The sequence below is a fragment of the Limanda limanda genome, chromosome 23, assembly GCF_963576545.1.
Source record: "Limanda limanda chromosome 23, fLimLim1.1, whole genome shotgun sequence".
Classification (NCBI taxonomy): Eukaryota; Metazoa; Chordata; class Actinopteri; order Pleuronectiformes; family Pleuronectidae; genus Limanda; species Limanda limanda.
Window position 1 is genome coordinate 2,282,179 of NC_083658.1, and position 143,564 is coordinate 2,425,742.

General features: G+C 44.0%; 7 protein-coding genes and 1 long non-coding RNA gene across 8 annotated transcripts; 4 read left to right on the forward strand and 4 right to left on the reverse strand.

The window, feature by feature from the left end:
• Positions 1-3,807: 3,807 nt before the first annotated feature.
• Positions 3,808-4,870, reverse strand: LOC132996899 (uncharacterized). Its single transcript, XR_009677147.1, has 3 exons — positions 4,509-4,870; positions 4,363-4,436; positions 3,808-3,944 (listed from the first exon to the last, which is right to left on the reverse strand). It is a non-coding gene; the product is annotated as an uncharacterized LOC132996899 (long non-coding RNA).
• A 7,364-nt stretch (positions 4,871-12,234) lies between these two features.
• Positions 12,235-46,503, reverse strand: gpd2 (glycerol-3-phosphate dehydrogenase 2 (mitochondrial)). Its single transcript, XM_061066944.1, has 21 exons — positions 44,912-46,503; positions 44,660-44,825; positions 42,476-42,536; positions 42,320-42,379; positions 27,414-27,523; positions 26,506-26,514; positions 25,032-25,203; positions 23,626-23,750; positions 23,445-23,542; positions 23,023-23,186; positions 20,382-20,546; positions 19,995-20,139; positions 19,306-19,499; positions 19,031-19,165; positions 18,776-18,951; positions 16,955-17,086; positions 16,705-16,863; positions 16,499-16,611; positions 16,344-16,422; positions 16,145-16,243; positions 12,235-14,486 (listed from the first exon to the last, which is right to left on the reverse strand). Exons 5-21 carry the CDS (start codon positions 27,513-27,515, stop codon positions 14,361-14,363), a joined length of 2,193 nt encoding a protein of 730 aa, XP_060922927.1. The 5' UTR covers positions 27,516-27,523; positions 42,320-42,379; positions 42,476-42,536; positions 44,660-44,825; positions 44,912-46,503; the 3' UTR covers positions 12,235-14,360.
• LOC132996627 (nuclear receptor subfamily 4 group A member 2-like) lies at positions 35,379-38,867 on the forward strand. The gene is made up of 6 exons (XM_061066940.1): positions 35,379-36,134; positions 37,365-37,494; positions 37,580-37,731; positions 37,814-38,013; positions 38,235-38,413; positions 38,608-38,867. Exons 1-6 carry the CDS (start codon positions 35,379-35,381, stop codon positions 38,865-38,867), a joined length of 1,677 nt encoding a protein of 558 aa, XP_060922923.1.
• Positions 46,504-46,614: 111 nt separating the features above from the next.
• LOC132996628 (tubulin alpha chain-like) lies at positions 46,615-51,470 on the forward strand. Its single transcript, XM_061066941.1, has 4 exons — positions 46,615-46,692; positions 49,247-49,469; positions 49,844-49,992; positions 50,257-51,470. The coding sequence occupies exons 1-4, from the start codon at positions 46,690-46,692 to the stop codon at positions 51,229-51,231; spliced, it is 1,350 nt and encodes a 449-aa protein (XP_060922924.1). The 5' UTR covers positions 46,615-46,689; the 3' UTR covers positions 51,232-51,470.
• Positions 51,471-54,676: 3,206 nt separating this feature from the next.
• LOC132996629 (inactive dipeptidyl peptidase 10-like) lies at positions 54,677-80,761 on the reverse strand. The gene is made up of 26 exons (XM_061066942.1): positions 80,667-80,761; positions 77,386-77,500; positions 76,673-76,768; positions 71,128-71,222; positions 70,586-70,660; positions 69,305-69,357; positions 69,001-69,082; positions 68,345-68,465; positions 66,847-67,001; positions 65,870-66,091; positions 64,428-64,466; positions 64,120-64,227; positions 63,942-64,033; positions 63,471-63,518; positions 63,269-63,387; positions 63,089-63,136; positions 62,132-62,230; positions 61,975-62,044; positions 61,393-61,521; positions 61,254-61,319; positions 60,396-60,450; positions 60,151-60,250; positions 58,411-58,469; positions 57,452-57,524; positions 57,300-57,373; positions 54,677-55,355 (listed from the first exon to the last, which is right to left on the reverse strand). The coding sequence occupies exons 1-26, from the start codon at positions 80,721-80,723 to the stop codon at positions 55,224-55,226; spliced, it is 2,382 nt and encodes a 793-aa protein (XP_060922925.1). The 5' UTR covers positions 80,724-80,761; the 3' UTR covers positions 54,677-55,223.
• Positions 80,762-94,488: 13,727 nt separating this feature from the next.
• On the reverse strand, positions 94,489-104,825 carry LOC132996751 (sodium/hydrogen exchanger 2-like). The gene is made up of 13 exons (XM_061067103.1): positions 104,703-104,825; positions 100,084-100,409; positions 99,804-99,941; positions 98,967-99,217; positions 98,239-98,456; positions 97,965-98,164; positions 97,399-97,488; positions 97,246-97,316; positions 96,947-97,114; positions 96,538-96,643; positions 95,392-95,508; positions 95,216-95,309; positions 94,489-95,108 (listed from the first exon to the last, which is right to left on the reverse strand). Exons 2-13 carry the CDS (start codon positions 100,324-100,326, stop codon positions 94,804-94,806), a joined length of 2,001 nt encoding a protein of 666 aa, XP_060923086.1. The 5' UTR covers positions 100,327-100,409; positions 104,703-104,825; the 3' UTR covers positions 94,489-94,803.
• Positions 104,826-105,318: 493 nt separating this feature from the next.
• On the forward strand, positions 105,319-120,256 carry LOC132996750 (protein Shroom2-like). Its single transcript, XM_061067102.1, has 10 exons — positions 105,319-105,543; positions 106,272-106,420; positions 113,350-113,472; positions 113,593-115,897; positions 116,009-116,064; positions 117,314-117,904; positions 118,402-118,920; positions 119,348-119,519; positions 119,612-119,884; positions 119,968-120,256. Exons 1-10 carry the CDS (start codon positions 105,319-105,321, stop codon positions 120,238-120,240), a joined length of 4,686 nt encoding a protein of 1,561 aa, XP_060923085.1. The 3' UTR covers positions 120,241-120,256.
• A 3,144-nt stretch (positions 120,257-123,400) lies between these two features.
• LOC132996752 (neuronal acetylcholine receptor subunit alpha-2-like) lies at positions 123,401-126,264 on the forward strand. Its single transcript, XM_061067104.1, has 6 exons — positions 123,401-123,445; positions 123,793-123,902; positions 124,631-124,850; positions 124,968-125,470; positions 125,608-126,061; positions 126,139-126,264. Exons 1-6 carry the CDS (start codon positions 123,416-123,418, stop codon positions 126,262-126,264), a joined length of 1,443 nt encoding a protein of 480 aa, XP_060923087.1. The 5' UTR covers positions 123,401-123,415.
• Positions 126,265-143,564: the final 17,300 nt, after the last annotated feature.

The following is a 143,564-nucleotide window of genomic DNA, read 5'->3' on the forward strand; positions in this document are numbered from 1 at the left end:
TTTTTAATTATGTTACAGTGCGAGACACGAGGTGAGAGAAAAACAAGCCGTCGCTCTTCAGTACGACTTTGAGGTACTTACAACACGACATTTGTACTGTACCAAACTCTTCTTGCAGCTGTAGTTAGTACATTAAGATAATATTCAGTTGAAATAAAGACAACAGATAAAGTAAAATACGAGTAACAATGGAAGCAGCAAGACATGTCACTCTGTTCCATTTGTTGATTATCACTTGTAGTTTTATAGATGAATAACAGAGTGGATGTTCTTCTCTCCAATCTATGACAAGTTTGAATCGAATGTAAAATTATGAAAAGGAAATGATTCAGATGAATTCAGGTCGTGTGGGACATTGAAGCTTCAGTCTGTTTATTTCCTGTTCCAACTTAACTTGTACTATAGTTAGTGAGGACATAATGTGACTGAAATCACGTGGCCTTATGCGATCATAATCATATTTCAAACGACATACCCCTCATGTATTTGCGATTGGTTAACCCAGTAAATGTTAGTCTGTTGATATGTACTCTCCAAAGTAGCCAAAGAGAAAACTGTTGGACTAATGTCAGCTTAATTAACTAAATGAAATTAGCTGGGCTCCCCCTCAGGCCTGTCAATAACCCCCAATAAGCTCGACATGTCCACTAAATCCATCACCTCAGCTGCTCCATTGTAAGCCAACATTAAATCACGGATGTAAATCAAGTCCCTCAAACTAAACAGTGACAAATTGGACACGATTGTCGTAATTGGTCCCAATTTGCTCACTAAAACCAGTCGGAACTTGTCTCTGCCCATCAGTCTCCTCCTCTGCAGCTTTGATGTAGATGTTTTCATCTCCTCCAGAATCCACTATTGAAACAGTAGCACATCGTCGAAAGTACGAAATAAACTACATCACATGTAGAAGTCTCCTGCTCTCCCAGTATAATGTCCAATACAAAGTCCTTCTCCTCACTCATAAAGCCCTCCATAACCAGGCCCCCTCCTACACCCCCACCCCTGATGCTAACCTCCTTTCCCATCCAGTCGGCACAAACACTTACAGAGCCTTCTCCATAGCTCCCCCCCCCCCCTCCCCAAACACATGTGAGCGTGCACCAAATGTTGTAATCACAAATGACCTTTTCAGAACTGCTTTTAATGTTTGATGTGTGTTGTGTTAGTATTACTCCTCTGGGAAAGGTGAGTGGAAAGAAAAGAGGGGGAAATGTATAGGCCTGGCGACCCCATGGGGCCCACAGTGACCGATGGGGTTAGAAAGTTGTGTCCAGGGGCCGGTTGAAAACATTGGTGTGAAGCACCCTGGGAGACTGAGTCCTTGATGTGTTTGCCTGAGGGGAGCAGCAGCGACCTCTGGTGGCAAAACAAGTGTCATCCACCAGCGTCTTCCAGTCACAGGCTACTGCAGGTGGTCATGCACCAGGAGTGTGGGGCGGCCCTGAAGGTGGCTTTTGCCCCTTCAGGGATGAAAGTGGCTTTCAAATTGGTGGTAGTTGTTTTGTTTTGCATGGTGGAGGCAAGGCTGTTGAGGAGTTGGTTCACCTGTGAAACCTCCTTGGGTGAGGCTGACTTTGCAGCCCGTCAGGACGTGTTGGAGGGCGGCGGGCCTGGAACAGAGGGCACATCCTGCTTCTTCACCCAGCCACTGAAGAAGAATGCTAAGTGATGGAAGGATGTCATATGTAGCTCCACAAGTCCTTCCAGCTGATCTTCCTCCTCTCCACCCCACCTTGCTGCCTCCTCCTGTTGGTGTTTTTCCTCCATCAGCATCTTTCTGGTGCTGTGGCTGAAGCGTAGTTGTTAGACCCGAGGCTCTTCTGTCATTCACCTTCCAAGTCCCTGTTAGGGGCCAACCTCATGGGCATTGTCATTGTTTTCCTCCACACGCAATCTTGCCGGGGCTACCTGCACTCTACTGCATCCTAGCAGGTGCAACTTTACCGCCTTCGTGTCCCACGTTGGGGTTTTGCGTTACATACGCATGCCTTTTGGCCACAGCCCCCCCGCTTTCAGAAAGCATTGTAGGAGCAGTCATGTACCTGGATGACAGTACACTGGCCATCCATGACGAGTGCTCAATGTCCTCGCCAGCTACAACTTCACACTGAATGGGGGGGAAAGTGTGTCTTTGCTGTGCTGTATTGAGTCAGTGGGGGTTTAGCCTGAAAGTTGATGGCCTCAGCCCACGTCATTGTAATGTGCTCCATCTCCCTGAACTGCCTTGAGCAGCTAAGCTGGCATTGTTCTTGGGAAAGACAGCCAAGTACTTGCTCTCCCTTCCCCAATACTCCCCGGCCACTGGACTGCTGCGAGATATCCTGTAAAAGGACGGCACTTGGACTCCTTCCTGCTGTGAAGTGAAGGCACAGCTCACCTTGCCACCCGTGCTTGCACACTTGGCGAGAGCCACGATCCCTATTTCTGATCTGTTCCAACTTCAGTGAGGCACTGATGCTGTGGCCTGTTGGTCCCTCAGCTGAACAGAAGTAGTCATTGGGGGAGGTGGCATATGTACGTGTATGGATGATACTTTACACCGTGGACCGACCGCCAGGCCCTCATAGCCTTGCATGCTCCAAGTGGGTCAGAGCAGAGACTGCTGATGACCCACTGCTGGCGAGAGAGAGAGAGAGAGAGAGAGAGAGAGAGAGAGAGAGAGAGAGAGAGAGAGAGAGAGAGAGAGAGAGAGAGAGAGAGAGAGAGAGAGAGAGAGAGAGAGAGAGAGAGAGAGAGAGAGAGAGAGAGAGAGAGAGAGAGTCCAACACCGCCACTTGCTTCTGGCAGAGCTACTGTCTTGAGCTACCCTCAACCAGACCTGGCCCTGAAGTAGAGTTTATCCATTTGCTCGCCCTTTGAGATGTCCAGCTTGCATCAGCTCAGGATCTTCATCTGAGAGCCTGTGCTGTTCCATGGAGTCATGAATGATGTCTGCATGGTTGTCACCTAGGCATTGTGAAGGTGAAGCAATGCTACAGGGATTTTGTTTGTTGGGTAGGTATTGCGAAGAAGTACAGTCTATGGTAGAAGACTGCACAGCCTGCCTGCTTTGCCAGTGGGTCGACTGGCTCACTGTAGTGGACATCCACACCTTGAGGTGTTTTGTCATTGTAGCCTGTGACCTACATTCCAAGTGGCCACCACGGGGTTGGTTCCAGCTTGTGTGGTCACATACTTCCTTGCGTCTTGTTTTGCGGTTTGTAATATTTGCTCCACACCCTACTGGCAGCTCCCCAGCTTTCTGTGGATTGTCTTTGGCCATCCGCAGTTACAGCACTAGCAGCAGTGGTTAGGTTTGCGTCAAATGAAATCACAGGAGATGGAGGGTGAGACCACCTCCATTCACAGTTGGGACCACAACCTGGTTTCTAAGGTGACACTAGTCAAAGTGGTGGCGACTGTCAGACTACCCAGAACATTTGGTCTGATGTTGTGGATGAGTCATAGCAGTTACTGCTTTATGCATGAGTTTGATGACAGGCTGCCAGAAAGGGTTTGTTGTTATGAGAGGTGTGTGTGTGTGTCTGAAGTGGTGGTCTGCGAGTTTTTGGAGGTAATGGTATTATTGAAGAGCAAATTCACTAATGTATTTTTGAACACAGCCTTGGTGTTGTAAAGTATTTGAGTAAAGCTTCTAAAATCAACCAACGACTGAATGTTTCATTTGATTGTAATGTATATGCAAGTCTGTTACATTGTATCAACGTGTAATTGTAAAGTGTTCCGTGTGTATCAAGCAACTGATGGAGTGGAAAAACAATTCCTGTAGTCATAGTGCAATTGGACAGCACAAGACGTGCAGACTTTTAATGGACTCGGCAGAGTTACACAGTACATTTCATTTGGCAGAACAAGAGTCAAGTAAGTCCAAGTTGATGCCAAAGATCCGATGAAGGAGTTTGGTCTCGGCGAGTCGGTCGGACAGCTGCCGGAACCTGTGTCTGAGAGAAAAGACAGGATTAGTAGGGGGTCATTTGCAACAGAAAGGTTTAGAAGTACGGGGACACAGAGGCGGTTGGGAGCAGGTGAAAAGGAAAGGTAATTTGACAATAAAGGGTGCAAAAGAAGAACCAGTTTGATTTGACACAAAGAGCTTTTGTCAGCATAAAAAGGGGAAGAGTAGGTTCCCAGGGTGAAGACATTTTGGGCCCTGTCTTTATGAGACTGGGACAGGTCGTTTGTCGGGCCAACACCGAGTCAGACAAGCACATGTGCGGTGACATAAGACGAAAGGGTTTGTTTGAAAGTGTTAGTAGGGTGAGGCAATTAGTGCTTTCTCTACTCACCCGGCAGAACAACGGTTAGGCCACTAGAGGATAGGGTTTGTAAGGGCAAGAAATGAACATGTTCTCTACTTACCTGGTAGAGTTTAGCAAGGGTTTGGAAGAATGGTTAGGCCACATGTCTGTGAAGCTAGCATAGCATCTCTGGACCTGTTGGGAAGTTGAAGGTTAGACAGACCTGGTTTGGGGCCTCCAAAGAGCAATGAATCTTTCTGTACTTACCCGGCAGAGCAACGGCCACACGTCTGAGAAGATTAGACAGACCTGGCAGAGCAGAGGCAGGGTTCCGGGCCTCCAAAGACGAAAGCGAGTGCGAGTCCCGCGCCTCCCGTGCCCGCCCCAGCTGACTGCAACGGCCGACTGCAGTGACTTCATTCTCCGAGACTTCATCGGACGAGGCTGAAGCTACTGGCGAATGAACCCCGGGCGCGTGGACCCTACGCTGAAGCTTACACTGGAGCAGACGCTGAAGCTGACGCTTCAAAGCCTGCCTGGCCTTTGACTGAGCTGAGGTTCCTCCTGCCAAACCCACCGCTGCGGCTGACGAGGCAGCGAGGGCTGCCATTGGTTCAATCCTCTCTTCCCCACCTGCACGCAATAGGGACACAATTGAACACTGATGACGCACTTGTGCTTCATGTCACGTGACTTTGAAAGCTAATTGTTATTTATACTTTGACTACTTTCACAATAAAGACTTTGATCAAACTCAAATGTTCTTTTCATTCATGTTGCATATGTCTACTTTAATGCCAATCTTGTCCCTTCCTTTGAAGGATGCTGCTTCAATAATTCAACTTGTTATTTGAGATTAATACTTTTATTTCATCCCTCTTAAGGTACAATAATCACAACAGTATCTCATCTGAAAACTGGTTCAAATAATAAAGGCATAGCTTAGTATGTTGTCCAAAATATGATAAGAAAAAGACTAAGGTCACAGTATGATGTTGGTTTTAAATTGGTTTGGACTACTGCTGTCACCATTCTATGACATTCTCATCCAAATCAATAATGGTAACACTTAATTCATTGACAATGACAACCACACATTTTCAACATTATAATACCCTGGGTTTCACAAGAGACTCCACTCACCTACTGGTCTTTAACATCCACATTTGATTTTCCTTTCTCCAGCAACTCTATCGCCAGCATTTCTCTCAGCCGCTTGCAGATCAAGGTGTTGACAGAACCCGCAGCCGGAAACCATCAGTGGAGCTGACAAGACAGAGACAACAGCACTCGTCGTGTGACAGCCCAGGGTCAACTACAACGACGCAAAACATTACCAATGTTGAAGGACTCACCTTATGCATTCTAAGGATCACACACTGGTGGAGGAGATGGCAAAAGTGATGATGGCAGGGTTACCTGGGAAACATCAGTCTCAATGAAACCACTTTTTCCACCATTCCACAATACTTCACATGTTAACGTGGACTTCTCAGTTTTCCTGCAGGAACTCTCATTCAATGTTGACTGCCACACATAAGAAGTAATGGCCTTTTTTCAAGATGAATCAACTGTCAATAAATGCATTGTTGACTCATCTTCAACTACAAATGCATCCATCCACACAAACTAGCTGCTTTTGCTCATTCAACAGGACCCTCACCTGTAGCTCAACTCCTGGACAATCACTCCTCAAATCACAATAACACACACACACACACACACACACACACACACACACACACACACACACACACACACACACACACACACACACACACACACACACACACACACACACACACACACACACACACACACACACACACACACACACCACTGTTCTTAGTATGTCGTCCATAATATGCCTTTCTTTTACTTGTCTTCATTTCAACTGTGTATCATCTTCATGTACTAACTACAAATGCAAGACGAGCGTGTTGTGAGTTCAAAGTACCTCAAAGTCGTACTGAAGCACAACGTCTTGTTTCACTCACATCCAGTCCAGCTCTGGGCCTCATGTCTCCCACTGTGAGGACGTTAACAACAAATACAATAAACATCTTTTTAGATAACTTCTGCAGGACAGTTAACAGCTTTCGTTTACATATCTGACTTTGGTCACATATCTCAACTGTTCATATCTTTAGCTTCACACCCATCCTGTGCTTTATTAGAGCTCATACGATCTTCATTACTGAGTTTTGGATAAATACAGAGGAACAACACCAAATTGGATAATAAGTCACTAATGACCAGGTCCCTTTTTCAAAGACCTCCAGGCAAACACCTTTCAAACTGCCACAGCACTAGTATTCATGTTGCACATGTGTACTTTCATGACACTTCATCAATACAATGCCTATCTGGTCCCTTCTTTACAAAGGTGCTGCCCCCAGGTAGCTTCAATTAATAAAACTTGTTGTTTAACATTATTACTTTTAATTGACATGAAGCACTTTTCCTACAGCCACATGTATTTAATGCACAAAAGCACTACTTTTGATTTGATCCCACCTAACATATAATAAACACTGTCATCTGAAAACTGATTCAAATCGTTCATTGTTCTAAATATGATACATAAAATACTAACGTTACACTAAAGTACATTGACATTTATTGTAACACTTGAGTCACCATTCTAGGACCGTATATAATCTACATTCAGTACAGCTGGCCTCTAGTGACACCAACTGATCATCAACATGACAAACTCACTCACACCTTCCTTCAGGTTCACAACAGACTCAACACCGCCACCTACTGGTGCAAACTCTGCGGTTCTCTAACAACATCCAGTGAAACATGCTTTTCTTTCCTCCACCAACTGTATTACACCATCACATCTCTCAGCCATCACACGCTTGCACATAGAAGCATTGACACAGCCTCAAAACAGACACTACAAACATCAGTGGAGCTGACAAAGACAGAAGATCGTCGTGAGGAGCAAACACCTTTGAGCCCTAATGGACACCTGATGAAAGGACACCAGCACAAAACGTTACTAATGTCAAAGGCGTCACCTCATGCATCCACATCATGATCAGACAGTGGTGGAGATGATGATGATGATGATGATGATGATGATGATGATGATGATGATGATGATGATGATGATGATGATGATGATGATGATGATGATGATGATGATGACGATGGCTGGGTTACCTGGGAAAACATCAGTCTGAATGAAACCATTTTTCCCACAAGGCACAACATTCCACAATACTTCACTTGTTCACATGGATTTTAACGTTGGACAACAGGACCTCTCGTACATCATTTAAAACATTTCAGTATTTATCCAATGTCGACAGCCACACCAAAACAATTGCTAATATTCATATTTCACTACCTGTCAACAGCAACTACTTGCTACTTGCCCTTCTTCATGATGAATCTACTTTCAATAAATGCATCGTTGACTCATCTTCAACTATTCCTCCGTCCGTTTCAAATCACAAAGATGAACCAACGACCTCTTTTTGCTCCTTCACCAGGAGCCTGACCTGCAGCTCAGCTACTGGATCCTCAAAAACCAACACACCACTCCATAAAGTCTCACTGACAGCTGCTTTACAATATGCAATGTGTGTTTGTACATGTATATTACAGCCCATATAATAAATCCTTCATACTTGATCTCACACACAAGTATACTGAGTATGTCATCTACAATATGCCTTTTGTTTTACTTCCTCTTGTCTGGATTTTTACTGTATATTATCTTCATGTACTAATTACAACTGCAAGACCAGACAGTCCAAATGTAGTGTTGTGAGTTGCGTGTACCTCAAAGTCGTACTGACGTGCAACGTCTTCTTTCTCTCACATCCACTCTGGGCCTCATGTCTCTTGCTATAAAAAATAATAGAATATAGACAATAAACATCAATTTCAATAACTACTGCAGTACTTACTTTCATTCATACATCTGCCAATTCTAAACTGTTCATATCTTCAGCTACACACCTGTCATGTGCTTTATTAGAGCTCACACAAGGTTCATTGTTGACTTTGGACACGTGATCCTATTAAGTTCAATATGACAACACTCAGAATCACTTCCTGTTTGGAACGCTCTCTTCAAAGTAACAGCACATTGATTTTAATGTTATCGTGCTGAGCAGAATTACACAGCTTGGCTCTGAAATAATCAGCTGTGTCATGTATGACCACTTCTGTAAGTCAAACTTGTCTATAATCACTAACAAAGGCAAATTCTGGTTCATTTCATAACAAATTGGAGCAAGACAAACTTTCACAACTCACTTTCAAACAGGCACAGCACTAGTATTAAACATTATTTATGTGCATTAACTTTGAGGTGTACATCATTCTTGTCATTTTCTCCTCTGCTTTGAGAACAATGCTTCATCGTCCTCCTTCACCGACACTCTGCAACACAAAACACATTTATTTACATATGGTGAATGAAAAGCACTTGCATATATTTATAGTGTTTTTCATGGGAACATACTAGTAACCCCCAGCATTACATAAGCATCAACTGAATAAATACATAAATTCATCCCCAACAGTTGGGACCACATCACCAGCTACCATTTAATATCATAACTCCACTTTAAAACACATTGATTCCTCTTTTTTACCCAATGAGCAATACTTTAGGTTTCTTCTTCTGTATCTTCTTCTGTTGCTGTTTCTTCTTCTTCTTCTGCTCCTGCTTCTTCTTCTGCTGCTGTTTCTTCTTCTTCTTCTTCTGCTGCTGCTACTTCTTCTTCTTCTTCTTCTTCTTCTTCTTCTTCTTCTTCTTCTTCTTCTTCTTCTGCTGCTGCTGTATCTTCTTCTGCTGCTGTTTCTTCTTCTCCTGTATCTTCTTTATCTTCTTCTTCTGCTGCTGTTACTTCTTCTGTTTCTTCTTATGCTGCTGTTTCTTCTTCTGTATCTTCTTCTGCTGCTGATACTTCTTCTTCTTCTGTTTCGTCTTCTTCTGCTGCTGTTACTACTTCTTCTGTGCATTCTTATCATTTATCACATTAATCTGTTGAAGCTCATCTCCTCAGTGTAGGACTGAAGTTTGGAACAAAACGGAAAACGCTCAAACGTTAATGTCACTTATTACATTTTATGTGTTTTACTTACACTCAAGACCTTAACAACCAAATCAAATAAAGTATTTAATGTCTTCTTTCCGTACGATATTATTAAGGGGAAAGTCCATTACGATTTGAATTACAACACTGACCACTTACTTCTATTGACTACAATTTCTAATAATTATTCGAATCAAAGCAGCGACAAACATATTTCCTCTCAAGGAGCTTTTCAAACAATATTTATTAGGAGCAACTTCTCGATGCTACAATGAAAAGCAGCAGAGTTTCTCCTTTGTCTCCTCAACTCACTTCAATCTTCACAAACTTCACAGATTCACAACAGATGACATCAAACCTTCAGTCTCAGAATCTAAATGAATTCACTCACAGCCTCGACTTCAGGGATCCGTGCACAAACATTTCAGCCACCGGAAGTGACGCGACACGCCCCACCTCCGCACGTCCGACAGTGGCAAACAATAATATAACTATTAATTTACTTCCATAGTTGCTGATTTTAAAACGTTATTTAATTTCAATGAAGCAAATTTGCCTTTTCTGTCCACACATTTCAATCACAGCTAATAGTTCTGTCTGAAATCACCTGCTGCATTGTGAGTTTGCCTTTTTTTCTTTAAAATGTTTGGTGCCAATTATTTTCCCCTTTAACATTTATTGTATCCCATCATGCATTGCTCTCACACTGAATGAAAGACAACGAAGTGAGAGTTTGTGTTTGTAACTCTAATTATACAACAGTTCAAACCATTTCAAACAATTCCTGAGCTTCACTGATTTTTAATATCAATCACGTTATCAGAACTACATAATTTCATATCACAATCTGTTTTACTGCGGATTGGAACTCACATCTATTTCTCTCACCAGCCTTGAACAGCTACATCAGTCTAACGGGGAATTTAACTGATGTTTTCAACACGACACTTCACTATCTATCATCTACCTCTGTCAGAGCCACCATCACAGAACTGCACTAAATATACCTGTCTCCTTGCACTGTGGACCTGTACAACACTCCGCTCCATATACATTTACTTCACATCATATGTAACATGTGTTAATATAAACCATATTGATATTATATATAATTTTCTAAATAATATTGTCTTTTGCACACTCTGTCTACATATTCTTACACTCATTGTATATTATATTATCTATTGTATAGTCAAATACTTATATTTATACCTCTACTATATATCATATCATAATATATCATACTCTGTATATTCTTTGTATATATAAGTCTATATACACATATTTATACATGTGTACATTTTATTATTATATTTACTATTATTATATATACTGTTGCTGCCATTATTAATATATTACTACTATTACTGCTATTATATTGGTATAATTACTATCATATATAAAATGTTATATTATATACTATATATACTGTACTATTTGTATATATTATACACTGTCTAACAATAACGTTACCATCATATCATCAGTACTATTACCATCATCTTGCCACTGCACCTTATCTACCTATTTATCTTGTGTTTCTGTTTTTATTCTTTCTACCTCATTATTTTTTATTTTATTGTACTGTATTGTATTTTATTGTATTCAAATATACCGGCTGCTATGACGACTTAATTTCCCTTCGGGGATGAATAAAGTCATCTATCTATCTATCTATCTATCTATCTATCTATCTATCTATCTATAAACCGGTTTCTGGATGTAAACTCATTTAAAATCCATGGAACCCACAACATCCAGGGAGTCTTTCCTCCTCGTTGACTGGCAGGCGTCCATGGAGACGCAGCCTGAAAGAGTTTCCGGTGGAGAAGCTGGAAGCTGAAAAGCCTGTGAAGGAGCGAGTTGGAGGTCACAGTGGAGGTCACAGAGGAGGTCACAGAGGAGGTCACAGAGGAGGTCAAAGAAGGGACTGAGCTGTTATCTCACCTCCGAACACATTTCAGGGTTCAGCCGACATTCTCTCCCTCTTTCCTGTCTCCTCAGCATCATCACCTGTCCTCCCAGTCGGGATGGGGGGGGGGGGATGTTTTCAGTGTCCATGTGTCTCCAGAACAGAGACAAGAATCTGAATTCAATGTGAATACACTCACTCTGTCTTAGTCATCCCCACTTTTCAATTAGCATGCATACGGACACCTCGGCCTTCACAGTCATGATCCTCCAGAGACTGAAACAGAGCATCGGTGGTGATGTCCAACATTTGTCCCATTATTCATTACAATTAACTGCCCCCCCCCCACCGTACTTTCCCAGGGACGCCGGCTGCAGATTGTAATATGAGCCCCGGACTCCAAGCTGTCATTCAAATCTCACTGTGACCTTTCAGGAGAAAAGGATGTTTTCACTCAGCGTGTGCTCGTGTACTTCAATCCGTGTGAGAGCCGACGTGAAACCTGAGTTTACACCTCACGGGAAACTGAATCCGTCAGGACAGAGATGAGGTTTCTATTTACACCGACTCTCACTTCATTTCACAAACACAGGAGAGGTAGAGCAGGAAATACATGGAGGATACGGTCAGAAAGTAAAGGAAACAATATCAGCTCCACGTCTACTTAGAGGCTGTTCTGGAGCTGAATTACAATTACTTACACATTTACTTCATATACGAAGATATAAATAAAACAAATACAGATTATATTAGGATATTTTATTGACTAATTCAATAAAATAAACTCAATCTACAGATGAAGATCATGTCATCTGATCTAAAGCTCCAGAACTAAATGGACCTTGTGGTGAGACACTTGAGGTTTTAAGAAATAAAAGACAGATACATATTTAAAATAATCCGACAGAAGAAATGAGACAATAAACCCAAACAAATAACGACTAAACAAATGAATGTGTCCGGTTCCCGTCGTTCTGACGCCAGGTTTCAACGATGCTCACAAGAAACACACAAAAGCTTTTCAAGCAACCAGATACATTTAATGAGATAATGACTTTGTTTCCTTCGCTCGTTTTTCAGACCTGACGACTCGGCCTCTGCACTGGAGGAAAAGAGGAAGAAGAACCAGGAACATGATTCTCTTTGAGTCGGGATAAAGCTGAAATTTCATCCTGCAGGAGACAATCAAACATCAGGATGAACGTGGTGCTGCCCATGAGCGATTGTTGACGAGCCGGAGTTGGCAGTTTGAAGGGTTGTGTCACTCTCACACACTCACACACACACACACAACAACACACACACTTCAGTAACAGTGCGTTTGGTACATAGAAGGAATGGAATGATTCGGTTTACTGCATAAAAATGAGTCCAACAGAAAATCTGCACATCTGCAGTTGCTCATGAGGATAAATGAAGGCAATAAGGAAGCACAGTGCACACACATACAAATACAAGCCTTTCAAAATAAAAGACTGACAACAGGCCTGTGGTGAGGGGGGGAGGCAGCGTAAATATACTTAAATATATTAAATCTAACACATTAAAAGGGCTGGGAATCAATTTGATCCTTTTTTCGTCCACCTACTTTATTTACTTTTTTAATTCAGATAAAAATAAGCGCACAAATAAAGGTGGGAACATAAGAATCTGACTTCAACGTCCTTCCAATCCATAAATATAACTAAAATATTGACATATTGTTTTGTTTTTTTAATCATCCAGATTTCAGTGACACCTCAGCCCTTCAAAATAAAAGTCCCTTTTGGAGTGACAACTATCTAATAACCAAACTAGTGTTTCTATTAAAACACTCGTCCCTTACAACAGGCCTCAGTTCTCACAGGTATAAACATACAATGCATTTCAAACACATTTCCTATTACAATAACTCTTATAAATGATCAATATCTCAACATTACTTCCTGTATTTGTTGCACTTGTTTGTGACACAGAGTGTAAATAGTTAAGTGTCATATCTGAGGCACGTGAAGGTAAATCTCTACATTCAGACCCTTTAAAAGAAGAAAATCACCAAACTCTTTAAAACCAAACATGCAACGACATTAATCTGCTTTAAAGTTCTCATGACAATCAGCTGACAGCATGCAGGTTATAGACCAGTCCCATAGACTGAGTGTGCGTCAATACAGCGGCTCAATCCAAAAGAGAAGCAAACACTAAATAAAATAAAATACTTTCTGCAAAATGTAGATTTAGCTTTGAATTATTTAGAGAATAAAGTTAACGTGTAGCAATAAAAACATCCTGATTTAGAGATACACTTTAAAATATAGTTAAAATCTATAATCTCTGCGTATGAGGAGAAAAGAATAAATAAACATATATGGAAAGAACAGTAACATTAGTGATTTAGAAGCTAAAGCTTGAAACCTCGTCATGTAAACGTCAGTAGTTCGCTGGAAAGCCATTTGGACAAATAGATGTTAAATGATTTTTACATTTAACCCTGATCAGTTGTTTAAAAACCCTAAAAGACAAATAAGAGGCAACAGAAAAGGTTCAGAAACGTCTCAGAGTGCTTTTTAAAACCCATTAAATATTAAATATTAAACCACTAGTGCACAAATCAGAAACTACACACCGACACGTCAGTGAGGATTTGATTTACAGGACATTTTCCACCAAAGTTCCCTGGAGGGACGTTGTGTTTTCATCCTCTCTGTCCGAAAATCCAGATATTGGTGTTTATCAAGCATTTCTCTTTTGTCCTTTCAGACAAATTCTCTCCAGGAAACTTTGAGGGGAAACGATGAACCCGAGAAATCAAACTTGACCAAAGACTCGAAAGCTGCGTCGCTTGAAAAGAATAAAGTTTAAGAGACGGAGTGCTGGAGGCGCTGCAGAGGCAATTTAAACAGTTTGAAAGACAGAGTATAAAACAGGTTTGTGTGATTTCTGAGGCACCGGATGTTGAGAAACATACAAACAGCATCGACTCTTGAGAATCTGCCCTGGATCATCAGGTTCTCTTTCCCCCTCAGGAATCAGGAGTGTGGCTGAGTCCGTCCGCCCGTGTGCTTGATTGCTGCATTGTCATTCAAATAGCACCATTTGCATGTTGTGTTGTTGTTGTTGTTGTCATTACCACCTTCTCCTTTGCGTCCCTTCAATCCAGCGTGCTCAGACTCCGCCCCCGCTGCGGTCCACCGTCACCGGGCCCCTCTTATCCAGAGTCTCCTCCGCCGTCTTCATCAGGATGGCGAGCCGGCTGTCCGACACTTGGCCCTTCTTCACGGCGCTCATCAGCTGCAGCGGAGGAAACACGGCACACAGAGCGGGGGGGGGGGGGGGGAAGGTTAACATGTCACACTGGCAGGAAATAATTACCACGCACGACACTTGTGTGAAATCCCCACAGACTCCAGAGGCGTCCGACCACCGTCACATGTGAAACCAGCACCAGCCGTGTTCTTCACGTGTCAAAGCTGAACCAGGCGTGTGACTCGTGTGTGAAGAGGCAGCTTCACATGTTCACCTTGTTCTACTTTTCTCTCACTGTCGACCACAACCCATGAAAGGAACAAACACGTGTCGATTGTCTGTTGTTTTTAGTTGAAGAAGAAGAAGAAGAAATACTGTTGAATTTAATCTTACAAATTTAATCTAATCATTTAAAATTATGTTATAACATTTATTTATCTTGTTTATTTGTCTGCATCAGATCTGTAAATAAATGAATACATTCTGTTTTAACAAACTACAATTCAGGACTTAAATAATACAAATAAAATGTATTGGTGATGTTTTCAGCTACAGAGATAAATAAATTCCCCTTAATACATATTTATATATTTACTGATTTGGTCTTTTCATGGGATTTGGTGTCACTAACACGTGAAGTCACCTAGTGCAGCTTTAACACTTGTTGGACCAGTTTTTAGTTGTGTGAGGAAAGTTGTGTATCTCTGTTGTTAATGGTTGTTGACTCGGGGGGGGGGCGACAGCGGCCGACCCCCCCCCCCCCCACTGGCGCTTCACTACCTGCTTGTCGTCCCTAAGTCGTCCACGGCCGGGCGGAGCAACACAGGCAGAAACATGAAAACACACAACATGAATTAAATAAAGATCCAGCTCCGTCCTACTTCAGGTATTTTGACTCCAGCTGATTTCTGGGAAAAGACTCGTCCACTAACGAGGACCAAACCCCCCCCCCCCCCCCCCCTGTCACCGAGCTCCAACCTGACGACGCTGGGAGGAAGTGATTTAGCAGCGGACGCACTTCCGGCCTCATTACACCATCACTCCTCTCTCTCATTAGCCTCATCAGCTCCAACCTGTGGCTCAGACTTCACACCTTCACGTCTCTGCTGGACAATTTGTTTTTAACCACAACTCCAGACCAGAGAGAGAACGTGGCAGCGAGGAACACGAGGAACAACCACAGAAAACACACGACTGAAGACACGTTGAGAATTAATATCTATTATATGAAAACAAATATTTAGTGTATAAAAAGCTGAATTTCAGGATTTGAATCCAGGATTCTGCAGAAGACAGAAGCTGTTCAAGCTGCAAATTCTTTATCCCTTTTTTAAAATCTGTCAACGATTCACCAAAGTCTTATTTTTAATATCCACAGGAGAAAAAATATTTGTCCGTTTCCAATGTGACAACTCATTTTCTTCACTTTGAGCCGAATCCTCCTTAATTCAAAACATTCCTTCCACATGTGGATTTCTCCTGGAAACAGTCGAGCTGTCGCAACAACTGATGAAGCAGAAGATGTTCGTGACTCAAACCAAACTGACATTTACTTTCTCTGAGGACACAGACCTGTAGGAATCAGTATTTCTATTGGAAACACACTCAAATAGTCAAAATGCAGATTTCTAATCCAAATAATTATAACATGTGTTTAACACAATGAGACTTTCATTGACAGCGACTCGACATCTGTCACGTACCTGCAGGAACTCGTCTATTTCTATTTGTCCGTTCTTGTTGACGTCGACCTCGTTGAGGATTTCATGAAGCGCGTTTTCGTCGATGTGAACGTTGATGCTCTTTAGAGAAGAGGGGGAAAAAAAAGGAGGATCAATAATAGATCAGGAAGACGTGTGAGGGAAGAAAGACACAAAGAGAGAGAGAGAAGGAAAAGCTTACTCCTAAAACCTGCTGGACGTCCACCGTGGTGATGAACCCTCGGCTCTCTGTGTCAAACTTGTGGAAGCGTTTCTTGTATCTGTCAAACAAACATGAGTTATTAGCACAGAGGTCACAGAGGTCGACCTGGTCCGAACCAATCAGCATCTCCTGACCTGACGACTTCCTGGTAGTCCAGGTTGATCTCGGACGTCCTGGTCAGCTGCTCAGATCGAGACCTGTAGCCCATCTCCTGGTACAGAAACTTCTTGGCTGCTTCCAGTTCAGCCTGATGCTCACACAGAGAGAGAGAGAGAGAAGTGAATATTTCCTCCTTCCTGTATCTCCCACGGTAACAGATGAACCTTTAGTGGAAGCCCACCGTCGTCCTCTCCTGACTCCAGCTCAGCTCCTTCGCCATGATCTGGACGATGCGTGGCAGCGCCTCGTCGGCTGCCTGCACGTTCAGGAAGCCCAGGCGCGTCCGCCGGGCGATGACGTCGATGGCGGTGCAGGCGTACTCCTTGATGGCGTACAGCACCTGAGGGAGAGACACACACACACACACACACACGGGTGAGATATGAAGCTGTGAGACACAACTGAGGCGTCTCCATGGCGTCGCACCTCACCTCGCTCTCGATGTACGGGAACTCGGACACCAGGCGCTTGCCCACGATCGGCCATCGCTGCCCTGTGACCTGAGCCATCTTGGCCACGTCGAACGCTTTCCCTCCGTACGTGGCGGCCAAGTGCTGAGCGACCTGAGCAGAGAGAAGAGGAGACGAAAGAAGGAGATGAAAATTATTTAATTTTCATTTCCTTTTCAACATTGTCTGCATGAAAAAAAATAAAAAAGACTTTGCCAATTTGAATCAGTGTTGCAACACAAACAGGGATATTGATGCAGGACCAATTAAGATTTTCAATACTGGGATAGGTTGGACTTTTTCCAATTTGACAACTTTAATCATGATACCACCAGTGAAGTTTCCAACAAGCTACATTATCTATTCGGTACACACTATTGATCTCCTGAATTAAACATATGATTACTCAGAAAGGGAAAAAATCTAACTAATAAAACCATGTAAACTGATTAAAACAAAAAACACAGCACAGGTAATACGTCAATATGTAAAAACACAAGGTCCTGACAGAAAACTCCCTGTTCGGTCAGTGGAGAAGACAAAGAGTAAAATTCAAGCTTGAAAAATTCATTCAATGTCCCGAAAATACGAGTAAAAATGACTCATAGTAAGTAAAATATAGTAGAAACATGAAACACAAATTAAAGTAAAGAAATAAATGTTAGAAATGAAGACACAATATTGACTCTGTGTCAGATTATTTGAGTTTTGATTTGTTGTCTTTAAGTTTATTTACTTCCGCTGCTTCCCACGACCCTAAGGTCACAGGTTAAACAACACGTCTCCTTCGTGTTCACAGGATCGATCCCAGCTCCTCGGAGCCCAGCGATAAACGCTAGCGCCACTGTGTCGATGCTGCGTCATGTGTTAAAGAACACCAGAGCGCTCTTTGCTATTCAGATGGCGGCGGCTTGCCGATCATGTTCAAAAGGGCAAACGTTGTCCAAATATCAACAGTGACCTTTTAGGAATATTCCAGAGCCGCGGCCGGATGCCTCTAATGAGGAGTAAGTGTACTGAAGACGCTCCGGCACTTTTTCTTCATGAAACAATGTCCTACTGGCTTTAATGAAAACGCTCAGGCCAATTATCGGAGAGATGGCGTGTAGCTGATGTAAATCGATGCGCCCCGACTTAATGGCGGCGATACGCTGCTCAGCGAACAGAGCGTCTCCACGTGTGTCCAGTCTTTTGTGTAGAAGAAATGTCAGCGTTGTTACAGCAGCGGCTTTAATGTCAGATCCACGGCTGCTGAGGAAGAGAGTGACTGTCTCCTACAGGCTTGTTTGCAGAGGAACCTGTGTGTGTGTGTGTGTGTGTGTGTGTGTCTCTGTGTGTGTGTGTGTGTGTGTGTGTGTGTGTGTGTCTGTGTGTGTGTCTGTGTGTACAGTAGGTAGTTAAAGGTCTCCTCTCTCTACACCTCACTGCGCTGAAAATGTTTCAGGAAGTCACAACTGTTCTCGGCGGCGCTGCTGCTGCTGCTGAGGAAATAGTTCCCGTCTTTCTAAAGGTTGTATCTTGATGAAGATATTTCTTTCTCAAACTATTTCATGTGGAGCAGAAACTGTGAACAGCATCTTTGTGTCTGTAAAGAGACAAAAACCTCAACCTAGGTCACCTTCAAGAGTTGCTGTGGCTGCACAGAATCACTCGTTCTCTGGGGCTTTTCCTTCCTGACTTTATAGTGAAGATTCCGGCCTGAAAGTGCAGGTTTCTACCCTCATGTCGTGTTTGAACTCGTCTGGCTTCAGCCACTGAGGGTTCACTCCGCTGGTGGGATTGTTTGTGGCCGTGGCGTCTCACCTCCTGCTCCAGGCCGTAGTCCTGCACCAGGCGGATGTAGAGCGTGGGCGTCCAGCCCTTGGCGCCCTCCAGCATCAGACCCACCGTCTTGCAGGGTTCAGCCGAGAGGCCGTGGGATTTGATGGCGGCGTCCAGAGTCTCCTCGGCCATGGACCTGTAGGTTGTCCACTTCCCACCTGGACGAGGACGGACGCCGGGCGTTAATATCAAAAGGTTTAAAGTAAAAGATGAATCTGTTCAAACCTTGAAACTGACCGGCGATGGTGACCAGGCCGCTGTCGCTGATGCTGACGATGTGGTTCCTGCAGATGGACTGAGTGTCTTTGGAGTTGGGGTCGGTCACCAGGGGACGGATGCCGCTCCACGCTGCCAGCACGTCACCTCGCCGCACTGCGACACAACAACACAACAACACAAACACACACAGTCACCAGAGGGAGTGTTACAGAAACGTCTTCTTCTTCTTAAAAACAAGGTCAGTGACTTTGTGCTGCTCAGGACGGAGGAGAGAGAGAGAGGAAGGCTGGTACCTTCTACGTCCGGGCTGAGGTAGTTGCGGACCTCGTTCAGGATGAAGTTGATGTCGTCCTCCCCCGGGATCGGGTGGGCCGTCACGCTGGTGGGGCTGTCGGTGGTGCCGGCGATGGTCACCTTCTCCCACGGCAGGAAGAAGATGACACGTCCGTCGCTTGTGGCCGGATCGAGCAGACCCATGTTGTCGGGACTGTCGGATTCATCACGAAACACAAATGTATAAGTGGCAGCAGGTTGTGGTCATAATATCTAATTTACTGAATGTGTCAGGTGAAGCTTTGAAGGACAGGAAAAACCAAAAGGGGAGATAATGAGCAGATGATAGAATTGAGGAGTTAGAAGGAAAAATGGAGAAACGACAGGAGGAAGACGAGAGAATTAGGTGGTTGGCATTTCTGCCGCCGCTCAAAGGGCTCGCGCTCCCTCGGGTTTCACTCAATAAGCTTCGCTGAACTTTAAAAAACCTCAACTTCCACAGAACCTCTCTATCGCGGCGCCGTGTCTCAACCAGAGAGCGGTGCTCTGTGCATGGAAGTATAGGTCACAGGACAGTTTATCCAGCTCGGCGTTTACACAGAGGAATGAGAACACACTGGAATAATGTGCACCAGTTAATGCATTTGAAAAGAAGGGAACTTAAATAAAGATTAATGTCAGCGCTTAAGTCGAGACGGCGTGGGATCACCTGTAGTAACCGGGGATGACGATGTGGACGCCGGCGCTGGGCTGACAGATGTTCGGGGTTTCCTGGTTGTCCATCTTCCTCACGGAGTCGGTGAACGGGCCGGTGGCGTTGATCACACACTTGGCCTTCACGTCAAATTCATTTCCTGTTGATAAGACGGACAATTCAAATAAGTTGTAAAAACATATCGAGTTCAACTGCAGCTCTCGTTGACCTTTGCCTCTGAAATATAACGGCATCATAAATTACTTTATTACATTTTATATCTAACATCACAAAGTAGAAGCTGAGAGGACGATTAACTTCCTACGAATACGATTACTGATTTGACATGTCAAATATGGTTTTCTTAAAGGTGGTAAAGATAAACCTGAGGCCACGCCTCACCGGTGATGACGTCCCTGCAGCGGGCGCCGCTCACACGCTCCTTGCCCGTCTCCTGGTCTTTTGTCTTCAGCAGGTGAACCACCTCCGTGTAGTTGGCGACGGCGCCGCCGTAGCGAACAGCACTGAGGGCGATGGCCAGGTTCATCCGGGCGTCGTTGTGCTGCCCTGAACGGGACGGAGCAGAGGGAGAATTGTGTTTCTGACAGAGCTGTCAAAAGTATTCACATTCATTACTCAAGTAGAAGTATAGATACTAGGGTTTAAAAATACTTTTGTAGAAGTTGAAGTATCAACTCAAGCTTTTTACTTAAGTAAAAGTGTAAAAGTACTGGTTTCAAAACTGCTTAAAGTATAAAAGTAAAAGTAAAAAATTTCCATTAAGGACAAACTCTTAAGCCGCGTCTCAGGGGCCTATAGTGCACTACCCCCCCTCCTCCAAAAAACACATTTTTCTAAAGGCCATTATGACCATAATGTTATATTAAAATGTTATGTTGAAAAATGTGGGATGCACTAGTCTACCTGTTTGAACTGCAAATATGCCCATTGAAAATTATAAAATTTTATTACAATACAAATACATAAATTGTTTGAAGAGACCTTTGGACTCAACACTACCAATAATCAAACTTGACTTAGAGGAAGTAAAAGTCGGAACAAGGTCGTGTTGCCTTTTTTTGTGTGTTTTTGAACGATGACAAACCGGAATGAAAACAAGCCAAAATTAAATAGGAGTAACGAGGCTATTTTTTAAATGTAAGGAGTAGAAAGTACAGATATTTGTGTGAAAATGTAAGAAGTAGAAGTAAAAAGTCTCCAGTAAAGTATAGATACCCAACATTTCTACTTAAGTAAGGTAACAAAGTATTTTTACTTCGTTACTTGACACCTCTGGTTTCTGAATAATAAAACAGGATCATATTAATTCAGTCTTAGTTTAAATAATAAAGCGTTGATTCAGTCCAGACCGGTGCTGTACCACATGATGCTTCTACCTCAGGGGTCAGGGGTCAGGGGTCAGGATATTACCAACACCTCAGTAATGCACCGACACTGAACCACATGAAGCCGAGCAGCTCACTCAGAGAGCACGGGTGAGTGAGGCCACACACTCGCTCCCCTGTGTCTGAGAATAAAAGATGCTGCTGCTGGTGGCGGTAACCAAGACAGCGGGAGGAAGTGGCTGCTGCTCAGCCCGTCCGACCGCCGCCGCCGCTCACCGCCAGGAGAGAAGGTCAGATTTCCAAATGTCACGGGCGTGATTGTTCCAGACGGCATAATTGGAGAAAAGACGCCCCAGCCCTCCACCATCCCGGCCCCGTCTGCCCCCTCGGAGCAGGTGGCGCTGGAGGAGGAAATCAAACATGTGCTGCTTCGCACTAAGGAAACGCTCTTTCCTGTTTTTTCCAGCCGGCAGCAAATCCACTTATATCGGAGATAAAAACCTCCAGTTTGAATATAAATGCAGGAAAAGGTGCATTTACAAATAACACAAGTTTATTGGCTTAATAAAATTACACAATATTTGGTTGTAGCGGTGTATTTCTGCTTTTCTTGTCAAATTTCAAGCTTCAATCACAAACAACATCTGAGGAATTGTTGTTTAAACATCGGCCAAAATATTAGAGATCAGTCAAATCCACATCAGCCTCGCTCTCGTCTTATCGGTTGTTCTTAACTGTGAGATACAATAAACAGTAAAATCCTCAAAACTAAAACACAAGCTCTTTGGTGTGAGACGACACACACACACACACACACACACACACACACACACACACACACACACACACACACACACACACACACACACACACACACACACACACACACACACACACACACACACACACACACACACACACACACACACACACACACACACACACACACACACACACCACCCGCAGACACAGTTGTTCTTTGCGGTGGCGGCGAGGAGACGGCGCCCGAGGGACGAGAATCTCCTCACACTCAGCATATGTATGATTCTGCTCCGCACCCCCCCGGCGAACACGCAACCTTTACTTCCCCGGGGCGGGGGGGCTTCCCACCGGCCTGTCAACACGTTCTGTCAGGGACCAGTGGACATGTGGACGCCTCGGGCAGGAGTCACATCAGAGGGACGTCTCTAATCCTTCACTTTCTCTAACAGGACACGTTGTTCACGGTGCAGATTCCTCCTTTTAGGAATTTAAGATTTTCAGGTTTGCACTTTTAAAGTCAGGTCCTTGACGTCCACTGAGTTTTCTCACAAACGTAAAGGTCAAATCAAAAAGAAAACAGTTGCTCCTCTTGAACACTGGTCTTTTCTGTTCGGGTGTTATTTATTTTACTTGTTGGCTTTTAGCCGAGTCACAGCATAACAATTTGAAACTTGGGTACAGGGATTTGATATTTAAAAAGTTGTCACTTTCAGCACAAAAAGGCTCAAGAACATTTAGCTCTACTTTAAAATCATCTGTTTCCTTTCCAGTCGTCGGCAGCGAGAAGAGAAAACAGTGAAAAGAACAGAAGCAGCAGCACTGACCCGCCTGTCTCCTTTCAGTGTTTACAGAAAATAAAGCGAACGCGCTCCTGTTAGATTTACTCTCCAAACACGCTCGTGTCTCTGTGAACATTCACGAAGCCGCTGACTCACCGTCGTAGTAGACGATGGCTCCCACCAGCTTGTCCTTCTTCAGCATGGGGAAGTTCTCCAGGGCCTTGGTCTTGCTGAGGACGTAGCTGCTCTTCAGGCAGTGGATCCCGGCCACCAGGTCGTACATCTTGATCCCGGCCCAGTAGTAAGGCAGCTTCCACCACCTTGGAAAGGATCATTTGCTCTTTTAGACATCATTCAAAGTCTTGTCCTCGTGTCCTGAGCTCACTTATATTCATTCTGTGGACTAAGGAGGTAAAGTGAGTCGTCCACTAAGTAGAGGGGGGGTTGTATAATCCTCAGCTAGTCAGGCCACAGGTGACATGTCCTTGGGCAGGTTGCAGAGCCTCAGTGTGTGATAGGAAAAGCTAACAGTGAGTGGACGATAAGACTGGAACCTTCTACCAGAGTCTGACACTCACTTGTAAACAGGGAGCATGATGGGTAGTGGCGCCGACAGGTGAGGGGCGATCTCCAGAAGGTTGGCTCGCTCATGAAGGGCCTCCTTCACCATCATGTACTGATGAGACGTAAGAAACGAGATGACGCAACAGCGGCAACAAGGCGAGGATGAAGAGGAGAAATGAAAAGAGGAAGAGGAACCTGTTCGTAGTCCAGCTGCATGATGGCCTTCTGCAGGTAGCGCACGCCGCCGTGGATCAGCTTGGTGCTGCGGCTGCTCGTCCCAGCGGAGAAGTCGTTCCTCTCCACCAGGGCGGTCTTCAGGTCTGAGGAACATCGTGTGAGATGAGTCGCCGCACTTTCAGAATTAGTTTAAAAGTTTCTACTTGTTATAAATCTTCTTCTGCAGTGAAGTTATTTATATCAACCGAGCAGAACTTGTCTAAATCGAGGAAAAGAACAAGAGAAGCTGCACTGATTAGGGTTGCAAAGGGGCGGAAAGTTTCCGGTAAATTTACAGAAACTTTCCGGAAACTTTCCATGGGAAGTTTAGCTCGGGAATTTTGGGAATTTTGAAAAAATAAATAAATACACAATTTAAATGCTGAGCAATAAAAACATCCTTCAAAACTCTATTTTAAAGATGTATGGAACGTTGAGTTTCAACCCTCCACTGTGCATTCTTCCATCACATGCACAGATAACTCCCAGCATGCTTCACTCTACAGCAGGGCTACTGAGGCCTGCTGTAGAGTGAAGGACTAGTCAGGTAAGTTTCCATGATATTACTGGGGAAAATATATTATCATGCTGATTGAGGATTGTTCATCTGTTCATCTAGACTATTTCCATTCATTTATCCATCAATTGTAAAATATGTTTACAGACGATTCCAATTGTTTGGCTAACTATTAATATCTCTGGCATTGCATTAGTGTTTTTTTACAAACTTGTTTCTCATCTTATTCTACAGAACAATGCCACGTGCACTCTCTCATGTGTGGAGACATTTCACCCCATCCAATGTAGAAGGAAAGGCTGTGTACATTAGCAAATACTGTGCAAAGACCTATGTTAAGAATGACACAACCATGCAGAAGCATATAGTCAAGTGCCCAAAGTTTCCTCAGGGCTCAAATCAGCCTATGACACAACAAAATGTTTATATTTATGTCTGTGTATGACAAGGTAAATACAGTTAGTATAAATTACCCACAACATTTACAGTTTATTCCCGTTAATTCCCGTATATCCCCGTTAATTCCCATGGAAAGTTTCCAACTTTGAATATTCCCGGAATTTTGCAACCCTAGCACTGATACACAAATGTTTTATGTGTTAAGAAAAATGTGCAGCAAGCTAAACAGGGGAGAGGGAGAATATCATAAATCCCAGTACTATAAACTGTGTCAGTGTGGAACTATCAAACCATCAGGTGTATTTGCAGTGACGACCTTTGCTCTTCCGAGCGAGACCATTATAAACCGCCACCAGCCGGCCGGGCCTCTCCCTCCACGGGGACAATTACAGACTTGAAACCTGTTGGGTCCCCGGGGGGGGGGGGGGTGGCAGTGTAAAGCAGTCAGAGCAGCCGGCGGTGAGCTTACTGCGTGTGACAGCGTCTAAGGCACATCCTGCCCCCGTGGCCCCGCCTCCGATCACCAGCACGTCAAACTCCTCGGTGGTTTGCAGCGCCGCGAGCTGCGCCGCCCGCGAGGGAAGCTCGTGGGCGAAGGGCGCCTTCAGCTCCGCCTCCGCCGCCACGTGGGACATCCGAGTCTGGAGACCGGAACGCACAATGAGCACACAGCCTCTCACAACTTCAGAGTTAATAGATTTCTATGTTAGTTTCTATGTTGAGATCTATTTAAACATAAAGCAACACTTGCAGTTTGAAACATTCTAAGCACGCTGCATGCACTGGACTGTGAGATGGGCCGATGCATCGTTCTGAATCATGATGACATTAGTGTGAGGATGCATCTGCTTGTAATGGATGGAAAAGGATGTGTGAACAAAACCATAACGACTGGAAATACATCCACTGGTATCACGATGAGTGAAGAGCAGCCTGAAAAATATAAGTGATCAAATCGTCTGTATCTGATGTTAGAGCCGATCAATATATCTATCAATCAGGAATCAGCTGATAGGAACCTTTCACAGAATTAACAATAGAGAACTTCAATGGTTTAATTTCCTAATTCAACTGTTATATTTGTGTTTTCTTTTTTAACCGTATCATTAAACCTCGATTACATTTACTAAGGGTTTGATAACTTTGCTGATTTATCCCTTTACATATAAATATTCAATCTCAAACTGATTTTCTGAAGCTGTTCTTCACCGAGTGTTAGGAAATAACTGTGCTTATGATATCTCGTTGTTCCCTTTACTTCACAAGTGTTGCTACAAACAGTAAAAACATATAGTGGTTGCGGTTAGAAGCAAAGCAGATTGTGCTACGGGTTCCTACGACCTGCTGCTGCAGCGTGCACATCTCTAACCCACCGGACCACTCCCACTCCAGGCTCTGGACGTCATTACAGCCCATTGTCTGACTATCAGGATGATTCCCTTTACAGAAATCATCACACCTACGAGGGGAACACACAGCTCCTCCGATACGAGGACGTGAATCACACCTGTGATGAGATATTTATTCATTTCTCAGATGAATGATTGATTGCATCGAGCTGCTTTGAGGCGAACGCGCTGATTTGACTTGCAAATGGCCGTAGGCGTTTGTAATTGAGGCTCCGCGGCCGCAAACAAGGAGATGATATAATCATTGTCAATTTTTTGATGATGCACACAGACAAACATCGGCACAGAATTAAGCCCCGGCATTGCCCCCCCTATTCCCGTAATCAGGTTAGGACATTGAACGGCACAGCAAAGCTCATGCTAACAGCCAATCGGCCGCTGCCTTGCAAACTTCTTCAAGCCACAGGCCTTCGCTACAGGAGACAAGACGGACATTCCTCTCAGCAGCATTGCAATTACTGGGATCAGGCGCATGCATGATTATCAACTATTGTGAAATAATCAGATTTCATCAGGGTCGACTTCTTTGCTTACCAATCCAGGCTTTGGTGGAGAGGGACGACATTATCGCGCCGGGACACAAAACAGAGTTCACATTAGGTTGTACAGTCAAATAAAGTCTGGCATGTAGTTGAGCGGCATGTTCTAAAAACAGGCCTGTGTGAGGTCAGAGGTCAGGGGACGAACAGCTGCTGGGCGGTTATTTATAATGAAGATGATCCGTGGCTCGGTTTGGAGACTCGACCGGACGACAAACGTTGGGTTTCTAACGTCCGACCTCGACTTCAACCCCTCGACAAACACTCGATCTGTTATTCTCTATCACCGGAGGTTTTATCGTCAATATTCAAGAGTAAAAGAGTTTCGGAGAACAACAAGTTCCCGGAGGATGTCATTTAAGACGTGAGCTTTAGAGTCGCGGTGACTTTCAGCCAGAGCTAGGTTAGATCTCTCAGGTCTTTATGCTAAGCTATGCTAGCCACAGTGTTTTCCACACCGACTCAACCTTTGACTATTTGTTCAACCCCACAAACCTCTCCAATTAAAAGTTTGATAATCAAGACAAACTCGTCGGACATGTACACAAGTAGAAGAAAAATCATTCGGATGCGAAAAACCTGAGAAGAAAATACATTGAGTTTTAAGTTATTCATTGTTTCTAAGCAGATCAGGACCCAGTGCACGTGGCCTCGTGCACAGCAATCTGTAAAGAATAATACAAATACAAAAAGGAACAGAAACCTTCAGGGCAAAAGCAAACACATTCCAAAAAACTAGAGAGGACTTGTCGTGCTCCTCCCTCCTGGAACCAGGAAGGGCACAGCCAGGTTTCATAAACTCATAACTCAACTCTGGCAAACTGAAATCATGCAAGAAGTAAAAAGAAGCAAAGATGTGGTGGAATGATCACACAAGCTCCAGGGCGGCTTCCTCCATCTTACCTTCATCTTCCTGTACTCGATTAACTGCGAGAGGCCGAAGAAGGTGGCGGCCGCCCCCCCGCCGATGATGGCCGTCCGCTTCAGAGCCTTCCTGTACGCCATGGTTGGCGCTGGGGGGGTAAAGTGCAGAGAGGAGACAGAGCGGGGACACTCGGGTTAGAAGGCTTTGAGTTGACAGGTGAAGCAGGCAAGTTAAAGAGAGGGAGTCGAGTGTGGGTGGAGGGGGGGGAGGGGGGGAGGATCCAAGACGCTGCAACACCATAACAACGGTTCACATGGGGATCACGCCGACAGGAAGCTGGTGTCGGATTATAGCACCAGTCATAACTTAGAGACAAACCTATAACCTGTTACACCACAACCAGAGGTGTCAAAAGTATTCACATTCATTACTCAAGTAGAAGTATAGATACTAGGGTTTAAAAATACTTTTGTGGAAGTTGAAGTATCAACTCAAGCTTTTTACTTAAGTAAAAGTGTAAAAGTACTGGTTTCAAAACTACTTTAAGTATAGAAGTAAAAGTAATGTAAGGGAAAAAAAAATTCCATTAAGGACAAACTCTTAAGCCGCGTCTCAGGGGCCTATAGTGCACTACCCCCCCTCCTCCAAAAAACACATTTTTCTAAAGGCCATTATGACCATAATGTTATATTAAAATGTTATGTTGAAAAATGTGGGATGCACTAGTCTACCTGTTTGAACTGCAAATATGCCCATTGAAAATTATAACATTTTATTACAATACAAATACATATATTGTTTGAAGAGACCTTTGGACTCAACACTACCAATAATCAAACAAGTCGTAACAAGGTCGTGTTGCCTTTTTTTGTGTGTTTTTGAACGATGACAAACCGGAATGAAAACAAGCCAAAATTAAATAGGAGTAACGAGGCTATTTTTTAAATTCAAGGAGTAGAAAGTAAAGATATTTGCGTGAAAATGTAAGAAGTAGAAGTAAAAAGTCATCTGAAAAATAAATACTCCAGTAAAGTATAGATACCCAACATTTCTACTTAAGTAAGGTAACAAAGTATTTTTACTTTGTTACTTGACACCTCTGACCACAACTTAATCATACAGCTGCAGCTTCCACCTGTGTCCCTGTCCTGTCGTGATGAAGTTTTTAAAGAAGTAAATAAAGATGAGGACACCTCACTCCCTCTGGTTAAACGCATTTGTTTTCAGTTTTGACATTAAAAACACTACATGATCAGACAGTTCGATTCGTGGAAATCACTAAGTGACAGATGACTCGATACTGGGAAGGATTGTTGATGAAGGCGTCTGCGCTTTGATAATTAACTGTTGTGTGAGATGCAGTGAGAGTCGGTGATAAATGACTAATTACACAGATGACATTTAGTTTTCACATAAGGACACTTTAAAATATTCCTGCAGAGAGTCCCTGCAGGAAGTACCATATTTAGAGCTGATTAATCAATTAGCCGATTGAGACGTGATCAATTAACAACTCATTTAATTGGTCATTTGGACGAACAAACTTTCTCTTGTTCGTCAGATGTGAGGATTTGCAGCTTTTCTGTCACGTAGGAGAGTAAATTTACAGTAAAAAGACGTCATGTCTGACTTTATAAAACTTTTGACCTTTAATTCTAAACAGATTTATAGACCAAACAATAGATTCTTAAAAATGACTTCATTGAACAATCCACTGATTGTTTAAAACCCAGATTCACTTACTTTAAGAGTAAAGTTAATCTAATATAAAGACTGTGACTGAAAACAGAGAAACTTACAGCTTCAACTCATTTAATCAGATTCTGCAACTCGACGCCAAACAGCCGATAAAAATCTGAATTATAAAAAACAGCGTATTCCCAGTTTAGTATAAGCACCAGTTACAGCGTCTCTATATGAGCCTGTGTTGCGTAAGGAGCCGAACATGACACCAGGTTGAGGCCTCCACTCCCCCCCCCCCCAGAGACACGCCCCCAAATATCTGCATTCATACAGTGATGCACGTGTAAGGAGTCGACCCACGCTGAGCAGATTCTTCTGTTCAACTCAGCAACAGATGGCACAAAGGTCAACAAGCAGTTTGGTCTGAATAATTATTACACAGACGTCATAACACGAGAGATTTGCACCAAACATCTGCGCATTACTGCCAATTTCTGACCAATTTAAAATTAAACAAATTCACTTAAAACCACCAGAAAATATATAAGTTTCAGGTATTTTAAATGTAGAATTAAATAAGTAAATATACCTATATACTTATAAGAGTTTAATATCATATCTCATTCACTCATCTCATCATCTGTGCCACTGTACCCGAGTCAAACACGTTTCTCTACAGATAATATGAAAGGTGTGTATTATGTACATACCCTCAGTATTTCCTGGCTGTATTTATCATTGTGTTGTGTTAGAGTATTTCTACGTCCTTTTCATACTTTAACGTCCTGAATCTCCTCAGTGTGGCCTCAGGGACGTTTCCTATCTTAAAGCAGGTCACATTTAAGCCTATTATTCCTGTTTCTCGTCTACATCTGGAAACCTCTGGACTCCGGAGCCTGTGCATTGTCCTCCTGAACACAACACAACACACCACAACACAACACAACACAACACAACACAACACAAACCCACTCAGCCACAGGCCTCACGTGCTCACACCCTTTCACCGGCTGCTCTTTACCAAACCCTGCAAAGAACAAATATGACAATAATCAGCCCCGAGCCACCTGGGGACAGGAATCTGCTGAGGCTGCAGTTCAGAAGATCAACCACTGGGGCTGGGGTGCCCCCCCTTCACCCTCCTCTTCCTCATGAGGAAGCTGGGGTTCCCTTCCTTCACCCTCCTCTTCCTCATGATGAAGCAGGGCTGCCCCTCCTTCACCCTCCTCTTCCTCATGAGGAAGCTGGGGTGCCCTTCCTTCACCCTCCTCTTCCTCATAATGCAGCTGGGGTGCCCCTTTCACCCTCCTCTTCCTCATGATGAAGCTGGGCTGCCCCTTTCACCCTCCTCTTCCTCATGATGAAGCTGGGCTGCCCTTCCTTCACCCTCCTCTTCCTCATGATGAAGCAGGGGTACCCCTCCTTCACCCTCCTCTTCTTCCTGATGAAGCTGGGCTGCCCCTTTCACCCTCCTCTTCCTCATGATGAAGCTGGGCTTCCCCTTTCACCCTCCTCTTCCTCATGATGAAGCTGGGGTGCCCTTCCTTCACCCTCCTCTTCCTCATAATGCAGCTGGGGTTCCCCTCCTTCACCCTCATGAGGAAGCTGGGGTTCCCCTTTTACCCTCCTCTTCCTCAAGATGAAGCAGGGCTGCCCCTTTACCCTCCTCTTCCTCATGATGAAGCTGGGGTGCCCCTCCTTCACCCTCCTCTTCCTCATGAGGAAGCAGGGGTTCCCCTCCTTCACCCTCCTCTTCCTCATGATGAAGCAGGGCTGCCCCTCCTTCACCCTCCTCTTCCTCATGAGGAAGCTGGGGTTCCCTTCCTTCACCCTCCTCTTCCTCATGATGAAGCTGGGGTGCCCCTTTCACCCTCCTCTTCCTCATGATGAAGCTGGGGTGCCCCTCCTTCACCCTCATCTTCCTCATGAGGAAGCAGGGCTGCCCCTTTCACCCTCCTCTTCCTCATGAGGAAGCAGGGCTGCCCCCTTCATCCTCCTGTTCCTCATGAGGAAGCAGGGCTGCCCCTTTCACCCTCCTCTTCCTCATGAGGAAGCTGGGCTGCCCCCTTCATCCTCCTCTTCCTCATAATGCAGCTGGGGTGCCCTTCCTTCACCCTCATCTTCCTCATGAAGAAGCTGGGCTGCCCCTCCTTCACCCTCCTCTTCCTCATGATGAAGCTGGGGTTCTTATCCTTCACCCTCCTCTTCCTCATGAAGAAGCCGTGTTGTGTGTCAGCACCGTGTTGTGTGTCAGCACCGTGTTGTGTGTTAGAACCGTGTTGTGTGTCAGCACCGTGTAGTGTGTTAGCACCGTGTTGTCACAGTGGATTAGCTTCGTGCTAACAGAGGAGGAAACACCCCCCGGACCGGAAGCGATGGAGGACGTCAGGTTCACCTCCCGTGTCCTTCCCTGACACGGAGCTGGTCGCTACGTCACACACATCCACCCACACACTTCCGGGTTCTTTCCGGTTAACCCTCGGAACAGACACACGTTCACACAGCGACAGGAAGCGGGCGGAAGTCACTTACAGGTTCGTGGAGGTGAAGCTGAGCAGGACTCACGACATCAGCTGTTGATCAACTTCTGTGTATCTGACAGCGACAACCAGGAAGTGCACACCTAGGGGCGTGGCTCCGCCCGCAGCCAATCAGAGGGCGGCGCTGGGCCGAGCTCGACCAATCGTGTTCGAGGCGACGTAAGGGGAGGGCGGGGCTGCACAACGGTGGTGTTCTTCCTTCTTCCTTCTCCTTCCTCCTCCTCCCTCCATCTTTCCTCATTCCTCCTTCTTCCTCCTACTTCTTCATTCTACCTCCTCCTCCTATTTTCTCCATCTTCTTCCTTCTTCCTCCTCCCTCCATCTTTCTCCTCCTCCTTCCTCCATCTTTCTCTTTATTCCTCCTCCCTCCATCTTCCTCCATCTTCCTCCTACTTCCTCCTTCTCCTTCCTCCATCTTCCTCCTTATTCCTTCTCCCTCCTCCCTCCATCTTTCCTCATTCCTCCTCCTTCTTCCTTCTCCTTCTTACTTCTTCATTCTCCTTCCTCCTCCTATTTCCTCCATCTTCTTCCTTCTTCCCCCTCCCTCCATCTTCCTCCTCCTCCTTCCTCCATCTTTCTCCTTATTCCTCCTCCCTCCATCTTCCTCCATCTTCCTCCTTAATCCTAATCCTTCCTCCTCCCTCCATCTTCCTCCTTCTTCCTCCTCCTTATTCCTTATCCTTCCTCCTCCTCCCTACATCTTCCTCCTCCTTCTCCTTCCTTCATCCTCTTCCTTCTTCCTCCCCGACCTCCATCCTACCTCTTCACACCTCCTCCCTCCATCTCCTCTCCTCCTTCCTTTCCTCCTCATCTCCTTCTTGCTCCTCCATCTCCATCCCTCTCCACATGCTCCTCCACCTCAATCCTCCTCCTCCTCCTTCCTCCTTCCCCCTCCCCATCCTCCTCTTCCTCCTCCAGGACAATCATAAAGGTTGAGGGGCCACCAGCTGTCGTTTGCTTGTCAGTCATGGTTGGATTAATGAGCGGATCTGATGGACACAAGCCAAAAGGATTTTACTCAGTTTTACGTGTAAAATCACACGCTACAAGAAACATTAAAAACTACTGAGTTACACAAAACGACTACAAACATGCAAAATGAGCACAAAGAGAAGATGCACAATGAAACAAATCAACCCAAAGAGACACAAAATGGACACAAACAAATCAAAATGACGCTGAATACACAGAAAAAGACCAAAGACAAACCCACAGGGACGTCAACAGCACACAAAAGGAGAAAAAAATATCCCAAATGCTTGATGACCCTGGAGACACAAAACAACCAGAATCCCCACAAAAAGATAAACAACCACAAAGAGATCAGTCATAACGACAAGGTCACATGGATCAACTACAAAGAAACAAAATGGCCAAAGTATGGAGAGAAAATTACCTCAAAGAAAAGCAAAATACCACAAAGAGATGATGATTAAAATACACGACCAGAAAAACATAAAACCACACAACTATAATGAGACTTTAAAACAACCAGTAAGAGACACACAATGTCCACACAGAGGTGGAGACACACCAATGGAGACACAACATCAGAGGTGTCAAGTAACGGTAATACTTTGTTACCTTACTTAAGTAGAAATGTTGGGTATTACTGGAGTATTTATTTTTCAGACGACATTTTACTTCTACTTCTTACATTTTCACACAAATATCTGTACTTTCTACTCCTTACATTTAAAAAATAGCCTCGTTACTCCTATTTCATTTTGGCTTGTTTTCATTCCGGTTTGTCATCGTTCAAAAACACACAAAAAAAGGCAACACGACCTTGTTACGACTTTTACTTCCTCTAAGTCAAGTTTGATTATTGGTAGTGTTGAGTCCAAAGGTCTCTTCCAACAATATATGTATTTACATTGTAATAAAATTTTATATAATTTTCAATGGGCATATTTGCAGTTCAAACAGGTAGACTAGTGCATCCCACATTTTTCAACATAACATTTTAATATAACATTATAGTCATAATGGCCTTTAGATAAATGTGTTTTTTGGAGGAGGGGGTAGGAGGTAGTTTTGAAACCAGTACTTTTACACTTTTACTTAAGTAAAAAGCTCGAGTTGATACTTCAATTTCTACAAAAGTATTTTTAAACCCTAGTATCTATACTCCTACTTGAGTAATGAATGTGAATACTTTTGACACCTCTGCACAACACAACAACAGAACGATGCAAACGCACAACCTGACCACAGAATGTGTAGCCTCCTCCTCATCTGGCTCTTGACTCACAGACACTGGGACCTTTCACTGGTCTGAGCCCAGAGGCTGAGCAGCGTGAAACAATCTGACATTTTCAAATGCAGAAAAATGTTGCTTTTTTAAGATAAAAGAAAAGATGAATCTGATTCTGATCAGTGAAAAACTTCCCTTTAAGATTCAAAGCACAACACACATCCTTACACAACATGATATAATAGATTTACACGTTATTAAACGGCAATTGAACAGCTATATGTTGCAAACTGCAGAGAAGTGGGTCACAAGCATCATTTCCAAATTACATTAACTGGTTTCGTAGACCTGCACCAGGCTGGGAAGACTGAATCTGCAAAAAAGATGCGAAAAATATCCTGGAGACACAAAACAACCAGAATCCCCACAAAAAGATAAACAACAACCACAAAGAGATCAGTAATAACTACAAGGTCACATGGCTCAACTACAAAGACACAAAATGGCCAAAGTATGGAGAGAAAAGCAAATACTACGAATAGATGAAAAATGATTAAAATACACGACCACCAAAACATAAAACCACACAATGAGACTTTAAAAAGACCAGTAAGAGACACACAATGTCCACACAGAGGTGGAGCCACAACACCACAATAGAACGACGCAAACGCACAACCTGACCACAGAATGTGTAGCCTCCTCCTCATCTGGCTCTTGACTCACAGACACTGGGACCTTTCACTGGTCTGAGCCCAGAGGCTGAGCAGCGTGAAGCAATCTGACATTTTCGCTGTTTTCTACCAAAGATAAAAGAAAAGATGAATCTGATTCTGATCAGTGAAAAACTTCCCTTTAAGATTCAAAGCACAACACACATCCTTACACATGATATAATAGATTTACACGTTATTAAACGGCAATTTAACAGCTATATGACGCAAACTGCAGAGAAGTGGGTCACAAGCATTATTTCCAAATTACATGAACTGGTTTCTGTGCCCCCCCTTCCTCCTCCTGTGGCTTGTGCGTAACGGGGTTTGGCACCGCGTAAACAAAAGCACATTGTGGGTGTGAGTCTGCAGCAGAGCTGGAGCAGGGAAGAGGGAGTTTCACACGTCCAGCTCCAGAGGAGAGATGGGATCATTATCACTGCTCTGCTGCACTGGACGGAGCTTTAAGGTACTTTCTGATTATTAATGCATCACAATAACAGCTTCGGTTCAGTCTGAATCCTGCCAGTGACGCTCTGGTGTGGTTTTTTTTTAATTTTGTTTCCAGAAATCAAATCCTGCAGGAAACAGGCTCCTCTGAAACATAAGACGATTCAAGTCTTCAGGTAATAAATAATTACATTACATTCTTTAAGCATGTTGATCTTTAAAACTGCGGAAAAGAACAGTTTTGAATTAAATGTTTTATTATAATTTGTGTGACAAAGACAAACGTGTTTTTCGACATTTACTGTAAGATTTGAATCACCTTTTACTTAAATAACTCAAACTCCTGAATGCAACAGGCTGTATTTCGCAGTGAACCCAGTTCCTTCACCCACTTGTGCCTCCTGGTGTGCAGAGACCAGTATGCCGTGCGTCCAGACCCAGTGCGGCTCCTCTCCCCCCGGAGCCAGCCCGGCTTCCCACAGCAGCTGCGACCTCCTCACCCCGGAGTTTGTGAAGTTCAGCATGGACCTCACCAACAGCGAGATGTCCTCTGGCTCCTCGGGCCCCAGCTTCGGGCCCCTGGTGGACTCGTACAGCTCCGGGTTCGACGTGAAGCCCCCGTGCCTCTTCCAGGTGCCGGTGGAGCTGCCGTGCGTAAAGGTGGAGGATGGGGGTCCGAGGTACCATCCCGAGGAGCTGCTCTCCTCCCCGGGCTCGGTGTACTACTACCGGTCCCCCTCCCCGCACCCCCCCACCAGCTTCCAGACTCCAGCCGGCCACATCTGGGACTGGGACGACCCCGGGTCCCTGTACACTTTGCGTCAGGACTACTTGGCTAGGAAGAACTCTCTGTGCAGGTTCTCCTTGTTCTCCCTGAAGCACGCACAGCAGGGGGTCTCCTCCTGCCAGATGAAGCTGGACGGATCCCTCCGGGTGTCCATGAACCTGGACCCCCACCAGCCGCTGGACAGTCCCGGGGGTCTGGGCTCCACCTGCCTGGGGAAGCAGCCGGCGCTGGGGTTCCCTCTCCACTCGCACCCCTTCATGGAGTACCAGGGGTCTCCAGCCTGCCGCGGACCCTTGAGCACGGAGGGGCTGTGCGCGGTGTGCGGGGACAACGCTGCGTGCCAGCACTACGGAGTGCGCACCTGCGAGGGCTGCAAGGGGTTCTTCAAGGTTTGTGTTTCACTAGAAGTTGCATTTAAAAACTGCTGGGAAAACTGCAGGAGATTTACACACAATAAAAACCTTTAAACATCACCGATAAAACAAATCACGTCTTAAAATCAAAAGGATAACTGAATAGCAAATGATTTTTTATAGTATTTACATTTTTTTCCCTTTAAATTCAACTCTAAATCCTCTCAAGTCCACTGATGAAGTAAAGGAAATTTAATGATTAAAGAGCTCTAGAGCACTAAGCCTCAAACATTATATGAAGTAAACGTCAAGCTAAAAAATACTGTAGTTTTTTTAATGAAGCTAGCTCACATAGTTCCAGCAGAAATATTTAACTTTTTTTTTTTTTTTTTTATATATCATATTCAATAGCAAAAGCCATTTAAAACTGCATCGATTACCTCAGACTATTTCATCAATCAAGTAAAAGGAAACGTTAAAATAAAAACAAAACAATAAATTATTCTACCTCTGGGTGTAAAATGGGACTTAAAGTAAGTAAAGCTCCCCAGATGAATTTAAAAATGTTTCCAGGTTACAATAATAAACAGGTTAATGCAGCTGTCAGAATTTAAGCTTTCATTGTATTGAAGTTGGTTCTTTTAAAGATCAGATCATTCTTTCACTGATGTATTCACTTTTCCACATGGCCTCACTGTCGCCTGTTAAAACCCTAATTTCTAGTAATAGTCTGTAATATAAGAATCCCTCTGAGACCTGCTACATTGGTCATTACACTTCAAACGCACGTTCTGATCCCTTGACACCAGCGTTTTAGGGGCAAATGTCCTGCATGAAAACGGCCTCTGACGTGCCCTGAATAAAAACACAATACCCCCTCCCCCCTCCCCTCCCTTGTCTCTGAGGAGATTCCCCCTGCGATTCTCCAAATTATGAATGTCCACGACCCTGTGTTTACCCAGACCGCCCAGTCCGCCAGCTGAATGCCTGATCCTGCCTCGCACGGCCCCCAGGAGCAGAGCGCTGCTGGCGGTTTTTAAAAGGACCGTTTAAGGATCCGTGTGTGGAACCAGGGTCGGTTCTTGTGTGGAGAACCGTACAAAGAGGGTTCCACACACCAGAACATCTCACACAGGCTCATTCTGGAGCCGTAAAACCTCTTTGAGATGTCGGCGGCGGTTCTCAGATGCTTTCACACATGATCACACTGAGGTCAAGTGCAGGTTTTGTCTTCTGACTGATTCTGCTCCTCCTGTCTTCATGAAGCGCACAGTGCAGAAAAAGGCCAAGTACGTGTGTCTGGCTGCCAAAAGCTGCCCGGTGGACAAACGCAGGAGGAACCGGTGCCAGTACTGTCGCTTCCAGAAGTGCCTCACGGTGGGGATGGTGAAAGAAGGTAAAGAGACACACCTCCAAACCTCTTTAGATTCAGTCTATGATCGAAACCCCATTCATCACGTCTTTCTCCACGTGCTCTGCAGTGGTGAGGACCGACGGTCTGAAAGGTCGGAGAGGTCGCCTGCCCTCCAAACCCAAAGGCCTCACAGACTCCCCCGGCAGCAGCCTCCTGAGCGCCCTCACCAGGGCACACGTGGAGTCGAACACTCCACCCTCTCAACTCGACTACTCCAAAGTAAGAGGTGGCGATAGGCCGCTCCACTTGTAACCTGAAACACAGAACACAGCTCTGATTGGTGGCGTTTCCCGTGTCGCAGTTCAGGGAGAGTCCCGGGAGTCCTGTGGGAGATGAGGCGCAGCACGTCCGGCAGTTCTACGCCCTCCTGACCACGTCCATGGAGGTGATCCGGGGGTGGGCGCAGAAGGTCCCTGGCTTCACCGCTCTGCCCAAACACGACCAGGACCTGCTCTTCTACTCGGCTTTCCTGGAGCTCTTTGTTTTACGCCTCTCATACAGGTAGAGAAGCTGATATCACACCCAGGTCCTGACTTCTACCACTTGGAAGCTGCAGAATTAGATTTGTTAAGAGGACTTTTAAATCATAGGGCCTGAAATTTGAAGCTCTTCTTTTGAAATGATCCCACAATGTGTGACAGGTGTCTTTGCACCCGTCTTTTGCATAGAAGTGTGATTTATATTCTCCCCGGTTGTACGTTTCCATTTCACCCACGTTTCAGATCCAGCCCTGAGGAGGGGAAGCTGATCTTCTGCGATGGCTCGGTGTGGCACCGGCTCCAGTGCCTCCGGGGCTTCGGGGAGTGGATCGACAGCATCGTGGAATTCTCCTCCAACCTGCAGAGGATGAACCTGGACGTCTCCACCTTCTCCTGCATATGCAGCCTCGCGCTGGTCACCGGTGAGACTCAGAAACACTTAATTCATTCACTCACACACTTTGTTGTTTTCAAGTGTCAAGGACTCAAAGTCGTCCCCTCATGTTGCGTTCAGGTTCAGCCTGTTACTTTCTAGGATTTAGAGATTTTGGAATTGGCCACAGATGATCGATCGATAAACAATCTAATAGGTTCTTTGTGATTTATGGACCTGCAGAGAGACACGGACTAAAGGAGCCGAAGAGAGTGGAGGAGCTGCAGAGCAACGTTGTCAAGTGCCTGAAGGACGGAGGCTTGTGCACAGACGGAGCCTCAGACTCTTGGTCCAACCATTTGTCCAGACTATTACAAAAGCTGCCTGAGCTGCGCACTCTGTGCATCCAAGGCCTGCAGAGGATTTTCTACCTGAAGCTGGAGGATCTGGTGCCGCCGCCCGCCGTGATAGATAAGTTATTCCTCGACACATTGCCATTTTAGAGACGTGGGAGAACGAGGCGACACACGGGGACGTTGGTTTTCCTCGGCGATGGCACTGTTAGATTATTTCCAGTTGAATCCCTGGAGCCCGTCCGGTCAGTTTGAACTCTGTGCGCTGCATAAAAAACACTTGAGAGAATTTTGGACGCAAACCTTTTATTTGAAGAGTCGTATCTTATCTGTAATTTTCATCATATCGAAGTGACGCATGGTTACGGTTCCTTTTTAAATCCTGTGGACCAGGAAAGGACTGATTTTTTTGTTTCATTAATTCAAATTATATTAGTATTTAATTATTTGCCTTGTATTGTTAAGTAAAGACAAAACTATAAACTGCAAGTGTATAAAAACATGTTTGGCAGGTACGGTTTGTTTTTCTACGTTTTTGTGCTTCTCAGATTTGTGCGTCTCATCCTTTTGTGTTGTTTATCACAAACCCTGGTTATTAGTCATAGTGATTTATCACAGTATTGAGTAGAATTACTCTACAATGGTCTTGTGTTCTCACAGTAAACTGTCGTTGTCTGATTTCATAAATAAATGAAGTTACTGCTGCTGAATGTTGGATATGAATGCTTTTATTCTATTTTAAATATTTCATTTTTCATTTCAAAGTTTTTCAAATTTTACTGTGAAATATTATTTTACCTTTATTTCGTGACATAACACATGTTTTGAGACAAATTATTATTTTACAGGTAAATGTAATATTAGTTTCTTTATCAGATAAAACCTCAAAAATTACTTTAACATTTTAAATCCAGAAACAGTCAGAGAGTTTTTATTTAAATTTATTTGCTTATAATTTAGCTGAGAGTCGTAATTCATGATTTTATTAGAGTAATGTATTTTTTACGAATCCGCATTTCTACACATAAAATAAAACTTTTAAGCCGAATTAGATGAATATTTAAAGTTGCAGGACGTGTTGTTCCCAGGTGGAATACAGATGGTAATTTTATCTGCTATTTTCTTTTTTCTATAGTTAAATGCCACGAGACAGACAAAGTATGGAGAGTAAATGGAGTGATCATGTGCATATTTGCATGTTTGTGTTAAAGGTCAAAGGTCGAAGCGAAGCTCAATAGAGAGGAAATTGTCTTGCAGTAAAGCCAAAGATTTCATGCATTATTTTGTCCAAGAAAAGAGGACAGTTTCTGCGTGTCTGTGTGTCTCTGTGGGTGTGTGTGTGTGTGTGTGTGTGTGTGTGTCTGTGTCTGTGTCTGTGTGTGTGTCTCTGTGGGTGTGTGTGTGTGTGTGTGTGTGTGTGTGTCTGTGTCTGTGTCTGTGTGTGTGTCTGTGTGTGTGTCTGTGTGTGTGTGTCTGTGTGTGTGTGGTTGTGTGGGCGCCTGACATTTCCGCAGCCCTTTGGTTACATGTGACATTAAGAGGAGCAGATAAAGGCTGTGAATTCAAGCACCTGCACCGGGAAAAGTCAAACTGGCGAAATAAATAGAGCGGCTGTAGATTCATACGACGACAGACTCAATGTTAAATCAGGACCGGCTCAGAAGGGGGGGGGGTTAACTCATTAGAAATCAGCCCTGTTGATTTGTTTGATTCGCTCACAGCCTCGTCTGCTGCGACGTGACACGTTTTCTTTTCTCCGCGGCCGAGGAGAATTGAGTTTTTGAATAAAAGTCATATCCAGATTGGACGACGTTCCCGTTATGATTCCAGCTGCAGATCGATAGCGGAGGCGGCTCGATGCTGCGGCGTGGCCGAGGGAGATAGAAGCAAATCAATGACAGTATCTGAGGAAGGTCCGATTCATTCTGATGCTGATGGTGATTGGCAGGTCGAGAGAGAATAATACTGAGATTCCACAGCAGGACTTCAGACTGAGCTACTGTAGCGTAGGTATTACATTTACAACTCTGACTCCACGGGAACATGATGGAAGAAGATATTCACCCATTTAAATTCACCAGATCCAGATTTCTATTTGGATCTGCACCAAATCACAACCACTCATAAATATCTGTCCCCTAAATAAGCAGAAATATAGATATTTAAGAGGGGGGGAGGGGGGATTATTTGGTGTCCACATATCATCACCAACAGGAAATAACCACAGAAATATTCAAAGAAACTTCAGCTATTTCCCAAAATACGAACCCCCCCCCGCAAACTCCCCTCTGATTTCTCTGATTGTAAAACTCCAGCACCACTAACCGGTTGTTATTTGGGGGGGGGGGGGGCCCTCCGGCTGCAGTCACACACCAGCATCAGGTTTTTATCTGGAGAGCACGATTTGTGGGATTTTTTTTTTTTTTTCCGAGGCCCTGACTGCCCACTTTGATCTCTGCATCCATCCGGCTTCAATACAGCTCAACTCTTATCACCAGCAGCACAGACACACTGAGCACCCCCCCCCCCCCAGTTACTCCCAACATGTAATCCATTACTTGTCATTATAATAGATCAACATGCAGCTGCAATTATAAACGGAAAATCTGTTTGATAGGAAATCAAATATTATTGCTTCGTGTCAATGTCTGATCTCTGGGATTCATGAGGTATCTGGATTTGTCTCTTGTTTCTTTTAGATCACACACGATGCTGCAGATATTTAATTAATTAAAACTGAACTGACTCTCCTGAAATGTGCGATTTTCATCAACAGGCAGATAACTCAACAGGAGCGGGGGTCCGAGAGGTCCGGTCTGAGACAAAGCTTCTATGCAATGTCTGAAACAGAGATGCACCAGTACTACTGAAATATACCGAACACAAATCTGACAGGAAGATACCAAAGAGACACACTACAACCAAGAGAAGACACAAAACGACCACAATACGATGGAATGATGACAAATGATCAAAAAGACTATTAAAATAGATTAAACTACCAAAATTAGACACAAACAGGACCAAAAATAAACCAAATATGATCAAAACGAGACAAAAAATGTCCAATAAGAGACGTTAAACGCCAGAAAAGATGCTTCAAAATGATTAAAAAGGTGTTTAAACGACCAATAAGAGATGAAAAATTACTACAAAATGACCAGAATCAGTGCAGCAAGTGCAGCTGTGGGATAAAGAGTCGAACCGGTTCCACTTCCATCTGTACAACACAAACTGGTTCTTCTCCACTGGATGAGGAACAGCAGCAGCTGGAGTACAGACGAGTGTTCTGTCAGGTGGATGAAACACTTGCTCTAAATCTTCTTGTCATGAAAATAATTGGGGGGATTAGAGTGAGGGGAAGTCACACAGAGTCTGGAGGAAAGGAAACCCCCACGCGTGTGAACACTTGAATGCGAGCGCTGGATTATTTCAGCCCCGAGACAAAGGACAGAATAAATACACGGGATCTCCTGTGGTTCGTCAAGCACCTGAAATGTCCCACTTCAGCCACTGGGAAGAGATTTACATGCATTTAAAGTTTCTCCAGAGGGAAGAACGTGCAGATGGAAGAAGTTCTCTTCCACACGCTGTTTACATACCTGCTCCGTCTTCTGCAGACTCGTCCAACGACCTCTCAGAAACCGCAGGAGAAGTCGTCTCTGTGTGGACATGTTGCCAACAGTTACGTTTTAATACCACAACTGGAAATGTGTAATGCAAAGTGTGATTTAAGAGACAAAGATGAAGTTTCTTACTGGTTTTTGTTCCTTCTGACTGGTTTGTCCCTCATCACAGTAACAACAGCTCCACCTGTTCCTGTCGACAGGTCAAATATCAAAGCTGTGATCAAGGCAGAATATACAGATGGTAAACAATGAAACAAAACAAAAACTAAAGTACAAGTACATCAAAGTAAAAATGTGGAATATGGCCAAAATGGCCACTAAATGCAAAATAGCAGGCTTCCTGTTGTGTTTTTCCAATTGCACCTAAATACTTTTTTGTTTGTCTGGTCATGATACACCTGTATATTAATTTTTTGTGAAGACCAGTCAAAGTGTACACGTTCCAGGGGTCTCGGGGGGCACCGTTGAGCCATTATGCGACGCCCATTGAAAATTCCTTCAGAATACGTAAATTTTCACCACTTTCTAACTTTCTGCAAATTTTGGTAAGAATTTGAGCATGGTGAAGCCCTCAAAAAGCCAATTAATTTGCCTGAATAATAATAATAATAATAATCCTTACAATTTCAATAGGGCCTCACCTGACCTTTGATGTCAGTGCTCGGGCCCTAATAACAAAATCACTAATCTGTGTGGTCATAGACTGAATTTTGTGTTACTTCATTTTAAATCCCATTTCTCGGAGACGCACGTTCTGACTCGAGCTGCTGAAGAGGAAAAAGTAGCACAACACTCAAATAGTTTTCAGGCTGTAAAAGAAAAGTAATCTGTGGTGCTCCGAGGGGGGGGGGGGGGGGCGGGCACATGAAAAAGATCTCCATCATCCCTCTATCGCAAACTATCTCTCGTCTGGTCTGAGAGAAGCGAAGCAGATGTGTGCAGGTGTGTTTGAAGAGGTGGAGGGGATGAAGCTCCTGCCGACTCGAGCCTGTGTTTGAGGATTAGGACGAAGTTCACGCTCAGAGCTGAGGTCCTGGTGCGAGAGGAGATCAGGCTTCTGACGGGTCCGGGGTCTGCATTCCTGCAAAGAGTGATGGACAGCTGAGGGGGGGGGGGGGTACTTTAACACGTTTGGACCAACACATGAAACTCAGTGTTTCAGGGATATCAGAAACATCTAAATTAGCTTTTCACTACAAAGGGAAGCTGGAAGAAAATCACTTTAAACTATTACTAGGGTTGCAAAATTCCGGGAATATTCAAAGTTGGAAACTTTCCATGGGAATTAACGAGAATTAACGGGAATATACGGGAATTTATGGGAATTAACGGGAATAGACGGGAATATACGGGAATTAACAGGAATAAACTGGAAATGTTTTGGGTTATTTATACTAACTGTATTTACCTTGTCATATACAGACATAAATATAAACATTTTGTTGTGTCATAGGCTGATTTGAGTCCTGAGGAAACTTTGGGCACTTGACTATATGCTTCTGCATCTTTGTGTCATTCTTAACATAGGTCTTTGCACAGTATTTGCAGATGTACACAGCCTTTCCTTCTACATTGGATGAGGTGAAATGTCTCCACACATGAGAGAGTGCACGTGTGTTGTTATCACAAACCCTGGTTATTAGTCATAGTGATTTATCACAGTATTGAGTAGAATTACTCTACAATGGTCTTGTGTTCTCACAGTAAACTGTCGTTGTCTGATTTCATAAATAAATGAAGTTACTCCTGCTGAATGTTGGATATGAATGCTTTTATTTTATTTTAAATATTTCATTTTTCATTTCAAAGTTTTTCAAATTTTACTGTGAAATATTATTTTACCTTTATTTCGTGACATAACACATGTTTTGAGACAATTTATTATTTTACAGGTAAATGTAATATTAGTTTCTTTATCAGATAAAACCTCAAAAATTAGTTTTTTAACATTTTAAATCCAGAAACAGAGTTAGAGAGTTTTTATTTTAATTTATTTGCTTATAATTTTGATGAGAGTCGTAATCCATAATTTGTATTTTTTACAAATCCGCATTTCTACACATAAAATAAAACTTTTAAGCCAAATTAGATGAATAATGAAAGATGCAGGATGTGTTGTTCCCAGGTGGAATACATGGTAATTCTATTTGCTATTTTTCTCGTCTGGTCTGAGAGAAGCGAAGCAGATTTGTGCAGAAACATCTAAATTAGCTTTTCACTACAAAGGGAATCTGGAAAAAACTCACTTTAAAATATTATTAAGACTAAAATGTGATATAATTGTGAAGGTGATATTATATTTATAGTTTATACCTCATTTGATGCTTTGGTGCATGATCACATTTGCAGGTGATCAAAAGACTCTGACGTGGTTGAGGTGGGAGGAGCCAGGGCCCCTGAGGGTCCAGGGCTGTCACTGGGGGGGAGAGGGCGCCATCCAGTGGCTGGAACCTGCAGCACACCGTCAGGGGATCAGGGGCTGTAAAGATTAGACACAGTAAATTCAATTTATTTTCTATATAAACTATATGTTGATGTCTGAGTCATAAATACAAATGATAATACTTGTTATTCCTGCGCTTCCTCCTCTTTTCTGCTCTTTTCCATATTATATTTCTCGTTTCTTCTTGCTCTACTTTCTCTTGTTGTTGTTCTTCATTTGTTAGAATCCTTTGTCTTCTTGTCTTCCTTCCTCCACTTCCTCTTTCTCTTGTTGTTCCTCTTGTTGTTACCACTTTTCCTGTCCTTGGTCCACTGTCTTCTCACTCTTCCTTTTCTTGTTCTACCTCTATTTCTACTTCCTCTCCTTTTTATTCTCTCTCTTTTCTTGCTCCTATTATTCTTGCTGGTATTTTGTTGTTCTTCTTGCTCTTCTTTTTCTTCTTGTCGTTTACTATTTGTTGTGAAGCATTTTTCTTGTTGTTCTTCCACTTTCTTCTTGCTCTTCTTCCTCTTCTTGTTATTCACCCTCCTCTTTTTCTTGTCGTTCTTCCTCTTGTTATTCTCTCCCTTCTTGTTGTTATTCTTGCTGCTCTTTTTCTTGTTCTTCTTGTCGTTTATCTATTTTGTTGTTAAGCATTTTTCTTGTTCTTCCACTTTCTTCTTGCTCTTCTTCCTCTTCTTGTTATTCTCCCTCTTCACCCTCTTCTTGTTCTTCTCCTCCTCTTGCTCTTCTTGTCGTTTATCTATTTGGTTGTTAAGCATTTTTCATGTTGTTCTTCCACTTTCTTCTTGCTCTTCTTCCTCTTCTTGTTATTCTCCCTCTTCACCCTCTTCTTGTTCTTGTTCTTCTCCTCCTCTTGCTACTCTTGTCGTTTATCTATTTGGTTGTTAAGCATTTTTCTTGTTGTTCTTCCACTTTCTTCTTGCTCTTCTTCCTCTTCTTGTTATTCTCCCTCTTCACCCTCTTCTTGTTCTTGTTCTTCTCCTCCTCTTGCTACTCTTGTCGTTTATCTATTTGGTTGTTAAGCATTTTTCTTGTTGTTCTTCCACTTTCTTCTTGCTCTTCTTGTTATTCTCCCTCTTTACCCTCTTCTTGTTCTTGTTCTTCTCCTCCTCTTGCTCCTCTTGTCGTTTATCTATTTGTTGTTCAGCTTTTTTCTTGTTGTTCTTCCACTTTCTTCTTGCTCTCCTTCCTCTTCTTGTTATTCTCCCTCTTCACCCTCTTCTTGCTCTTCTCCTCCTCTTGTCGTTTATCTATTTGTTGTTCAGCATTTTTCTTGTTGTTCTTCCACTTTCTTCTTGTTCTTCTTGTTATTCTCCCTCTTCACCCTCTTCTTGTTCTTGCTCTTCTCCTCCTCTTGTCGTTTATCTATTTGTTGTTCAGCATTTTTCTTGTTCTTCCACTTTCTTCTTGTTCTTCTTGTTATTCTCCCTCTTCACCCTCTTCTTGTTCTTGTTCTTCTCCTCCTCTTGCTCCTCTTGTCGTTTATCTATTTGTTGTTCAGCATTTTTCTTGTTGTTCTTCCACTTTCTTCTTGTTCTTCTTCCTCTTCTTCTTTCACTTCTTGTTAATCCCCCTCTTCTTCCTCTTGCTCCTCTTTTCCTTCAGCCTTTGTCTTGTCTGTCCTCTTGTCCTCTTTCTTCTCGTTTCTCTCACACAGTAAACGCACTTCCATGCTCCAGGTTTGATTCTGACGTGTGATTTCATATTTAGAAATAACGGTGTGGGGGCGTGTCAGCGGCCCGAGGCTCCTCCTCCCCGGCCCGCCCCCTGTAGTAGCTATATAACCAGCAGCGCTCCCCTCTGGTGGGACTTCCCTCACAGAGATCTCATTATAGGTGAACTGTGAGAACACAAGTTTCTACTTCGTCTTCACAACCAGAGAACTTAAAGCAACAAAATGGTGAGTTTCACATGATCACCATCGTTGTTAATAACCAGAGCGTGGTGTCAGTTATTAAATCAGATTTAAATCCGGCTCCATTCAGAGATTTTTTTATTTTATCTGCTGCGTATCGAATCCGACATTTCACTTTAAATCTCTCGTATTAATCCGTGTTTGCTTCTGGTTCGAGTGGATTTGATTTGATTTGGAATCCTGGTGATCTGGTGCTTTTCTTCTTCGTGTGATCCTGATGGCCTCCGGGCTGCAGCGAGGAGGGGGGGGGGGGGCGCTTTGTGGCATGTGAAGCTCACAAGTGTTTTTAAAGTGTTTTATTAAAATCAGAGAAACAACATGGAGGACCGGCCTGTGGGGGGGGGGGGGACGTGTCGCAGCGGTGAGGCTCCGGGCCCCGGGGAGGCTCGGTGCTCCACCCGGGGCTGCAGGGGCCTGTCAGCCGGGGAGGGCGACCTGCTCCCGCCGGGTGGAGGAATGCTGATGTGGCCCGTTTCCTCCTCGCTGTTCCGGCTGCCCGCCACCGACCCTCCGCTGCGGGCTGCATCCATTTTGAAAACCACACGCCCTTTTTTTTTTTTTTTTTAATAAAACCGAGGGAAAGGATATTTAAAAGCCGACACGAGGCGCGGGGGCCATTGTGGCTCCAACGTGTCACAGGTTCGATTCCCTCCCTTACCACCGCGGGTCGGACTTTAGCTGCTGCGTAGAGGCCGGATGTCGTAATGTGTGCGGATCGTTTTGAAATCGTTGAGAAAAACAGACGTTTTGTCAGAGTGTCCTCACATCTGGTGGCTGTTCCCGCTTTCGGATCACAACCCGGCGGAATAGGGGTGGGGGGGATGGGGGGGAATCCGTTTAGAACAGCTTGTCCTTATTCCACTCGAGCCTCCTCCGAGCTAAAGCAGCGTTAACAACACATCCGGCCATTTTGATTTCATTAATAAAAACCCGTTCGAATGGGTGTTTCCGGGTTCGAACCCGCGGCTTTTTACCGCACAATGCTCCTTGTGTTCGCCCGCCCGCGCGTTGGGCCTCCTCGACGTCAGGCGTGACGCACTTTCAGACCGGAAGAGAAACCGGAAGTAGATGGTTTTTGAGCCCGGAAGTGTAAAAAAGAAAAAAATCTCTGCGGCGGGTTTAGTCCTGTAAACACGAACCTGTGTATGGGAGCTGCGCAACATGGCTGCTCCCTCCTCCTGTCGCACCCCCCCCCCCCCCAGCAGCTGTGACGTGTCAGGAGCTTTTTATAATCTGCTCTGAGATCAGCTGGGCCGGTGCATTTATTTTTAGGAGAATAAAATCTTTATATATATATTTAATAAACAGGAGAGTTAGTGGCGTGTATGTGTGGAGAGGGGGGAGGGTGGCTCACACTCTCAGAATAGCCCTTGTGCTGAGCTGGCCTCCATCGATCCAGACTTAGCCACTCCCACGTCACGTCCACCTCTAGGTTCTTAGTGGAGGTCAGAGGTCAACTGGTTGACATGCACAACAAGGCCAGAGCGACGCTGGAAGAAAAGAGAATTAAAGTTTAAGATCTCTAAATGCATTTCCTGCTCTAGTTATTATCGTAATAGTTGCTCTTTCTGAAATTAATGATTTTTATAGTAATTAAACATGTATTTTATGTATGAGCCGTTAGTTGAGAAGTGGTAAATAAACGTATTATTATGTATAAAGTTGTGTACTTAGTGATCAGAAGTTGTGCAGCACTTTTCTGGAGGGACTTACTCACTGGAATTTAACAACACAAATATTTTACAGGCGCAAGTCACGCGTCTCCTCTAGGAATTAGGTCAGAGGCACAGTCTGACTCCGCCCCCTCCCTCCCCCTCCTCTTGCATCACCAGAAACTATTCGTCAGACGTGGATTTAACTTCCCTTCGACGCAGCAACACTTGGAAACAAGTTGTGTGTCCTCGTGTTCCCAGTGGCAGCTGGACTTGTGTTGACAGACCTGCAGCGGTCATGTGACCACAGCGCTGGAACAAAGCTTTTACACATCAGCAGAAAAACACATGAATGAAGCTGAATTCACCCTCAAGTTATTTCTCCCTCTTTTGAAAAGAGCAGTTTACTAATGTCCCTCGGGTCAAATGTCAAAAGTAATGAGAACAAACTGGTTTCCAGCTCCTTCCTCCTCCCAACACCCAGTGTGTTTACAGGGAAGGAGGAATGCCTCAGCAGGGTGTGGGCGCACTTTGGCCCCGACATGCTAATCACCTCCGCTCGCGTGTTTAGATCTGACGGCTGATTTCACATCCCACTGACAAGGATGTTTGAGAACTCGGCTGTTTGCAGAGGACGACCTCATGCAAATAAAAAAAAGAAAAGTCCCAGGGACGTGTTGACTCCGCCCAGTTTACTGTTATTCTCAGCAAGTCAAGACCAGTTAAAAACAGATATGACGGCTTAAGCTTTCCAGAAAAATGGTTTGACCTGTTTTATGGTTTTGAAATGTTGAGTTTTTGACTCTGGAAGCTGGAAACTGATCCTGATCTACAGTCAGACGTTTGTTTAAATCAAAGACTAAACTGTTCTTTTCTTCCATCCACAGCGTGAGTGTATCTCTATCCACGTTGGCCAGGCCGGAGTCCAGATGGGCAACACCTGCTGGGAGCTGTACTGTCTGGAACACGGCATCCAGCCGGACGGACAGATGCCAACCGTCAAGTCCGACGGGCGCGGAGACGACTCCTTCACCACCTTCTTCAGCGAGACCGGCAACGGGAAGTACGTCCCCAGGGCCATCTTCGTGGACCTGGAGCCCACTGTCATCGGTGAGCAGGAGAAACCGGTTTCCTTTAGCGAGAGAACGTTCCTGCCTCGGAGCGACGAGCTTCTGTTTGAGACGTGATCTATAAAACTATAAAGATGACTCGAGCTGATCATTAGCTAAACCAATAAACTGTTTCAAGACAAGGGCTGATGCAACAATCATTTAGAGTCTGGCCTAAGTTCATATTGAGCAATTCAAGTTATAATTTCCTTCAAAACTAAGTGTTTGTAGAATTGTGTTTTTACTATTTTTCCTCTCAAATTCATTTTATACACTGAATATTTGCAGTTTGTTTCAGGAGGTTTTAAAATGTGAATTCAACAGATTTCTACAAATCAATAATCGGTATTAACGCTGAACATCTTCTCTCTCTAGACGAGGTTCGTACCGGAACTTACCGCCAGCTCTTCCACCCCGAGCAGCTGATCTCTGGGAAGGAAGACGCCGCCAACAACTACGCCCGCGGCCACTACACAGTCGGAAAGGAGCACATCGACTCCGTCCTCGACAGGATCCGCAAACTGGTAAGAAGATCTGAGGAGACACTGGCTGCTTCGAGTTAAGATCCAAACATGTTGAAGTCATTACCGGACGTTTGAGCCGTTTCCACACATCATTAATCACAGTGTCTGAAGTGGAGAAAACTCCATCAGCTGTTGGGTTAGAGCTCAGGAAGATTTATTGCTTTGTGCTCTGAATGGAAAACCACCACATCAAACAAACTTCTGGATTTTCGAAACCCTGAGACCCAGATGTGCGTTCTAACCTTTTCTTCTTCTCTCCTCCAGTCCGACCAGTGCACCGGGCTCCAGGGCTTCCTGGTCTTCCACTCCTTCGGCGGAGGAACCGGCTCCGGCTTCACCTCTCTCCTGATGGAGCGCCTCTCCGTAGACTTCGGCAAGAAGTCCAAGCTGGAGTTCGCCATCTACCCGGCTCCTCAGGTGTCCACAGCCGTGGTGGAGCCCTACAACTCCATCCTCACCACCCACACCACCCTGGAGCACTCCGACTGCGCCTTCATGGTCGACAACGAAGCCATCTACGACATCTGCCGCAGGAACCTGGACATCGAGCGCCCGTCCTACACAAACCTGAATCGCCTTATCAGCCAGATTGTCTCCTCCATCACCGCCTCCCTGCGCTTCGACGGCGCCCTGAACGTGGATCTGACCGAGTTCCAGACCAATCTGGTGCCTTACCCTCGTATCCACTTCCCTCTGGCCACCTACGCCCCCGTCATCTCCGCAGAGAAGGCCTACCACGAGCAGCTCACCGTGGCCGAAATCACCAACTCCTGCTTCGAGCCCGCCAACCAGATGGTGAAGTGCGACCCTCGCCACGGCAAGTACATGGCGTGCTGTCTGCTGTACCGCGGAGACGTGGTGCCCAAGGAGGTGAACGTGGCCATCGCCAACATCAAGACCAAGCGCTCCATCCAGTTTGTGGACTGGTGTCCCACCGGCTTCAAGGTCGGCATCAACTACCAGCCGCCCACCGCCGTTCCCGGAGGAGACCTGGCCAAAGTGCAGAGGGCCGTGTGCATGCTGAGCAACACCACCGCCATCGCCGAGGCCTGGGCCCGGCTCGACCACAAGTTCGACCTCATGTACGCCAAGAGGGCCTTCGTGCACTGGTACGTGGGAGAGGGCATGGAGGAGGGCGAGTTCTCCGAGGCCAGGGAGGACATGGCCGCGCTGGAGAAGGATTACGAGGAGGTCGGCGTCGACTCGTTCGAGGAAGACGAGGAGGGCGAAGAGTATTAAACGAGGACAGAGCTGGATGAAATTCTCAGATATTAAAAGTCCAGAGTTTATTTTGATGTTCAACAGAGTGTTCATGTGCAGTTTGACAGCTGGTGTGTCGACCACTAATAAACAAAACGTTCCTGCCACTGCAGCAGTTTGTCTGAGCTCAATCCGATGGTGTTTGGTTTTATTCACATCTCCAGTGACGGAGAGAAATTCATCTGTGGCTTTTTTCTAAATAAAGCTGTTTACATCGACTCCTCTTGTTCTGACAACATTATTCCAGTTTATTTAATTTAACATCTGGTTTGAAAATGATAATTGAGCAGAGTTATTGGCAATTCATTTTAGAAACTTAAACTATATCCTGATTTAATTATTCAGTCTATTTGAGAATCTATATATTTACTATGATATCAATGTTTTAACATGATTCATCCATTCTTTCAATACAAGTCAGAAACCTAATTGAACTCAGTTTGAGAGTTCGCACTAAACATAAGTAGATTTGTTTTTCTTCTCATACTGAACACAACCAGTATTCCCACTTTGGGTGAACTGCACAGCTTCTGACACCAGATGGCAGTGTGATGCCTCCGAATAAATCAGAACAGCATTTTTTTCCTCAACGTTTACATTAAATATCTTTTTTTATTTCTTATAAGATTTATAAACTGAACAAGCAGCACATCTGACCAATCACACGGTCTCTGTCAGCTCCTTATTCAGGAACTGTGGCTTCCACATGAAACTTTCATACAGGTCCCTGCTGTTCTTCCTCTTTTGGTGAAAGGGCCTTTACTTCAATGGAAGAGAATTTATAAGAGATGTAAAATGACCAAATAATGGTCCAAATCGAATAAAGGATATGTGGAGTGTCCTCAAAATGATGCAAAATAACTATAGAGAGAAAACGTCAGAGAGCTGCAGACTGACCAGAAGTCACCAGATAACTGGACAGGACGTACTGTCTCATTCTTCGCTGAATGGCCTGTGAACAACAGCCTCCATCTTGGTGGAAGTTTTCCTCAGCTTCGGCTCCACGGTTCCCTCTGGTGGGGAAGAGAGGTGACCTCGGCCGCGTACTTTAGAGTAAAGCTGGTTTCAAACTGAGCTTTTTCTCTTTTGTTACAGTAGAAAATGAACAAAAGGTTTCTTCTTCTTTGTGGATGTTCTAAGCAGAACCACCAGAGACGGACTTACTTCCCACGTCAGGTCTTAACTCACAGTTTCTGAAGTTGCTGTGTGACTCTTCGTCTTCACCTTCCTCGGTGGACGAGGCCTCAGTGTTCGCTCTGTAATTGCGTTGATGTAATTAAAGCTGAGTTTGAACAGTGTGGGCAGGGGCTTAGTAAAGGTCACGAAGGACAGAGACAAAGATAAATGTTCTTTTCTCCGGTTCTTCATAAGACCAGAAATGTGTGAGCGTCTGAGGCACGTTTACACAGTCACGTCTCCTCAGCAGGACAGAGACAAGAAAAGCTGCTGCTGTCAGTGTGCAACCAGGACGGATTGATGTGGTTCAAATGATGGTTGAAGAAATACAGTTAGAAAAAAAACTTTATAGTTAGATCTGCAGAAATATACAAGAGAAATGTCAACAGCATGATGAAAAACACCAACAAAACCATGCAAGGAGACCACGAAACGAGGCAGAGCGACAACAAAGAGACACAAAGCAACACAAAATGACCATGCTGATGCAAAATGTCAACAAAACCATGCAAAGAGACCACAAATAGATGCAAACTGCACACAGAGACGCAAAGCAGACACAAAATGACCACACCATGATGCAAAATGTCAACAAAACGATGCTAAATGACCATAAAGAGACACAAAGCTCCCACAAAATGATGCAAACCAACCACCTACTGATGCAAATTGACCACAAAGAGACACAAAGCCAACAGCTTGGAAACCTTAGAGTTGCTTTTGACTCCTCAACCACAAAACAAGACCCGAACACGTCTCCTTCATTATTCTTTAATATTAAAACAGCCAAAAAATACAGTAAGCTCCTCTAGATTCACACGGACATTCACAGAACTCCCCGTCCCCGAGAATTAAACCAGACGTAGAGTACAAATCCCAACAGAGACAAGAAGGACGTCACACACAGTTACTGTAAAGTGGACGGCAGCAGCTCCACGCTTCTCCTGTAAGTGGAGGATCAGAGTGTGGCTGTGCCCGAGGAATTATCTCCACAGATCCCAGAGACGCTTGTCACTTCAGCTTTTGTGTTTTTGATAATAGCAGATTTGGAAATTAGAGTCAAGTGTTCTCGTCTCGTCTAAAAGCCACAACAGTGCAGAGGACATGCATCACGGTGATGGATGGCGCTCGAGTGCGGCCGACAGTAATCGTCTGAATCGCTCTCGTGCTCTCAGGCTCAGCGCTGCTTCAACATGATGCCTGTGAGTGCCACACTTAGAGGACCACAGAGTCACATGGTTCCCAAAACACCTATCAAACAGCTGGAGGGTGAAGAGGAGTCATTAAATAAATCACCCAGAACTGTGGTTACACTCATTTCAATTAGCAGGTCGTAGGAATTTAGTTAAATCCCCAAAAAACGTGTTTCTATCTCCAGATATTTGTTTCAGCCGATGATTCAAAGGGACGTAGGGATTTTAAGAGCAGAGAAAAACATCTATTTTCCCAAATAACAGTAATAATAAAGTGTCTGCTATAAATCATAACCTGTAATCTTCTGTGGATTGACAGATGAGTCATGTCAAAGCAATAATCTCATTTAGTTCCTGCAACTGTGTCGTAAACAAATAAAAAGAGACCGAGGACGTGGGAGTCAAACAAAACTCTAATAAATGAACGTGCTTTTCTAATAGATCGAAAGTCACCTCCTGACCCTTTAAATCTCTTTAAAAGAGAAAATACACGTTGTGAAACAATAAATACAGACTTGAGAAATAAATAAATACAAAAATAAATTTAAAAAATCCCAGTTGAAACAGAACCAGGGACTATAAAGTAAAGTTCTGTACATCTATTGAGGTCCAGAGGTCGAACGACTCTACTGACGGGAGTGATTCCGGATTTCATTAAATGAGATGAGTAACAATACGACACCAAAACGTCCTTCTTGTCTGGTTTTAAACCAAATGTGTTTTTTAGAAGACGACCAAGTTGCATGAAAACAAAAAATGTTACAATATCTAGAGAGAGAGTTTGTGATCGATGTGATCGGCTGCTGAAAAAATCCATTTAATCCTAATTGGAAAAAATAACATTTTCAACCCGTCAACAGAGAATCTTCATAAAGGCTCAGAGTGTTTTCTGTGGCACGATAAGAAAATACAGTGAACAGAGGCAGGCACACACACACACACACACAGACACACACACACACACACACACACACACACACACACACACAGGCTGAACATTTTCTAACTATGATCATCTGTGACATTTTCTATTTTACTGGCTTTATCCTAAAAAACGTTTCAATTTAAATGCATTTGTTTCACTTGGTTGATCATCATTTTTAACTTTAGATTTTTGCCAATTGCAGAATCTTTAAAGATAAAATATGCAACAATTCTTCATTAAAATGTCTAAACACTAGATTTATGCTTCTGTGTAACGTCAGTAAAACTTTTATACATATAGTATATACTCTTTTGTTATTGTTTTGATTGGGCGACCCCTAGTGGCCGAAGTTACACACATTATCAACAAGCTACCGTCACTTATTTACGTATTTAAATACATTTTGAATTAAATAATACGCTAGCGCCCCCTACAGGTCTGCACAGCATCGTGACACTCGACAATAGAGCGGACGGTGGGACTTTATTCTACTGAGGTGACGAGCGATGGAAACTAATCTATAATGTCGAGAAGAAGCTTGTTTTGTCAAATATTGTACGACAGGTATAAAAAACACACACACGCGCCCACACAGACACACACTTGAGTCTACGGGGGGGACACAAACGCTCAGGGACACACAAACGGAGACACACAGGGGTGAAAGGCTGTTCCTCTCAGTCGTCGTCCCCCTGCTGCTCGAGTAGCGATGACGCGTCGAGGAGACAGCCGCGGAAATAAGCGATCAGGGAGTGAGTCAGCTGGATGCGGCTGCGCTGGGACAGGAAGTGTCCCTCGTCCGGGTAAATCTGAAAACATGAAGAGGACAGGAGGGACAATGAGTCAAGAGTAGGGTTGCAAAATTCCGGGAATATTCAAAGTTGGAAACTTTCCATGGGAATTAACGGGAATTAACGGGAATAAACTGGTAATGTTGTGGGTAATTTATACTAACTGTATTTACCTTGTCATATACAGACATAAATATAAACATTTTGTTGTGTCATAGGCTGATTTGAGCCCTGAGGAAACTTTGGGCACTTGACTATACGCTTCAGCATCGTTGTGTCATTCTTAACATAGGTCTTTGCACAGTATTTGCAAATGTACACAGCCTTTCCTTCTACATTGGATGGGGTGAAATGTAAATTGATGGATAAATTAATGGAACTAGGCTAGATGAACAGATGAACAATCCTCAATCAGCATGCTAATATATTTCCCCAGTAATATCATTGAAACTTACCTGACTAGTCCTTCACTCTACAGCAGGCCTCAATAGACCTGCTGTAGAGTGAAGCATGATGGGAGTTATCTGTGCATGTGATGGAAGAATGCACAGTGGAGGGTTGAAACTCAACGTTCCATACATCTTTAAAATAGTGTTTTGAATGATGTTTTTATTGCTCAGCGTTTAATTTGCATAGTTGTTTTTTTTTCAAAATTCCCAAAATTCCCGAGCTTAATATTCCCGTGGAAAGCTTCCGGAAAGTTTCCAGAAATTTACCGGAAACTTTCCGCCCCTTTGCAACCCTAGTCAAGAGAAAACGCAGATTCATGTAAAACGAAATATCAACAGTTCATACATCAAGATATTCCACTTAAAGTCCAATGACCTCATCAGAACTGACCTCTGAAGGTCAGAGTGGAAATCTTCCTCCAACTCTTTTATCCTTTTAAAACTCTTTGTTTCTGTTGGAGCCAAGTTTCTAAATATACATTTTTTTATTAACCGAGACAAATAAGCCTCATTTTCAGTGAGTTAAGTGGTTTTTCTTTCTGGTTTTTCATCGAGGTGTGAAATGAGGTTTTCATGAGCGCAGGGACGATAACATTGATTTTGAATTAAAGAGGAATTTCAGCCCTGAGGTGAAGTGAGAATCAGGTGAGTGAGAAAATATCATTACAACACAACACAGAACAGAAGCTGTGTTTTCATCTAGAGATAGAAGACAGCTCCCAGAGCATCGTGATCGCCCCCTGGTGGCTGGCTGCAGTACATGTCATACACACCATACTCCATGTTAGCTCATGGGACATTCCTTCATACCTAGGGTTGCAAAGGGGCGGAAAGTTTCCGTTTTAAAAAGCATACACTGCACGTTGAATTTCAACCCCTCCACTGTGCATTTCTCCATCACATGCACAGATAATTCCCAGCATAGTCAGGTAAGTTTCGATGATATTAACCAGGGGATAATATATTAGCATGCTGATTGAGGATTGTTCATCTGTTCATCTAGCCTATTTCCATTCATTAATCCATCAATTGTAAAATATATTTTTACAGACGATTATTTTTCTACAGAACAATGCCACGTGCACTCTCTCATGTGTGGAGACATTTCACCCCATCCAATGTAGAAGGAAAGGCTGTGTACATTTGCAAATACTGTGCAAAGACCTATGTTAAGAATGACACAACGATGCAGAAGCATATAGTCAAGTGCCCAAAGTTTCCTCAGGGCTCAAATCAGCCTATGACACAACAAAATGTTTATATTTATGTCTGTATATGACAAGGTAAATACAGTAAGTATAAATTACCCACAACATTTCCAGTTTATTCCCGTTAATTTCGTGAATTCCCGTATATTCCTGCATATTCCCGTTAATTCCTGTTAATTCCCGTTAATTCCCATGGAAAGTTTCCAACTTTGAATATTCCCGGAATTTTGCAACCCTATTCATACCACAGGGTGAAACATCATAATAGACAGCTAAGACAGACTCCTTTGAAACATATGATTTACCTGCATGGTGTAGTTGGCTCCGATCTTTATCAAGTGCTTGATGAGCTCAGCCGAGTGCGTGAAGTGGACGTTGGCTGTGGAGACAAACGAGACGCGTCAGACTGAGGACGCCCTCCTGCCTGTGAGGACACACGTGAGGAGGGAGGACGTACCGTCGGCCGTCCCGTGAGCCAGGAACAGAGTTCCTCCCTGCAGACCCTTCATGTTGCTCAGGACTCTGGACGCCTGCCGAACAGATAAAGAGAAATGATTCCAACTCAGGGACATGAGGAGGATTTCAGGAGCAGAAGAGGACGACGACTGAAGAGCAGCGGGAGGAAGGATTTTTAAAATAGAAAGACGCTGCTACAGGTTCAGGGGATCTTGGGTTTTGAATTCACATTTAAGTTATGAGGTTTAAATGATTTTCCGGTCAAATACACGTTTTAAAACCTGTCTCATTCTGGACTAGATGATTATTCAGTCTGATCAGACGCTGCCTCATCCCACGCTCTAGACGTCATTGGTCGCAGAACTCCACACACACAAGCCGCCACCGGCTGTGAGAGTCAGGAATAGCGTCCTCTGGCCCAGTTATGCTTCAGCCCACTTAGGAGGAAAAACACACGCTGGCTTCAACCTTCACGTGGAGGACAACTGTGTATTTTTGTTTCCCGCCTCCACCTGTGGCGTTTCCCTGTTCTTCTTCCCCTCGCTGCTGCCTCAGATGATATTTGGAGCATTGCCTGAAGCGCCGGCGGCCACGTTCTCCTCTTTGTCTTTAACGGAACGCGACAGGTTTGTTTGTGAAGCGAGGCGGAGCGGAGCATATTTTCATTAAGACCTCGGTGACCTGCTTTAGAAAACGCTGCGACCTCCATACGACCAGGGAACCGAGCTGGAGTCCACGTGCACAGAGAAAATCCTTTTAGATTCATGATTTGCTGATTTTCCTTGTAAATATCTCAATAATATTAATAAATATAAACATGTGTGGTTTTATTGGCTCTGAGAACAGTTTAACTCCTGTTTAGTCAATAATCTAAAATGAACTTCAGTGTAAAAACTGAGATTTGGTGCATGAATAAACATGAACCCAGCCACAGACGGATGAGGAGGAGAAGACGCTCACCTGGTATTTGCTCTCCTCGGTGGAGGGCGAGCCCAAGTATCGCTCAGAAAAGGCCGAGGCTGAAGGAGAAAGAGCAGAAAACACAGGTTATTAGAAGTAAAATCAGAAATAAGTGGCACTTTAGGGAGGAACACAAATGCAGGAGCCTCGTTTTGGCTTCAACACAAAGATTTTACATGTTCATGATGTTTTTAAAGCATCTTTTTTTCAGCCTGAAACAAAGGCTTGAAATCCTTATTGTTTTCTGCTCCAGAGGATTTTCCCTCACTTGTGTTTATTAAATTCTAATCACACACCAGTCGCTGCTCTGATACCGGTCCCAGAAAATGAACATCATAAAAACCCAATAAGCCTGAATTCCCGTACGCAGAACCTACGGATAATTAAAGTCTCAGCAGCCAGACAAACTTGTGAAGGACAAAGACGTCACGAGTCGGGAGCAGCAGCAGAGGCAGTGTTGGGGAGTAACGGAATACATGTAACGGCGTTACGTATTTAGAATACAAATTATGAGTAACTGTATTCCGTTACAGTTACAAATTAAATAGATGGTATTCAGAATACAGTTACATTGTTGAAATCAGTGGATTACATGACGGTACTTCTCGAGTTTATTCACTCTCTCGTAAATCCACCGGCGGCAAAGCCCCCAGGAAGCAGCTGGAGACCAGGGCTGCCGTAAGATCGCCCGGACCCCCGGCGGCGTGAAGGAGCCTCACCGCGACCGGCTCGGGACACAGGCCCGGGACCGAGGCTCTGAGAGAGTTCCGTCGCTACCAGAAATCTACGGAGCTGCTGATCCGCAAGCTGCCCTTCCAGCGCCTGGTGAGAGAAGACCGACCTGCGCTTCCAGAGCTCCGCTGTCATGGCTCTGCAGGAGACCAGCGAGGCACGCCGGGTTCACACCGGACGCTGAAGCGCCGGGCAGCGCTAATAATATCACCCGTTGACCCAGTAGTATAAAAGCATTTAGTCACTTGTTGCTCCAACATTAACTGCAACCGCGTCCCAATTTAATTTCATCCATCTTCAAGAACTTCTCCGCTGTTCTCTCCGTTCAATGTCGGGTGTCGAGGGTAAATTACGTATTCTCCGCCCCCCCCTCTCTTTTTATCTTTATGACTGCTTGTGTGTCTGTAGTGGATGGGCAGAGGGGGGCATTTAATAATGTGATCGGTAAAATTGGTAAAATTAAAACTCCAGGACAACAGAAGGGGAATACAAACTATGGGACGCATACTTTATCATTTATATCATATAAAATGTCATCAATATCGTTTAAAATCATTTTTCAGTGTGTTTCATGGAGCGATACGCTCGCGTCAAGCGCAAAAAAAAATAAACTCGACGCCGAAACGATCGTAGCACGGCGCGAGGCAGCCTTGGCGCAGGGGGGGGGGGGGGGGGGGGGGGGGTCCTTCAGCCTCCGGTGGGGCCGGCACAGAGGTGGGAGTGGATGGGAGCCGGACATCCAGCTGGAGAGAGAGTTTAAACTGCTGCTTCTCCACTGACTATAACAACGCCGCAATCATACACTTAAAAAATGCAATACAAACCGGAAGTATTCCAAGTATTCAGAATACGTTACTCAGATTAGTTAATGTAATGGAATACGTTACAGATTACATTTTTGGGCATGTATTCTGTATTCTGTAACGGAATACGTTTTGAAAGTATCCTTCCCAACACTGAGCAGAGGTAATAAAAAGCTCCGGCGTCCCTGCAGAGCGAGTCACTCACCGTACATGGACCAGTCGATGATCGGAGTCTGAGCTGCAGCGCATCTCACCAGCCGCTCCGGAGACTTCAGCATGGTCAGCGCCAGGAAGCCGCCGTAATCCTGATGGAGACACAACGAACTGTGGGTCGTCTCTCATGTTAAACACACACACGCACACTTGTGTCGGCTTGATTTCGGTTATTATTGATAAAAATAAGAGAATTTAAGCGTCAGATCTGATGAATTCAGAGTCTGAGGGACGCACCTCTCCGAAGACTCCGACTCGAGTGCGGTCGATGAACGGCAGCTTCACCAGGTATCTGCAGAACACAAACACATTTGAAATGGATTTGTAAGTAAAGAGGCCGAAGCTCTGAGCTCTGACCGACAGATGAACACGTGACCAGCAGGAGGTCGAAGGTCAATCCTGAGACGAGCGAGCGAGAGAAACAAGAAAACCAGACAGAAGAAGAAGAATCGCCTGTTTGTTTCTATCTGTTTTGAATCTTTTCTTCAGAAGCTGAGTCGCACTGATAGAATCTCAACGCATAAAGATATTCATGAAAAAATAACACAGGCGTTTTAAAGCAGATAAAGAAAAGGCAGCGCGATAATAGAAGTTGTTTTTCACACTGACGCTCGCAGGTCGTTAACATTCATGAGTCGAACCCTCAAACCTAAATCTATTCTTTCTTCTGATCCCAAACACAAACAGCCGTTCCCCTGAGAAACCTCCTGAAGAGATGGATTAACTAAACTCATCATTAGCTCCATCACAGGTGAGAAAAACTTTTTCTTAAAATGTCCAGTTTCATTAAATGTTCAGATTTATTCATTAAAATTAGAATCACCAGGACTTTTGACCTTTAATGTGAAGCAATCCCCTGAAGGCAAACTTTACATTTCACGTTCCAGAGTCTGACAACATGTTTCACGAGCGTGACTGAGCAGATTCAAAGAGATTCCCTCAAGCTGTTCCTTCGATATATCGAAGAGTAAGATTAACGGACTGACAACCTGAATGCATTCTGCCTTCCGGCCACTAGGTGCTGCGAACGCGGAGCTTTACAAATCTCCTTCACAGACAATGCCAACGTAAGAGGAGCAGGAGTGTGTGACGTACTCGAGAGCAGCCATCTGGTCCTCAGCGTCCACGGAGCCGAGCTTCAGATGAACCTCCTGTGAAACCCTGTGGGAAAGAACCCATCAGTACAGAGTCTCACCGTTTCTATGTGTGTCGCTTTGAGGAGAATCAACATCACCTTTGACCTCTGAACCCAGAACCTCTGCCGTCCAGTCGAGCCACGATGACCTGCTCAGATCCCACCAGCACCCAGTCCCAGTCCGGCTTGAACTCCTGCGTCACCGTCTGGGTCCCGGGAGAACTGCCGCTGTCGGGAAGCAACCGAAGGGTGAACGGTTGCTCACAGACAATATGAATCTGCTCGTCTTTTAAATCAGATCAAACAACAAGTTTTTTATCTATGCTTGTAATAAAAGGACGACATCGTAGTTTGAAAAGTCCCCTGTCCCACAAGACATTTGACCTGATGTATATTTTATATAAAATGCTCCGATGCTCGTGTTCCAGGTTTGACCTCACGGACAGAAAAAGAAGAATAGTCGCTCGCACAGAATCATAAAAAACTGATTCAAACTGTCGCTACGAGTTGAGCGTTTTCTCATCGAACATCTTTTACTCTCGGTCATTGCTGCTGTTGATATGTAGAATGTGTCTCCGGGCCGGCGGCTGTGGAGGAGCGAACCTTTGAAGGCCGGGGGTGCAGCTCTCAGCGGGAATGGGAGAAAATGTAAATGCAATCAAAGCAGAGAAACGGGCTTACACGACGAGGAGGAGGCCGTAGAGGAAGGACTCGGAGAAGTCGGGGGGGTAGTTGAGCTTCAGCGGCAGCTCTGTGAGACGCAGACATATTGTGTGTGAGATCTCATGAGCATCGCACACAGACACACAAACAGCTTTCCACTGCTCTTGCTCTGTACCGAAGTTGCCGTGGGTGATGACGCGGATGTCGGTCTGAACCGTCCTCTTGGTCTGGAGCGCCGTCCGCAGCGGGAGGTTGTTCTCCAGGATGAAATACGCTGAGAAGAAAGAGATTAATAAAGTTTCTGTTGAATGAGGAACAGAGTCACAGAGTTAAATAGACACGACTCGGAGGGACCAAAGGTAATTAGAGTGAAATAACTTTGTGGATAGCTTGGACTTTTGGACCAATCCCAGGAAGCAGAGACAGCATCAAACAACAGAAGAAGAAGAAGAGGAAGAGGAAGAGGAAGCAGCTACAGGACGATATGATGTGAGAACCACGAGGACGTTCATTTGGTGCATTTGAACTAGTACTGCAGTACTGTGTAGTACTGCAGTACTGTGTAGTACCGCAGTACTGTGTCGTACTCTAGTACCGTAGCGTACTGTGCTCGAAGGTGCTGATGCTAGTATTAAAACCATCATGATGTTACCATGGCAACCAAATGAACCAGAAACAGAAAGACTACTACCCCCCCCCCAACTGACAACACGTCAGACGGCGTCTACAAACCAATCAGGGTCAAGTATCGGTGGACGCCGCCCACGTACGTCTGTCAGACAAAAGTCTTTAGTCCCTAAATTTCAATGTGAAACCAAAACTCACAGATCCAATGAAACACGTGAAGCTTCAGACTCAGATCAGAACTGAGGGTAAACAGAATAATGATTTGGTCAAATGACTCAGCACTTTTTACAAATGTATTTTGCTTCTCCGGAGGGCTGACTGTAGTATCTCATGGAAATGAGAGGAGTCGTGGGCGTTGGAATCAAAACATCTTGAAAGGAAATAAATCACCGGCCTCGACTCCTGCAGCTGCTTTCACAGAAACGTGATGACAACACTTCATGTGCGATAGACAACATCTGGCCACACAAACTGGTTTCATATGAAATGAATGAAGACGACTCACAGTCCACGTCGTCCAGATTCAGGAGCAGCACAGCTGGAACTCCAGGGCCTGACAGGGAAGGAGAGTTTCTGCTTTACTCACTGATGCTTCAGTTTGTGTTTAAACAGATAATAAACTCTGAATGTGATTCTGGAGAAGACTAATCCAGACAGAAGAGAGAAGCTGCTTCCGCTCTCTGACCTTCACAGCTCAGGACGGCGTGCTGTGCATCGGGGTGGACGTTCGCGTCGAAGAACGTACACTCCTCCTTCAGTCCACAGGTGAGACATCGCCGTGGAAACAGGCCGAGGGTGGAGACCCTATCAGGGGTGAAATGTGTTTATCCTACTGGTCACAGAACGAATGAGTTACCTGAGAGGACGACAGGGTTGCTGTGAGTTACCAGAATAAGTGTCTCTGCTGCGCCGAGTCCTCTGTGCTCAGGAAGTATCTGTGTGAGAGAAGCAGAGCAGCTAAAGTAGGACAAGGTCATGGATCTATTATACATGTGCATTCAGCAGCCTCTGCGTGGCGCGGCCGCCCGACCACACAGCCCGCGGCTCACAGAGCTCCATCACAAACACACACGTTGCACTGCTGCGACACAACAGAAGAATCAGCTGCACTGGGCCAAGAAAGACTGGGAAATTCATCCGAGGGAGAATTTTGATGGAGAAGACGCCACAGAAACGAGAATATTACAATCACATCGAGAAAAAAAACAACAAGCCACAAAGCACCCGGATCTTAAATAATTCATTTTCTAATAAGTGTTTTTCTGTGTCTGCACGCAGCGAAAAGGCCACAGTGCTGGGAGTGGGAGCTTTACTGGTTTTTCTCTGCATCGAATGTGAGAAACTGAAGTGAAACGTACACGAGCTGGTTGTTCTCGTCATAAGCTACGATCTCCGTCACCTCCCAGTCGCCGGAGGTCAGATGGCGAACCTCGTCCTGGTCGCTCCGCAGCTGGAGGAGAATCAGTTTCAAGGGTTAACAGGAGAAACCTTCTCCGAGGCAGTGGGGGAGTGAAGGGAGAGCAAGGGGAGAGTCACCTTCTTTGTGAACATGGTGATGTGGTGGAAATCTCCCTGACCTCCTTGTTTCACAGGCAGCGTGAGGAAGAACCTGCTCCTGTCCTTAGAGAACAGCGGCGCCTGTCCCTGCAGAGACACACACACACTTCAGAGGGGACACACTTCATGCACGGACGAGTTCTGTCCTCTGTAACGGATCATGCATCACCGTGAGATACAGATGGAGATGCACCCACACAATGGCAAGGTCATTATTTCATGTCCTGCACTTGAGGACATTTTGTGAGCAGGAAACACTGAAGAGAAACGTGTGTGTTCGGGTTTACCTGTCTGGACAGCCACGTCTCCGAGGTGTCCCGGTGTCTCTGAAAGAAAGGAGACAAACGAAAATTCAGTTCTCCACACAGTAAACCAAAACCTCCCGCCACAAGACCAGCTTCTTCCCGACTGCAGTTGGCCTTATCAACAAGACCCGGGACCCCCACCTGACTATTAACACATTATATCATATCATATTATTAGGGCTGGGCCAGTTAACTCGTTTTAATCGAGTTAACTCATCACTTATTTAACTCAGACAATTATTTTATCTCGCATTAACTCAGGTTTGATTATTTATTGTTTTATTGTGAAAGTCAGGCTTTTATTTTGTGAAAGTCTGTTGCTGACTGCTGCGGAACCGGAAAAAAGAAAATAATTGGCGGATAAACGACCATGGATATGTGGCATTGAGCTTTAATTTTGTATTTGCTTTGATAACATTGTTAAGTTGAGATTTACACTGAATATTTTATTTAACTGCTACTGTATTAAATGCTGATGTTAAAAGTGTTTGCACAACAAATGTTATGGCACTTTCGTTCATATGGCAGAACATTGAAAATAAAATGGCGCTATACACTACTTTTTAATTCATTATTGGATTTTGCGTATAGAAATGGGATTAATCGTGATTAATCAGGGAAATCATGCGATTAATCGCGATTAAAACTTTTAATCGTTGCCCAGCCCTAGATATTATATTATACTGCATTACATTGCATATTGCAATATGACACTGTTAAATAATATATATATATATATATATAAATGTTACTTTGTATAAATATTGGTAAAAAGTGAGTAAATAAGAAGTAAACAGTGACTAAATATATACTGGTTTCCCATTTTTTATTGCTCTCCTATGCATGTTGTATTTATTGCGTTTTTTGTGTTTCTATGTTTATTGTTTGCAACAATAACCGGAGCAAATTCCTTGTATGTGTGAACGTACTTGGCAATAAAATACTTCTTCTTCTGAAATGTTCTCTGGGATTCAATCAGACAAATGTTGAGTAAGAGCAGAACGGCTGCAGACATTTTGAAGAGTTTCACGTCCACCTGAATTTGAGGTTCTACTGTCTCTGTCTCAATTTGAAGACAGTAACCAGACTGTCTCCATTTGGACAGGTCTCAGGACCACGTGTCCCAGGATTCATTGCATTTCACCATTTCTGAAAGAGGTAACGGCGCCGGCAGGCAACGAGACATCCGATGCTCAAGTGTCGGGCTTCAACTCAACCGAGCAGCTGATGGTACTAAATAACCAAGAGGCAATTAAAAGCCTCTCAGCTGTCATCATGACGTTTCACCCTGTTTTCGATACTGTATATAATAGTACTGCAGCCAGCCACCAGGGGGCGATCAAAATCGATGGTGAACACTCATTGGTCAGCTGCATCTCTATGGCAACAGATGCGGGAGCTTCCCATCGATCGGCAGCACCCACCTGATGACAGACTCCCAACGTGGCGTCGCACTCCGTCAGCAGCGACACGTTCTGCGCCCGGTTGAGCCAGCGCACCACCAGGTGGGTGGAGCTTATCCACTTCACCATGGTGACGTAGAAGTCTCTGTGCCGGAGCTGATCGGGAGGCTGCAGCTCCTGAGTGTGAGTCGCTCCGAACAGGTTGACCAGCGACAGCTTGACCGCAGGGTTGGTCTGACCGGCCTGAAGAGGTCAGATGGAGACACACACACTGATGGACTCGAGACGCCACTTGATGCTATAGTCCAGGCAAAGTAGCCCATTTTGGAGCCAAAAATAGAAGTAATTGTAAAAGAATTTTTTTCAGCATAGATTATTTCTGTGAGGTGTCCAGAACAACATACTAAAAGTCCTAAGAAATCGTAGTTGAGGAAATATGTTTAATTCTCATCAATGTGTGCATATACGGCAACAATACACCCCGAAAAGACTATTTGTTTCCTTTACTCCTATCAAAATGAAACTTTACACAATGAAAGTAGCCATGAAACGTAACATTTTTTGTATTACAAGTTTCTTTGAAAATGAATTTATGTATGTATTTGTCATACATATGAATGGTGTTTGCCTATGCAAATTAGGACATATTCAATAAGTGTGGAGCTCATGTGCTTGTCAAATTCACTTCAAAAGAAACTTGTAATACAAAAAATGTTACGTTTCATGGCTACTTTCATTGTGTAAAGTTTCATTTTGATAGGAGTAAAGGAAAAAAATAGTCTTTTTGGGGTGTATTGTTGCCTTATTGGCACATTGATGAGAATTAAACATATTTCCTCAACTAGGATTTCTTAGGACTTTTAGTATGTTGTTCTGGACACCTCATAGAAATGATCTATGCTGAAAAAAATTCTTTTACAATTAGTCGGTCGTAAAACGCTACTTTGCCTGGACTACTACGCCTGATTTGAAGTAGAGCCTGAGTAGAGGAGGCTTACCATAGGATACGGGTACTGCAGGCCTTTGGGGTAGGTGCTGCCGGTGAACTGGGGCAGAGCCATGTTGGGCACCCGGGTGTCGTCGATGGTCAGGAAGGCCAGTCGCTCCCCGTCCGGCGACCACCAGTGAGCCAGGTGCGAGCGCAGGATCTCCTCTGAGGAGAGAAATCACACATCCTGATCTGAGAAGCTTTCTGACTCGTCTCTGGATCCGATGACGCTCGGAGGAGAAGACGACAACGAGCAGGAACCAGAGCTCGAGTCTCACTTGAGAGGATTTGATGTGAAATAATAACTCGTTTTATTTGTTGGCGTTATTCCACTTCTTAGTGAGTTGTTTACACATGAGCATCTGTGTGGATTCTGTCTAATTTGGTGAACGCTGGTCAAAAACAGACAAAATACAGCTTTGAATCAGACAGTAAAACGTATCCTGCTCCAGTGGTGAACAAAGTACTTGAAAGCCATACTTGAGTAAAAGTACAGATATCTTACCTGAAAGTGACTTTGGTAAAAGTAAAAGTCACCCGTCAGAAAATGACTTGAGTAAAAGTCTTAAAGTAGCTCATATTAAAAGTACTTAAGTATCAAAAGTATCTGGTGTTGAAATATACTTAAGTATCAAAAGTAAAAGTACAAGTACCAAAATTAAAAATGCAAAGTGCTCTTTATAGTAGGCCTATACAGACACAAAACAACCCAAAATGTTTCTCCTCAAGATTTATCTCAACTGACTGAAAAATTATAACAATATGAATATAATGCATATAATGTATAATTTTACAAATTTTGAACCCTAGATGAGAGAGAGAGAGAGAGAGAGAGAGAGAGAGAGAGAGAGAGAGCCAACCTCCGCTGCTCAAGTAACGAGCCAGTTTGAGAATGTAAGAAGTAGAAAGTACACATATTTTTTTCAAATGTAACGAGTAAAAGTAAAAAGTCGTCAGGAAAATAAATACTCAAGTAAAGAACAGATTTGTGAAAAATCTACTTAAGTACAGTAACAAAGTATTTCTACTTCGTTACTTCCCACCACTGTCCTGCTCTTTCCTTCACTGTAGAAACATCCAGAGTAAATTGCAAATCAGAAAGAAAACAGCTCAGAGTGAATGTACGAGCTGAAATGATTCTTGTTGTTTTCCCATCTGCTCTCTGTGCTGCTCTCTGTGCAAACTGCAGCTCGTTGCTGAATTTGTTGACACAGCGACTTAATGGATCCTGGACGTGTGTTGTTGATTTTTCGTCGCCTTTCATCCGAGTTTGTCTCGTCTGCTCCGCGGCTTTTTAATGTCAGAGACAAATCTTTGACTCATTTTAAAATCGCCGAACACAGTTTGCCCTGAAACTGTTTCCTCCTCCAAAGATCACAGAAGCATTTACTACCTGCAGCTCGGCTGAGTTTGAACATTTCACACAGAATTTATAGACAAACTGATTAAAAGATGCACCAGAAAAGTTCAGAAACTTTCAAATTTTCCGTGTTTCCACATCCTCGCACCTTCGTACAGCCAATCAGAGAGGCCGTTGAAGATGACGCCCTCCTTCCCAGAGGAAGTGATCCTCAGGGAGACGCTCTTCACATCCGACTGGTAGTAGATGTTGTTCTCAAAGATGTAGATCTGAAGAGAAACACAGAAATCCTGGATTTGATTTGTGCTTCTTCTTTTTGGTGTTAAAGCCTCTCGTTCTTCTCACCAGGCAGTGAACCCGTGTGAGTCTCTCTCCTCCACCAGGGTTTTAACATCTGTATTTTTTAACAGCAACACTCGGACGTTTCCTGCATGTTAACAAACATCCTGCCTCCACCTGGATTCTTCTTTATTCGCTTTCCCCGGCTCGGTTTCCAGCAGCCACTTTGAATGTCTGTCACATTTTGCTGGGGTCAACACACACATGCAAATAAAACGTTCCTATTTTAACAGTCTGAGCACACGGTGCAAAAAAACATTTAGGGAAAATGTAAAAACGCTCTTCTGTTCAACAGCCGAGCAAAAGGTCACGAATGGTTTCAGAGGGTTTTAATCAGAATGAACTTTCACATTCTCTTTGAAAACAGAGACTGGGAACACAGACAGACATCAGACTTCCTCCCACTGTCCACACATGGAATATGATAATACTCATAATGGTTTGAGTTGGAGCCTTTAGACGTACCAGCTGTTGTCCTTGTTTGCCCCAGGCTGCGTGTTGGAGCACAGCGTTCTGGACCTCAGGAGGATTCAGCTCCCAAACCTCCCTGATACACACACACACACACACACACACACACACACACACACACACACACACACACACACACACACACACACACACACACACACACACACACACACACACACACACACACACACACACACACACACACACACACACACACACACACACACACACACACACAACATCACAGAGCGTCATCACATTTAAAAACATAGAAATAAAACCAGCAGAGTAAACTCACCTCGTGTAGATGTTGTAGACGATATAAGACGCCGTGTAGGAATATCTGTACATCTGCAATCAGAGTTCAGACCGTCACATAATGCAAATATTGATCCGGGTCTGATAAGTCTGTGGCGATATCGAAAGAGGAGTCACTGAAGCGGCTCGTAAAATAACAACCGCGGGAAAATAACAAACAGAAGAAGAATAAAAAAGAAATGAAAATGAAATGAAAACGGGATTCAGAGACAAACAAACAATCTCAAGTGTAATATAGATTCAAAAGCCTCTAGTTTTATACAAACCACATATGTGTGTGTGTGCGGTGCTGTGTTATAAAACTAGACAATTGTGTGTTTTTATTAAACAGAGGTTCCATAAATGAAGCCAAATCATATTTCAAGTCGTGTATTTCAGTGCATTGTTCCTGAACTGGACGTGATTTCATCCAATGTGACGTTTACACTGAAATATTGACTCTGCTTTTCTCTCCTCAAACTTCCCTCTGACATCTTCAGTCTCTGCAGAAACTTCCTCACTTGAAGTTAAAATCAATCTCTTTCAAGCCTCAACTCCCAGAAACCCTCCCCCCCCGCCCCGGCTCCTGGCTGCCAGGTGAGCTGCTTCCTGCTCAGCTGAGTTCTCTTCACGCTTGGCGGTGCACTGGCTGAGAGAAATTCAATTGAGTAAAAAAAAAAAAAAAAGAAAAAACCCACAGTTCAAGCTGATACCAGCTCCTCAAGGGGATTTCACGTTGCTCTGGCAACAAATTAAAAAGGGAACGCAATTAATTTAATGTGCTGAAAAAGAAATGGAGTGAAAATGATGCCCGAGCATGAATGTTTCTATATATAAAGATGGATGAGCACTTGAATCCGTCTTCCATCGGACAGAAATCCATCCGACTGAAAGGCTCTGGAACCAGGAGCTGGGTCTGCTTCTGGATGCTCCACATCTCTACTGTAAAATAACAGGAGCATGTGGGGAACGTCATCGACACGTCCAACAGGAAAACAGCATTCGTGTGTGTGTGTTTGTGTGTGTGTGTTTGTGCGCATGCAGATGAGAGACTGACAGCACCCGTGGGTATTGCACAGGAGAACAAAAGTAAATGACAGGCTGCCAGGAAGTAAACAAGAGCGAGCAGAGAGGAACAGCTGCTGATGTTGACGATGATCCACGGCTCGTGAGAGGGAAGAAATCAGGAAAAGGCGCCGGCAGGTCTGAGGCTGGTTTCCCTGTGATTCTGATTTATCGTCTCCATGTGGACGAGCCGTGTCTTTTCAGAAGAGAAACTCACCCGTTTGACGTCGTAGGCGAACAGGGCGTACTTCAGATCTGCAGAGAGCGAGTACTTGGCCACCTTGAAAGCCACCTGACGAGCAGGAAGCAGGAAGTAAAAACAGAACACGTTATTGGATGATAACAGAAAAGCCAATGATGACTTATTATTATATTATATATATTACACTGTACTACATTGCATATGGCAATTTGACACTGTTCACTGTTTTGCTTTTTGCATTGGGCATTGTGCATTTCACCTTTTACTTCACTTTTTATATCTTTTATCTTTTTATATATATGTTTATGTCTAGATAAATGCTACCCTGTATAAATAATAGAAAAAGTGGGTAAATAGTGAGTGAATATGTATTATGTTTTTTTTATTATTACTATTGTTTTTCTTATATGTGGTGTATTTATTGTGTTTTTTATGTTTCTATGTTCATTGTATGCACCAATAACCAAAGCAAATTCCAGGTAGGTGTTAACCTACTTGGCAATAAATACTTTCTGATTCTGATTCTGATTCTGATCTTTAAAAAAACAGCAACGTACAAACGTGCTGTTGCTCAGAATGACCTCCGTCTCGTTCAGGGCGAAGTTGAACTTGATGACGTGGCCGTCGCGGTTCCTGTAAACCACCTCGGAATCTGAGAGGGAGACAAACACAGGATGGAAACAGCCGGCGGCTCCTGGAAAGGTCACTTTACTGTAAGCACAGAGCAAAGTGACCTCACCTCGTCAAAACAAAGGTCAAGTTACCGTGTGAGGACCTGAGAAGGAGATGTTTGCTTTTTGTTTTCTAATCCAGACGTTAAACAGTCCAGGCAAAGTAACGTTTTACGACCGACTAATTGTAAAAGAATTTTTTTCAGCATAGATCTTTTCTATGAGGTGTCCAGAACAACATACTAAAAGTCCTAAGAAATCCTAGTTGAGGAAATATGTTTAATTCTCATCAATGTGCCAATAAGGCAACAATACACCCCAAAAAGACTATTTTTTTCCTTTACTCCTATCAAAATGAAACTTTACACAATGAAAGTAACCATGAAACGTAAAATTTTTTGTATTACAAGTTTCTTTTGAAATGAATTTGACAAGCACATGAGCTCCACACTTATTGAATATGTCCTAATTTGCATAGGCAAACACCATTCATATGTATTACAAATACATACATAAATTCATTTTCAAAGAAACTTGTAATACAAAAAATGTTACGTTTCATGTCTACTTTCATTGTGTAAAGTTTCATTTTGATTGGAGTAAAGAAAAAAAATAGTCTTTTTGGGGTGTATTGTTGCCTTATTGGCACATTGATGAGAATTAAACATATTTCCTCAACTAGGATTTCTTAGGACTTTTAGTATGTTGTTCTGGACACCTCATAGAAATAATCTATGCTCAAAAAAATTCTTTTACAATTACTTCTATTTTTGGCTCCAAAATGGGCTACTTTGCCTGGACTAAAAGTGAAGAAGTGAAAGTTCTTCAAACCCAGAGAACCTCACGTCAGCAGTTTGTAACTCCTGCAGCATCGTGACATCACGGGACATTCTGCAATCTGACGCTATTTATTATTTATTATCTCCATCGTGAGATCTTCTTTTTGAGTCCAGTGGAGTCATTTGAGAGAAGACAGGCTCTTCTGCATATTCCTGTGTTTACCTTCATCTCGTTCTCTATCTCAGTAACACCAGCTTCACACAGGACCTGCTGGGGAGATGTGAGTGAAGGGAGGACTCTGCCTTTCCTGGGCCATTTTGTTTCTCGCTATGATGCACATAGTTTTACAGAATATCCTCATAAATAATGGATTCTTTATTCTCCTGGATTCACACGGGGTCACTGCTGAAGACGGCGCCCGTTGTTTGTACGATCCTCATTAGCAGGTGGCGAGGAGCTTGGAGTACCGGGACGTTCCCTCATCCTCCGAGGAGTTGGATATAAAACACCCTGGACATCAACCACAACAGCGGCTCCATCCATAATTCATTTCAGCAGTGACCCCACATCACACGGGCTGAAAAGGCGATTACATGGTTCCCTTGGTAACATCACAAATCAGCGTAGCGTCCGTGATGCCCACGATGATGAAAGAAACTCATCAATGAGACACACGGTATTTATCTGTGTTCTTCCTCCACATGTTAACGGAAGTGCTCACGTCTCTCAGTCAGTCAGATAGCAGAGGCGGCTTCTGATGTTTCTTTTAAGCATCGACATGAAAAGCAGCAAATTGCCGGTGTCAACACAACAGAGCTGGAGAAGATGATTTAAATGATAAAAGGAGAATTACACATAACGATCCATCGACTCCTTCCTGTCGCTGCTTGTGGCAGATGTCGAGTTTCTCTCTGTTTTCTAAATGTCTCTCTGTGGAGGAAGCGATGTTCACCAGCGACTTTGTTTGAGTTGCCTGCACAACTCCTCCAGGAGGCGCAGCAGTAAATCCACAGCCGGGCCCTCAGCTCTCATCGCACCCGGCCCGACTTCAGATTTACACAACAACGTGTCAGACGGTAATTTCCAAACTTTATCATCAATCTCAACAAAACCGCTAATGGGATGTCTGACCCTGCTGGGCTGGGAAATTCAATATTGTGGTTCTGATGGAAAAAAAAATTCTCTTCTCAGTCTGAGATGATGTAATTCAGCTGCTGTCAAACACACACACACACACACACACAACAACAACGTGCACGGCTTTGCAGTCACGACGCCTGCAGGGTTTTCTGAAGCTGCTTTCAGAATGAAAGGGAGGAGTCATACACGTAGGAGGCAAATTAGAAACGCTCATCTGGACAGAGGTCGTTTCAGATTTAATAGAAAGTATAAGAGTGGAAATTGGACTTCTGGAGATCAAATCTGTCTTTGTACACGTTTTCTTTAGTTTTCAGGTTTTTTTCCAGCCTTTCAACTCAAATTAAAAATGTGCATAAAAACAGTTGCTCAGGTAAAACGAGTCAGTTGAAGAAAATCCAGAGATTTAACCAAAAACAATAAAGAAGATGCCTGAAAACCAAAACAACGAGCTTAAAGACGCCAAGAATCTCTACAACTGCAGAATGATCTGATAATCCTCTTATTCATAACTTAAATTGACTTGTTTCATATACAAATAATCAAGTATGTTTACATAAAATATGGGTTATAGCAGATTTAAACACCTCAGACTGAGCTGATTGTCAACAGCAGCTGGTGGAGCTGATACAAAGTCAGTCGGAGACGTCTGAGTCCCATCAGATCAAATGTCCCGATTTTAGGGAGTGAAATAAGGTTCTCACAAGCGTGTGTGTGTGTGTGTGTGTGTGTGTGTGTGTGTGTGTGTGTGTGTGTGTGTGTGTGTGTGTGTGTTAGGAGGCATCCCAAACCAGAGCCCATAATGAGAAGCCACAGGCCGCGGGACTAGTGATTAGTATTATCTCCCTGTGGAAGGACAGGACGCAGCAGGCGCTGGGAAACCATCTCTCTCACACTCTCCCCTCTCTCTCTCTCTCTGCTTCTGCCCTTGTGTCTCTCGCCCCTCGTCTCATACGTTCTGTCTCCAGCTTCCTCTCTCCTGATTTAACCACCGAGGCAATAACTCAACTGTCCTGTCGTCAAACAGCTGGAGCTGATGTTTACTTTCTCTCTTCCCCCCGGATGGAGACAATCTGTCGTGGAAGCAGATAAAAAACACTGGAAATCCACATTGGGTCTGGAGTGGGAGAGGGAACATGTGGCCTGATGCTCACACGTCGAGCAGAGAACCAACACCTCCTGCAGAGTGCTCCTTACGTAACACAGGGGCGGGAGGAGGTGTCGGGGGCGGGAGAGAGGATCGGCGGGGGGGGGGAAAGGTCAGCGAGGACCTGACGCTCGTCGTGACACAGATGTGGATCTGCTGCATTCAGACTTCAGTCACTGAGACACACTGACGAGCGGCAGGGAGCAGAGTCTGTGTCCTGCTCAAGGACACGTTGACAAAACCCTGCAGGTAATGGCCGACCACTGTTTGCATCGACCTCTGACCCCCAGTGGAGGTGGGCGTGTCACCTTCAGGCTTCACCAGAGCTGCTCGTGCTCAATTCAGCTGGGGACGTGCACAAAGGATTTAGGCAAATACATTTTTAGCAACTGCAGCGTCAACGTATTTTAAACTTCTCTCCATTTTACGATATCGGTGCAAACTTAACATAAGAGTGTTGAAAAAGGGCATTTGCTTGAATCTGTCTGTGATGATAGCAAGTTGCCCCCAGCCGCAGCTGGGTAAAGAATTAAACTTCCAGATTGATAATTGTTTGCTTGTCCTTGGTATAGAAATTCCCATAACAGTATGTATATAGTTTTAAAAGAAAGTGTTGTTCTAATAGTTCAGTATTTGTTATCCTCTAATGCTTTGTGGTTTTAGTTTTTTTTTAATGTTTATTGGCCAATACATGAGGATTTCTTTAATTCTTTGTATTTTTATTGTTTTTTATTACCTCCAACAACAAAGCGGTCATTTTTCACTCTTGTCTGTTTGTTGGTCCATTTATTTAATTTATTCATTCGCTGTTACTGTTGTTCATGGTTCTCTTTGTCAAGATATCCAGTATTTTTTATAATAAATGTATACACTTTTTCTACAGCAAAAAAAAAAAAAAAAAAAAAAAGTGTTGAAAAAGGACTTTCCAACAGTTGTTATTATTATATGGTTTAGATCTGGTTCTTCCTGGTGGGAGGATTTGACCCAGAGTCAGTAAAGACACGACACTGTGAGGCCATCTGGGTTCGGATCAGCACGTCAGCAGGGGGCGCTCTGATTAGCTCATGGGTTCATGCACACACACAAAGAGAAAGGAATACGGCTCGCATTAAATAAAGCTCAATAAAACTGAAGTGAGTTATTTGGTGGTTCGGTAAAAGGTCCGTCAGGGAGATGGAGCTCTGCAGCTTTTCTTCTACGGTGTCTAAGCTGTTCACGTGATTTCGTCTCCGTCACAAGTCAAATGAAGTCATTCGTTTGTTGGAAGCGTTCGAAGGACAAAGTGAAAATCAAACGTTATCCCATGAACCACTTTGCCCTCTTTACCTCATCAGAGTTCTCACCAGGGCTTCTGCAGGTGGCTCGTTCCACAGACTGTGATCTCTCTGAATAGATGGTTTTAATAAATGTGGAATTATCACCGCCTCCCTCTGCTCACTGACAAATGTTTGTAATGAAACCTCAGGTGGACAGATTCTCATTTTCCAGCTCCGAGCCGGTTTCACCTGATAGAAAGATGGAGTCCATCTCCAGCGTCTGAGCCACAGGTTTGTTATTCAGCTCATATGTTCACGTTCGACACGACAGAAACAATTAACCTGAAGATCCTTTCATTATCTAGTTATTTCATTTAAATTAATGTATTTTAATCTCACATTAATGATCATTTGCTGAATTTAATTTGCTACCACGTTGGAACTCGCTCCATGAACAAGGTTATCGATGTTCATTATTAATCTGGAGTTTCACATGCTGCTAATTCACAGGTAATATGAAACAAAGAACAATTATGATTTTATCAACACAACGAGGAAACGCACAAAATGACTGATGTTGAATCCGTCTATATTTAATTAGTTTGCTTTAATATCACAGCACAGGGAGGGACTGTGTTGCTGGTTAGAAACGGATGTGAACTGATGATACGTTCGAGTGTTCGTGTCTCTGATTGGTCGAGAGAATCAAAGATCAAATCAGGAAACATCCACCCGACCAGCTGTTCCTTCCAAAATAAAACCTCTGACCAAACTATTTAAAACGTAGAGGATTCGAATAACAAACTCTGCTCAGCCATCACCTCTACTTTCTTCTCAAAGTCGCACTGTGTCATTCTCCTCTGTTACATCATCACGGCTCTTCCCTCAATGTCACGCTGTCCTCGTCTTCCTGAGCTGCTCCAGCTTCTCCTCCACAGCTCCTACTCCTCACTGCAGTCCAACCCTGACCGCAGATATCTGAACGTTGATGCACAGCGTCTCCTCCACGTCGGTGGGAAAAGTGTAAAGCTCAATAATTTATAGGGAAGAAGAAAACGCTGCTGTTCCTCCCTTTGTTTCCCTGAGTGGTTTTGCTCTTGATGTGACTTACCACTGATCCACGTGGCCTCCGGGTCGTGGACGCTGAACTCGGGCTTGTACAGGTCCGCCACCGTCAGCCTGGACCTGCTGCTGCCGGGAACCTCCACTGGGAAGAAACACACACACACACAGACACACACATTGTGAAATCCAGTGTATTTTCACAGGTTTATCTGTGAAGACCGAAAGGACAAAGCAAAGAGACAATGAAAAGCAAACACTTCATCAAAATGGTGCCTGAAAGACAAATGACAAGAGGGGGGGGGGGCGACGACTCACTGACGGAGAGATGCAGTGATTACATATATTCATCTATTCATGAATGCACATATTACACACACACACACACACACACACAGGAGAATAAGCCTTATTCTCATTCAAGAGATTTCTCTGCATTATGCAAAGCTGTCAGAAATGTTTAAATACGACACAGAGGGGCTTTAAATGATATAATATAAATGTATATATACACGTAGGAATACAAATGTATGAAATATGAGCCATTAATAATATACAGACTATAATGAAACAGCTCAATGTGAAACTGCTGAGAATATTTCATTCTAGCGCATCTTTATCTTTCAATATGAGAAGAGGAAACTTGTTTCTGCTTCAAGTGGCCGGATACAGTTTTTATTTCCATGCTCCATCAATGTCAAGAGGCTTCTTTCATATTCACTTCAAGATTAAAAAGCCCCTTTGTGCAGGAGATGTTCTTACCGGGTGTGAGGACGACCACGCTCATGGTGATGAGCGAGCACACGACCACGATGACCAGCAGGGAGATGGCGATGCCCTTCCAGTTCCTCGCCGGCGGGCTCACGTCCACAAACTCCTGCAGACACCAAAACAAACGTCGGGTGTCAGACACGAAATCCTGCAGCTCCTCAGCCTCCTCTGGTCCCAGCTCAGAGACAAACTGGGTTTCCAGGATCAACAGGCCACACTGGGACCGAACATTTGAAATAAAAGCTGCACTTATCTGTCAGGTCTAAATACGACATAGACTGAGTTATGAATTTCAAATCTCTTGGACATTTGCAAGCAGACAGACTCTTATGCAGCTTGGATTCATCCTGTCTAGACAGAACACGGATTACAACAGCCATTAGAGTTAAAATCACACTTCACAAAATGAAAAGAGTCTGATTCTATTTTTCAGACTCGCAGACAGAAAATCCGTTTTCTTTAAGAATCTGGGGCAGAAAATACTTTGAATGTGTTGACTCGTCTGACCCAGAGCTCCTGAAGCCTCTGGATTACATCACTTCTCCCCCCACTGATCTCTTGTCTCCTGCTTCAGCCTCGGCTTGAGAAAGTTACCTGAGGAACAAGACGCCAGGAGGGACGTGTCTGGAGCTCAGTGCAGATCTGAGAGCAGCTACAGAGGAAGACAGAGACACGTCTGCTTCACACATCGTATCGGACATTAACGACCGAAAAACTGACAGAGAGATGAGCTCAGAATAATCGTATCTTTCAAGTGAGGTTTCCAACGTGGACGGTTTTGTTTTCACCTCGATAACGATTGAGGGATTTTGGTGGGGGGGTGGGGTGGGGGGGTATCTCAGCATTGAACACACGAGTGTGACTAAAGGATTATAATGATTAAAACCATTGTAAACGAATGAACGTGTCAGAAACGGAAGATAAGAGGATGAAACGTGCCCAGAACAACTGTGTAATTAATGAAGCAGGGACACACACACACACGCACGCACACACACACACACACACACGCACACACACACACACGCACACACGCACACACGCACACACGCACACTTCAACTTGTCACTTGCTTCGCTTTACTTTCCACTGAAGCGAGTCTGAGCGACAGACAGGGAACTGAAGCTCGCTTACACACATACAGACACACACACAGTGGCACACACAGTGACACACAAACACAGGGACACACACACTCTCTCTCACACACACACACACACACACACACACACACACACACACACACACACACACACACACACACACACACACACACAGCATAAAAAGAATTAGCTCCAAGATGTTGAACTAATACTCGGGGTGAAGTCAATGGCCCAGTGGTGTGCGATGACTGCCCCACCCACTGCTGTGTGTGTGTGTGTGTGTGTGTGTTTGTGTGTGTGTGTCTGTGTGTGTGTGTGTGTGTGTGTAGGAGGGGCAGTTACAGTGATAACAGAGCGACAGTCTTTTTTTACTGAGCCTGAACAAACCCACTCGTTCAGGACATAAAATATAAACTTGTTTTTCCGTGACACAAAGGACGACGGATTTAGATTTATAAAATATTGACGAATCTGCAAACGTGAATCTGAGTCTGGATAAAAACAGTTTCTTCTGCAAGAGGCTGTAAAAAATAAAACTATAAATAAATGATTTCAAATATAAAGACTGGAAACAGGAAAACTATAAAGGATAACAGGCTGGTTGTTAAATGTGCAGCGCAAAGATGAAACTGTAATTTGTCTAAATTCTTTAGTAATTTACAATATGCACAGAGAGTCTTTTAAAGGTTTATGAATAATCAGGAGAAAATCCTTCTTATAGTTGCAGCCTTGTACGTTTCATTCTGGACTTCTCAGGTAAAAACACAACAGGAAGAAAGCGATAAATAAAGAAAGCGTAATAAATAAAACTCAGGAGGAGAAACTGAGATTCTCACGGAAGCATCAACACAACACAACACAACATCTCATCGGTTATTACACACGTGTGTTTTGGAATTAGCCTGCTTGTGTGTGATTATGTGCATTAGAGCTGAGGATGTGCTGGTCGCTGTTCATCCTCTGAGTCAACTCACACAATGAGAGAACACACATCTCACAGCTGCTCACACAAACACACACAAGTCAACAATCACACAAACACAAATCCAGCCACCTGGAAAAAACCCACAATCACAACTTTAGAGTTTAAACGTGAATCTCAACGCAGCTGAAATCACTCCCAGGAGACAGATCCTGAGGAGGAGACAGATCCTGAGGAGGAGACAGATCCTGAGGAGGAGACAGAACCTGAGGAGGAGACAGAACCTGAGGAGGAGACAGAACCTGAGGAGGAGACAGAACCTGAGGAGGAGACAGATCCTGAGGAGGAGACAGATCCTGAGGAGGAGACAGAACCTGAGGAGGAGACAGATCCTGAGGAGGAGACAGAACCTGAGGCGGAGACAGATCCTGAGGAGGAGACAGATCCTGAGGAGGAGACAGAACCTGAGGAGGAGACAGATCCTGAGGAGGAGACAGAACGTGAGGATACAGATCCTGAGGAGAACACAGATCCTGAGGAGAACACAGAACCTGAGGAGGAGACAGAACCTGAGGAGGAGACAGATCCTGAGGAGGAGACAGAACCTGAGGAGGAGACAGAACCTGAGGAGAACACAGAACCTGAGGAGAACACAGAACCTGAGGAGGAGACAGATCCTGAGGAGGAGACAGAACCTGAGGAGGAGACAGATGCTGAGGAGAACACAGATCCTGAGGAGGAGACAGAACCTGAGGAGGAGACAGAACGTGAGGAGAACACAGAACCTGAGGAGAACACAGAACCTGAGGAGGAGACAGATCCTGAGGAGGAGACAGAACCTGAGGAGGAGACAGAACCTGAGGAGGAGACAGATCCTGAGGAGGAGACAGATCCTGAGGAGGAGACAGAACCTGAGGAGAACACAGATCCTGAGGAGAACACAGAACCTGAGGAGGAGACAGATCCTGAGGAGGAGACAGATCCTGAGGAGGAGACAGAACCTGAGGAGGAGACAGAACCTGAGGAGGAGACAGATCCTGAGGAGGACACAGAACCTGAGGAGGAGACAGATCCTGAGGAGGAGACAGAACCTGAGGAGAAGACAGAACCTGAGGAGGAGACAGAACCTGAGGAGGAGACAGAACCTGAGGAGGAGACAGAACCTGAGGAGGAGACAGAACCTGAGGAGGAGACATAACCCTCCATCATGTCTGTCCCCTGTCCCCTGTCCACACACACACACACACCTCGTCCTGCTGGGACTCCTTGGGCTTCTTCTTCGTCGGGTCTTTGGACGCCGTCATTGTGGCCGCGGCGCGGGTTCGATGCTCGGCCTGGATCCAGCGGCTCGCTCCGGTAATAACATCCAGACCCGTCGGCGACTCAATTTAACAGCAGAAGGAGAGTCAAGCTGCCCGCAACAGCGGAAGCACACATCTCCGGTGGGGCCCTTCAAAATAAAAGCCCCATGCACACACTTCTTCTACTGGGCTTTTACTTCTGTAGAGCAACCACACAAAGGTGGTGACTAATCGGAAAAATATATATATCCTGTTATTTACTCATATGGATGTATATTAAGATGAAATTTATAATTATTTCTATACAGATAATATTATTTCATACAGATTAATCATCAGTCAGTCTCTAGAAAAGACTGGGACCATTGAATTTGAACGTGTGGTATCATATTTAACTGGGAAATTATTAAAATGTTTATTACTTTCTGTGTATACACGTGTGTTAAAACAGTTGTACCAATGTTACACCTGTTTTAATGGGAATACAGTATGACTAATGTTTTAGATGAATTCATGGGGATCAGGATTTTATTTTGACAGTTTTTTGTCATGGGCTTTTATTTTGATAAGAGACCGATTTAATCTATTATACCGGTGGATGTATCTCTGTCCGTGGTGCTGATCTGAAGTATTTCACTCATCTCATGGATAAATCAGATTCTAAACCCGGTTATGTTATTAACAACTTTATGAGTTTTAAAGGTCACTGTATTATCGAGTCCTGCACTCAGTTAATTAAAGCTGTGGCTCCATATTAAAGCAACTCAGTCATTCGTTTGTTTTATCTTAACTAAGAATCATACGTGGGGTTTAATTAGCAATCAGCGCTGATGACAGATTACGCAACACATGCTTTAATTTAATCAAAGAGTATTACATCATCTCATTAGGCTGCAGCAGTTTGCACGTGTCCCTAAAATCTAATTATGACTTTATAATATTCATATTTATTCGACATGGTAAAAGAGAAACACTCGGAGCCTTGAATCGAACAAACACAAAACCAAAGGCTGCAGTTTTCATACTTGTGAATTAGAGTGAAGCAGTGTAATATTCCCAGAGGGATTTACAGTACGACTATGTGTAGCACTCTGTGGTATTTTTACCTCCGATGATGTCACTACACTATTCCCTCCCTATCACTTCAGGGACTTTGAGCCCTTCTGTAATATCTAGCGTTGGAATATTCCTCGGAAATAAATGATAGGATTAAAGCTGAGAGCGCGTCTTGGTCTGAAATCCCTTCAGAGCAGAACGAAGCCCGACAATCGGGCGGATCAGAAACCAGCCGGCCTTTCACGCTGCCAAGTGACTGGATGCAAACTGAGAGGTGTCACCGAGAAAAGCCCTGAAGACGCACACACACACACAAACACACACACACTCACACACACTGTGCACACGCTCCCATCTGAAAATACTCGTCCAAACAGGAGGAGGGAGGGGATGAGAAAAAATAAAAGCACACGCAGATGGAGATGGAGCAATGGACGCTGAGAGACAATCAGACCGAGTGTCCTCATGTGTGTGTGTGTGTGTGTGTGTGTGTTTCTAGACCTAAACACCAAGTGCTGGAAAAACCTCTCAGTTCCATGTGATGACGAAGGAAACGTGAGAGCTGCAACTGCCTCGTTACATCTTCAGAGTTTGCATCTTCGGATTTCAGCTTCAGGAGTTGAGAAACCATGTGCAGTGTTATGACTGAACGAGCAGCGTTGGAGCTCAGGTGAAGACAGGAGCGAAGGCAGGAGGTCAGGATGAGGATGGGAAGATGTGGAGGGAAAGGAGGGGGTTGAAGTGGAAAGAGGAAAAAGGGAAGAAAGGATCCACAAAGCTCCACTGTTTTCTCTTAGGCATTAATTATTAACCAGGTGGAATCAGAGAGCACGTGGAAACGATCTGGTTCCTCACTGACCTCTGCTGATGTTTGGGAAGTTCTCTAATGTCCCCGAGGCAGAAACCTTCTGCACTTGCATGTTCACACCACAGGCTACGTTTGTGTGCAAATCCATCATCAGCTCCAGCATCCGAGCGTGTTTGCAGTTTCTTTACATGCACCAGCCTTTTATGACATTGTCTGTCCAGAACAGTGCACAGAAGCTACTTGTGTTTTATCTTTATCAGGTTTTAAGTCTTCACTCCTCTTCCTGTCGTCCAAGGATGAGAATTCTACTTTAACTCGAGCAAACTTTGTAATCGTCAGCATCCAGATTGTTTCAGTTAAACACTTAACAGCTTGTGCACTAAGAGGACAACACTGTCTTTATTGAGTCACAAGCCCAAAACCTGAGATTCCTCCTCTCTCCTGATCTCCAAACCCTCCTGAGCTTCACTCCTTCCATCTTATCAGAGAGGGATTCACGGCTGGGACGCCAGGTGAATGTAATTAACCTGCTGCCGGGACGGAAACCCACAGGGCTCCGAGTCGGGCGCCACTGAGGTTTGGAGGGAAAGTGGAGTGATAAGGACGTCTCCTGAGTGGGTTGATTGACCCAGAAGGTCGAGTCCTGATAAGAGGTAAAGTCACAAAACACAGAGGACAGGTGTTTCACTTCTCGTCCTCTCTGGGATACAAACAACAATCAGAAGAATCGTGGATTCATTCAGTGCTGGTGCAAGTGCTTCTTCAATCAAACATGGATTTTTAAATATTTGTATTTAGTGTATTTAAGATTATTTCAAAAAAACAGAGCAGAAAGCAGCAAATAAACAAACTTGACCTGCTGCTTGTCACATGTTTATCTTTCCTCCATCCTCCCTCTGTATAGAGTTAAATTAAGGAAGAAGCAAACTGTAAATAATTGTAATATGTCCCCTGCTGGAATATTAATTCACACCTCTGTGTGTTTTGCAGCAGAATGAACCTTCAAACTCTGAACCGTGGCAAAGCTGTAAATCTCCTCAAGGCTTAAACATCCATTTATAGAAATGCAAAATTACCAATAAAGACAGAGAGCAGTGGGTGGGATGTTAACGCTGCTGCATATGAAAGTCACATGTACCTGCAGAGCATTTCTCCATGGTGATGCTACACAGATACTTGAATCTATAAACAGGGATTTAAGAGGGAATAAATTAAGAGAATAAGCTTCTTAGATCAACAAAGATTAGTTATGCTATGGAAAGCTTCATATCCTCAGTAATATTACATCATCGAATATTTAAATTGAACTATTAAAAACAAACGGTCGCAAGTGGAAGACAAATCCAAATCTAACATGTCAGGAGCCGAGCTGTGGAGGAAAAACTGAATCTGCTTTTTTGACCTAGAAAAGAAAGTAGGTCAAGGTTTAGTCATCTATCAACCTGAAGCCCTGTTGAGCTCCAGTCGAGAAGGAATCCAGAGAGACGGGGAAAGAGAGAATTCATGTTCAGACACAGATTCGTGAAATTCAAAACTTTTACAGAGTCAAACCAGAAGTGAATATTTCTACTGATAAGCATGCTGCTCTGGTTTTGTGTCACTTAACTTTACTCCACTCACGGGATGTGAATTACACGTTTTCTGGTTTTCTATTCGAGTCCTTCCCCATCATCCTGTTTTCAAATCTCACAGAGAACAAACTCTGCAGCTCCTCCATCACTCACGATTACAGGAACCATCTCCGTTCTGACACACGCTTCTCAGGCCTCCGCCCTCTCTGGAGGACGCTGACTCTCCTGGGACTTTATGATAAGAAAGTGATAAACCACGAGTCTATCACCTCTTCACAAACAACCTCACATCAAACTCTACATAGAGTCTAAGGCCATTATCGATCCCCAGACATATTGATTCTCCAACGCTGGTTTGTATAAATAAGAGCCTGTTGTCCCCTCACCTCGATGAACCTGAGCTCCGGGTCAATCATGTTGACGTCTCCGGTCAAAACTCCAAACTCAAAAATGGGCCGATGTCCGGAAAACACGACTTCTCCGGCGGTTTCTCTCCGTCTCTTTGCCACTGGCGTCCGTCTGGCTTCTCTCTTCGGAGTAAACAGACACGCTCGTGCACACACGCACCAAAAAAAACCTCTGTTCTGATTTTACTACATTACAAAATGGTGTCATTCATAAATGAAACCAGTCAGCCCAGTTTCCCTCGGCATCGTTAGGCTGATAATCTAATTCTGTGTCGGGGGGAATTGGTCTGGTGACACTGAGGCCTGTGATGAAGGGATTCGGTTTCTGGGTTAAAGGGACAAAGAGGCGAAAGTTTCAAAGACGCCTCAAAGGAATAAAGAGGAAAAATATCCATTTATTTATCTGGGACAAACAAACACCTGTTAATAATTTAGAACAGGAAACATTAGGCCTCAACTTTCATTCAAGAACTGTAACTGGTCGTTTTCACTGACTCATGGTGGACTGAGGTAAAACATGGGAATCAATCTTCTCAGGATTTCAAACCACTTCTGGAAGATAATCTGATCCTGATCAGTTCAAGCGTTGAAGCTTTTTAAAAAGCTTATTACACGTTTCCCTCCATGTGACCTCCAGTGTTTCTACCTGGAGAGAAGCCGTGGATCAGAGTTTATTACTGAATAACAGAAAAGCTTTAAATAGCTCAGCCCTCGTCTCTCAGTGGTTTTTATTCAGCTGCGACTGACCAGCAGCAGCAATCAACTCAACATCTGCTGCTTCTATTCCCGTCTGTAGCGAAGCTCACCGACAAACACACAATGACGACAAATACTGTGATTTTAAAACCTGGCTCATTTTCTATTTGCCTCTTTACGTTTCTGTTCACGTGCTGCAGGAATCACACGTGACATCAACAGGAACTCACACTAACCTGCAATAAATACAAAGCGAGTTATATATCAAATAAGAAATATAATGTGGTATAAAGAAGCATTTGAGTGCCTATTTGTAATTACTTGTGTAAAGCTGCCCTCTAGTGGCAGAAAATAGACTAGCATACATTTATAGACCAGATAGATTCATCTCCTGTGTGTTGAGGAGTTTGACAAATCAAAATCTAAACCTGAGCTGTTTCCCATACCCATGTGTCTTATACAGTATTTATCCTGTCATAATGTATATTCTTTATTGCTATTTTTATATTTCCTTAGATATTGAATATCTATATTGCCCTTATTTCTCTTTATTTCTTACTAGGGTTGCAAAGGGGTGGAAGGTTTCCAGTAAATTTCCGGTAAATTTCCGGAAACTTTCCATTGGAAGTTTAGCTCTGGAATTTTGGGAATTTTGAAAAAAAAACCTACGCAAATTAAACGATGAGCAATAAAAACATCATTCAAAACTCTATTTTAAAGATATATGGAACGTTGAGTTTCAACCCTCCACTGTGCATTCTTCCATCACATGCACAGATAACTCCCAGCATCCTTCACTCTACAGCAGGGCTATTGAGGCCTGCTGTAGAGTGAAGCACTAGTCAGGTAAGTTTCCATGATATTACTGGGGAAAATATATTAGCATGCTGATTGAGGATTGTTCATCTGTTCATCTAGACTATTTCCATTCATTTATCCATCAATTGTAAAATATTTTTACAGACGATTCCAATTGTTTGGCTAACTATTTATATCTCTGGCATTGCATTAGTGTTTTTTTACAAACTTTTTTCTCATCTTATTCTACAGAACAATGCCACGTGCACTCTCTCATGTGTGGAGACATTTCACCCCATCCAATGTAGAAGGAAAGGCTGTGTACATTTGCAAATACTGTGCAAAGACCTATGTTAAGAATGACACAACGATGCAGAAGCATATAGTCAAGTGCCCAAAGTTTCCTCAGGACTCAAATCAGCCTATGACACAACAAAATGTTTATATTTATGTCTGTATATGACAAGGTAAATACAGTTAGTATAAATTACCCACAACACTCAGTTTATTCCCGTTAATTCCCTTATATTCCTGTATATTCCCGTTAATTCCTGTATATTCCTGTTAATTGTTTCCAACTTTGAATATTCCCGGAATTTCGCAACCCTATTTCTTACTGATGTGTATATTGCACGTCCACTTATTTATTACTTTTTTAAAGATGCTCCCACTCTGCTGTCCTCTTTGCTGCTGTAATACCATCAATTTCCCCTAGTCTGAATAAATACAACATTTAAAACGATGTGATACAACAGAAAATAACAATATTGTTGATATATAAGATGAATCTGAATCATTTCTTCCCTGTACCGATACAGAAGGTGGGAAATAAACAGACTAAAGAGACATTAAAGATGTGATTAATACATGAAGAGGTGTGGGTGAGTGTCGGTGATGTTTCAGAACCTGTTGCAGTATCAGTACTAGTGTGACTCTAATGGTTCTGCAGTGACAGTGAATGTTGAATTCAGGCTGCGATACAGGAATCGTCGCTCGGCCTCGGTTTGAGACGCTCGAGTTCTCGTGCGTCGTCAGAAACTTGGCAGCGAGCTTCCTCCTCACACTCGGCCTGGTTTTCACAGGATCACAGCGGAGGCTGAGCAACTGAACATTTTTGTGTCTTTAAATCTAAACTTGTGGAGGCAGCAGCAACTCGAAGTTCTGCTTCTCTCAGCGACGCGGCGTTGGATGTGTACACGATGATTCTGTTTATCTGCAGCAGCGTCAGTGAGTGAGTGGGAAGTGTTAAAATTAGCCTCTGAAGCTGATCAGCGCTGAAAGGTCGACATGATAATGACATGTTTATCTTTAGCGCAGTAAAGACAGTTGATAATGAGGACAGGACAGGATTCGTCACCTTCCTCCTCCGCTCACATGCTAATGAGCGTTTTTACTCCATGTCCGTCTCCACGGCAACAGATGACACAGGGCTAATGTTTATATTGAGAGGTTTTGAGTGAGATTAGAGAATTTGAATTGTGTTATCATGTTCTCACAGGTTGACACACGGATTCTTGCCACCAGGAGAAATCGTAACTTAGAGGAAACTTTTTGAACAGTTTCCTGAATCTGAAGACAGATAAGAAAACAGCATCAGTCTTCTCATCTCAGCAGATAAGTGGATTTTCCGGAGCCAGCTGGACTTGATCGAAGCTCTTGAAAACAAAATCAGCATTAAAGAAGTGGCACTTAGTGAAATGCACAAAACCACAAAGGCCCAACATCACACACACAGCGTTTAGAAGCAGCTGCTTTACAGATCCAGCCTTTAGAAATACTGCAAAACAAACACCCGACACATACTATTGGTGTTCAGCTGAGTTGAATTCTGAGCATCAACACACCAATGTTTTATTAAAACATGACCTTGACAGTGAGAAGAATATGTTTGCAGTGCATAAATGCATATTTAATGTCCCCGGGTGAATCAGAATCACGTTATATGTGGGATTTCTGCTTATGGAAACAGATATGTTTAGATTCCGCCGCCTCCACAGCGGCTTTGATTGGAGCGTGAGTTCACTGACCCTGAATCCAGTCGGACCTCGGGTTTGCAGCCGGTGAACGTGCCTCAGTGTCTTTCTCATCCCTGTGGGTTCATCCTGAGTGAGAGGAAAGCCAAGCTCGTCCTGTAGGGAAGCTTTCACATCCCAATCCAATGCTTTGTTTCTCCTGGTGCTGGGGCCGGTCTGGTTCTGTCCCTGGTCCACTGGGTGCAGGCGGCAGGTGTACGTGGGTGTGAAGTGTCCTCAAGCTCCCAGTCAGGGTTTGAATCCCTGCTTCTTCAAATCTGGTTAAACCTTCCCTGTATCTCCTCCGTTTCAGGGTCAAGGCTCAAATCTAAACTCGTAAAAAAGATCTTTGTCTCCCCGAGAGCATCAGCAGAATTTCCACGTTGCATCTTAAGAGGCGGCGGTGGCTTTATTTATGAAGCAGCTAAAACCCGGTGGCACAGGAGGCCGGATTACTGAGCGATGATCGATGCCATAATTAAAAGCACTCAGGATAAATAATGCAGATGCAGAGCAACAATGCAGCTGAGCTCATTTAATCTGTTGCTGGAGCATTCTGACGGTTCTGAAGTTAATTTGGACGAGATGATTAACTGTAAAAAGCATCAGCTCTCATAGAGAAAACAACACCTTCACTTTGATCCTCAGCTAACAAACGTGAAGGAAAAGGACTTTGTCGAATAAGGAGTTGAATTAGTCTCCATTCGATGAATAAAATTCGCTTTTCACATTGTAAATACAGTTTTTTTCACACAGAACCTGCAGTTTAACAAGCAAACATCTACAAAACTTTTACCACTAAACCATATGCAGCTTTAGGTCCTGTCCTGTGTTCCTGCTCTGATTTCAACAGGTTGCTGATGTGAGGAAACAAACCTTCATCATTGCTGTTACACAAAAACCACGAGAGTGTATCGGTAGCTGCTTTAAAAACCTCATTAATATGAAAATGTTTGCACCAAATTCTACTCAGGTATTCTCCACAGGAGGTCAATAAGTGTGAGGTTGTTGTTGTTGACTTATCGCCGTCACAACAACGAGTCTCAGACGCCAGTGTAACGACATAATGTCCCATGAAGTCTTTACTGTGGAAGCAGAGCATAGAATCTCACATTTCATCCACCAGCTCTGCAAACACTGAGGAAAGTCTTCTGTCAAATACCTGCATTCAGAGAGTTGATGCATTTTCCCTTTTCTCTCACATTTCTTGTTTTGTTCAGACGTTTGAATCAATAAAACCTCTAAAACTTCAAAAGTATGGTCAATACTTTGAGTGTGAGTATGTGTAGGATAGTGGAAATGGATCCTACCTTGTCGTCCTTGATCGGCTGACACTCGATCTGATGGGACACAGAAGCAGTTTGATTCATCGCTGCTCCTCACTTCTCACCGATGCTCCTTTCAATCTGAAACACAGGGAGTCAGAATAAAATCCTCCTCCTTCACAGCAGCAGCAGCAGCAGCTTCGATGTGAAGTTTCCTGAGACTCCCCCTCTCCTCCTCCTCCTCCTCCTCCTCCTCCTCCTCCTCTTCCTCCTCAGCTCTAAGCAGATCGAAGCTGAAGATGCTGAGAGCTGAAGACTTGAAACCCTCCTCCTCCTCCTCCTCCTCGTTATTTAAACACACTATTTATTAAATTGCTCCCTCCTTTGTTTCCTCCTCCAGCAGAACACTGAATAAACCCCCTGGTCCTCCCTCCATAGCGACTCCTGTATTTGCAGCTTCACATGCGTCTGACTGACAGTTCATAAACCAGGACGTTTGCCAGATCCTCCCACGAACCAAGACGCTTCTTCATCAGAATGCAAAATGTGCTCCGGGCGAGGATATTGCAGGCGTTTGGTGTTGAGCTTTTACATTGAGCGTGTTTCTTTGACGCTTCTATTCAAAGCATCGGAGGGCAGGAGGTTTGGCGTTTGCATGACAGCTTCTGACAGCATGTGTGGATTGTGTTGTTTTGTGTTTGAAGGACTCACACTGATGGATTCATGTTTAACTAAAGACTCTGACCCGTCGTGAACCTGCTGCTGTTTCAACAACATGATGAGAAACAAGAGATACTGAGAGATATACATGTTTTTCACACAGTTTTACTTTAACAATGTATTTTACATGTTTTCTTCAGTCAGTAGCTTAGGATGAAAACCCAGAACACACTGGAGTAATAGAATACTTAATGAGGAGCATGTTAATTATTATTTTAAACCTTTTAATTATACATGGAATAAGAATTGTATTTCCTTTCTTCTAATTTTTATCCCGTCGATCCCACTCAACCCCAATAAACTGTGTTGAACATTAAACTAACACACAGTGAGATTTCAGCTTAAGTTGCAGGAAGTAAACTTAAGAAAGAACAAACGTGTAGAAACATAACATACTGATCGTTTGGAGGAGCTGGAGCCGATCCCAGCTGGTCGAGGGGGCGGGGCACATCCTGGTCACCAGCCAATCACAGGGTCCACGTTCACACCTACGGACAAATTAGGTTAGAAAATATAAATACAAACAGATATAGAGAACTGGAAAATCACTTGCTGACAGGATGTGAATCCGTTACGAACATCGACCCGTGTCCACGAGGTTAAATCTCCATCCGTCTTCCCAGACTTGTCTTTGTACGTTACACTAAACTGTTTCCCTCATTAACAATGTAAGAGCATGATGCATATTTCATGACCCGGCTGTTTTTCAGGCCATTAATCATATTTAATGTCCAGTAAACAATCACAGTCATCCAACGGAGAGAAGCTTTTAACTTTATAAACTGAGTTTCTATTGATTTCTATTCACTTTAGAGAAAAGGTCAAAGGTCGTCACGAGCAAAGAAAGACAAACAGTGTGAGTTATCGAAAAACCCAACTAGAAAAAAAGAAAATGTAATATATATACAGTGCTGTGAAAAAGTATTTGCCCCCTTCCTGGTTTCTCATGTTTTTGCATATTTGTCACACTTAAATGTTTCAGATCATTAAACAAATTTTTATATAAGAGAAAGATAACCCGAGTAAATATAAAATGCAGTTTTTAAATGATGATTTCATTTATTAAGGGGAAAAAAGCTATCCAAACCAAAGGGTTTATGTATAAATGGCTTGTCATTAATGTCATGCCACACACAGCATCTCAATCGGATTTAAGTCGGACTTTGAGCCATTCCACAACCTTCAATTTGGTTTTGTTAACCAATCAGAGGTGGACATGCTGGTGTGTTTCGAGTCATTGTCCTGCTGCATAACCCAAGTGCAATTGATGGCCGGACATTCTCCTTCAGGATTTTCTGGTAGAGAGCAGAATTCATGGTTCCATCAGTAATGGCAAGTCGTCCAGGTCCTAAAGCTGCAAAGCCCGGACCATCACACTACCACCACCATGTTTGACTGTTGGTGTGATGTTGTTTTTATGAAATGCTGTGTTGGTCACAAGTAGGGTTGCAAAATTCCGTGAATATTCAAACTTGGAAACTTTCCATGGGAATGTATGGGAATTAACGGGAATAAACTGGAAATGTTGTGGGTAATTTATACTAACTGTATTTACCTTGTCATATACAGACATAAATATAAACATTTTGTTTTGTCATAGGCTGATTTGAGCCCTGAGGAAACTTTGGGCACTTGACTATATGCTTCTGCATCGTTGTGTCATTCTTAACATAGGTCTTTGCACAGTATTTGCAAATGTACACAGCCTTTCCTTCTACATTGGATGGAGTGAAATGTCTCCACACATGAGATAGTGCACGTGGCATTGTTCTGTAGAATAAGATGAGAAAAAAGTTTGTAAAAAAACACTAATGCAATGCCAGAGATATAAATAGTTAGCCAAACAATTGGAAAAGTCTGTAAAAATATTTTATAATTGATGGATAAATGAATGGAAATAGTCTAGATGAACAGATGAACAATCCTCAATCAGCATGCTAATATATTTTCCCCAGTAATATCATGGAAACTTACCTGACTAGTCCTTCACTCTACAGCAGGCCTCAGTAGCCCTGCTGTAGAGTGAAGGATGCTGGGAGTTATCTGTGCATGTGATGGAAGAATGCACAGTGGAGGGTTGAAACTCAACGTTCCATACATCTTTAAAATAGTGTTGAATGATGTTTTTATTGCTCAGCCTTTAATTTGCTTATTTTTTTTTTTTCAAAATTCCCAAAATTCCCTGGCTTAACTTCCCATGGAAAGTTTCCGGAAAGTTTCCGCCCCTTTGCAACCCTAGTCACAAGTGGCTTTCGCCTGGGAACTCTCCCATGGAAGCCATTTGTGCCCAGTCTCTTTGTTATTGTTGAATCACGAACACTGACCGTAACTGAGGCCGGTGAGGCCTGGAGTTCCTTAGATGTTGTTCTTGGGTCTCTTATGACCTCCTGGATGAGTCGTCGATGTGCTCCTGGAGCCGGCCACTCCTGAGAAGTTTCACCACTGTCCCAAGTCTTCTCCATATGTGGAGAATGGCTCTCACCGTGGTTCACTGAAATGGCTTTGTAACCCTTTCCAGACTGATCCATGTCAATTACTTTGTGTCTCATCTGTTTTTGAATTTATTTAGTTCGCAGCAGGATGTGTTGCTTTTTGAGAGCTGTTAGCCTGCTTCACTTTGTCAGACAGGTTCTATTTCAGTGATTTCTTGATTCAACAGGTCTGGCAGTAATCAGGCCTGGGTGTGGCTAGTGAAATTGAATTCAGCTTTCCAAAAAATGTTGTTAATCACAATTCATTCATGATTTATCCCTTAATAAATAAAATCATCATTTAAAAACTGCATTTTATATTTACTCGGGTTATCTTTGTCTAATATAAAAATTTGTTCAATGATCTGAAACATTTAAGTGTGACAAATATGCAAAAACATAAGAAACCAGGAGGGGGCAAATACTTTTTCACGGCACTGTATATAGAAATATGAATTCAAATAGATAGAAAACCACACGTAGAACCCACAAATCATAAAGGATCTGTGTGAGAACGTGTTTAAATGAACTGTAAAGTGTTACTTCTGGTTTCATTTATCTTCATATCTATAATTCCCACTAATAAACGATATTCCCATTGTGTTCATGTAGTTATTTAATTTCTTTTATCCGTTTCCAACACAGTTGATTTCACAGTGCGTTGGAGCTTTGCAGTAAATACCACTCGCAGTGAAACGTCTTCAATCAGAGCCGCGGAGCAGCAGGAATAATGAAGACAAACACGGAGTAATGAGCCTCAACGGGGAGAAAGTTACACTTGGTTATGAGAGGAAGAATTACTCCTGTGCCTTGTTTCACTGAACGTAGTTATTTTCCATTTACTATGAAATCATAATAGATTTTTAATACAAACACTTCAAATCTCTTTGAGGATGTTTTGCATCTTCAAATACAGATTTTTTTAACTCCTTGTCTGAAGTTCTTTGCTTCTTTTGAGAGAAAATAGTTTTCTGACTCATATAGACATAAAAATCACAAAGAAACAGGGTTTAAATAATAAATAACCCTTATAAAACGTGTTTGATTGTGACTTCTCACACTGTGCTGGTTCCTTCAGGAACAGGAACATGTCAGCAGGAGGTTTTACGGCTCCTTTGACTCTCTGGGCCTCAGATAGAAAGACTCTGAGGGACGAGCCGGCTGTGGACGGCCGTCACCGAGTCGGAGACGCTCGTAAAACTGGACATTAAAGTGAACAGGGAGATTGTTTACTGCTCCGCTCTCCTGGGTTTAATTGCACCTGTGGGTCCTCGGCCTGCTTCTGGACGGTGGAATACAGACGTGTCGTATTACACCAGGTCGGCGTTCATCAGGTTTTATTAACACATCTATAACCAGGACAGGAAAACACCAGCAGCCGCTGCAGCATGAATGAAATGCTGAGTTCAAACTGTAAATGTGGAATCTGTAAATGCAGCTTTATACCGTTATTTAAACACACACATTAATCTTCATGTTTATTTCCTCTAGAACACAAAGTACTGTGAACCTGCTCTATAACCACACGTTAGCATTCAAGCTAACCCACAACACAATGGTTTTTGAGGCTTTTAAACGTCACAGTGTAAATATTCTTAATTTAAAGGGACAATAACTTTTATTTTTTATTTATTTTCTGTTATTTTTCTATACTTTTCACTTGTGCTTTGTAACTTCATTCAAAGCCATGTTTCCTCTTTGATTTTAATTAACTTTCATTGGCTCAACCTCCACTTGCTGCTAATTTTAGCTGCAGCCACTTGCTGCCATCTGCTCAATTGGACGGGAGAGTTATGGCGAATATAAATAACAAGTAAAAGCCAGAAGAATATGTTTTTTAGGCATAAATGGAAAGTTGATTTACAGATTCTGCATGGACATGACCTTGTTGTGTGGGGTTGATTGGCAGCTCAGTTAATTATGGATTAATGTCGTTGTGTCATTTTCACCACAAGACAAGAGAGTTGAGGTTTGTTGAGATTTATTTTCATACTTTTGCAATATTAAAAAAAACACACCGCGCTGTCTAAAAAAATAAAACAAACTACTTTTGAATATTTCATACACGTGTTCCGTTCAGAACGTGGCACCTGAGAATTACAGTTTTTGTTTTAGTGCGATGGAAAGTATTTCACACTTTGTGGAAGTGAGAAGAAGATGGACGTGCACTTCCTGTCGGTTGAATTAGAGCTAAAGAGACACATGTATGTAGAAAAGAGCCGAACAGGGAATGTGGAGATTTACATCAACCTGACGGAGAAGCTTCTTCCCTCCGATCATCACGACCTATCTGAACCTCGAGGCCCCTGGGACCAGTGTCTGACTAAAGGATTTCCTGCCTCAGCTTCTCCTGGATCCTGGTTCTCAGGTACCCAGCCTGCTCCTCCTGGACGGGGGTCTTCGTCCCCCTCCTCCCGCTCGGAGCTGTGTCTCCGGGGCGCAGGCGCAGCGGGTCGTGTCCCGGCACCTCCTGCCTCCTCGATGGTGTTCAGCCTCCTGGAGGCCAGGGAGCGGGCGGAGGAGCGGGTGGAGGAGTGGGTGGACGACTGGAAACGAGCTGAGAGACGGTCCAGCTCACTGCCACCTGGTCCAACACACGGATTTAATATCAAAAGAATATTTGAAGATCACAAAGTCACGTCTCTGTGATTCATTCATCTGGAAAAACAAATTAAATTCCTGTGAACTCACCCTGACTCCGTCTTCTGAGGGGAAAGGACGACTCCAGATCGGCTCCGGGTCGGAGGGAGAAGTATTTCTGGGCCCGGGGGGGGTTTTGAGACGGCTGGAAGACGAGGACGAGTCGAGGTCAGAGAAAAGAAAACACAGCAAACGTGTCTGCAAATACAAAACTGAAGAAAACTCACATTCTCACGGAAACTTTCAGCACGGACACTTCGCCTGATGCTGGCGTGGCGACGGATCAGAATCTCCCTCGTCTGGCTCTCGTTCGGCAGATTGTACTTGTTGGTGTACGCCATCGTCTGGAATACATAGACAGATATTTGGTGGAATAACACACACACACACTCTGTAGTTTGTTGTTGCTGCAGGTGGAGAGCATCACACACATAAATAGGGTTGCAAAGGGAAACTTTCCGGAAACTTTCCATCTGAAGTTTGGCTTGGGAATTTTGGGAATTTTGAAAAAAAAAAACTTCGCAAATTAAACGCTGAGGAATAAAAACATCATTCAAAACTCTTTTTTAAAGATGTATGGAACGTTGAGTTTCAACCCTCCACTGTGCATTCTTCCATCACACGCACAGATAACTCCCAGCATCCTTCACTCTACAGCTCTATTGAGGCCTGCTGTAGAGTGCAGGACTAGTCAGGTAAGTTTCCATGATATTACTGGGAAAATATATTAGCATGCTGATTGAGGATTGTTCATCTGTTCATCTAGACTATTTCCATTCATTTATCCATCAATTGTAAAATATTTTTACAGACTTTTCCAATTGTTTGGCTAACTATTTATATCTCTGGCATTGCATTAGTGTTTTTTTACAAACTTTTTTCTCATCTTATTCTACAGAACAATGCCACGTGCACTCTCTCATGTGTGGAGACATTTCACCTCATCCAATGTAGAAGGAAAGGCTGTGTACATTTGCAAATACTGTGCAAAGACCTATGTTAAGAATGACACAACGATGCAGAAGCATATAGTCAAGTGCCCAAAGTTTCCTCAGGGCTCAAATCAGCCTATGACACAACAAAATGTTTATATTTATGTCTGTATATGACAAGGTAAATACAGTTAGTATAAATTACCCACAACATTTCCAGTTAATTCCCGTATATTCCTGTTCATTCCCGTTAATTCCCGTATATTCCCGTTAATTCCTGTTAATTCCCATGGAAAGTTTCCAACTTTGAATATTCCCGGAATTTTGCAACCCTACACATAAAAAAACAGTTTCTAGCTGAAGATGATTTTTTCCAAAAGCAGACAGATGTAGAATGTGTAGTGGTGAGAAGTTTCTGTGAAGTTGTGGCGATGACTTTACCTTCTGTCGGATCTTGTACATGTTCTTGGACAGGATGTCGTGCATCTTGCTCACGTCAGCAGCCTTGAACTTCCTCTTCGGTCGAGACGCCTCCTTCTTCTCGTCGCTGATCGGAGGGCGAGAGCAGCACACAGTGAAATATAAAGCTCTGTGATTATCATTGAGATGTTTTCCATCTGCATCATCAGCTGGAGACAAATTCGATTTGGCATCAAGGTTTAGTGGCTGTGATGCTGTTAGTGGACAGATACAGTTTCTGTTGTGTTAGTCCATCACTGTGTTACTTCCTGTCTTTGTGTTTCATTGCGTCTCTTTGTGTTATCGCTGAATCTGAATCGAATTAATTAAACTGCACTCTCAGTCCTTTCTAGTCAAGTCAGCCCAAAGCGGATGGGCCTGTTGAACTTACTGCAGAGAGACAATAGAGGGCGCTGCACTGAGGTCCCACACGGGCGGGTCCAGCAGGTCGATGGCGTTCTGCAGCTCCAGCTTCTTATACAGAGACACGATGCTGGACTCGGCCTTGTTGTCTCGAAGCAGGATTCGCCTCAGAACACGATCGTTGAACTTCTTAAACCTGATGCACAACAACGACACAAAGATGATTAACACTGATCCTCATGGAGGAGGAGGAGACGCATCAGCTCATATCAGAGGAGACGAGATGGCGAGAAACAGTTCTATCAAGGAGATGACAAAGCCTCCTACTTGTCCTTCCAGTAATAGTGACTCCACTGTCCACACAGGTCCTCGATACCACACAACACGTGCTCCATCGTCTGCACACAACACAGACACACAACAGTCACAACACAACACAACTAACAAGAAGAGCAAAGCACACGTGCTGCAGGACGTTACCCGGGTGTGAACCTCTACGTTGATGGAGGTCATGACTTTGTTGGTTCTCCTGATGTTTAAATACTCCACGATGGGACGGATGCTGATTCCCTGGAAAGAAGGAGGTGATGAAAATGGTAAATTCTCAAGTGAAACAGTTGGTTATGAATATTTTAAATAAGAAAAGGATGAGATAAGATACTTAAAAGATAAGAGAGTAAAAAAGGACAATTTGAAGCAGGAGGTGAATATTAGATTAGATTAGATTAGATTAGATTCAACTTTATTGTCATTGCACAGTACAAGTACATATACAACGAAATGCAGTATAGCGTCTAACCAGAAGTGCAAAAAAGGCAGTAAAAGTGCAGAGTATTGTGCATATTAAAGTGAAAATGTAAATAAATAAGATCTGAACAGTAGAAATATAAATGGAATATTACAGTATTAACAGGAATTGTATGATATAAGAGCGATGAATACACTATGAGCAGGATAAGAATATAAATATATATAAATATGAATACACTATAGGCGGGGTAATACAGTAGTACAAAAAAAGATTAACAGTTAACAGTAGTGCCCACCTGAATGAAAACTGTGAAAATAATGATGGCGATTGAAGCCGTGACGAACAGGTTCTTTCTGTTGACGGTCTCGGGCAGAGTGTAGACCAGGGCGAAGCAGATTGCCCCTCGCAGGCCTCCGTAGGCCAGTCCAAACTGGTCCCTGAAGGTGAACTGGATGGTGCGGAACGGGTTGATGATCTGGGTCAACACCAGAATCCCTGCAGGAGAGAGACTGATTAGAGTCCAGCGTTTACACCAGGACGACACAGAGCTTTGTGTCAGCGTCTCTCACCGAGTCCTCGCCAGATGAAGGCGAAGAGCAGCGTGAACAGGATGTAGGCCCAGTTCCACTCGTGCTGGGTCGTTATGGTAACGACGCCCAGGAAGAAGAAGATGAGGGTTTCTGAGATGGTGGCCAGCATCTTCACCACGTGACGGATGGTGGTGCAGGATCCCTGAGACACGTTCTCCTCCACGTAGTACTTCATGGTTATGGCACATGTGATGATGCTGCACGCCGGAAACAAAACACGTGTGTGAGGGAGGTTTGTTTATAATCCAAACAGACGCGTCCACGATTAGAATCAGATTATATATGACTGCGTATTTTAAAATGGAGCGAAATGAAAACATATCTACTCTTACTTTATTTTGTAGGGAAATGTTTATTAGTTTGTGTATCTGGGATCTGGATTTAGTTTTCCCCGGCTGTCATGTCAAACAAATCTCTGCTATCAGGTCAAGAACAACAACAATGACTCACACTCGTGACCTCATGCAGAGGAGCAGGTTTGTACAAGTTGAGCAAACATGTTTAAAGAGTCTTGAGGGTAAAGATTTGTATCTTTCTGAGCTGAAGCAGAAAGGGAAAGTGAGCAATAAATCATATCTTACAGGTATTTAGAGAATCTGACCTCTATTCTATAACTATTCTCGCTGCTGCAACGTCCAATTCAATAAAGTTGTAATACGCAGGTTAGGGGCGATCCCTTGTCTGACTCGGACCAGTGCTTCACTCACGCCAACACGCTGGAGATGGCGAACAGCTCGGCCACCAGGTACGCCAGGTAGCTGTACATGAAGACGAAGAGCGGCTCGATCTGACGCACGTTGTGGGTGAACCGGGTGGTGAAGGCCGCCACGAAGCCAAACAGGAGGCCGAAGAGAACGCCGCCCACGCCCACCACGAGGAAACGGGCCACGCCCAGAAACACGTCGCTTGCATTGGCGACGGGCAGATCGGCCAAGAAGGAAAACATGCTGTACAGAACCTGAGGGGGAGGGAGAGACAGGAGACGTGGTTTCCATTGAGGTTCAACTTTACACACAAAGACTTTGATAAACTCAATTCAAGAACTGAGTTAAAAAAACTATTTTTGGCTCAGTCTGACACCATCAGTGCCAGGAGGTGATGAGTGAAACTCCCAGGTGAAACTCGTCCGGGGAAGTAATGACTCGACATTCAGCTGCAAGGAACTGGAACACCTGCACAGGACCCCGGCTGCTTCTCACTGTGGTGACACCTTATCAAAGTTTAAATTGCTTCTAACACCTTCAGTCAGCTTCATTCAGCACATCACAAAAAGCTCACCCCTGAGCCGGAGGAGGTTTTTGCAGAAGGAACCTGTTTTTAAAACCAGCCGGGGGCCACATGAGGTGAAAGAGACACACACATCGCCTAATTCAGTCAAATATGAAAACGTGTTTGTGCAGAAAGAGGCTTCAACTTTTAGAAAATTTGACAAACTAAAACAAATAAAGGCAAACTAAACCAAAGCCGAATAAATCAAATCCCTGCGAAATGAGCCTTGATTATCAAAGGTCACGTTCTGCAGGTCACACGTCTCCTGCTCTCACCACAGTGACGGCGTCGTTGAAGAGTCCTTCGCCGAAGATGACGATGTAGATCTGCTCGTTGACGCCGATGTCCTCGAACACGTTCAGCGCCGCCACAGGATCCACGGCCGAGATGATGGAGGCAAACAGCAAGTTCTCCTGGGAGATAAAGTGAGTGGCATCAATGGAGTTTATTCCCTTCAAAGTGAATCCAGGTAGTTCAACTGTCTTAATCACTTTCCTCCTCTGTCACAGTTTCTAACCAATGAATGCCCTCCCCCCCCCCAGGACCTTCACCGACCTGCAGGTTGATATCCTGAACTCCGAACACCTCAAACTGGCAGATGGCGAACAGAGAGACCCCGATGCCGATGCTGTTCCACAGCGTCCCCACCACGGCGAACCACAGCACCGTGCCCACGTTCTCGAAGAACGGCCTCGTGGGCATGAAGTAGCCGTTGTCCAGGACGATGAGCGGCAGCATGTAGAGGAAGAAGACGTTGGAGTTGAGCACGGCGGGGGGCTCCTCTTTGACCGAGAACATGATGCCGCCGACCACGAGGCCGATGACGATCAGGAGGCAGGACTCCGGGATCCAGATGGTGATTTTGTGGTAGATGTGGAAACCTGCGGAGACAGAATGAAAGGATTTGACTTTAGGCTCGACTGTAACATCGTGCACAAAACACCGCGGTTCACCGTGGTTGATACCGATTTTGGCGAAGGAGGCCAGCAGTATCCACAGGGTGAACTCAAAGGGAACCTGGATGCGAGGGTAGTCCATAGTAAACACAGGGAGGTAGGCCCGCTCCTCCTCGGGGAAGGCCTGAGGCTCATTGATCTCAGAGGGGAACGGTTTGACGGGGGGGAGGTTTGTCGACTCGCCAGGTTTTGACTCCTGGAGCTCACATTCCCCCCCGAGGCAGCCGAGCAGGAGGAGCAGCAGCATGCAGAGAGTTCCTCTGCGAGTCCCGACTCCACATGCGACCCGGGTCCCCATTTCCACTCAGCCACAGTCGTCAAGTGTTTCCGATGTGCAAACAGCAGCGGCAAAACATTGAAAGAATGTTGATGTCGCAGCTTCACTTCAGCAAGTTGCAGGAAAGAAATCTGAATTCAAAGACTCCCGGTAAAATCCCTTTGTCCAGTCCATGTCCAGGTGAAGTCAATCTCAATTAGAAACCTCATTGTTGAGTTTTTGTTTTAAATTTGGAAGAAGAAACACTTTCCTTCTCAAGTGTCCAAACAGAAGTAGCTACACAGATCTGGTTTCCAGTCTTGCTGAACCTGCTTGACACTGGTGCCTTGCCCACTGGGTGGAGTCGCTCAAACCGCCGACAGGTGTCATTGGTTCAAATCCAGCTGCTGCCTTGCTACAGTATAAATCTCTAAATGAACCAGAACAACCACTGGTACATGTGTGTGAAGCTGAAACCTGTAATACCACATAATGACAACATGGTGGCAGTAGAAGACAATTCTACAAGGAGTAAAGTGGTTTCTGCCAAAAGGGAAATCACACGATAAAGCTGTATAATTATCATTTGTACTTAATTAATTAATGGATTCATACTGTTCTTCAAGGGGGGAACCAGGTCAAATACTTATATTATATAGAATAACAGTTAATGTGGTACTTTTTCTTCTAATGTGTATTTTTATGTGTATATGAGCACTTCCTTCACCCTTGAGCTCGATGAAAACACAGTGAAAAGGCGGCAGGACACAATTTTAACATCGTAATTCTAATAATCTGAGTTGTTTGTTCGATGTAACTTTGGTGAGTGGGTTCGATTCCCTGTGAGAAGAACAGACCGAGAGTCACAGCTTCAAATGTCAGAAGTTTATCTTGAGAATTCTCAACAGAGTTTGGTGGATTTGTTACAGCCGCAGCTCTTCTGGTTCTGGAAGCAGAGGATCATGGGTAATATCTAAATAGTTAGATTCAGTATAAAAAAAGGACCAATAAAGATAACTGATTTTGTCTTTGAAACATTTTATTGAAGTGCAGAATTACAGGATTAACTTCATTGTTCTGCAGCAGAGTTAATAAACAACATGGGTTTGTGCAGATTGTTGATCGGGTTCGTTCCGGGCGCCGCCTGAAAATCAAGAAACAAAACATTGAGAAAACAGAGAATCCTGTAATGATCGGCCATTTGTGAAATTTAAATCTCGCCAGTTTTCACCTTTCTACCATTTTCCGTGCCCGTGCCCATGACCACGACCATGACCACGACCGTGCCCCTTGCCGTGCTTGTTCTTGTGTTTGCGTCCATGTTTTCCGTGGCCGTCGTCCTCACCAGAACTTTCACTGCTGCTACCGCTGCCACCACTTCCCCCGCTGTTGCGTCCAGGGCTGTGTTTTTTCCGATGGTGATCATTATCACGGCCGCCTCCTCCGCTATGGGAACCATCATGGCTGCCTCCTCCGCCATGGGAACCATCATGGCCGCCGCCTCCGCCATGAGAACCATCATGGCCGCCTCCTCCACTATGGTAAACATCATGGCCGCCTCCTCCGCCATGAGAACCATCATGGCCGCCTCCTCCACTATGGTAAACATCATGGCCGCCTCCTCCGCTATGAGAACCATCATGGCCGCCTCCTCCACTATGGGAACCATCATGGCCGCCTCCTCCGCTATGGGAACCATCATGGCCGCCTCCTCCTCCATGAGAACCATCATGGCCACCTCCTCCGCCATGAGAACCATCATGGCCACCTCCTCCTCCGTGAGAACCATCATGGCCGCCTCCTCCGCCATGGGAACCATCATGGTCCTCTTTTTTCTGGTTTCCTCCATGATGTTGGTCCACATCTCCAGGCCCGTCCAACCCCCCGCTCAGGTCGAAGCCTGACGGGTGGGTGTCTGTGGGAAGATCCATCAGAAGACAGGGTCAAAACTACAACATCCAGAAAAACTAGGGAAACGTAGAAGAAAGAAAAGGAGGATTTTCTTACCTGAGCTGGTGCTCCACATTTCCTCTCGTCTGTGTTTATCTATACGAGGACGATGAGACACTACAATTAAAAAAAACAGGGAGGGGCCGTTTAGGTTTCAGTTAAACCAGTTCGACAAGACAAAGGAAAAACTATCTAAGCAAATTATTCTGTGTATGATTAAAATGGAGGAAACATCAGGCTTTGTTTTGAATGTTATGAGTTCTACAGTTTGGAAAAGGCTTTAAACTTCTTTCAGGTTTTTATTTATGACAGGCAGTAGTTTTGTTTTCTGCTTCTTTCAAAGTTAAACAGATATTTTCACTTTCTGCTTCTACAGTAAAAATCGCCTTAATAGGTTGTAATCTAATATTACAACCTATTAAATCCTAATTTCAAATGCTTCATAATTCAGTCATGCAAATTGTGTAAAGACAGAAGTTTGTACTCACGTGATGTGGACGTGTGTGGACTCCTGTCGCTTCTGTCCGTGCAGAGAGGATGAACGACAATAAATAACCGCGTCTGTCACAGCTGCGTTCCTGTCTCATCGCGTCAGCGGAGGCGGAGTTTGAGGCGTTGGCTTTACATATTAAAAAAATATTTATTGAAGGAACTGTGTGAGCAATGAGCGAACTGTGAGTCAAGAGAATGATGTGAGTCATTGTGTAAGTTGATCTGTTCTCCTCAGGTTATGATACAGAGGGAAAGAATGGAAGAAAGTATTTGGGCGTCTAATTTCTAAATATATATATATATCCATCCATCCATCCATCCATCCATCCATCCATCCATCCATCCATCCATCCATCCATCCATCCATCCATCCATCCATCCATCCATCTAATTTATATCTCAGACTAATTCTCTAATAACTACATAACAATCTGTTTTGTTATAGTATTATTTTTAGTATTATTCCCTTGCACAAATACTTTAAATCTGCTTTGAGCTGTTTCTTTAACTTTCAGAATCTGTCTGTCTGTCCGTCCGTCCGTCCGTCTATCTATTAATCTATCTATCTATTAATCTATCTATCTATCCATCTATCTATCCATCTATCAATCCATCTATCTATTAATCTATCTATCTATCCATCCATCCATCCATCCATCCATCTATCTATCTATCTATCTATCTATCTATCTATCTATCTATCTATCTATCTATCTATCTATCTATCTATCTATCTATCTATCTATCTATCTATCTATCTATCTATCCATCTATCTATCTATCCATCTATCCATATATCCATATATCCATCTATCTATCTATCTCATTTATATCTCAGACTAATTCTCTAATAACTACATAACAATCTGTTTTGTTATAGTATTATTTTTAGTATTATTCCCTTGTACAAATACTTTAAATCTGCTTTGAGCTGTTTCTTTAACTTTCAGAACTATTACCTTTGAATTCTGTGGATCCGGAGACTTGTTTGTTTGAGTTGTTGCCTTGTGAAGAACTTTGAGGGAGAAGGAACTTTGCCGACGTCAAAACAAGCGACAAAACAGAGTTGACAGGTCGAGGCGTCAAGTCTGAGGAGAGCTGACACACCCACCGTCCACACCTCAACAGACACACACACCTCAACACCCACACACACACACACTTGTTGCCACGACGAACCCAGATGTGTCAAAATGAAATGAAATAAAACAAGTAAAGCAGGAAAATTCACTTCTAATTATCCCCATCAGATGTTAGTGTGTGTTGCCTATTCATGTGTGGACGTCTAATTACTTTTAACATTAGTTTTCTTTATTTTAAACCTGTTCCCAGGATTTATTATTATAAATTATATTTTTTCTGTTGCTTATCAAAACAAATCCCAATCTATTTAATTGAAATGGAAATAAAGCCTTGAATCTGTTTATTTTATGCTGATATTCTTGTGCGTATGTTTGGATATTCTTGCTTAGAGAAACCTCCATGAAATGAATAAAGCAGGAAAGAGAAGTGAGGTTCACCTGTCGCCCCTCACGGCGTCTCCCAGCCGATGATGCTGCACGCCTCCAGCAGTGGGAGCCAGGACATCGACCATGGAGGGAGCGGGTGGCGTTGGGCGAGAGAGGCTCCACACGGGGGCTGAGGAGAAAGTCCCCGGGGGGGGGGGGGGGGGGAGCAGCTGCCGTCCCACAGAGAGACACAGTCAGTCCTCTCGTCTCTGTCCTGTTTCCTGTCTTCTACTCCTCTTGGACCTTTGCTTGCAGCTTGGGTGCAGAGAACATTACTCACAGGTGAGTTAGAGCTCAGAAATTTAACTAAAAAGTCGATTTACAATGTCTGACATTAGAATAAGTTTAGTTATAATCAGCTTCACCTGTTGTTTACATGTTATGCTTAGTTTGTAGCTGCCACATTTTGCTTAATTTGAATTCATGCATCAAGTATTTAGTCTTTAACATGTCACATTTAATAGTTTAACAAGTAAATGTTCATATAATATGAGAAGATATCAGTTAACAGAAGAGTTGCCTATTGATTTAATACAGGTCTAATTTTTATTAGACACCTCCTGCTCACTATAGTTCACGTTGTTGTGACTGATCTGATGTTGATGGCGCCCGCTGAGCCGGAGGCGTCATGGCTGCCATGGACGACCTGAGAGCTTCAGCAGGGAGGATGAGATGGCTGAGGGAGGTGGAGAAGTTGCGGGGAGCGGGCCGGCGGAGGAAAGGGGACGACGATGAAGAGGAGGAGGAGGAGGAGGAGGAGGAGCGGGTGGAAGTGCTGCTCCGAGGCAAAGCACCGTGGGGCTTCACCCTGAGGGGGGGCACCGAGCACCGGGAGCCGCTGGTCATCACCAAGGTAACGGTTTCGTACACGTTTTAAAACCACAGACAGCCCAGGTTTTATTTAACAATATCAAAATAGTTCAGATATCAGACAACTTATCTGTGCTCTTTTAAAAATAAAAGAAAGCCCACAGCTAAATCCAGAAGTCTGTCTGACTGCCCTTGGATTCCACTGCCCCCCCGACTGACTCCCAACTGGTCTTGTGTTGCTGAGTTGAGACGAGAGTGTGAAGGTTCCCCTCCTCTGAATTAGATTCATGGTGCAGAATTCGAAACCCTTCCAGCGCCTGAAATATTGAAGCAGCTGAAAGCAAATGTTTCCCCTGCACATCACAACACTGGTGTGTGAGATGTTACACATCAGGTTCAAAAGAGCCAGTGGAAGCATCAGAATAAGCATCCGAGTCTTGAAGGAGCTTTTAGTTCATATCTAAACAAATACTTGGTGATGAATCTATATAAAAAAGGGCCTTTATCTTGGGAATTGAACCCACAACCCTGCTTATGGTGAGCCTGGTGTGCTGTGGAGAGCTCACATGGAGCCGTCGTCCAGCTCCGGTTACAGACCAGAGTTTAATTTTTCATCAGAGCGCTCGGGTTGCTGTCCACCACAGGTTCTATTGGATGGAATCTCATCTGAAGGGAAAGACCCACGAGGGTTTGTTGTCCTGTTGTGTTTGTTAAAAATAAAACCAGCTCGACTCTGTGACTCACTTCTGGCGTCTCTGGGTGTGAGTGCAGGTGGAGCCGGGCAGCGTGGCAGCAGCCGCCCGTCTCCAGGCCGGGGACGAGATGCTGAGCGTCAACGCCGTCCCCCTCGCCGGCTCCCGGCAGGAGGCCATCTGCCTGGTGAAGGGCTCCCACAAGACCCTGGCCCTGGTGGTCCGAAGGTACAAGTTTAACACCTGAGAAATACAAACACACTTTATTTTAGATAGATAGATAGATAGATTACTTTATTCATCCCTGAAGGGAAATTAAGTCGTCATAGCAGCCGGTAAATTTGAATACAATAAAATACAATACAATAGAATAAAATAAAAAATATTGAGGTAGAAAGAATAAAAAACAGAAACACAAGATAAAATAAAATAAAATAGGTAGATAAGGTGCAGTGGCAAGATGATGGTAATAGTACTGATGATATGATGGTAATGTTATTGTTAGACAGTATATAAAAATAGTACAGTATATATAGTATAGTAATTATACCAATATAATAGCAGTATATAGTAATAATGGCAGCAACAGTATATATAATAGTAATAGAAATATAATAATAATAATTATAACATGTACACATGTATAAATATGTGTATATAGACTTATGTATACAAAGAATATACAGAGAGTATGATATAATATATGATATATAGTAGAGGTATGAATATAAGTATTTGACTATACAATAGGTAATATAATATATTATGAGTGTAAGAATATGTAGACAGAGTGTGCAAAAGACAATATTATTGTATAAAATGATATATAATATCAATATGGTTTATATGAACACATATCACATATGATGTGAAGTAAGTGTATATGGAGCGGAGTGTTGTACAGGGTTCACAGTGCATAAATAAACAACAGTCTGAAACTTCCTAAATGATATTAACTTCAGCAACCAGTCACTTTTCTATTGGGGGGGTGGGGGTGGGGGGGGTCAGCTGAGGCAGCCCCGGCCTGACAGCCTCACACGTGGGCCTCTCGCTGCCTGTTCGCCCCTGAGAGGAAAACAAAAGCTGGTATTGTGGAGGCGGTCGGGCCTCGGCCAACACGGTTACTCCACAGGTCAGATAATGATTCAGTCAACACGACGCTCAGATGACGACAGACTGTGATCAAAACAAGAGCCGGACAAAATGTAGGATGTGGTTGTACCGGCTACGATCTATATGAGGATAAAGTTTAAAGTGTTGTGGGGTCGTTGTAGAAATCTACTGTCAATGGAAGTTAGTAAAAAGCGTGTTGAGAGGTTGCTGGATTACGTAATTCGTCAATTAGCCAATTATATTCATGACATAATCAAGTGGTATTTGTGTTCTGCTCTTTGTTTGTGCTTCTTCTGCTCTGTGCACACACACACACACACACACACACACACACACACACACACACACACACACACACACACACACACACACACACACACACACACACACACACACACACACACACATGCTATTTCTATTTTTTAACAGCTTGAGTTAATCTGTTTACATGTTGTTCTGTTTCATCTGCTCATCACTTTTAATTCTAATAATTTCAATGTCTGTTAGAGCTACATTAGGATTAGTGTGTATTTAGTGACATCTAGTGGTGAAGTTGCATGTTGCAGCCTCTCCATCCAAACATGAAGGAGAACCTGTGGTAGCTTCAGTTGTCATAGAAACTGAAAAGTGTTTAAATATAAAGTATTTAAATACAAAAGGCCAAATCCAGGGTGAAGAAAACAACAAGTTGTACAATTTAGATGAAACACAATAGTGAAAACATCAAATTGACTTATTAAATATAATAGTTTGTACTTAAAAGAAAGTTGGGGAGTCAATGATAATTTATTCAATTTACTTTTTACTACATGTGTCACTGACGTCTTTAAGCCTGAATCCAATTACTGGCTGCAAAGCCACAGTCCTGGGTTTAGCTCTGCAGAGTGGGAGGAGCCAACAAACAGAAAAGGTGGATTCACACTGAGATGCAACAACTCACTCAACCGACAGTAAACACTCGATCCAAGAATCGTTCACCGAGCGAACGCCACGATCACAGCAGCAGGTGGACACTCAGAATCTGTCTCTGAGGGGACGCCGAGTCGTCCACAGAGCTGCCTCCAGCCGGGCGTCCTCCCCTGTTTGCAGGAGGAGTGGTACAGTCCGCGTTGCCTAGGTGAGTTGACACTACTTAGTGGGATAGGCCATATCAGCAGAGCCTATTGTTTTCAGGGGCTTTGGCTGCAGAGTGGGCGCTCCTGTCTGTGTGTCTCTCCTCTCTCTCTCTGGACATGTTTGGCTTTTAGAAGATAAAGAGGAGATCCCTCACTTCTCAGGTATTTCCTCTTCCCCTTCTCTCTCTCTCCCTCTTTCTTTCTCCACCTCTTTATTATTTCATCTGCTGCGATTCAATCATTTGGCTTCCTGACAAATGGGATTAGATCAGGAAGCGCTGGAGGAGTTTTGAGATAACGGCAGGTTTTTCTTTCTGTGGACGACACATGAAGTTTTAACAGACGGTCACAGGTTCGAGTCCCAGGGTCAGAAAGAAGGCTGACAAACTGCCGGGGGGGGGGGGGGGGCGGGTTCTCCTGCTTTCTTTAATATCCTGAGGATTTATGTGACGGTGGAGAAACGGACGGATGACAACCCTGGTGCAGGTGAACTGTGAGAGCTAAAGCTGTGTGTGTGTGTGTAGAGTAAATTTACAAGGTAAATCTTTTGTTTGGTAAATCACTGTTATCTCACTCACACACACACACAAACACACACACAAACACACACACACACACACACACACAATAGAATACACACAGGTTGAAAGCAGCTGATCTGATTGTCGACTACAGATTTAAATCATTTTCAGAGGATTCTCGTACGTGTGTGTTTTCACCCTAGGCCCAATAACATGATCTTCATTTTTGACCTAAAACAAAGTGAAATTAATTAATTTAACAGGCTCTTTTAAATTTTATAATGTAAATAATAACATCAAATCTTAATATATTCTTATAATACACATGAGGGAATTTTAAAGCTTGTGTTTTTGCTTGAATTTTTCAAATGTGTGGATCAGTTCAGAACACTTTTTCATCACTTATACTTAAAACCATCATAAATAATAAACTAATAACAAGAATCAGGATTTAGTTGCTATGAATTCATCTTGATCCCGGCTGTTTGTCGTCTTCAGGTAAATCACAGATCGGTTCTTTCTCGTTCTAACATTTCTGCCTCCCTCCTCTTCTGATGTTTTTGTGGCCGGTCCCGGCGGTGACACACCGATAAGCCCAGCTGTGATGACGCCGGCATTTTCTATTGTGCGTCTGTGTTTAGAGCTCAGCGCGGCCCGATGCCACCGCCGCTGCTGGAGCCGCTGCCAACAAGCTGGTGATTCAGCAGCACGTGTCCCCACTGAGCCGCGGGAGGAGAGTGGAAATGCGAGGGAGTTCTCATCGTACTGAACATCAGTTATTACTTAGTGTGCGTCCGTCTGTACAACCAGGACATGTGTTTGTTCACATTCTTGATCTTGAGTCAATACCAGGATTGAGAATTTCAGGAATCTAGTTAAACAACGTGTCCGATCCAGTTATCCGTCAGTTAGTTAATACTTATAATAATAATATGAGTTAAGACCTGAAGCTGCTGTAGTGAACGAGTCGGACCCAGAGAATCTCCTGCTGCTGCTTCTTCACGTGTGACAGACAAACTCTGGAGATTTTCAGACAGAGTTCAAGTCTGAAAACAGCGACAGATTTCCTGGAAAACTGATAACAACTTAAAACTCACACGGTTGTCCAGGCCTCGGTGGATCACGTGACCTCTGACCTCTCTCCTCAGAGGAGCAGTTGTTTCATGGTGAAGGAGCCTCTTGGTATCTGCCTCCTCCTCCTCCTCTTCCTCTTCCTCCTCCTCCTCCTCCTCCTCCTCCTCCTCCTCCTCTTCCTCCTCCTCCTCCTCCTCCTCCCTCTCAGTCTGACATTGGCTGGTATCTCTCAAAACAGACACTGACCCCGGCCAAACATTCCTGTCTGTGTTGTGTTTCACCACAAGGACACCGAAGGAGACGTAGAACAGAGAAAACACACAAGACGAAGATGGAATCAGACATTGTGATGATACATGAGATGCAGCAGCAGTGTCAGAATTTAACCCAAATCTAAATCTGATAATAATTTGCTTTGGTTTATTTAAGCAGGAGATCAGGGTTCAGCTTCTCCCCACTTTGAAAGTAAATATTACAGAGAGGAGCATCTTTTCTGATTTCAATACTTTTTCCACAAAGGTCCATTTGTTTGTTTTATGGTTTATTAGTCCACAGGATTCACACTGCTTCTCTTTTCTACCAGAAGAATCCTGTGTGGACGTGTGAGCTCTACCGAGGGACGTTCTGGATCGTGGTCATCCCGTACTTTATATCGTGTGTGTTTGTCTTTGTGACACAGAGACCTGTTGTGGTGTTGACGCCCCATCGCAGCCACTCACAGTCCAAACACTAGATTACAGCAAGGACGCGGGACAGGACAATAACTCCTCCCCCTCGTCTCAAATCCCCCTCAATAATCCCTGAGGAGGAAATCTCCTCTGCAGCACAAAGTGTGTGTGTGTGTGTGCGTGTGTGATTGTGTGTGTTCATACCAGGGGGGGGTGGAGGGAGTCAGCGGCTCCTCAGTCATGGAGTTGCCAGATTCCTCAGCACTGGTTTCTCTCAGACTGGTGAGAGCTGCGGTGTCAAGGTGCATCTTTGTTTCTGTCCTCACGTGTTGTTGAAGGAGTCGGCCGTGGAGGAGTGAGGTGGAGGAGGGAGGTGGAGGAGTCTTTTCTGAACCTTTCTGAACCGGGCCTGTCATAGAGCACAGAGTGTCACAGGGTGGGTGAGTTAGCATCACGCTGCTGCTTTCATTTCACAAAGAGAAACAAGAAGCTCGTTGTCACTTCTTTATGTTTTGTTAGAACTGAAACAGATGCTGAAATCTGGTTTAATCTACCTTCGTGTTTTCAAAATACAGACGGACTCACTGCACGTGCTGTTTAAGAAAATAAAGTTAACGCTCGATTACAGACACGTCCTTGGATTAGTTGACATCTTGCAAGTTCAGATTTCCCCACATTGTTTTGGTGGCGTAGAGAAATATCTGTTCCCGGGTCTCGGCTCTTAACCGATATGTTGTTTCCCTTCACCTTTAATGAATCCTCTCGATGACAGATTCACTCACGGCCAACTGGGTCAGCTGTGTTTCAGTTTCATGCTCTCCTGAATGAGCTGGGCTCCACGTCAGCTCATGTTTCCTGGGAGCGAGCGGCGGCGTCTCCTCCCCTGTGGAATATCTGTGACAGAGCAGCTGTATCCCTTGACAATAGACCCTCAGCGCTTTAGAAAAAGGGACATTTGCATTCCCATTGTGCAGGAGGTTGTTTGGAGGCAACGCAACTCTCACTTTGTCTCCCGTTGAACAGAAGCAGGGGAGGTTTTTGGGAAACCCCATCTCTTGTTTTAGATACTTTTTGGGCTTTTCACGAATACGAGAAACTTTTTATAGTAAACTTTAACTGCAAATCAAACACGAGTAAGTAAAGAATTAACAGAAAGTGTGAAAGATGATGGTGTGTTGTTCCATCCCAGTGACAAGCTGGAGTCAGACTCCTGGAAGATGTCCAACAGAGACGTCCCACTTGAAGCAAGGGTACGGCAGGGAGGGAAAACACCTCCCTGCATTCCTCCTGTGAAAGAATGCAGCGTCTCCATCCCGACCCGGCAGAGAGAACGTTTCAATCAGGGTGACTCACGTCCCGTCTGGACGAGACATTTCACCTCCATCGACTTCTGAACTTCAGGAAGAGTCCAATCAAGAGGTTTTTTAACTTTGTGGATAGTTTGTCTTCTTCGGGAGTTGTTCTTTTGTTTTTAGATGAATTCATTTAATCAGTTGGATGAGAAGGAGGTTCTAGTGGCAGGGAAGCTTCCACTTTACAGCCGTCTAATTTTTTTCTAAAAGCTGAGCAGCTAAGCTGTGTAGGAGCCATATGGCTGCGACAGGTCTGTCTCCTGCTCCTGTTCTGAAGCCTCTTCACAATAATAGAGGGGGGTGGGGGGGGCATACCTGCCTCCTTGGCCTCGGTACATCATTCTGGATAAACGTTCACTCAAGGATTTGGTGCAAAACGCAGACACGGAGCTTTTAAATGAATCCAGTTGTCCTCATTATCTAGCTGTAATTAACATGGGTCTAAACTGGGTTGTGTTGCTTTGTGTTGGCCTCACACCAGTGGGGGGTCCGCCCCTTGTAGTGCTTTTGTAAAGCTGAAAGAGAGAGAGAGTGTTTCTGGCCTCACCCTCCATCTTCCTGTTCTTTCTTCAGACAGAAGAAAATTCAGCTTCATGATGTTTCTCTGTTGATGTTTGATGCCGACGTGTCCTCCTCCTACTTTCCTTACTTCTCCTTTCACTCACCACCCATCAGGCCTGAGATGGTCGATGTTGCGTCGCCACGCACAATGCCGTCAGAAACCGAAGTTCACGTGGCGAGGAGCTTTCTGACCAAGATTTTGAGAAGCTCCATGAGGTACCGTCAGAGAAACGTGTCCTGTTGTGATGGCTGGTAGTTTGTGATGAAGCAGAGTCGCCATCGGTCACTGAGCTTGTGTTGTGTTCCTTTGTCTTCTCCCCTCAGTGATGTAACTAGTTGTGATTTGTTCCTTTGTCTTAGTTGATTTGGGTTTTAAAGTTGTCTCCAGTCGTGTGATGTCCCGTCAGCTCTAGTGCTATTATTTGGTTTTAGTTCATATCTTTTAAATTTGTGTGTTTTATCCAATAACTACGTGTGATGATTTTCTCTCTCAACACGCTCTCCAGGAAGAACCGCTTCAAAGGGTATGTGTACGTTCGGTGGGAGTAGTTAACAGTTTGTGTTTCTATAGGTGATCATATAAGATTTATTAATATTTCCAGGGCAGAGAATATTGGTTATTTTGCACAAAAAACCCACTCAGCTGAATTATTGGTGTTTGAAACCCGAGTTTGGTAAAACAGCGCAGAAGCTTAAATGTCAAACACTCCCTTGTGATGGAGTAAACTGTTGTGTTTGCTCTGTGCCTTGCAGGAAGAATGATCCAGGCTCGCGGCCCCATTCCTGGCACTCCTCCAAGCTGACAGAAGAGGAGACAGAGCCGGCTGGGAGAGAGGCCCCCCCGGCACCGGACTGGCAGCCCAAACATGAAGCAAGGTGAGGGTTTAAAGTTCTCCTCTCCGGTTCCTCTGCACGAAACACGGCACATATTATATTCTGTCATTTGGTTTGCCTCACGCCTTGAACTGAACTTTTTCTGCTGACTTTACAAACCAGGCCCAAAGAATTGTCCACTCAAGGGGAAGAGAACAGCCAGCGTCAGCTAACCAGTCAGTTCAGCTCAGTGAACAGCATGGAGAGACTGGACCGTCCCTCTCATCCTTTCCCACCGGCTCGTCTTTCCCCGACCAAACACATCAGCGGTGCAGAGCCCCTCACGGGACCTGCCGGCAAGAGAGACTCTGCGTTCAGCTGCTTCTCCAACGGCTCCAGCCCTCCGGTTCACGACCAGAGCACGCCTGGTAGGAAGGGAACCAGCACTGAAAACATTTTCTTCAAGGGCCTTCAGAGCGAGGGGCTTCAACAGGCCGGGCGGCCCAGGTACCACCAGCCGGCGCTGGGGGGCGGAGGCTGGGAGGAGCAGCCGGCCACTCGGGTTTCCATCGCAGGGAGAATGAGCATCGGCCCAGTGTGGCAGGTACCAGAGAAGAAGTCCCAGTCTCCGCCTCCACCACCTCCTCCCCTGCGCAGTGACAGTTTTGCCGCCACAAAAGTGTTCCCGTACCCCGAAGGTCCAGGTGGTCCCACCAAGAGCCTCCGCAGATCCATCGAGAAACTGACCGAGAGCAACGAGCAGAACGGCCTCAGACCTCACCAAGGGAAAACCTCCGATCCCAGACACGGCTTCAAGCCCCTTCCCGCCAAAGACTCCCTCCACCCCCCCCACGCGGCCGCCGACCACAACCACAACCAGCTGCACCCCAACAAACTGTTCTCTCTGTCCAGCAATGACGTGAGACAGTCTCATTACACCCAGGTAGCTGCCCACCAGAGGCAGTACAGTGATGAAAGCCCCTTCTACCTGCACACCAGGTCAGCTCCTCCCGCAAAGACGCAGAGTGTCGGCAGCTACTATCGCAGCCTCCAGGACCTACCCACTAATCTGTTCAACCGCAGGCACGTCAGGCACTCCACCGCGTCCATGACAAGTTGTGCTGCGAACCCACACCTGGAGGGTTGGGGCCACAGCAGATACTACGGCCCAGCAGGCAAACATCTGGCCCAGGCCGCGGAGCTTCAGGCCAGGCAGGGCAAAGCAGAGGGCCGGAGGGGGGAGACGGAGAAGGCACACTGGGTGAACAGCAGTGAACCAGGATTCTCAAGTTCACTGAAGGCAAAGTACCCTCTACCTCAGTCCCAGACGCCTTACAGCGAAAATAAGGAGCGCAACGGTCATTCCCATCTGGGGAACGGTCTTCATCCGACCTCAGAACCTTGTAACCAGAGCCGCAGCCCAGAGGACGCTGCAAAGAGAGCTGAAGGACACAGTAATGACACCAAAAGACATTTTTCCGCACATCTAAGTAATGAACACAAGGTCAGTCTTTCAAGGCAGCAAGACCCATGGGTGCCTCAAGAAGACAAGCGGATATCCCCCCTGAAAACCCCCCTCCTCCACTCCCTGGCCCAGGAGAGCAGGAGTCTGGCTGAGAGGCAACCTGCAGCTTTGACCATGGGCGTGATGTCCACCCAGGACACTGGTGACCCCATGGCCACCGGCAGCGGAAAGGTGAACCGACGCAGTGACCGCTACGCTACCACGCTCCGAAAAGAGATCCAGCAGAAACGAGCTCAGCTGCAGAAGAGTCGCAGCGCTGCAACCCTGACGTGTGACGCCGAGGACGAGGAGGTGGAGGAGTGGAGATCCACTGAGACTTCCACGTCCTCTGGTGCCTCCTTTTCTAATATCTACAAGGATCACCTGAAAGAGGCTCAGGCCCGGGTTCTCCAGGCCACCTCCTTCCAGAGACGCGACCTGGAGCCCCTTGGACCCGAGGTGCCGGTAGTGAAAACCTCCAACGGACGCATTAGAGGACGTAAACGCTTCCCCCTGGCGAAGAGGACTCACTCCTTCTCAGAGCCGGACAAGATAGACAAAGTAGGGGTGGAGTCGGAACCTCAGAGGGAGTCCTTCGGAGAGCGCAGGAGGTTCTTCGAGGCCAAACCAGCTTTCTCCAGACCCGTGCTGAGGTCAAGTCAAAGTTCAAACCTGAACACGGACCTGGGTGAGATAAGCAAAGTCAAAGAGAACACCTCCTCTGCAGAGCCTGAGGAGCCACACTCCTCTGCAGAGCCCGACCTCCTCAGTCCTGGGTACAATCAGAGTTTACTGGAGCAGCAGAGGCTCGGGACCTTCGCTGAGTACCAGGCCACATGGAACAAGCAGAAGAAGTCGCCAGAGGCCAAGACACAAGGGAGGTATCACTCTGCAGAGAATATCTTGGATGCAGATGCTGAGGAGAAAGTCCTCTGCACCCATGAGAGATCCAGATCATCCCCCTCTGCAGACTTCTACGCACAGGTCAGTTTTTATATCTCGATGGTTCAGAAGTTCTCAAAGTCTGTATTTTTACAGGAGAATAACGGGAGTCTGAATTTACAAAAGCCCTTAACTCTACCTTGTATCCTGCAGAACCTTCCCTCACCGTGGAGAGACCCTGGAGACCAGCAGAGCAGTTACACCACCAGGTGAGGTTCTACACCCGACCCGCCGCCTGGTCACTGCGACCGGTCAAAACATCCGGCAGAGAGAAATCCTGATGAAGTTTCACGTAGATGAGGAATGTATTCGAGTGGTGAGATTTCAGAAAGAGAACAGCTCAGGTTTCCTGCACTGAAAGGAAACGATCATTTTCCAACTTTACCTCCTGCTCACGTTGAGCTGATTGGAATCTCCCCGACTCCCATAGCCAACAACACCTAGATTTAAAAAGGTGTCAGTGGGGTTACTGGTGATTTACGACGGGCGGAGAGTGGATCACTTCATTCTTCAGCTGCTGTTAACAAAGAAAACTTACTGATCTGTTGCATTCGTGACCATTTTCTTGGACAAATGCTGAAATCAATCCGCTGCATTCGATCCTTTGTTGTATTTGTTTCATTCTGCACAGAGTAGGAGAAAAACATGCGTCAGGAAATGGGATATTAACCAGGAAATACTTTTGCAAATGTTAATGTTACAGGTTTACAATAAGGTAAAAACTATAATTAGACACAGTTCAGGGGAAGTCAGCCCTCAGTGTTTTTACATTCATGGCTCAGGTCTCCTGCAGAATAACACACACACACACACACACTGAATCTCTAAAGCCTCCAAATCTGTAAACACACACACACACACACACACACACACAGCCTCTCATGTGGTTCAGCAGTGGAGTAAACAGAGTGGTGCCTCGCCAGGTAAACAACTCGGCTAAGTCTTAAAATCTCACCCTTTTTTTACAAGAGGAGTAAATAAAATCAATGTTTAACTTCATCTGAGTCAAAAGTTTTTGATCAAAAACACATTTATTCAAGTGCAGAATAGAAATCTTACTTTTTTTAGGTTGAGATGTTCAGTCCCAGGCTTGTTTTTCTTGAAGCAAGCTTTGGTTCAAACAGCCACAAACCGTCGTCTGACTCATGTCGTCTGAAAAACACAGAAAATATGGAGTGAATCCATGAGGACGAGTCTGAAAACAAACTGTTCTGTGCTTAGTTAGAGCTGCTTTGTAAGGAAAGACAAATTAAATCAATGCATTTTTGTTAAATTAAAATAGTCCTCACCTCAGGTTCTTCTCACTGCTGTATTTAGCTTATTTCAATGTGTTTGCAGGGAATCTGTTGAATCCCATGTGTGTGTTTATTTTGTGGGACGTTTATTGTTTATATGTGTTTGTCTTAGACCATGTTAATCTCTGGCACTGATGAAGTTTGTCTTTATTTTGACCACTAGAGGAGAATCAGAGACCCGACTGCGACTTCAGCCCGACCGCGGCCCACACTCGGCCCCGTCAGGGCCCAGGAACCAGGGCCCAGCACCGGGCCTCTGTGACCACAGGACCAAATCCAACGCTGCCAATCCCTCCCAGACCACACGCTCCTCGGGCCCTCGCAGCCACAGCCCCGGCCCTGGCTCCCGGCACGCGGCTCCGCCTCCACAAACCAAGGGCCTCCTGCCGCCGCCCAGGCCCCTTTTAGGGCCAGAAACCACATCCTCCTCCCAGGAATTCCTCGCTGCCTCCCAGGCGAACCCGGCGGCGCTCCAGCCTCTGTCCAGCTGCGGCTCTGAGACCCAGCACCATGATACTGCCCCCGGCTCCTCCGCTGGCCCCGCCCCCTGGACGTCCCCACCAGATGTGAGTCAAGGAGATGTGGAGCCCGGGCAGGAGAAGGAGCTGCTGCCACGGCCTTCGTCTCCTCGCTCCTCCTGGACGGCCCCCCTGTCTTTACCCGGCGCCGATCGAGTGCGGTCTCCCTCGCCACAGTTTGCACCGTTGAGACTGACCGACAAGCCGCCGGCCGCGAAGCATGACTCAACACTCAGGTAAGCAGCTTAGCAGAAGGTCTCCTCAGTGCCCCTCGTTACGTAAAGTGTTTCCCTGGTGTACACGTGGGAGGGGCTCTGAAGAAGAGCTCCAGGTGAACAAGTTCAAGAGGGAACAGCTCAGTTGAGACATCGGTTTGTCAGAGGAACGATGAAGTGGCTGGTTCCGCTGCTGCAGAGCGACCGGGCTGGATCTCCTCTGAAGCCTCAGATGAATCCAAGTGGAGGCTGTAATTTTGTGAAAGCCACATGACTGCTGTGACCTTTGCTTTCCATCGGGACTCGACTGTACGATCCTGTAATTAGAACCAGTCCACTGAGCAGCTCTCGGGTTTGTTAAAGAAAATGAACCCAAAACTGTTTTGTCTTTATTTTCCGTCGTCTGTCCTCCAAGGCATCGTCCTCGCCTCAGTCACTTCCATATTTAGTCTCAGCCTCATGTTTAAAAAAAAATAGAAGTTGAATAATTTCAGGTTTTGACACTGAGCTGTTTCCAGGTCAGAAAATGAGCTGACGTTTGCAGCAGAAGGGATGGATGTGAACAGTCCGGTGAGGAAAGTCCCCGTGAGGATCGTCCACGCTGAGAGCAGCTCGGACCGGGGGGGACGTGCCTACCTGCCCCCGACGGGCGAGACCTGCCGTCCCTTTGAGCCGTCGCCCTACGTCCCCTGCCTAGGGGCCACAGAGCACCCGGTGTCGTCCCTGTTCAGCGCCTACATCCGCCAGGTCCCTCAGGACCCGGGTCACGCTTCCTCACAAGAGACAGACAACGAGTCGAGCTCGGCAGGTGTCCAACGCTCAGAGGAGGACGCCAAGAGAGAGGAACTGGCCAGGGACATCATGGGTAAAGACAAGACCCTGGTGGACATCCTCAACCAGAGTGGCAGGAAGACCACCATGGACCTCATGGAGGGGCTCTTTCCTCCAGAGGAGCAGATCCTGGAGGGAGCCCACCAGAGGAGGAGGACCCCCACCAGCTGCAGGCCGACCACGTCGTCCCCCAGGACCACGGACAGGTGGGGAAAGAATCCTTTAACCTTTGCAAGATGGAACTTTTTTATCTGGATGAAGCAAGAATTCCTGAATTCCTTACAGTGATGACCTCTGACCTCCCCACAACAACACTAGCTTACTGTAGAAACATTTCCCAACCCCACCCCTGAACTTTGTCCAAAAGACAAATGCATATATGAATAGAATACGGCAAATGTAAAAGGAATAATCAATATTATAGGAAAGTGTCACAAAATAAAATATAAAATGGTTTAGATTTAAGTTTTAAGGCCTTTGACAGCCCAGAAAAGAGAGAGTTAAAGTTGTGATTATGTTCACCCTTCACTCAGTCTGCCCTCTAGTGGTCAAACGATACATTACAGTTATATCCTCCAGCCATCACTCTTATATTAAACTTAAAGGCGTTTGTTCCTTTGCTCTCCGTGTCAGGAGGGGGGAGGAGGAGGATGTGTCTGCATCAGCTTCTCTGGTGCCCGGCTCCTCCTACTACAACACATCAGCTCCCAAAGCCGAGCTCCTCATCAAGATGAAGGACATGCAGGGGCAGCTGGAGGAGCAGGACTCTGAGGACGAGCTGGACATCGACCTGGCCAGTAAAAAGGTCTAACTCACCCACCATCATGTAGAGGTTGGAAGTGTATAAAAACTCTCCTTGTTGTGCTAATAGTGCTTTACACAATGTTTCCTCTGCAGCAAGAGCTGATCTCCAGCCTGGCGAGGAAGCTGGAGGTTCTGCGGGAGGCGCGGCAGAGCCTGCAGGACGATGTGGAGGACAACGAGACCCTGGGTCGGGAGGTGGAGGTCACCGTGCAGCGCCTCTGTCAGCCCAACCAACTCGACAAATTCCGCATGTTCGTGGGCGACCTGGACAAGGTGGTGAGTTTGCTGCTGTCGCTGTCGGGGCGGCTCGCCCGGGTGGAGAACGCCCTCAACAGCCTGGAGGACGAAGCTTTGCCCGAGGAGAAGGTAATCAGCCAGGTCACGTGAAAAAAAAGATTCAGATTTGTTTTTAAATACACAGATGACATTTCTGTAACCTTCTCCCTCAGCGGAACCTGACGGAGAAACGCAAGCTGCTGATGCGTCAGCACGAAGACGCCAAGGAGCTGAAGGAGAACCTGGACCGTCGGGAGCGCCTGGTGTCCGGGATCATGGAGGTCCACCTGGACGCCGAGAGCCTGGACGACTACCGGCACTTCGTCAAGATGAAGTCGGCCCTCATCATCGAGCAGCGCAAACTGGAGGACAAGATCAAGCTGGGCGAGGAGCAGCTGAAGTGTCTGTTGGACAGTCTGCCGCTGGAGCAGAGGCCAATGCTCTGAAGCCTGGAAACAGCATCTGGTTCTGCAGAAGAAATCGAGCATCAGATTCACAACCAGCTGGAGATGCAACATGAAGCATCTTTCACATCCATGTTGTTACATCGTGTCCGACTCCACGGCTGAGACGATGGTTCCGAGCCTCTGTTTCCTTCTTGTTCCTCAGAAGACACGATTGTAATCCTGTGCTGCAAAGATCTCAGACCAGAGAGGATTTTAAAAGAAATAATGTTTTGCACATTAGACGAGGACACAGAGACACTGAGTCCTCGTTTGTAATCGACTGATTCACGGCTTGGTCGTTTAAACCGAGGAAGGAGAGAAGATGCAGAGAGAAGATGATTCTGTTTTGTTTACAGGTTGTTTTCTACTTTAATACATCACTGTGTTAGAAACTGAGCAACATGGACTGTGGCTGAAACTGGGCAATAATCACTTCTATAACAGTATTTTGTATTTTTAGTTTTAATGATAATCTGGTATTTCAGATACAAAAGCTAAAATCAAAGTGGATCTTTTCAGCATCTACTAAATTGAATCTTCAGGCCACCATACCTTTAATTGGTTGTTTTGCACCTAAACGCCCCCTAGTGACCAAACAACGACCAAACATGCACACACCAGATGATATTTTGAATCAATCGGTAGAAGAATACATTTGATTGTCTTTTCATTTCACAGTATTTCCAGCCTCACCTTGATATTTGTGTTTTCCGAGTTGTATTTATCGCTCTGCATTTGCTTGTGTTTTCATTTCTTAAGTAATATTTTCTAGTAATTTATTGTAGCCTTTTTGAAAACGTGTATTGGAGAAAGGGGAAACGTTTCCCCGTGTGATTTAATTTCCTGACATACTTTTTTGTTTTCCAATGAAAGTAAAAGAAGAGTTTGATTCCAATTTGCATTTTTTAAAAAGTGTTTTCATCCTGAAAGTTGTTTCCCCACTTTTACGACGACGTGTATTATTCTCTCCGAGTCGCTGTCACTGTCACGTTCGATGCTTTTCTCACGTTGGAGAGGAACTCTTTCATTTATTGGAGAACAAGCGGTGAACCTGACGATGCAGATGTGCTGCAGCTGTACAGATGTGGCTCCTGCTTCTTTTCTGTGAACTCACAACTTTCTCATTTCCCCAAAAACCTTCCTGAGCTCTGAACGTTTTCTCCTTCGATCCCCCACTGGGACTGAGGTGCAGCTGGAGGTTTTCAGTGAAGTTGAATCAAAAAGTTAGCACTTTACTCTGGTCCTTTTATTATTTTAGGAGACGCGACATGTATATTTAAAAGAAGACGTGCCTACTGTAGCTCCGCACCGCTGTAACTTTCATGGACTGACGTGGCTGCTGCGTACAGCAGGGGGCTCCACCACCAGATTCAAAGCAATAAAATGATTTGTTGATCACGTCTTTTATTATTTCATGGTATTGTATATATATTTTCATCTGAGACAGAGGTATAAATGTGTTATGGGGTGATGTTTGAGGTCTTTAAATGGTCGTGGCCCTAAAACGATGGCGTTGATTTATTAGTCAAACTTAATATTCAATACTTAAGTTTCCCCTCGTCGAGAGCTTGTGCTGATTTCAGCAGATTAAATATGTGAGACTGAAATGATGTATCCACATACATCATGGGGGGTGAAACCATGAAGCTTCACATATTTAAATATTGTGTCCTCACATGAAAATGTGTAAATGGATCAGAGGCACAGAGATACTGGAGTATAATCATCTTCACCATCATCATCATTATTATTATTATTGTTATTATCAAAGCAGCAGCAGAAACACAGGACGTGATTGGCTCCTGACGCCAGGAGATGGTGAGATAGTGCCGACGGGGGTTGATGCTGTTTGAAGACGAGCGGAGGAGACTGGGAACAAAGGCAGAACATCTCTGACTCCACCTGAGCTCCTTCTGATTCATAACAACATTAATAAACAACATCTCGGTTGTTTTCAATGGATTTGACGCCACTGTGCTGCTGCTGGATCCTCTTCAGCTCCGGTGAGCGAGGCGTCGACAGATAAGTGAAGATTGACTGATTGTTCAAATCGCTTCTTTCTCTGTGTGTTTCCTCGTGTTAGAAAAAACTGCGATTTAATAAGAAGCTTCGAACTGTGAATCCTAGAAGGTGTGATGTTCTTTTTAATCTGTAAATTACCATTTTTACAATATTAATTGTGTAGCTGTTGAGTTTTTAATGCCATAGAAATGTCTCTTGTAGTTTCCTATTTTACAAAAATTACTGTATAATCCATCTAAAAAATGTTTATTCTATCAGGCATAAAACATTTGACTCATAATATTTAAAATACACAACTTAGTGGCTTTATGATATAATACTAATATATAATACCTAACAAGTTATGAATGTCTTGTTTAACTTAATATTTAGGATAAACGACCTTACAGCATTTTCATTCATGACCATGTTACCTGAACCACTATTTCTTCAGGTTATAAACAGTCAAAAATAATCACAGGAACTGGAATCTCACACAGACACACAAACACACACACACACACACACACACACACACACACACACACACACACACACACACACACACACACACACACACACACACACACACACACACACACACACACACACACACACACACACACACACACACACACACACACACACACACACTTGTTTGTGCTCTTGGCTCCGGTTCTCTCGCGGTGGCTAATCCTAAATCTTGAATTGCTTGCTGGTGATGCCAGAGTTGAGAGCTGTGAGCCCAGAGAACTGTCTTAATGTTGGTTTCAACGAACCATCTGAAATATGTTAGTTCCACTTATGTCCCATGATTTAATAGAACTCTTACAATACTTCATAAATCTCAGTTTGAAATAATTAAATCAAAAGGCTGACCTCTTCCTCCTCTTGTCCCGTCCCTGGTTGTCAGTCCTGGCTGAAGACTGGACCCGTGTCCACACCGAGGACGAGCTCTTCAGGAGCCTGTTTGGAAGATACAGCAAGTGGACGCGTCCGGCGAGGAACATCAGCGACGTGGTCATCGTCAGGTTCGGCCTCTCTATCGCGCAGCTGATAGACGTGGTAGGAACACACGCATCCTGGAGGACCTGGTAAAATGTACAGAATATTTACAAATACACAATGATTCGTAAACTTGTGAATTCTTGGTTCTTAGGATGAGAAGAATCAGATGATGACGACCAATGTGTGGCTGAGACAGGTTGGGAAGAGACTGTCACTGTGGGAGGTTTGAGAAAGAGAAGAGAAATACAAGTTCTCCAAAAACACATTTAATCCACTACATTCAGATTCTTATTTTGGCTCTGCACCAACTTGCACATAGATATCAGTTGATATAGATTTTTTTTCAAGGATCCACAATTTATTCTCTGGGAATCTCACAACTCTAAAGAAAGGTAAAAAAAAAAAAAAGAAGGTGGATGAATGAGTTCTTTCTTGGCTCATATCTCATCCTTCTGCCAAGTTTTGTGGAAATTTAATTAGTAATAATGTATGTGTGTGTGTGTGTGTGTGTGTGTGTGTGTGTGTGTGTGTGTGTGCTGACAGGAATGGACGGATTACAAACTGCAGTGGAGTCCGTCGGACTTCGACAACGTGACGTCCATCCGAGTTCCCTCCGAGCTCCTCTGGGTTCCTGACATCGTGCTGTACAACAAGTAAACACACACACCGAACTCCAACTGTACTTCTCCCTGCTGGAGCACAGATACGTGTGAGGCGTTGTTCACGGTGCACACACGCATCCTGAGATGACTTTGAATCTCTGTAGGCGGAGCTGGAAATAAATCTGTAGTGATCAATTAGCTGCTTGATCCGTATAACCAGGTCCTCGTGGGCAGGAGAGCGGATGAGGAGGGAAGGTCACCTGCAGCTTGACAGCATCACAGCCATTTCTGCATATTCCTGCAGAGCAATTGGTGATTCATGCAAATGATCCTGTTGAATAAATCACCCCGATTCTGTTGCGGCTGCACGGAGATCTTGCATCAGTTTCTCTCCCCCGGGACTCGAGGAAGCATTAATTCTGCAGTTTTGTCTGGAAGGAGATGAAACTTTCTCCTCCTTCAGCAGTTGTCTAAATGAGCTTGCATCATGAATACAGTGTCGTTAACATCCACTGATCAATTATTTAACGCCGCCTCTGTAAACGGGTTTGGCTGCAGGTTTATTGATTCACCTTTTGATTTTGAAACGCAATGAGATGCAAACTCGGGAGCTCTGCTGAATAAAAAGTGCTTCAACTTCCTGTCAATTTTTTCTCATCTCCTCCAACTTGTATCTCATTTTGGTGCTTTGCTTCTTGAGTTTTCTTCTTTCTGCTTCTTAGTGTATCTGTGCATGTGTGTGGGATTAATAAATGCATCTTATCTTATCTTCTCTCCAGTGCGGATGGAGACTTCGCCGTGACCCACATGACCAAGGCCCAGCTGTTCCACACGGGCCGCGTCCTCTGGGTGCCGCCGGCCATCTACAAGTCGTCCTGCTCCATCGACGTCACCTTCTTCCCCTTCGACCAGCAGAGCTGCAAGATGAAGTTCGGCTCCTGGACGTACGACCGCGCCAAGATCGACCTGGAGCCCTTCGAGACCACCGTGGACCTGAAGGTAGGACTGTCGTTGACTTGATACATCATCTGTGAACCACGAATTTCAGTCTGAAATTGGACGACGGACCAACAGGAGCTGCATCATGATCACGACTAACAAAAGTCTAACTTCCAGGATTACTGGGAGAGTGGAGAGTGGGCGATAGTGAACGCCGTGGGCACCTACAACACCAAGAAGTACGACTGCTGCCACGAGATCTACCCGGACATCACCTACTACTTCGTCATCCGCCGCCTCCCGTTGTTCTACACCATCAACCTCATCATCCCCTGCCTCCTCATCTCCTGCCTGACCGTGCTGGTGTTCTACCTGCCGTCCGACTGTGGCGAGAAGATCACCCTGTGCATCTCCGTGCTGCTGTCGCTCACCGTCTTCCTGCTGCTCATCACCGAGATCATCCCGTCCACGTCGCTGGTGATCCCGCTGATCGGGGAGTACCTGCTCTTCACCATGATCTTCGTCACGCTGTCCATCGCCATCACCGTGTTCGTGCTGAACGTGCACCACCGGTCCTCGGCCACTCACACCATGCCCCGGTGGGTTCGGAGGCTCTTCCTGTGTTCGGTGCCTCGCTGGCTGTGCATGAAGCGTCCACATCACAATCTGAGGCCTGTCAGGTGAGCAGCAAGTCAACAGGAAGTGAGTTTAGACTCAGGAGTCAGGACACACAGACTCTACTGTAATAATCATTATTAATCACTAAAAACTCAAAACTGTCATGTTATTGTTTCCCAAACTCACTTTGTTTTCTCAGGCGAAGACGCCTAACCGATAGGCTCCTCCCTGTCTGGACCCCTGTCCCCCCCAACATCACATCTACCTGGATCCCTGAGGAGTCGGACATCGATCTCCATGGTTACCAGGAGGACATCGGTTGCCACGGCAGCCACCAGCTGGACTCCTTGGACAGCGGAGACGAAATTCACTTCTGCAATATTCATGGTTACTCAAAGCTGCCGAGGTCGGGGATGAAGAGAAGCGGTCGTCCAAGGATTTCCTCCCTCTCTCCACCTTCCCCTCCATCTCTTGGTTACACCCTCCTCCCACAGAGACGCTCCACACTCACTTTGGACTGGGACACCCCCCCTGTGGAGCATGGTTTGATCCAGAGCCCACCCGGGGCTGCTCTGTCTCCTGCGGTGGTGTCAGCCCTGGAGGGGGTCACCTACATCGCAGAGCACCTGAGAGCCGAGGACGCAGACGTCTCGGCAAGTGTCGCTGCTTCTGGTTAATAAGAGACTTTCATCTAGAGTCTGGTCCTCTTCTCATGTGTTTGTCTCCACAGGTGAAGGAGGAGTGGAAGTACGTGGCCATGGTCGTGGACCGGATCTTCCTGTGGATGTTCATCATCGTGTGTCTGCTGGGGACGCTCGGACTCTTCCTGCCTCCCTGGCTCTCTGGGATGATTTAGATTTACACCTAATGTCAAAAGAGAGAAAATATAAATGAACTTACAACTAAATACCTTGTTTATTAAGGTGGACTGTGTGTGATCTAAATATTTGAGATTTCTGTCACAAAAACCCACATCCCTTAAGTTTCTGCCCTGATTTCCTACTGATCATCACATTTGATAGAAACATGATTTGCTAACATGAAGCTAACAAACAAGTTGACCCAAAGCTAATATTGAATATTTCCCGTCTGATAAAGTGTCGTTCACTTCAGGACACTCACCTCCGGAAGGGTCAGTGTTGTTCCTCAGATCTACAGACTCCTCTGCCCTCATGGAGGCTGAATTGTGGAGTTAACGCCTGACCACTGAGAGTATTTTACATGGGGAAAACTAAATGAAGCTTCAAACACAACAGGAGCATCCAGCGATGTTGATTTGCTTTGTGCGCAGGCATCAACACACTGCAGCTCACTGTCTTCACAACTGGGAGAGATGCTCTCCATCGCCGCATGCAGGTGCAGCTAAAACAAACATGCGTTCCAATGGTTGTCCAATAAATTGTTAATTAATTTTAAAACAGTTCATATTAACACAGCTTAGGAAAAAAAACATCTAGATGAGAACAGACACTTAGAATGAACCCAACAGGGGACTAAACAGTCCTATTGGAAAAATGACGCTGACAAGCAGGGATATGATTATTTCCAGACTTTACTTAGAATGACGGAGATGATTGCCCAAACGCCTGAACACAGGCTTCCGATGAGCACTAGGCTCAGGGAAGCTTTTTCAAATTCACACCATCCCTTGTCACTAGTGACAAATTTCTGTTTCTGTTATCACACTAGGGGTGGTGGTGGGGGAGGTAGGGGCTGGAGTTGTGGTGGTGGTGGATGAGGTTGGGGTGTGGGGGTCTTGATCGGGCCGATTAATTTGTCGAGTATCAAATCCCCCCACCACCACCACGAAGGTAGTTTTTACTACGTCAAGGAATAGCTTCAACCAGAAGGTCCACCCCAACGGATGGCGAAGCGCCTGAAAAGAAAAAAATATTAAAATAATAACCTCACATTTTGGGAGCATTTTGTGTTATAATAATTCTGTACCTGGAGGACGTTTATCTTTGCTGTCAGGTCCTCCACCTTTAACATCAGAAAAAGTTAACGAATCTGTTGAAATCCAATATTAAACACACTGATGCAGTCTCCACTTAACATCTCCGTTAGCTGGGTGAAGTTGAGCATCTGAGGAGACAAATGGTTAAAGGTTTTGTATTTATATAGCGCTTTTCTATGGTGCCTGACGTCGTTAAAATGGTTTTGCGTTATGCCGTTAAAAAGCCGTTGGAAGCGTCCCGGCAGTCAGTCAAACTTTGCGAGGGAAAATTTAAATTATGGCGGTGAAATTACACGTATCTGAGAAAAGCCTTGAACGTCCTCCACTATATATAAGTATTATTAATATTTAATTTTAGGACTCACGGTTATATTTTGCCCTAGGTCGGTCAACTGTTCTGTCAATTCGTTGACGGCCATTTCCTTATCCTTTATCAAGCCTGGACACAACGAAAAAAACAAGTTGCTGAACAAACCTTATTCAAAACTTAAAAGTGTGTTATAGGTATTAGATCCAGGTCACTAAAATATTAAATACATATTCTACTTTACTTCAACTGACTGGAGGCCAATAAATAAAGTTAATTACCTGCCGACTGACCCTCATATACAATGATATTGGCCTGGCGTCTGAGAAGGTGTTTGTTGAGCTCCAACTCCTCTTTCAGCCTCTTTAAAGTCAATTCCTTCTGCAAACAGACAGATTGAAAAAATGAGAACAAAGAACATCATCAGACATCTTCCCCCCCAAAAACCGTCCGTACCTCCGCAGGTTCTGCAGCTATTCGTCTTTGTCTTTCCTTCAGTTGCTGCATTTCGATTAATTCCTCCTTGAGCAACAGAAAATAAAGTCACGGTGAAGGGCTGTAATATAAATGTAGAACATTTTATAATGTAACCCTCTGAACTTGAACTAGTGCATTTTAAGTGTTAAAACCGGCTCAACACTGGAAACAGCTACTGGACACCAGTCAGCATTGAAAGACAGAAGTAGAAGGGCTGGATCATTACAATCCTGTGACCAATCCTGCATGAGACTGCGGTTAGGCCCGCCTTTCTCATTAGCATACGAGACTGAAATGAGGGAATGAAATAAATAAATAAATAAATGTGGAAGACATTTATTTACACATTTCTGTTGTTATTAACGTATTTATTACAACTAGAGGTGTCTGCGCTCCCGTTTCTGTGGTAAGTGAAGTTTAGTCTTTTATTTAGATGTGTTCGTAGTCTCGTTAGCTTAGCTACGCTAGCCAGCAGTCAAGGTACCTCCAGTAATAGCGATGCTAACCGGGCTAACTGAGACAGGAGACTGTGTGCAGAGCTGCCAACTTTTCAAAAGATCTTGGAGTGAGAATTTGTCGGGTGACCAAAATTTTGCCGCGAACGCAGCCACACACGTTGGTGGCTCAAATATCAATTATAGGGAATTGGAATTAATTTGGCGTTGTACCCATGTTGTGCATTCTGGTGGTTTGTGGGGCCCAAAGTTGTTGATAGGGGCGGCCGACTGGAGATGGACAACATTAGTTACATTCTGTGCAGCAAAGACATAACTGAAGGTCCGCCCCCAGGAAATTTTGGTTTAAGTAGATGTTATTTCCTGCATTCTTGTGGATTTTTGGGTGGTATGCTAAAGATGTGCAATAACTTAACTTATTCTGATTCATGTTCATCAGATCATGACTTGTAGGGCCTTCTAGACATAAGCTGAACATTCAAACAGAAAACTATTGTTGTGCCTCAATGACTGTCTATGTACCACAATATAGCCTTATTATGACCTGTGTTTAAGATTTGACCAAGGTAGGTTGATTGACATTTTGATTACAATGGTATTCAACTAATTCTTAACTGAAACCTAACCTATATTGTTAATAACTGTATTCTTAAGAGCAGTAAATGATTTATGTTCAGCAAAAAAATTACACAAGATTAGTTAGGGAGAAATATTTTTCATTATTCAAAGCCTCCCACCACACGTTCCATCAAACAAAAAAGTGCAACAAATAAAGTGCTTAAACAGTCGCCTTTTTAAGAAAAAAACAATTGATCCACACATGAAAAATGAGGTATCAGATGCAGATCAGAAGCTGGTTAGTCATTTTCCAAGATCTGTGGGCAGGTTGTACTGGCCTGTGGCCAGTGGTGTATAAAGTACTTTAAAGCCATACTTGAGTAAAAGTGAAGTACGAACTCACATTAATATAACATCACAACTTATAAATCTTCACACATCATGACAAACTGTCAAATTCAGAACCAGATCAATGGCAACAGCCGCAAACATTGCATATTTACCTGTGATTTATGGCTTGATCCAACGCTGAACCAGATTTGCCACAGCTGCGGTTAAAGGTTAACCGCAAATGGTTAAAGGTTTTGTATTTATATAGCGCTTTTATATGGTCCCTGACGTCGTAAAAATGATTGTGTTATGCCGTTAAAAAGCAGTTGGAAGCGTCGACGGCAGTCAAACTTTGCGTTATGGCGGTGAAATGCTTCCGTTGGCGGCAGAAGTTTAAATCCCACCAGCGGTCGCCATCCAACAGCCGGTGGACGGTGCGACACAGATCGCGCTGTGATTTAAATCAGATAACATGTATTGGGTATTTAGCTGTATAGGATATACTTACCACTCTGTCTTCAAATCGGCTCTGCTTCAAATCAGTTTTTGGCTCGGGGCATCTTGCTCGAATGAGGATCAAGGGTGTGTCCCAGACCTTATATACAGTGGCAGTATATGGGCATGGAGGAAGCTGGCAGCGGCGGCACCTTTTCATGACACGTAGAGGGCAGAACGAACATTAAAAAAAATAAAAAAGCTGTTCGTATCCTTACCTAGCGTAAGCCGCTAGCATTAGCAGCAGGTGCTTGTAGGCCTACCATTAGCTGCCTACTGCTATAGACAGTTAGTTACAGGTCCTTTTATCAGACTTGTCTCTTGTGGCAGCTTCGTAGCTGCACTTTTGTTGCTTGCTGTATTTAACTGAATGTGTATATTGACAATACACCACTGTTCACACACATACACACACTTTAACGTGTAGTCAGATACACATAGCGTAAACACACAAACATAACACGTAGTTCTTCTCCTGCTTCTCAACCTCAGAATGTTTCATACTCCTTAAAAAGGGAGTCTGGCATAGCGGACAGATAACAGGTTTTCAAACCTCTGGCTTCATGAATCACTTCATTATATTAGTTCTGAGACACTCTCTCCTGTGCATGGTACGTCCCACACATCAGTACACACACATTTAATAAGCGCACACACCGAGGCAATATGCTCATGAACTTTAGTAACCGCGACACGGCTTGCACGTCATCACCAGCGCCAGGAGGAGGACCAAACGACGCCAGGAGGACGACCCGACGAGATCCGACCAATCCCAATCCAAGAAGAACCTCTGTCATGCCCAGTATCAATATATAAGCTTTCTGCGTACTCTGCCTCAACGCCATTTTTCCTGTACAGGATCAGTGGACCATGCATTATCATTTGCTAGACACCGCAGTTTCCTGACCTGTGACCTCTGAATAAACCTGCTTAATTTTAACTTGAGAACGACGCCTCCTGCCTTTGATTTCCACCCGCAACAAAATGGTAGCAGAGGGTATGGTTTTAGACGATCAAAAGAGCGGAGTGTAGAGCAACAAGTCGGGGAGGAGGCCGTCTCTCGGACGGGAAAGAACCGTCCTGAAGTGACTTGTATCGCCTTGGGAACCTGATCAAACAGCGCTGTACTATTAAAAGGTGAGCAGAGCCTATTTAATTGAAATCTGCATATTGTCGTGATAGAGAAAACCTAAATTTTTGATCAGAAGTCCTGAGGGTGAGTACAAGTTGAATATGATAGATTTAACAAAGTAATTAAATGGTCTGAAGCTGCTGTGTATTGTGCAAATTGTGTTTTTGTATTTAATAACGAGTGAAGACGCACACTGTAAAACAAAAAGCCTGATCTGCAGGTTGGTGTGTGAGCAGTAACTGTGAATTTAATAACAAAGTGAAGACGCACACTGTAAAACAAAAAGCCTGAGTACACAGGTTGATGTGTGAGCAGTAACTACTAATTTGACTCAAATTCAGTCTCCCACTTGACAAGGAGAGGGTTAAAATTCATCCAGGCGCACATCGGAAAATAGTTCCGCAACGGCGGTTGGTGTGTGAGTTGGCGAGAAGACGCACACTGTGAAACAAAAAGCCTGAGTACACAACTTGGTGTGTGAGCAGTATCTAGGAATTTAACCCGAATCAGGTCTCCCACATCTTAAAAGATGATAGAGGGAAATGGAAAGACCTAACAATTGGATTACTAAAGTAGAATCAGATGAAGAAAAAGGTATAAATGTTGACTGGCAGAGTTATGCCAGGTCCACCCAGGGATGGAGGTCACGTGCCATCCGTGGATGTTTTTGAGATTGAAATGTCAAGTTATATGAAGATTTTAACTGCTCTTACTGCAGCTCTCTCCAATCAGGTCTCCAGGGCCCTGGCGACTGATCCGGAGGTAGCTGCAGAACCGAAGGTAAAAGTAGGTGACTGGATAAGAGTCAAGGTTCACAAGAGAAAGTGGCCAGAACCCAGGTGGACTGGACCGTACGAAGTGAAGGAGGTTACTTCACACTCGGCCCAGGTCAAAGGTAAATCAGGCGCACCTTGGCACCACCTGACACATTGTACCCCAGCACCTTCACCTTCCCGCTCATTGGCTGAAATAAGAACTGATTTGAATAATGCAACAGAAGCTTTACAAACCAGACACACCATTGTTTCAATTGGGCACAAATAACGTTAGGCTGTTACGAATAAGGATTTGAAAGAGGAAATTACTTATATAAAAATTATTATACTACTATTGATTATATAATATAGAGAGGATGTGAAGTAACTAGTATGAATGGAAGTGTGTGGCTGTTGGACTGAGTGACTGGTAGAAAACCTTGGGGCGCGACCCTTTGAATCTCAAAAGAGGGAGTCCGGTCTCTGCCCGAAATTTTAAAAAAAAAGGTGGCAGAGAGCGCGCTTGGGCTGTGAATGTTCGTGTGCTTGTGTGCAGGGAGATAACTCCCAGTGTGTGTGGGAGTAGGAGTGTTTGTGTGTGTGGAAACGAGAGAAATGTCTCAAGGTCAGCTGGCTGACTGAAGACACAGAAAAAACTGACGGAGCGACAAACTGACTGGAAAACGACTTTTTCCTAAACTAGTGGTTGTTATATGCGATTGCCATCTGATAAATGTTGTATGTAAGGGTGGGAGGGGTAAATGTGTTTAGGACTTGCAAAAGAAAGATTAAGACTTGCACAGCAGAGGATGAAAAGGGGGAGGGCCAGAAGCCTTACAGCTTACAACTGGCGTTGACATCATAAGAAGGCTTGGTGTTTGTTTATTTGTTTGTTTGTTTGTTTGTTTTTAATATTGCTTCATTCAGAAGTAAAGAATTCCAGAAGGAATTGTTAAAATTACACTTTTTGGCACAAATTTGTTCTTTCAGGTATTTCCAAAATATATCTTATCTATTAGAGGAAAGGAGAAATCATTTAATATCTTATTTTATTTATTACCTGACACAGGAGGGATAATAGTAGACACCAGTTTAATACTTCACAAGTTATTAATTTGATTTGTAATATAAATTCAAGGATGAGTGATTAACAAAATCACATTAAGGTGTCTTTTTAAAGCCCATCTCTAAGTACAGTTATAAGCTGAATCAATCATATTAGGATGAGAAATTCTAACTTAACTTTAAACTAAATTCTGTGCTGCCTAGAATTAGATATTTCTTTGTTTTCACCTGTAGTTGCTTTAATTCCATATTCAAATCATCCATTAAGAATTCAATAGTCAAGACATGTCAAATCTATTTACAGTTGGAATTTAAACTAGAAGTTTGATTCAACCCCCACGTAACTCTGGAGAGTCCTAAAATAAATATGTTTCACCATTGAAGAAGAATAAATTAAAATCCAGTTAAAGGTCAGAGGTCAAATACACTTTAACTCATAGCCGGTTTCATTTTAAATGAAATGCAGAAACCATAATACAAGGCCCTCTGGTTACACACTTATTTGAATGTCATCTATAATTAGATTTAAATTTATTTTGGACCCTTTAACTTTCAAACTCTGGAAAGAAGGTTTTTATTTTGTTGTTTTGTTTCACCAGTTATCTTAACATCTAAGGCTCTTAATTTGAAAGGTGATGTTAAGCTCCAATTATTGTTTTTATTTCATCATGAAGGAAATTGTGGCAGAATAACTTTTAAATTGTTTTGAATTGTTTCAGCTGTCAACTCTGAGACGTTTGATTGAATCTAATCTCTCACACATTTGTATTTTGTATGTGATTCCTGTTTTATCACAGGACAGTTTGACGTCAAAGCTTCTGAATTATCGTGTTATGGAGCTGTCAATGAATTTTGGAAAATGGTTTGAACTCAAATACTCAAACACTGTCATATCTGTTGCTCATTGAAATTCAACTTGTTTAACCTTTTATTTTTAATGTCCACTGATTTGGCCGACCACACCTCAAAAGTTTTATGAAATTGTTGAATACCAAAAGAGGGTATGTATGTTTTGATTCGATTATTTTGTTTGTTTCTTTTAATTATAAATTTATATAATCTACTTTAATCTAAATTACGCATCGCAGTAAATTAATAATTTTTCTGTTTGTTTTCCTTTCAAACTCTGGGAACTGGGCTTCATGAATTCCACAACTCACTCCCATCCGGTGTTAACTCCACCTCCTCCACCACGACCGACAATACACCCTGCGCCTGGCTTGGTACAGTGCAAGCTCAAACACATGGCCTGTTGGCAAGTATTAAATCCACGAAAGGATCTTTACAAGGCTAAGATCCAGATCATTGACTCTTAAAGACTGAAAAAGCCTCACTGACAATTCTTGATAATTTTGTTCTTGGAGCAGATCTGAAAAAAGCTGAAATCTGCACAGCTCGCTCCTGTACCCTGTATGGTCACACAGAAACGAATGGCCCTGGCCCCTTCTACTGGCAGGGAGGGTTATGTGTGTACTGATAGGAAGTGATTGAAAGACATTTTTTCCAAACTGCCCCTGATGGCTGGGTGACCAGTGCCCTCTCCACCTCTACGCACCATGACATGCCATAGCTGTAGACTCTGCTCTGATGAAGGAAAACGTGCCTCACCCCCAGCTGTTCTGTGGATGCTGAACTGGGGATGGCTGCTGTGGATGCTGTGGATGCTGTGGATGCTGAAGGGGAAACTGATGCTGTGAAGCTGAAGCTGAAGAAGATGGAGATGACGACGCGACGATGATGATGAGGAGGGGGACGGGTTTGCACTGGATGGGATAAAGGTTGAGGGGTACATGAACTCCCCAGTAAGTGGTCACACCCTAAAGGGGGATTAAGAGAGAGTCTGGAGGGATTTCAACTTTTTAACTATAGTCTGTGTCTGATTGAACTCTTAAGCAATAAAGATAGATCATCACTCTATTTCCCTGTCTCAGAGATCCATACTCAAAAAAATGTATATGTAAGTTAAGTTTATAAATGTGTGGCCTATATTACAATTTATGGAATGTATATGTGTGTTTGTTGTACATTTGCCCTGTAGTGCTGTGGCCTCTGTGTTCTCAGTTTCGCTTTGTTTCGGAGTACTATTATGAAGCAGAGAGTGGATATGGCTACTTGGCCTGGAAGATAAAGACAGCGCAGCACTGCTGTTCAGTCCCGGAGATGCTCCACCATCAGTCATGGTGTATATAGCGAAATGCTCCCAATATTGTTGGTGATGTAGTTGAAAGAAACAACAGTTATTGGAATTTGCTTCTCTTGATTCAGATTGTGAATACAGTCTTTTCACCGATGATTACAAATGGTATGTTATATTATTTGAAGCATTTAATTTCTGATCACCACAAGCTGTGCAAATCTTTGTTTCCTGAGAGAAGACTTATTCCAAAGCATCACTTTATGATACATTATCCAAGGTGTATTCGAAAAATCGGTCCACTCCTCCACGTATGGTGCATGAGATTTGAGGCCATACATCATTTTTTCAAAAGAACAGTTAAGAATTTCAAAAATATCGCAAAAACTTTGGTAAGACAACACCAGAGTCAACAAGCTTATCACTGGGAGAATTTCCATTTTCAGAGGTTTGAGTTTGGTCCAGTGTGGGAGGAAATGATTGACAGCTTGGTGGGTAGTGAGACTTTAAGTGCAGTGTTTAATGTGAATGCATACTGTGACATGTCACTACTAACTGGGTGAAGAACTATGGAACTGAGTATCAAATTGGAATGTTTGTTTTGATTAGAACGGATACAGAAATTCCTGTTTTTGGAAAAATCAACAATATCATTATAAATGAAGATCAAGCTATGTTTTTGACTTGCAAAGTTGACACACTTTATTTTGATGACCACTTTAATGCATACTGTGACCAGGAGAGAACTGATTCATTTTCTGTAATTTCTTTAAAGGATTTAATCTATTACATACCCTATGACAAACAGCTTTCTAATGAGATGGATGAAAAAACATACATAGTGCCACATTGCCATATTGTGTGAACTTTGCTTTTGAGGACTGTTCGGAAAATATGTAAAGCCAATGCTGTGTTATGTTGTTTGCTTACACAAATACAGTTTCATGTTAACTGCAAACTTCTTTGAATTGCTGAGTCTTACTTTCTTATATATAGTTATAGTTTTTAAAGGAATAATATCACACAGTGTGTAAATGGGATTAGGGATTATAAATCGACTCCCTACAGTGTTTTAAAAATATGAATCAACTCTATGAAGAGTTAAATATTGAGTTAAATTTTACAACCTCAATAGTGTTAATATGACTTTAACTCTTTAGTGTTATAAGAAAGACACTTTTAGTGTTAACTTTTGACACTGCACAATAGTGTTGCTTAAATGTAACACTGGCCAGTGTTGTCCGGTGTTAAATATCAACTATAGAGAGAGTGAAAGTCTTGTATTTGACTCTATAGGAGTTGATTAAACACTGCAGATTTTGATGTGTACAACAATAATTCGGTTTTAACTCAACAAACACGAGATCTAATTTCACAATTAGATTGTGCTTTGCAACAAAACTGTTACAAGTTCAGTTATTATTTCCATCATTTGGGTTAATGTTGGGCCCTGTAATTAGCCAACGGAATGTTCATATCTTCTGTAGGTAGTTCCAAAGACGAACATTTACCATTTGCTACAACTCTATTTCATGACAAAGTATAGTTTACCAGTCATAACTTGAAGTGTGCTATGCATAGAATTCAAGGCAGTTACCTAGCAGCTAAATGTTTCTCCCTGAAAGATATGTTAATATAGCGTCTAATGACAGATATAAAGCATGTAAGGCAGTAAGGGCATGTTTATTTAAATTTGCAATTCATGGCTGTTTTGTATAAGAGTTATATTGTAGCCTCCGGTCTTTAAATGTCAATTTCAGGGGCACTTCTAAAATATTTTGGAGCATCCTCTGCCACTGGTCAGGATGAGCCACCCACCTCCCCCGCTAGACAGGACTCTGCTGTAGTCTCACTGTTTCAGGATGAGGAGCAGCCATCTACCTCATCAGCTACACAGTCACAGGCCTCTTCTGGAATAGTCTCGACCCTTCAGGATGAGCTACCATCTATGTCTCCACACATATCCGACATTGAGGATTAAGACCTCTTTGCCTCTAGGCCTACTTCTCCCCAGCATGAGCCCTCAGGTTGTTTTTTGCATGTCTCTGTGTGTGTGTGTGTGTGTGTGTGTGTATGTATTTGTGTGGAGGGGGTAGGCCCAGGCTACATGACAACTGTAATTTCATGTACATTTTTATATTTCTGATTTCTGAGTAGGCCTATGTGTTATGTTCCACTGCTATTTATGTGCTTTGAGTAATGTGCCAATATGCGGTCTGATAGAAACACCTGGAGCTGAACCCCCACTGAGCCCCACTGAGGATGAGCTTCTGTCAACTGACCCTGCCAACTGGACTGAGCTGGTTCGAAGAGGACCAAGTAAGTTGCCACCTAACTTAGTTTTTCACAAGAATGAGAGTGATGGGAGAAGTTGCCACCAGCAATATTTTAATAAGACAGTAGTTACTGGTGAAAAGATGGCAAGAAGTTGACTGATGTATTCCATGGAGAACAACAGCCTCTTTTGCTTCTGCTGCAAATTGTTTTCCAAGAGGATCATTCATTTAACAAGTTCAGGATAGGGCAAATTGGAAACATGCGAGCGCATACCTCACAACTAGGGTTGCAAAATTCCGGGAATATTCAAAGTTGGAAACTTTCCATAGGAATTAACGGGAATTAACGGGACTATACGGGAATTAACCGGAATAAACGGGAATATACAGGAATAAACTGGAAATGTTGTGGGTAATTTATACTAACTGTATTTACCTTGTCATATACAGACATAAATATAAACATGTTGTTTTGTCATAGGCTGATTTGAGCCCTGAGGAAACTTTGGGCAACATAGGTCTTTGCACAGTATTTGCTAATGTACACAGCCTTTCCTTCTACATTGGATGGGGTGAAATGTCTCCACACATGAGATAGTGCACGTGGCATTGTTCTGTAGAATAAGATGAGAAAAAAGTTTGTAAAAAAACACTAATGCAATGCCAGAGTTATAAATAGTTAGCCAAACAATTGGAATCGTCTGTAAACATATTTTACAATTGATGGATAAATGAATGGAAATAGGCTAGATGAACAGATGAACAATCCTCAATCAGCATGCTAATATATTTCCCCAGTAATATCATTGAAACTTACCTGACTAGTCCTGCACTCTACAGCAGGCCTCAATAGCCCTGCTGTAGAGTGAAGCATGCTGGGAGTTATCTGTGCATGTGATGGAAGAATGCACAGTGGAGGGTTGAAACTCAACGTTCCATACATCTTTAAAATAGAGTTTTGAATGATGTTTTTATTGCTCAGCGGTTAATTTGCATAGTTTTTTTTTTTTTTTCAAAATTCCCAAAATTCCCGAGCCAAACGTCCCATGGAAAATTTCCGGAAAGTTTCCGGAAATTTACAAGAAACTTTCCGCCCCTTTGCAACCCTACTCACAACACATGAAAACAGTCTAGAGCACCTCAATTGCATGAAAGCATGGAAGGAACTGTCAGTGAGGTTAAGAAGTGGGGAAACAATTGATAAGCAGGAGATGGCACTTCTGGAGGCTGAGAGGTTGAGATGGAGAGCAGTGCTGACACGTCTCACCGCTATTGTGCAGTCACTGGCAGTTAGAAATTTGGCTCTAAGGGGACACACAGAGGTCGAACTGATGGCCAGGTTTGATCCCATTATGAAAGATCACCTTAACCGTGTCACAGGAGGAACAGCAAGTCACAACAGCTACCTAGGCCAGCATGTGCTGAATGAGCTCATTGTTTTGTTAAGCAGCACAATCACATCTTCTATAGTGGATGATATCAAACAGGCAAAGTTTTACTCATGGTTACTCAAAGCTGCCGAGGTCGGGGGTGAAGAAAAGCGGTCGTGCGAGGATTTCCTCCCTCTCTCCACCTTCCCCTCCATCTCTTGGTTACACCCTCCTCCCTGTCTGCTGGGGACGCTCGGACTCTTCCTGCCTCCCTGGCTCTCTGGGATGATTTAGATTGACACCTAATGTCAAAAGAGAGAAAATATTAAACTAATAAATACCTTGTTTATTAAGGTGGACTGTGTGTGATCTAAATATTTGAGATTTCTGTCACAAAAACCTCAAGTTTTAAGTTTCTGAAAGAGGAAACACACATTTTGACCTGATTTCCTACTGATCATCAAATTTGATAGAAACATGACTTGAACATTGATGAAAATGGTCACATGATGTCATGATATTTACCTCCACATGATTAAATCCGAACACTGAAATCTCTGGTAGCCTCCAGGAAGGGAGGCGGTTCTCTGATGCTCTTACAGGTCAACATTCAACCTGCAGGGGGCGCACAGCTGAACAGAACAGTGTTCAAACACTAAAGAAAAGGGCAAATAAGTGAGAATGTTGAAAACTTTAAACAGTTCATAATCTCACCAGCTGGAGGCAGCAACATCACACATTAGCACAGTGATGGCATCACTCTCATTTACTTCAGTCCTCCAGCATAATAATTATTTGTTTCTGTGTCCTTAAATTGGATTTAATTGAAGTTGTGTTACTGTACAACTTTGTGAGAGTTCAGGTAAACATGTTGATGACAACCAGGAGGAGGACAACCAGTAACACAACTGGTTCTACACCAGACACTCACTGATTTATGTTGTTTTATGAATGATGCATAATGAAGTGATTATTTGTCAGTTGCTCAGATGACTCAAGTGTTGCAGTGTGTCTCTTATCTATTAGATTGTTTATCTTATTTGAAAAGAAGAGGGCGAGAGGAGAAGGTCATCTGTGATTCCTCTCTTCGAAGACATTTTCTGGAATTGTGACGCTTTTTGTTTTGTTTTCTGATAATTCTCTTTCCCAGTGAGGGACAGATCGTAATAAAGGTTATAGAGTTTCTGAAGAATCACAGCCAGAGAGATCCTAAGGTGAAAAGCTTACGTCAGACGTCAGCTTGCTGGTTTGATGGTTTATTGCAGATTTACAAGCCAACAACTGCTGCTACTATGTCAAACAGCCAGAGATCCTTTCATCAAGTAGATGAGCTGCACGGTAAATAAATAAAACCCTGATCGACTGACATGTGAACGAGCTGCTCCACAAGTCGCCCTCTGTTGTCAGAGCCACTCTCGATGTATTCAACACATATGATCAAAGTGGGCTTTTCATAATTACACCATGTCTTGATAGGGACTGAAGTGTATGAATAGGTCTCTAGACGGGTTTCGTGTTATACAACGGTCCTGAGGGCTCCTGGGTCAGTGGGGGGGTTCACATCTGGGGGGTAAGTCCCCTCTGGGAACAGCTCACAAGATGAGTGTCAACAGTTTTCACAGCCCAGTGGATAGGACCACTGCATGTCATGTGATGTGCATTTATGTTCCGATTTAATGTGGGAAAAAATGAATTCAAGCTCTAACTATCTTGTTGTATTTGTTTTAGTTTATTTATAATAAAGTTTATGATTAAACTGTTAAATATCAAGTGTTTGTCTGAAGGATTTCATGATAAAAGTGTGTCCGACTGTCGTTGCATTTAACTTCAACTTGTTTTCTAAGGACTGAGACGTCTGAGCATCAGGATGAGAACGTGTCCCATCGTTAGGAAGCTAATTAACTCTCGGCACTGATGATGTAACTGTTAAAAACCCTGTTTCCTGCTGTCTGAGCCATTTGTCATCTGGAACTGATCCTGGTGGGAAACTCTGAGCACACATCACAGAGAGAACTCAGTGACACAGGCTGAAAACTGATAAAACCCACCAGAGCTTCATATCATCCAGAGCTGGGGCCACATCTTTTCAGCTAACTGCTTATATTGCCCTCTGAGCTAACAGCTAATTTTGCTCAAAGCCAATAAACAAGTTGACCCGAAGCTCATATTGAATATTTCCTCTCTGATAAAAGTGTCGTTCACTTCAGGACACTCACCTCCGGCTGAGCCAGTGATGTTCCTCAGATCTAAAGACATCACCCTCTTCTGCCCTCATGAGCAGCACAGACACTTCACCTGTTTGACCTCAGATGCAGTGCTGTGAAAACGTATTTGCCCCCTTCCAGGTTTCTTAATTTTTTGCATATTTGTCACACTTAAATGTTTCAGATCATCAGACAAATTTTAACATTAGACAAAGAAAGAAAGAGTAAATACACAACGCAGTTTTTAAATGATGATTTCATTTATTAAGGGAAAAAAGCTATCCAAACCTACTTGGCCCTCTGTGAAAAAGTAATTGCCCCCTCTTGATAAATCCTAAATGAACTTTGATTAACCACATTTTTTGGAAAGCTGAGGTTCAATTTTAATAGCCACACCTGGGCCTGATTACTGCCAGACCTGTTGAATCATGAAATCACTTAAATAGAACCTGTCTGACAAAGTGAAGCAGGCTAACAGATCTCAAAAAGCAACACATCATGCTGCGAACTAAAGAAATTAAAAAACAGATGAGAAACAAAGTAATTGACCTGTATCAGTCTTGAAAGGGTAACAAAGCCATTTCTAAGGCTTTGGGACTTCAGTGAACCGCGGTAACAGCTATTATCCACAAATGGAGAAGACTTGGAACAGTGGTGAACCTTCCCAGGAGTGGCCGGCCTACCAAAATTACTCCAAGAGCGCATCGACGACTCATCCAGGAGGTCATAAGAGACCCAAGAACAACATCTAAAGAACTGCAGGCCTCACCTGCCTTGGTTAAGGTCAGTGTTCATGATTCAACAATAAGAAAGAGACTGGGCACAAATGGCTTCCATGGGAGAGTTCGAAGGCGACAGCCACTGCTGACCAAAATGAACACAAAGGCTAGTCGCATATTTGCCAAAGAACATCTTGATGATCCCCAAGACTTTTGGGCAAATATTCTGTGGACTGATCAATAAAAAAGTTGAACTTTTTGGAAGGGTTGGGTCCCGTTACATATGGAGTAAAATTAACACAGCATTTCATAAAAACAACATCATAACAACAGTCAAACATGGTGGTGGTAGTGTGATGGTCCGGGGCTGCTTTGCAGCTTCAGGACCTGGATGACTTGCCATAATTGATGGAACCATGAATTCTGCTCTCTAACAAAAAATCCTGAAGGAGAATGTCCGGCCATCAGTTTGTGACCTCAAGCTCAAGCGCACTTGGGTTATGCAGCAGGACAATGATCTGAAACACACCAGCATGTCCACCTCTGAATGGCTCAAAAAAGGCTAAATGAAGGTTTTGGAGTGACTAGTCAAAGTCCGGACTTAAATCTGATTGAGATGCTGTGGCATGACCTCAAACAAGCCGTTCATGCTCGAAAACCATCTAATGTGACTGAATTAAAAGAATTCTACAAAGAAGAGTGGGCCAAAATTCCTCCACAGCGAGGTGAAAGACTCATTGCTAGTTATCGCAAACATCAGATTGCAGTTGTTGTCGCCAAAGGTGGAACAACCAGTTATTAGGTTTAGGGGGCAATTACTTTTTCACATAGGGCCAAGTAGGTTTGTTTAGATTTTTTCACTTAATAAATGAAATCATCATTTAAAAACTGCATTTTGTATTTACTCAGGTTATCTTTGTCTTTGCCTGATGGGAGAAGTGGAGGTTTGGTACCAGGTTGTGAAACGACAGCAGAGTGGGTCTGAACTCCAGAACCCAGGAGTGTGTGTTAGCTGCTGGTTCAGTCGGGTTTCCTGTGTGATGATGAAACAGTATAAATAAGATACAAAGCCCCTGTTTGTTCAAGTGCAGGAAACCAAGTGAAAACAAGACTTGTCAGAATGTCACGCACGCAAGTAAACACTGATCTCTGAAGTAAACAGGGATCAGTGTTTATTTGTGAACGTGGTGTCAGACGAATCTGATTCCCGAGATCAAAAGTTAATCTGTCACCACTGTGTTAAAGATCCGGTCATGAGTCCACACAGCTCGGCTGTCAAAGCTCATCTCTTTCACAGACAACACAAGTTGTGTTACTAGGTTATACACTGAACAGTTGTATTAATACCACAAAGGCCGTGTTCACACTGTCGTCCCAACTGACGTCTGTAATAACTCACACGAGCTAATACAAACTTTAAAAACCATGACTCATTCCAGTCAGCAAAACAAATAATGTCAGGATAGAGAAACTTCTGATTCAACCCACACTGAACTGAACATTAAACCATCAGGTGGCGTCTGGTGAAAAATGGGAAAATCCAATGATGTAATACAGTCTTTAATATTTACTGTTATGAAAAGGGAAGTTTCATCCACGTCTGTGAAAGCCTTGTTCTGTGGAGTCGTCATTTCAGCCCAGATACCTGGAAATCATATTTATAAACTACAGACTCCTGGAAATCATATAATAAAACTACAGACTCGTATAAATCATATTTATAAACTACACACCACTGGAAATCATATAAACTGCACACTCCTGGAAATCATATTTATAAACTACACACTCCTGGAAATCATATAAACTACAGACTCCTGGAAATCATATAATAAAACTACAGACTCCTATAAATCATATTTATAAACTACACACCACTGGAAATCATATAAACTGCACACTCCTGGAAATCATATTTATAA

Excerpts from the sequence above, each read along its gene's own strand:
- gpd2 (XM_061066944.1), bottom strand. The coding sequence starts at position 27,515 with ATGGCGTACAGGAAGGCTCTGAAGCGGACGGCCATCATCGGCGGGGGG. Across the intron at positions 19,500-19,994 it reads GTCATCCCCGGTTACTACAG|TCCCGACAACATGGGTCTGC; the intron begins GTGATCCCACGC and ends TGAATCCGACAG. Across the intron at positions 17,087-18,775 it reads ACTACGGCCTGGAGCAGGAG|GTCGCTCAGCACTTGGCCGC; the intron begins GTGAGACGCCAC and ends CTCTCTGCTCAG.
- LOC132996628 (XM_061066941.1), top strand. Across the intron at positions 49,470-49,843 it reads CCTGGAGCCCACTGTCATCG|ACGAGGTTCGTACCGGAACT; the intron begins GTGAGCAGGAGA and ends TTCTCTCTCTAG. Across the intron at positions 49,993-50,256 it reads TCGACAGGATCCGCAAACTG|TCCGACCAGTGCACCGGGCT; the intron begins GTAAGAAGATCT and ends TCTCTCCTCCAG.
- LOC132996752 (XM_061067104.1), top strand. The coding sequence starts at position 123,416 with ATGATGACGACCAATGTGTGGCTGAGACAG. Across the intron at positions 123,446-123,792 it reads CCAATGTGTGGCTGAGACAG|GAATGGACGGATTACAAACT; the intron begins GTTGGGAAGAGA and ends GTGTGCTGACAG. Across the intron at positions 125,471-125,607 it reads CACAATCTGAGGCCTGTCAG|GCGAAGACGCCTAACCGATA; the intron begins GTGAGCAGCAAG and ends TTGTTTTCTCAG.
- LOC132996629 (XM_061066942.1), bottom strand. The coding sequence starts at position 80,723 with ATGACGGCGTCCAAAGACCCGACGAAGAAGAAGCCCAAGGAGTCCCAG. Across the intron at positions 69,358-70,585 it reads TCGCCTACGACGTCAAACGG|ATGTACAGATATTCCTACAC; the intron begins GTGAGTTTCTCT and ends CTCTGATTGCAG. Across the intron at positions 68,466-69,000 it reads GCAAACAAGGACAACAGCTG|ATCTACATCTTTGAGAACAA; the intron begins GTACGTCTAAAG and ends GTTTCTCTTCAG.
- LOC132996750 (XM_061067102.1), top strand. The coding sequence starts at position 105,319 with ATGGCTGCCATGGACGACCTGAGAGCTTCAGCAGGGAGGATGAGATGG. Across the intron at positions 115,898-116,008 it reads CTGCAGACTTCTACGCACAG|AACCTTCCCTCACCGTGGAG; the intron begins GTCAGTTTTTAT and ends TGTATCCTGCAG. Across the intron at positions 119,520-119,611 it reads TCGACCTGGCCAGTAAAAAG|CAAGAGCTGATCTCCAGCCT; the intron begins GTCTAACTCACC and ends TTTCCTCTGCAG.
- LOC132996627 (XM_061066940.1), top strand. The coding sequence starts at position 35,379 with ATGCCGTGCGTCCAGACCCAGTGCGGCTCCTCTCCCCCCGGAGCCAGC. Across the intron at positions 36,135-37,364 it reads GCTGCAAGGGGTTCTTCAAG|CGCACAGTGCAGAAAAAGGC; the intron begins GTTTGTGTTTCA and ends GTCTTCATGAAG. Across the intron at positions 37,495-37,579 it reads GGTGGGGATGGTGAAAGAAG|TGGTGAGGACCGACGGTCTG; the intron begins GTAAAGAGACAC and ends CGTGCTCTGCAG.
- LOC132996751 (XM_061067103.1), bottom strand. The coding sequence starts at position 100,326 with ATGTTCTCGGTCAAAGAGGAGCCCCCCGCCGTGCTCAACTCCAACGTC. Across the intron at positions 97,489-97,964 it reads TTTTCACAGTTTTCATTCAG|GGAATCAGCATCCGTCCCAT; the intron begins GTGGGCACTACT and ends CCTTCTTTCCAG. Across the intron at positions 95,509-96,537 it reads TGTACAAGATCCGACAGAAG|ACGATGGCGTACACCAACAA; the intron begins GTAAAGTCATCG and ends TATGTATTCCAG.